At 37.0% G+C, this 144,179-nt stretch overlaps 1 protein-coding gene across 1 annotated transcript; it reads left to right on the top strand.

The window, feature by feature from the left end:
• Nucleotides 1-52,841: 52,841 nt before the first annotated feature.
• On the top strand, nt 52,842-119,649 carry Slc13a1 (solute carrier family 13 member 1). Its single transcript, XM_069996661.1, has 15 exons — nt 52,842-52,944; nt 66,789-66,917; nt 71,207-71,343; nt 74,219-74,406; nt 74,988-75,045; nt 75,137-75,185; nt 88,693-88,844; nt 99,810-99,929; nt 103,566-103,664; nt 104,063-104,164; nt 107,240-107,346; nt 109,771-109,880; nt 114,977-115,138; nt 116,708-116,845; nt 119,120-119,649. Exons 1-15 carry the CDS (start codon nt 52,846-52,848, stop codon nt 119,255-119,257), a joined length of 1,788 nt encoding a protein of 595 aa, XP_069852762.1. The 5' UTR covers nt 52,842-52,845; the 3' UTR covers nt 119,258-119,649.
• The last annotated feature ends 24,530 nt before the right edge of the window (nt 119,650-144,179 follow it).

Raw genomic sequence — 144,179 nt, 5'->3', positions numbered from 1 at the left:
AACCTCCATAGGTCCTGTGATCTCTGTCCCATTGGTTCTCCTAGGCCATTATTTTGCTTTTCGATCTACAGATATAGCTATTTCCCAAATATAAATACTTCTCTTGCTTCTCTAGACTTCTGGTATTGGTAGCTTCTTACTGTCTGCAACCTTATCTACTTTGTCATTTCTTTCTTATTGCTATCCCAATAATTTGGTCATGAGCACTTTCTAGTTATACCTGTGAGTCTACTATTTGCTTCTTGTCACACATGCCCATAGGGAAAAGGTAAACTCCAGTTCTATGCTCAGTTCTCAGGGATGCCTTCCTTTCCTAGATCTAACCTCATAAGTTTAAGACATCTTCATAAAGTTTTAATGTCTTATTTTGTTCTATTTTGATACAAAGATTTGTTTTTTACTGTTTTTGTGAATTACTTAGCCTGAAAATAGAATTCCCCCAAGGCTCATTTTTTTAAGGAAGCTAGCTGAAAAGCTTACAAAATAGTCTTTAGTTCAATGCATGACTGATCACATGGCTACAAGGAACTTTGAGGGGAGCCTGGGAAATGTAATCTTCGACCTAGCTGGCCATATGCCCAGATAAATAGGAGTTCTGCTACTACACAAACAAGTAAGACGGTCTATTATTTGGAAACCAGCAATGTGTGACCCTGAAACAAATAGGTGTTTTCAACAATTTAGAAAGTGAGAAATAGCCATATAGAAATATTGTTTAGAAATTCAGAGACAAATAGTGTTAAAACTATCAAGAGTTAAAGGATTTCTTCTGCAGGATGAGAGGACTCAATGGTGACAGAGCATGACAAGGAACTGATATTTTGTGTTATAAACTTATAGTTCTAAAAGCTTATATATTTTTTATATTTACCTATATTATTATATTGATATGATATCAATACAATAAGTACAAAATCAAGGGGGAATTCCAATGTCTCTCTGTCATAACTTAATTTGTCTTAGCTCTAATGCTTTTCTTGGCTTCAGTTCCCTTTTCTAAAAAAATCTCCATATTTCTGTAATGCTTTACCAAGAAACAAAACTAAAATAAATGCTATCTAGTGTCTCTTCTTTTCTTGATAGTTCATGCATTTGACTCTATGAGAAGCATGTGGACTGAAATGTAGCTATCACCATGTATATGTGAAACACACACTGATTTGTATCTGCAGGTATGTCTTCAGAACCCAACTGGATTCCTATCAATCAGAGAAAGCAGAATATTTCAACATTTATATATAGGTAATAGAGAAAACATTAAGTCAGGAATTTTCCTCAAAAGTGAGGACAGAATTTCTGCTTAAAATGAAAGTTGTAATTAGGGCATTTGAAAAAACATGTGCAGTCTATTCATTTGGTAGTTTTAAAATTGAGTGATATTAAAGTATGTACTGATTTTGATCTGTGTGTGTGTGTGTGTGTGTGTGTGTGTGTGTGTGTGTGTGTGTGTGTGTGTGTGTGTGTGTGTGTGTGTGTGTGTGTGTGTGTGTGTGTGTTCAGTCCTGGGAGGTCTGTGCTATCCCTGAACCCTTTTCCTCAAGGATGGTCTAACATTTGAACTATAGCTCCACTTCTGGCTTTTTTGGTGGTTAATTGAAGATAAAAGTCTCATGTAAGCCAGGCACTGGTGGTTGAATCTTGTAATCCTGGCTACTCAGGAGGCTAGAATCTGAGAATCATGGTTTGAAGCCAGCACAGGCAAGAAAGTCTGTAAGACTCTTACCTTCAATTAACCACCAGAAAACCAGAAATGGAACAACTCAAAGTTGTTCAGCACTGGCCTTGAGCAAAAAAGCTCAGGGCCAGTGCCTAGGCACTGAGTGTAAGCCCTACAACCAATAAAAATAAAATAAAATAAAAACAGAAAAAGACGGTCTCATGGACTTTCCTTCTCAGGCTGGCTTCAAACCACAATCCTCAGGTCTTAGTCTCCTACATAGTTAGGATTGCAGGCCTGAGTCATCAATACCCAACTGGTTTTGGTCTTTTGAGAACTGTGATGAAGATTATATAGATTACATCATTGAGATATTTAAGTCCCTTACAGAAAAGACTTAGTGCATAAGGAATAAAATTACCTGCAGAAAACTGCTCTTGGTTTACTAACTATTTAAATGAGGTTGAGTATGGAAAATGGTTACAGTAGTTGCTTTATAAAAGTCATATTTTTAGTGGTGCTGTGGCTCAAGTGGTAGAGTGCTAGCCTTGACCTGAAGAGCTGAGGGACAGCACCTAGGCCCAGAGTTCAAGTCCCATAACCGACGAAAAAAAAAAAAGATAAAAGATAAAGGTCATCTTTTTGGCTACTTTAATGACTACATGGAAAATACAATAAAGACAAGAGAAAAGTATAATTACACCAGATGTCAATAAAAGAGAACCAAAGTAAGAGTAGCTATAGAGTGATCCTATCTACATCTTCTCCATTGTTCCAATGGTACTTAGTCCATTTTATGCTGCCCAAATGGAATGTCACAGACTAGGTAATTTCTAAGAATTATTTCTCATAGTTCTGGAGACTAAGAGACCTAAGATTAAGAGGCTACATCTGATGAAGACATTCTTGCTGCATCACAACAGAGTAGAAGCATAAGACCAAACCCATAGCCTGATGGCCTTTTGTAAGTGGCTTTAACCTACTGAAGAAGAAAAAGTCTTCATGGCCTAATCACCTATCAAAGATACCATCTCCTAACATTACTGCATTAGGAACTATGACCTTTGCAGGATATGTTCAAATCAGAGCATAATGTAACAAATGCTTCTCAAAGGATTTCCTCAGGTCACTAAATCTTTCTCTTCTGAGAAGAATTTGCCTTTGTTTTCTTGTTTGGTTGATTAGTTCCTGTTTCTAATTAATGTAACCCAAATTAACTTATTTTTTTTCAGATGTCCATGAGTTTCCAACAATTTAATATAAAGGTTGTTGAGAATCTTTGTAGTTTTTAAATGTAAATATGTATTTTGCAAAAAAGACAATGGAAAATTCTAGATGCAAATGAAATGTACTACTAATCACATTGGAAATTAACATGATTTGTACATCATTAAATACATATACAAAACAGGTTTCCTTTCTTTCGTTCCCTAGCAATGGATATTGATTTCCACAGGTCTGACCAGGCTGCTTGAATTCACAGAGTACAGTAAGTAGCTGAAGGCATGTATTTCCAGAGAAAGAAAGCAAAACAGGACCACTACAAGAATTTTACCTAGGCTAATGAAAGGGGACATCAATCAAGATACACTGCATTTATAAACTGATTTGTTGAATGGTAACTCTTTTATATTATTACTTAAAGATAGTATCTCTGTGGTTAAAGATAATAAAAATATTTTTAAAAAATGAATTTTCTGGGCTGGGAAGGTGGCTCAGTGGTAGAGCTCTTGCCTTGCATGCCTGAGGCCCTGGGTTCGATTCCTCAGCACCACATAAGCAAAAAGAAAAAAGCCGGAAGTGGCGCTGTGGCTCAAGTGGTAGAGTGCTAGCCTTGAGCTGAAGAGCTGAGGGACAGCACCCAGGCCCTGAGTTCAGGCCCCATGACCGGACCCAAAAAACAAAAACAAAACAAAAAAAAGAATTTTCCTAGGCTTTAATTTCTTTCGGTTCCCTTCACAACAACTATACTGACAGTTCATCAGATTTTAAAGACAAAATATGTTATTCTTCAGGATATAAATAAATTATTATTAAGGTATTCAGTCCTAAGGCATAGAAGAGCCAACCTTTGCATTATAACATAAATAACTCCATATATTTGGAAGTCTTCAGCCTCCAGAGGTGGACGTAAAAAAGAGTTACCAACAGATTGATTTAAGATCAAAGGAAGTAAAAAAGTCTCATGTATTAAATGAAATCTATTCAAGGAAACTAGATTTCTCTGAACTTACATTTTATATCTTTTTTATTTTTAAAAATTTAAAAACAAACTAGTTACATCTTGATCAAGGTCATCCTTTCTATCATTCTCTCCCACATCTCTTTAACCCCCACCCATCTCCTCAAGTTACCTGCTTCTATTTTTCGTATATGCATATTGAATATTATGACTGGATTTTCCCACCATTTTTATTTTATATTTCTTGTATGTTTTCTTAATTCACACATCCTGGTTATTGCTCCATAATGTATGCCCTTGAGCCTCTCTTTGTTTTGTCCAGTTCCTTTAAAACACATAGGCTGGCTTTACTACATCTTAATATACTTCTGTGTGAAATGTGCAGGGCCTCTTTGTAGGTGGCAATTGCCTGCTACACAATACACCTTTGTGTATATGTAATATATTGTTCTACATGGTTCAAGGAATAAATAGACATACTAAATGAGTAAATTTAAAAAAATTGGTATTCCCTTGGACAACACATTCATTTCTTTCTTTAATTTTTTTATGCTTCCACTAATATATATTTATTATGAGCAGATTTGGATACAGTAAAATATCATCATAAAATTGTAAGGTGTACTAACAGAATTCCCTCACTGGGATTTGTCTTGTAAGAGCTGCCTTATTGTAAAGAGATATGGATGCATGGTTCCTAGAATTTGTTCATCATTTTCTTTGTGGAACAGTTCTTTATCATAGAAGCTGACTGCTTCATCATGGAGTTAGCAGATAATCTAACACATTTAGAGTAGCATAAGTTACGTTAGTGGACTAAATAATACAACATTTCCTTCTGCAAAGGGTTTGTAAATAGAAACCTAAAGAAGCATCTGACATATTTCTGAAGGATAATTCATTCAAGTCCTCTTTATAATTTTCTTTGTGTGTGTGGGGGGGGGGGGTCTGGTCCTGGGGCCTGAACTCTGGGCCTGGGCGCTGTCCCTCAGCTCTTCAGCTCAAGGCTAGCTCTCTACCACTTGAGCCACAGCGCCACTTCTGGCTTTTTTTTTTTTTTTGCTTATGTGGTGCTGGGGAATCGAACCCAGGGCCTCATGCATGCAAGGCAAGTGCTCTACTACTGAGCCACTTTCCCAGGCCCCTTTTTTTTTTTTTAAATCAACCTTTCAGCAGTTTTGTTAACATTCTCAAGCTTTCTGTATATTGTGTTTTGAACTGGTCTCATTACTTGGCTTGATACCATTTATCAGAACATAAGAAATAATGCTACAGTTTCATTTGACTATGATAATTAATGCAAGTTTAGATTATGTCACTTTGGAGGTCTTTTGTTGATTCATCTGTGAAAAGAACTTATGGTCCTTGTTGTATTCACCTTACAAGTTTCCAAAAGGATTTACAAGGAAATAACTATAAAAAGATTAAATCTGAAATCCAGTGTATAAGTAGAATGGGTCCCAATAACCAAACTCGATTATGCTATCTTCCTTTTTGTAGTTTCTTTCTCATTTTCTAATACAATTTGTGATCATTGCCATACAATTAATAGCTGACCACAGTTTTTACCTTGTCTGATTTTCTCCATAACAGCTTCCCCCTGCCCCCAGAAGCTTTACAACAAAGCAAAGCTTTAAGGGGAAATTTCTTCTTGCTTCTACAATTAAGCCTCATTTTTCCTGTGGTTCTTCACTCTTCTTAAGTTTTATTTATTTCCTTGTTACCACTTAGCTCCAATAAGGCAGAAAGATTATTGGAGTTTCAGACTGTACAAATTTGATTACTCAAAAAAATCACCTTTTCAATTCCTTCATTGTTGTAAAGCTAGGTATGGTCAAGGCTACAGAGCTGTAGACCTATGGGGAAAAAAACTTGAAGCACCCAGAAAGTAGGGACAGTAAATATTCCCAAAGTTTTATTCTTCAGTGTTCACATCAAGAGACTGAGTCTTTAGCACAACAGCTACATTTTCCACTGCTCGGCCATTGTTGATACTGCTTGTCTAAGAAGCCTTCTTGACAAAGTTCTTGCTGAAGCCTCTGTCCAATGATACTCACTCTTAAACTTCAAATTCATGTACTAAATAAAGCCTTTCCTCATTACACAAGTTACAATCACTAACTCCTGGCTTCAGATTTCCAACTCATAACAGTGCAAGGTTGCTCAACCATTCTTACTCACTATATTAGTGTTCTAAGGTTGCTATAACAAAGTACCAAAGTCTGGGCAGGTAAGACTCTAGAAATTCATTGTCTGGAGATTAGAAGTCAAAATCAAGGTATTGGGAAAGTTGGTTTCATGTTTATATATTTTATTTTAGTTTTATTTGTCAGTCCTAAACAAGAGCTTCAGTACTGGGCACCCCCTAGTCCAATACTGGTTACCTTTGAAAGATATCAAGGAAGGCTCCACTCCAGGTCTCTTCATGCTTCTGGTAGCCTCAGACATTCTTCAGTTTGTAAGTGTTGTATTCTCCCTATTTTTACATGTTTGTTTCTATCCTCCAAATTTCCCCATTAAGTATACAAGTTATATTGCATTAGGACCTACTGCATTTTTAAAATTTCACTACCAATGTATCTATATGCTATCTTCAAAATAAGATATTTGTCCAAAGTACTGGAATTTAGGGTGGGCATATATTCATAATGTAATACAATGAATAATTTAAGTACCTAATTTATGTCCTTTGACACAGGTTTACTAACTTTTAACATTAACTCTCCAAAATTTTAGTTCCAATATAAGTTTCACTATGCTACCCAGAACATAGTCATGAACAACAAAACTTGAATGAATGATTCAGTGAAAAATGTACTACAGATGCTCTCCCCACACCAATAACCCCCTTGACCACACTTCGCTGAGCTTGAGATTTCTACCACTATTCCTCTCCAGAGAATTGATTCAGCACACTTTCACTATGTAGCAGCTACTCTGCAGGTGACCAAGATTAACTATTGAACAAAACAGGAGTCATTTATGACCATATGGCCTTTATTAGTAGAGCAAACTAGTAAACAAATAAAGTAAGTTATGATATTCAAATAACAATGATTTATGTAATTGTGTGCATAGGATAACCTATGCAATCATTTTCAGTGTTTAATCTTAGCTCATGTTAGTCCAGCAGCTGAAACTTTCCTAAACACAGAGAAAAACGTCCATAAAGAAGAATGGTTAATAGGGCAAAGTTTGAGAAGTTGGTGAAAGTCTACTCTGGGAACTTTAGTTTTGGAGAGGGCACATGGTTCATTTGGAAGGGATAAGATGAAACAAAGGAAGCAGTTTACATGAAGGAGAAGTGACTGGATCAGAAAGGAGAGAAACAGAAAGAGGAAAATAGACACAACAGAATTAAAGACAAACTACACAGTCCTGTCTTCAAAATTCTCCAAGAAGTTGCTGTTGATCTACTGATCAAGCCTTTCCAAACAGCCTATGTTTATGCTTGGAATGTCACTTTCAAATCTATAGAACAATGCATTTCTCTAGGATCTAGACTATATTAAATGAAATAAATATATATTGGGAACACTGTATATGCATATATATGTCATGTGTTAGAAACATGTATTTAGTGTGACAAACCTAGTCCTCAAAATATACTCAATGGTTTTTTTATTTTTCAGGCACTCTGTTAGGTATCAGAGATAATAATAATAATAGGTTGATTTGGAACTTGCAAAGTACACACCATATTCTATGAAAAATATGTAGATCTGTGGGTGTCATTTTTATTATTTTTACCATCACAGCACATGATAAAACAGGTACTAGTTTTGTCCCCATTTACATGTGAAGAAACATCACCTGCCAACTACAACACAATAGGTAATGTAAACTATATTGTTTGTTTCCTCTGGCCAATAGTCATTTATTTAGCTATGTACATAGAGAATCACCATCTAAAAATCATGATGGACGATAATGTAGGGAAGAGTATGATCACCTATTTCTACCACAGACAGTGAAAGCTTTAACGCTTTTGTGGGCACAGAGAAAAGAAATGGTAATTTATTTCTTTTTTTAAATAAGTTTTTTAATTGTGAAAATACTGTACAAAGGGGTTACAGTTACATGAGCAAGGTAATGAGTACATTTCTTTTTTTTTTGCGGGGGGGTCCGGTCGTGGGGCCTGAACTCTGGGCCTGAGCGCTGTCCCTCAGCTCTTCAGCTCAAGGCTAGTGCTCTACCACTTGAGCCACAGCGGCACTTCCGGCTTTTTTCTGCTTATGTGGTGCTGAGTAATCAAACCCAGGGCCTCATGCATGCAAGGCAAGTGCTCTACCACTAAGCCAACTTCTCAGCCCAAGAGCACATTTCTTATCTAGCATTGTTGCCTCCTCCTTTGATCTCCCCTACCATCCAGTCCCTCCCACCTCCTCAACTACACTCCCCCCTCCCCCATATTCCTATTTAAACAATTTTCTTAATAGAGATCCAGAAACACAACAAATCAAGAAAGGTTGGAAAAATGGGATTGCATGAAACTGCAGAGCTTCTACATGGCAAAGAACATAGCTAGCAAGATCAATAGAAAGTCCATGGATTGGGAGAAGATCTTCACTAGCCATACAATGGACAAGGTGTCATATCTAAAATAGACTTAGAAATCAAAAAATTAAATCCACCAACAAATCCTCAAAGAAACAACTACCCAATAAATAAATGGGCTAAAGACTTAAAGAGAGATTTCTTTGAAGATGAAATAAGTATGGCCAATAGACACATGAAGAAATGCTCAACTTATCTAGCCATAAAAGAAATGCAAATCAAAACAACATTGAGATTCCATCTCACTACGGTTACAATGGCTATAATCAAGAAATCTAAAAACAACAGATGCTGGAAGGGATGTGGCCAAAAGGGAATCCTACTGCATCGTTGGTGGGAGTGTAAACTTGTTCAACCACTTTGGAAAGCAGTATGGAGGTTCCTCAAAAGACTCCACATAGAGCTTCCCTCTGATCCAGCAATCCCACTTCTGGGCATTTACCCAAACAATCACAAACAAGGCCATACTAAGGCTACCAGCCCAACTATCTTTATCGCAGCATTATTTACCATAGCTAAGATATGGGACCAGTGTTCCTTTACTAGAGTCTGATTCTAAAGCCCAGAGAGAGATTGAAAAGAAGTGGTAGAAGTAGAATTTACTCACACAAATTCATGGATCCTTCTGTGAAATATTTTATCAAAGTCCATGAAGTAAACAGGGTGGATGAGTGCAGTTGCAAATGAACCGTGGGTGATGTTTATCCTGTCATTTGTAGTTTCCTGGGAAAGGTACATTCTTTCATCCCTTGTGTGGCTGCATCAGAATCTTGCCACTCACATAAGTCATAAATATGCTGTATTAGTTTAGGTAATGTCTTTGCTATGGAAATTCCAGCAACAAACTTATAAGTCAATGAGTTTTATTTTGCAAATGGCTAAGTAAGGCCAGGACATCTGTATCACATCAACCTGTTGGGGACCTGATAACATCACAGAGGGAGGTAAAGGTTAAAGGTCACATCTCAAAACAGGAAGCAGAGATAGGCTAAGGTTACATAATCCCTTCTGAGAGCACACCTCCAATGACTTAAACTCCTCCTACTAGAACTACCTCCAAAGGGTCCCATCATCTCCCACATTGTCACATGATATTTTGGGGGACTTAGTTAACCATATCCAAGCCATAGAATTTCCACAGTTTTATCTTACTTGTATTAATTTATTGAAGAAAATCTTGATGGAATACCAATTCTGAATACATTGTATAAATAGCATGTTGAGATATATATATATATATATACATACACATATATATGCATGTGTGTGCTTGTAATATCATATACACATGTATGTATTAGCATGAGATAATATGAATATTATCTCCTACATATTATGATATATATGACATGATCTATCTCTATACATAATGAGATAAATGACTTCATAATAGCATATGTGTGCAATAAGTATAAAATGAGTACAATGTTTTTGTTGCATCAGATTGCTCATAGTTGAGTGGGTGATATGATAGACTAATAATGACAGGAGTGAAAAAACAGGATCATTTTTTTGGAGTCTTTGGGAAGGTCCAGAGGAAATAATGTCACATAGGGAGTACTGTCTGGATAGTTCCGAAAGAGTAATTATATTTCTCTGAGAAGTTTGAGCGGGGAAGAGAATCTAGTTTCAACCATAGATAAGATGATATGATTTTGAGAAAACATATGAAAAAGGAGTAGAAAAACAAGTTGCCTTGTCTAAATCCTGATCACACCTTTTAAACAACTGACTTTTTGTTTTTATTAGTGCCATTAATTTAAAAGCATATTTCTGAATTTTCAATACAAAGTGCACTTGCTAGAACTTTTGTCATAGCATAGATCAATTAGAAGAATTGTGCATGATTTCTCATTTTCTACTTGTCACCCTTAATCATTTATCCAAGAAAATTGTGTTTTGTTATTTCAGGGTTGTCTCATATATTTCAAATGCAAATATTTTAATTGAAGGGTATAAAGCTCAGAATACACTGAATTATAATGCTTGGCTTATAAATTTATTATTTATGATAATAAACTCTTCTTCCAGATCCCCTGGCAAATTTCAATTAATCCTGTTAAGACTTTAGATATGACTTCCTTTGTAATCTTTCTTGCTTAATAATGGAAATGTTATCTTTCTTCCTTTAGATCATTGAGAGCATATAAAATACAGTTATTGTTACAGTCTGCAGAGCATTATCTTCTCAATGAGAAATGTAAAAATGAGTGCAAATCTCTGTTAAAGGTCACATGCCTCCTTTGCAGAGACAAGTGCCACTCTGATTTTCCATTCCTTATACATCCCAATCTCACTTCATCCAAAAATTCTTCACCTTGTCCTTTTTCTTTTTGCTATTAATTGCTTCTGATTCTAAATCCTGTGGTTCATTGGTTTTCCTTTGTCTTTTTGTACATTTTGGGATTTGCTTTCTGCATTTACCAATGTTAGTGAATAGTTAAACTTGTCTTTGTATCAGAGGATTTCTCCACATTGCTCTTTTAGCTGCTGATAAATTACCTAATCACTTCATACAGCTCAGTGATGCTGGCAGTGTTAATTTGTTTAGAATCATAAATCACCCCAATCAGTGACATCAATAGTCAATAGGATAAAGGTACCCAAAACTTAAGCATCACAAAATCTTATATTTTTGTCAAAAAAAAAAGAATTAGGAAGTCAGTTACTATAATCTGTTGATTTTGGTAAAGATCAAACTGAAGTCCACAATTTTACAGCCAGTAAAGGAGAACAAATGGGGAGGTAGGATATTGTGCCATTTCACCTACTGCTCCCAGAGAATACTGAAATTCAGTGGGCATAGCCTGATACAGAAATGTAGAATGCACTGAGTTTTAAAAAGAGCTGTCCTGAGATGGGAAGGGCTAGGAAGGGGAAACAAAGGAGGAGGCAACAATGCTTGATAAGAAATGTACTCATTACCTTGCTCATGCAACCGTAACCCCTCTGTACAGTATTTTCACAATTATATATATATGAGCTGTCCTGGAAAGTACTATCCAGCCTGCATCACCTCTCTCTCTCCCCCCCCTCTTTATTCTCTCTCACCCCATCTCAATCCTCTCTCCTTTTCTGTCATCTTTTCTCCCTTTCCTCCCCACTCCCTCTTCTTTTTCCTCTTTCTTCCCTCTCGCCTTTTCTCCTCTTCCCCTCTTCTCCCATTCCCTCTCACCTCCCTGCACCTCACCTCTCCCCATCTCCTTTCCTTTCTCTTATCTCTCTTTTCCTCTCCTCTTGCCTCTCCTCCTCTCTTCTCCTCCCCACTCTCTCCTCCCCAACCCTTGCTCCTCCTCCACCTCTCTCTGTCTCTGTCTCTGTCTCTGTCTCCGTCTCTCTGTCTGTCTGTCTCTCTGTCTGTCTGTCTCTCTCTGTGTCTCTGTCTCTGTCTGTCTGTCTCTCTCTCCTTTCACTGGGATACATGGGAAGTAAAAGAAGATTGTATTTCAAATTGTTTATTGATAACTTGAGCACTGAACAATTATACAGGTCAAACAAAGAAACACACACAGCTATTAGGTCTTCAAAAGTGATTTAATTTGCCTGATATAATAGTGTGCAACTTAGGAGAGGAACTGTCTTTTGCTAAATCCTATGTTTTCTGGGGTTTTTTGATCCCTTAGTCTCATATCTGAGGCAGGACTTACTAAAATTCTGTATGGCAGAAATTACCTAGTCATCTCTTCTAAATGAATCCTTGTTATTTGTTTAAATATTTATTTTTTATTTCCTTTCCAAGTCCTGTCATACATGCCAGAAATTTAAGTTCACTTACTTTTGTTGATCTTCTAGTAACTAGTATGTTTTCATTCCTACTTCCAAAAAAAAAAACAAATTAAGCCCTCTGAGTGATACACACTTGTATTAAAAACACAATTCCCAGGACACTGTGTTATAATGCGTCTCATTGGCTCTTGACTCATGTCCAAAATTCCATCTTTTCCTTGCGATCTGCCTCTGGAATGTAAGAGTTGCCTTCTTTTCTTCCTCTGTCACTCTTGTGTAGAAACTGAGCCTTTCGCAGACTGGCTGTAGAACATGGAAATATACTTGCTACTTTCCACAGTAATTTCCCATAGGTACACAATTGTATCCATGGTATTTGATTAGTGATGAGGAATTTGTGCCACTTCTTTAGAATCCATAGTACAATATTTTCCAGAAGGATGCAGGAAAAGTGAGTCTCTTACCTGATTTTATATAACACTTACCTCAAAAACAGTGATGCAGATGATCAAGTCAAAGGAAGAAACTGAATTTTAAGTTTGGTAGGTTGCCTGCTGCTCAGTGTAAACAGAAATGAGTTTGCATCAACTCTACCTCTTTAGATGTGTCCCAGAAATGTATCTGAGGCTATTAAGATACACCTGGAAATTACAAAATAAATTGCAGTGCATTCATTTCACCACCTTGAATGAGAGAGGCAGATCAAGAAGGGTGTTAAAGGTGTTTTCTTATTTTCCAAATACTCTCTGGATGTGAATGCATGAACATCAACACACACACACACACACACACACACACACACACACACACACACACACACACCTGCCCCAGGCAATTATATGGTTGGTTTACAATTTGCTGCTTTTATGCAGAAAGAAAATCTAGAGTAAATATGTTATCTGCTTTACATCTTCAGACAAGATAGTAAGTGCAGGATGACCTTCTTTCTTAGTACCAAATTCAACAGCAGAAATTTGGAGGCAGAAACGGACATCAAAAGTGTTAGTATGTGCATGATTTAATTGGGGTTGTACTTGGTAAAACTCCCACAGAAACTAGTTCTCAAAAACAGCAAAAATAAACCTTCATTGACTGTTGAATACTTCACATGAAATGTCTGTTCTTTAGGTTCTACATGAATGTGTAAAACTATAGATAGAAATGGACCTATGCACACAGGGTAGACTTGGAGCAATGGCAGAAAAGACATGGTACTTCTGATCCAAATATATCTCATCTCTGGCTTGCCTTTAGGACTAAAATGTAAGCTCCACTAAAAGCTTCAGGGTCCCAAAGATACGGGTTGCAATGGTTTGGGGAGGTGATAGAAAGAAATCTGTTAAATCAATAACAAGGCCAACTCCTTGGCACAAAATAGTGTTTGGTTTCCTAGAATACCCAATGTAAGAGAATAATAGCTTAGAGAAGAAGAGAAAACTAGGAAAGAACAAAGTTTCTATTTGGAAAAAAAAATCCTGAAATGCTTCAGAGTGGCCCTGAAGGGTAGGCCATGAACAAGGCTTCATAATGTTGCAATATATCTAGCTTGTTTTTTTTTCTTTCATCTTAGATCTTAGTCCACCTAGAGATCAATTATGCTGGAGAGTACACAGGGGTTGAAGGTTGAAGAGATTGACATTTTAGCATCCTTATGTCATATGCATTGCTGCATGCCAGATGGAAATCTTTGCTCTCAGAAAAAAACATGAAAAGTTTTACTTTGGACACATGATACTTGGTTTCTAAGGTTGCGCCTCTTGCATAACCTGTAGAACACCCTCTAGGTGAGTCATGCAGGCCGGGATAGGGGCACACTATGTGTATGGAATCACTCAATGGGGAGGACTTCATCAGGGAGAAAATGCTCGGTGAATCCACCTCTGTGTCACCACTTATTTCCTCCTCGGGAGGAAGACGTAATTTCAGGATCACAGTCTGAACAGGCAATGAAACCATGATTTTATTGCAGTAGATCCATTTATCCCCAAGGACAGTCATCTTGGAGTGTCTTGAAATCTTGACCGTGAGTCCAGAGTTCTCTTTCCATTCTGTCTGTGTTTAAATCTGAGTGGATTTTATGTTTTCTTATTTTAATATGTATTTTTATTGTAAAGATACTGTACAAAGTGGTAGCAGTTACATGAGTAAACAAACTAATACCCTTCCTGTAGAGTATTGTTATCCCTCCTTTGCTTTTCCCCTACCATCCCTTCCTTCTCCACTTCCCCATCTTCTCCCTCCCACCCTCCAAGCTGTAAAGCTTGTTTTCAACATAGTGTCTTGTACATCTCATGGCTACAATGGGTCAACCTATATCCTTATTTCAGCATTTTGTTATTTCCCTTCCCCTCCTCAAATTAGAAAAATGTATATACGAGATGCACGGTACCAGAATCAAATACAGTGAAAACAGGGGTTATACCATGGGGGAACATACAAAAGAAAGCACACAGTACATTATAAGTACATTAAAAACAACAGCAGGAAAGACAAAATCTCTATCTTGGAGTTCATTTCACTTAGCATCATCTTATGTGGTCATATGTACATAGCTTTTGACCTTTTCTGCTTGTCCTAGACTTATACTAGTTATTGCAAATAAGAGAAACAATGAGACCTATGTTTCTTTGGTCCTGGCTTACTTTACCTAATATGACTTTTTTAAGTCTTTCCATTTCCTAACAAATGGGACAGTGTCATTCTTCCTAATGGAGGCATAGAATTCCATTGTACATTTTCTTGATCCATTAATCTACTGAGGGGCATCTGGATTAGTCCCATATCTTAGCTCTGGTGAATAATGCTACAATAAGCATAGTTGTGCTGGTAGAATTACTATGGTCTTGTCTGTGATCCTTTGGGTAAATGCCCAGAAATGGGATTGCTGGGTCATAGGGGAGCTCTATGTGGAGTCTTTTGAGAAACCTCCAGACTGTTTTCCAGAGTGGTTGAAAAAGTTTACACCCCCACCAAAAATGCAGTAGGGTTCCCTTCTGTCCACATCCCCTCTAGCATCTATTGCTATTAGATATCTTGATTATAGCCATTCTAACTGTGGTGAGATGGAATCACAATGTTGTTTTGATTTGCATTTCTTTTATGGCTAGAGAGATTGAGCATTTCTTCATGAGTCTCTTGGCCGTTCTTATTTTCTCTTCAGATAAATCTCTCTTTAACACTTCAGCCCACTTATTAATCAGGCAGTTGTTTCTTTGAGGATTTGTTGTTGGGGGATTTAATTTTTTGAGTTCTAAGTATATTTTAGATACGAGGCCTTTGTCTATTATATGGCTAGTGAAGAGCTTCTCCCAATCCATGGGCTTTTATTGACCTTACTATCTATCTCATTTGCCACGCAGAAGCTCTGCAGTTTCATGCAATCCCATTTGTCCAACCCTTCTTTGATTTGTTGTGTTTCTGGGTCTTTATTAAGAAAATTTCTGCCTGTGCCAAGGAGCCTTAGAGTTTCTCCTATTCCTTCTTGTAATGTTTTCAGAGTGTCTGCTTTTACTTTGAGGTCTTTGATCCCATTGGAGTTGATTCTGGTGTAGAATGACATATAGATCCTGTAGTTTTCTACAGGTGTTTAACCAATTTTGCAAGCAGCATTTACTGAAGAGGCTATCTTTCCTCCATCCTATTTTTTTTGCTCCCTTATTGAAGATGTGGTGGCTATAGGTCTGCAGGTTCATTTCTGGGTTTTCAGTTCTATTCCACTGGTCCTCAGGTCTATTCTTGTGCCAGTACCAAGCTGTTTTTATTACTATTGCTTTGTAGTAGTCAGTGTAATGTTTTGATTGGCAGTTTTAACCTTTCAGATAGAATCCTCTTTTAAAATATTTTGTAGCCAGGCATTGGTGCTTCATGCCTGTAATCCTAGCTACTCAGTAGACTGAGATCTGAGGATTGTGGCTTGAACCCAGCCTGGGCAGCAGTGTATCAAACTTTTATCTCCAATTAACCATCCAAAAGCCAGAAGTAGAACTGTGGCTTAAGTGGTAGAGTGCTAGATTTTAGCAAAATTGTTCAGGGACAGTACCCAGGCCCTGAGTTCCAGAGCCAGGACAGACAAAAAGAAAATTGCTTTGTCATACTAACCAGGATATATTGCTCACAAGTTAGCCTTCCTAATAAGTCTAAACCCTAGTTTGGGATATGGTGGTTTGAAGCTACAGTCATATAGATGAGTTCTTGAGGTAGGAAAGTCTCCTGGCCATAATACCAAAAGAACATAGTTCATTATGTTTTTTATGTTCGCAAGTCGTTTTCCTTACTTGTTATGAGCAGTTTAGAAGTTTCTGTCATTCCCTAATGCAATTTAAATCTCTATACAATCAGATTTATTGAAATGTAAGTATAAAACTACATGAAATCTAATCATTAAAGTACATTTCAAGTGTGCCTATTTTTTTAATGTTTGGCCTTTCAGATGATAAAAACATAACACTTTTTAGTGTTTAATTTTATACATTTAGTATCTAGTAAATGTCACTATGGGAAGGTTCTCTGTGGGTTCATCTCTGTTACTGGCCCAAATGATAAAATACTGTAAATCACTAAGTCTACAGAAGAGTTGTTATTTGTCATCAGTCACACTAACACAAGTCAAAAAAGCCCTAATGGTGGGCACAGGTGGCTCATATCTGTAATCCTAGCAGCTCAGGAAGCTGAGATCTTGGGATCACTGTTCAAAGCCAATCCTAGCAAGAAAGTCCGTGAGACTCTTACCTCCAATAAACCACTAGAAAACCAAAAGTGGCACTATGGCTCAGGTGGTAGAGCTCTAGCCTTGAGCTGAAGAGCTGAGAGTACAGTGCCCATGCCCAGAGTTCAAGCCCCATGACTGACAAAAAAGGGGGAGTGGCTAATGATTATAGCAAAGGTAGACATTCTATAAAGAAGTGGACCTTTCTAATCTTGGCAACATGTGAACAAACATTAATCGCCTGATTTTAGTGTTAGAAACTTAAAAGTAGCCTTCAACAAAGCAGGGAGAACTGGGTGTTTTTATGAAATATCTCAGAGTATTTTTTCTCCTGCTGACCTGAGCCATGGCCTTCGACAATGAGTGTCCAATTCAGAGGGGCCAGTTTGAAGTACATCCCTGCTGAGCTTTCTAGGAAAACTGAGACAGCTGATAGGCATATTATTTATACAGAAAATTCAATTTGAGATTTAACTTACCCTGTACTCAAATAGATGATGTAATCTCAACTTAAGAAAATCTGATAAACCACAACCTCTTTACCTCTAAGTAGAAAGTCCTTTAGTTCTATTGGAATCCGTGTTTCCATTTTTTAAATTTGTTTTGTTTTTTTTTATTTTGTGCCTGTCCTGGGACCTGAACTCAGGGCCTAGGTTCTGTCCCTGAGCTCTTTTGCTTAAGGCTAGTACTCTACCACTTAGCCACAGCTTCACTTCTGGCATTTTTAGTGGTTATTTGCAGGTAAGAGTCTCACAGACTTTCTTTCCCAGGCTGGCTTCAATTCATGATCTTCAGATCTCTGCCTCCTGAATAGCTAATATTACAGGTATGAATAACCCAGATTCTATTAGTTCTTTGATTGTTAGACCTAAGTTTCCACAGTTAAGATAATAAGAGCCTAATTGAATAATTGTATCACCTCTTTTTGCAGCTCATTAGAAATATAAATACTAAACCAACTGGTAAAATTCATCATTGCCAATTATTAAAGCTTTCTACCTGATAGCAAAAACATCTTCACAAGAAACTCAGACGTACTTTGTAAATCTCTTTTAAATGAGCTTAGACAGATTTTCTTTTAGAAATGTGAACAAAACTCAAACCTTTTGCCCTACAGTGCTCTTCAACAAATCTTCATTTGGAAAGAGTGCTTTGGTGTGCCCTGGGAATTTCAAATTAGTACTTGAGTCAGTGATGTCAGTAGACATGCTGAAAATAAGCAATGGCTGGAAGGTGATTCCAACACTGAAAATTGTTGATTGAATGGTTTACAAGTCTCTGAACCAAGGAGAGTCAAATTGGGAAGCTTTGAAATAGGCTAAATTCAGTTTAGTTAAATCAGAATCTCCATAGGAGAGGCTCCTCAAATGTCCCTATGGCAGCCATGCTTGAACTCCTTCTGCAGGACCAATTATGTTACCTTCAGGTAGATCAGGGTTACTTGAACATTTTCTTCCACACTCACATTAAACTCAAAGAACAGGAATTTCTGACTCTGTGTGAGAAGGTCATTGTGTAAAGGGCACATGGAAGTTGGCACTGCACTCTGTTTACTGGCCGTAAACAGGTGTGTGCCACATGCTTGTTGTGAAGAACTAAACAAAAACTACTCTTGACCATCTGAACAAAGCTGTTTTCTCAGTAAGCCAAGCTTTCTCAGTCATTATCTTGTGCTTTTTAACAACAACAACAAAAGAAAAGGCAAGAACATTGTCTCTTGAAGGATAATGAAGGAGGAAGCTTACTGATTTTTACCTGCTACAAGTGCCAAGACTATGAATCATAGTAAGTGGTTGAATAAGTACTAGCCATTCAGGAACTTGGCTCCCATAAACCAGTAATCATGGGACTTTAAGAGGAAGCTGGGCTGTTTCTAAATGGAGGAATATGTCCTCACTATTCCAACTGAAGGACACCCTCCCCCTGTAATATTCAATCTTTCTCTCTCTCTCTTTGTCTGTCTCTCTTGGTGTGTCAGTCTATCTGTCCGTCTCTCTTCCTCTCTCTCTGACCCTCTTTTACATTTGAACAAATGGTATGGATAAGATATGAAAGTCTCCTTTCCAAAACAATACTTGAAATTTCAACATATAAGGATGAACATCACAATGGAATTTTCCTGTCTAACTGCAGTAGTTCATGTTATGATATGCTGACTGAGTAAATGCAGATTGATTTTAACAGATTAATACTCCCCACCACCAACAATGATTATATTCTGAGTCTATTTTCTCTGAATATCCAACACTTTTCACCCTTATGGTTAAGAGAGCACAGGTCAGCAGAGCTCAGGTTAGCAGAGGGTTCTGCATGGCTGCAACTGGTAAACATCTGGGGATCCAGGTGCTAATCATTTAAATTCTTTGGCACAGAAGTGTTCCTTCATTATTTGAGACTGTCACATTATTATTTTGCCTAATGACACCATCATTATCATATTCAGTTGAGTGACAAAATGCCAGATTCATGCCCATCAATTTTCTGCTGTGTCTTTCCAAATCAAAGGGCTTAGCTTTTTTAAATCTATCAAATTAGCCTGGTGGGCTCAAACAGCAGAAAGTGCATTTCAGTAGCGATATTCAAAAATTATATGCCATCTTAGTCTTTCCCTGTAGTTTATGTATTAAATTTAGCATTCCCAAGATTTAGTCATTTAAGCTTGAATTATTCTGAATTTAATTATGTGTATCAAGGCAAATATTTAAGTGTGAAAATTTCAATCACAAGAAATGAGAAGGAAAAAAAGTAAACACAATTTAGAGAGCAAGGATTAAAAAGAAATATTCTTATTGTACCAAGCTATTAATCTACATCATTCTAATTTCTTCAAATAAATTAATAGAACACATTTGATTTCCATGTATTAAAAATGATGCTTTGTCTGAACACATATTAAGGCAGGTGCAGTTAGTGGAAATTACAGAAGAGATAGAGGTGTTGAAAAGTCTCTAATAATCTAACAAATTGTGGAGGAGACATAAAGAAAGAAAAACTAAAGGTAAGATACTTTCATTGTTTGGGGCTTAGGTTTAGAGTCAAATACCAGTAATAGCTGATTGAGCTGCTTAACTGCTCACAGCTGTATTTCAATGTTACTAATTTATGCATTGATATTGATAGTTGAAGTATTAACATGTTTGATTCATAGAAGGTGTTCAATATCCAGATAGCTAGTATTACTAGCAGCATGGATTACTCTGTATTATATTACATTTTATAATATATTACTATATTATAAAACCATACCATCTTTATTTACAAGAAAGAAAAATAGAAATATCTATATTTCAGTTAACATTTGAACAACACTGCAATATATTTCTGGTGGATAAAACTAATACTTTTCAGATTATGTAATCTTCAATAACTACTTACCATTAATAAGAATACTGAATAGCATCTGCTTGGGTTCAATGAAAATCACCATTTACACCACCCTCTCCCCCATACGTTCATGAGATACTTGTTTGGTCTCTGAGAGTCCTTCATTATTCCTTCACATTCCTTCACTATTCTTTTCCCTAGCCACTAGACTCAGAAGATTTCACCAGTTATCTCTCTTCAAAACTTCTCCAAAGGAGTCTGGAAGAAGATGACAGAGGAGAAGCTGGGGACTCCATCAGAAAGAATGGCACTGCCTCATTTGTTAGGAAATGGAAAGACTTGGAAAAACTTATATTAAGTAAAGTAAGCCAGGCCCAAAGAAACATAGGTCCCATGGTTTCCCTTATTTTCAATAGCTAGTATATGTCTAGGACAAGCAGAAAAAGTCAAAAGCTATGTATATATGATCACATAAGATGATGCTAAGCGAAATGAATCCCAAGATAGAGACACAAGAGGTTTTATCTTTCCTGCTGTTGTTTTTAATGTACTTATAATGAACTGTGTCATTTTTTTTGTTTCTTTTGTATGTTCTTCCCCCATGGTATAACCCCTGTTTTCACTGTATTTGATTCTGGTAAACTGCATCTTGTATATACATTTTTCTAATGTGAGGAGGGGAAAGGAAATAACCAAATGCTGAAATAAGGATACAGGTTGACCTATTGTAACAATGAGATGTACAAGACACTATGTTGAAAACGAACTTTACAACTTCCGGGTGGGGGAAGAGTTGGGGAGGTGGGAATGGAAGGGATAGTAGGGAAAATAAAGGAGGAGGTAACAATGCTCGATAGGAAATGTACTCATTACCTTACTCATGTAACTGTAACCCCTCTGTACAGTATTTTTACAATAAAAATATGTGCAAAAAACTTCTCCAAATTCATCTCCCCCCTGCATCTTTCTTACCTGTGCCTCATTTTTCTCTTCTGCCTCGGGTCTCTGACTTCTCCCATATCTCTGCACTGGGAATCACGAGTTTTTCTGGTTGGAGAACACTATTACTTTCCTAAGACAGTTGTGCATTTGGTCTTGTCTTTAGTGCATGAAAAATTTCTCTCATAACTCTCATTACAGGATGGGTGACACATAAAACCCTAGCCCAAGGATGAACTAGTTAAACCATATTTTGAGTACAGTTTCACTGAAGTCCAAAACTATTAATTTCATTACTTGGTCATATGTAGCATATGTATATTCTTCTAATCTCAGTGCCAGCAGGGCAAGGCACCATATGCACTCCATATGGGTGACGTGCATGCATGGTGCAGGCATAAAAACAAAGGCAACAGGATATTGTTATACATCTAAGAAGAGATGCAAAAATGAAGAGGAAGGTAGACAGTATGGCAGGAAATAACGTGGGCAGGCTCAGACTGTCTCATGCATGCCTGCCTCTAAGTATTTGGCAACGCTCCACAGTAATAACTTGGTAGCACATGTAGCTCATGTATCTACATGTAAGGACTTAAAGAATCTAATTGTTCTTACAAAGCTTTCCTGAAATTTTCCATAGATAGATAGCTAGATAGTGATAGATAAATAGATAGATAGATAGATACATGTACAGATTGATATATAGCAATATGTGTATATTGATGGGTATTATTAATATATACATTAAATGAATATTTTGAATGGATATTTACTGACTGTTCATCTGTCTACTGTTTCTTGAACTAGAGTATAACAGTGAATAAAGAAAAATTCCTATCCTGACTTACATGCTAGGGCAGGGTAAGGAGCAAGGAATAAACCAGTAAATTTACAATGTATAAGATGGTGACAAGTATAATAAAGAAAACAACAGGACGGAGGACATACAAGTATTACTTTATGCCCAGCTGGTTGTCATTAGCTTCTTAAGAGAACAGATTAGCCTATTGATAACCAGATTTCTTACTGTACTTGTTGAGAGGCGAGGCTAGGGTACAGCTGAGGCCATCACTTGGGTTACACAGTAGAAACTCATCCTTTGCAAAAGGACATTCTGAAAAAATGTCACTGTACTGGTGCAATGTGGAGGAACTCCAAAGGGAAGTATCAAATGAATAGAATCAAAGAGACTTAGAGGTGTAACCTAAATGGCATACTCCAGGACTGCCCAACACAAAGTGACTTTTATTATGAAGACATGAAGAGATAGGATGAAAGAAAAATTTTAAGAAATACAGCAGACATTTAAGAATTGCATTGGTTTTATAGAGATCCATTGAAGCTTCATTGTTAAGATGTTTTACCAAGGAGGTATCTGTGGAAGGAGAAAACTCCAGGCATAGAGAACCACAAATGTAGAGTCACAAAGGCAGAGACATTCATGAAATGTTTGGTGAACAGCCAGGAGATAGATGGGAAGGGAAGAGTGGGGGCTGCATAGACCTATTGGATGATTGGGCTCATGACTTTTAGCTTTTATTTGGTGTGACGATGGGAAGGCGTGATGGTTTTCTGAGTGGTACAACATGATTTGACTCAAATTTCAAAAGCTGTCTGAAGGGAACGGGCTGAAAGTAATTGGAAGTGAGCAAGGTTGGGAGCAGGGAGATCTTAGGAAGTAGTAACAAGCCCCATTTGTTAGGAAATGGAAAGACTTGGAAAAAATTATACTAAGTGAAGTAAGCCAGGCCCAAAGAAACGTAGGTCCCATAGTTTCCCTTATTTGCAATAACTAGTATATGTCTGAGTCAAGCAGAAAAGGTCAGATAAGTTAATGTTAGGCAAAATGAACCCCAAGATAAGGACTCAAATGGTTTTTCTTTCTTGCTATTGGTTCTAACATATTTATAAGGTGATTTTTTTTGTTGCTTTGTATGTCCCTCCCCCCCCTGTTTTCACTGTATTTGATGTGGTATAATTTGTGGAGGGGAAGGGAAAAAACAAATTGTTTAAATAGGGATACAGGTGGACCCATTGCAACAATGAGATGTACAAGACGTAATGTCAAAAAATGAACTTTACAACTTTGGCGGAGGAGGGGGAGGATGGGAGGGCAGGGATGGTAAGGGGAAACAAAGGAGGAGGCAACAATGCTTCAATGCTTGATAAGAAATGTACTCATTACCTTTCTCATGTAATTGTAACCCCTCAGTACAGTATTTTCACAATAAAAAACATTAATAAAAAACATAGTTCTAATGAAGCGCAAATAAAAGACTATTGCTCTCACATAAAAATAAAAAAGAATCCAGTCAAAGATGAAGGTGACTTGGCTGCGCATCATGGACTGTGGAAGGGAGAGAGATGGTCAGATTCTGAATACAGTTTAAAGGTAGAGCTGACAGGAAGCACCCACAGATTTCTCTGTGACAAGTTACAAACCTCTGATTACTACATTACTACATTAATACATTGTTTCACTTACTACATAAGTGGTGCTTGGACTATTATCGTAGGTACAAGATCTAATCATTTTAACAGGGCTGAGTAGGGCCAGAAACCTGCGTAGAGGAGCCTTTCTCTCCAAGAGTTCTTTTTTTATATATAAATATTTTTTGTATCCCATACCATATCTATTTAAGATCTAACATCTTAATACAATTTGCAATGCCTTCCTATTATATAGCATTTCTATTAGGCATCAAGGAATGTCCCAGTCTACTTACAAGGGATGTATAGTGTTTTGAGAAGAAGAAACAGACCAGCTCTTCATTTGGTGATATATAGTTTCTGTAAAGCTGCATTTCAGGCTAGACTCTCTAATTGCTTTCCCTCCTCTTCCCCCCAAATAAACACCCACACACATATGGATGCACATACACACACTTAAACAATTATCTTAATCTTATTAGATATAGTTTCCAGGTTAATACAACCAAAGTATATTTTCTGTTCTGGAAGGACAAAGAAAACAAAATATAGCAGTGGACAAATACAGAAACGATGAATTAGTCCTCTTAGGAAACCATTATTAAAGCCTCCAATATTCCTAAGATGTCCTTTTTGGTTTTTCTTTGTCTCTCACTATAAAAGAACTCTTGTTTTGTATTTTTAAGATAACTCCAGAACAAGGTTAGGGGGAAAGAGGAAGTTGAGAGAAATAGAGAGATAGGCAGATTTTTAAATAGGCAAGTTATTTCCTTGCGCATAATTAGAATTTAAACAGCATGATGCTGATTTTTTTCTCCTCTTTCTCATGGTTGAGGAATAATGAAAATTAACAGCATCTTTACTGAGATCAGACATAAAATGATTCCAGCTTAGTACCTTATAAAATCAAGTTAATTTCCATTCCTGGGATAAACAGGTCCTCAAAGGCCTGTAAATGAAAACTCAAATATGATCACAAGCAATTTTACTCACTTTAGGTCCTATTCGTTCTTTTATGAAAGCAAGCACAGTATGGAAGGGGCAGTTATTTAGTCTCCAGACAACCTTTCAGCTCAGTCTATGATTCTGAAGCTCTAGTGAGCCTGTGACAAGAGCCACAGAAGGCTTCTGTCATGCTTGGAGTTTGGCACAGAGGATTTTTTCCTCCCTGAGTTATTATGACACCAATATAATGCAATTTCATCAGAAATTAGGCCATAATGTATTGTAGCATACTCATTCCCCATAGAGATAAGGGGGTGTCTCAGCTCCTAATTACCTGTGTGCATGGTGTCATTTTGTTGTTGTTATTGTTTGTACTTGCTCTCTGTAAAATGAATCTGAGTGGTTAGCCTGAAGTTACACAAAATAAGGATGATGTACCAGCTTTCTGATCATTGTCTCCCTGTTTCATGAAAACAGTCCCATCGATTTTCGGTTTTGCTTTCTGTATGTGTAGGTCACTCCTCCAGAACGACAAGATGTCTTACATCAGGGTCAATCAGTGTAATGATTTTCAACCTCCGTTGTTCTAGAATAATGATTTCAAAAGGGAAATACAAGTGTGACCTTGTAGTAGAAACCCAATAAAGTGCTAATTTCCCATAGATTGGGGGAGTGTGGCCAGTCAATAACAGAGTATGAAGGAACTGCTTCTTGCTAGCTAGCAATTATTTGCATGTATTTCTTTTATTTATGTCTCAATGTTAATAACAAGTCACATGCAAATGTAAAGATTTCTGACTGAGTTAGTACGTTAAGTTGTTATCATCTATGTCAATTTTGGTAAAGTACAAAGTGTATTAAAAATAGTTCCATGTTGGGATATATGACTTGCTTGGGGTACATGGGCAGAATGGAAAGGAAATATTGTTTTTTGTTTTCTCCCCCTTGACTCTGGGATAAATTATATGCCAAAGAAATATTGGGAAAATAGATACAGAGCTGTGAGCTTTGGCTTTTATACTTATATTTTGCCATTCCTGAATGTTGTAGTTTGCCTCTAAAGTGTTCTCCTACAATAACAGCTACTCAGGAGGTAGAGGTGCAGAAGATAATCGTTTGAGGCCAGCCCACACAAACAAGCCAGATGATTGGCACATCTGCAAGTCTAGCTATATGGGAGACAGAGGGAGGAGGATCATGATTCAGGCCAAATTTTAGTGGAAAAGTGAGACCCTATCTGGAAAACAACTGAAATAAAAAAGTGCTCATGATATAACCCAAGAAGAAAAACACCCACCTCGCAGGTGTCCAACCCTGAGGTCTTAAATTCTAATGTGATCAATAAATAGATAGTGTCCCCCTCTAAAAAATATGTGTTAAAGGTTGATCCTATACTTGACATTTTGAGGTGATGGTGGAAACTTTAAGAGGTTTCTTCCACCTCTTTGTGTGAAATCTAGGTCATCAAGAAGACTGTGGGATCCTGGGACCCTTTCTTCCTTTCTCGGTCATTCTGGCCATGAAGCAATCATTTTCATCCTACCATAAACTCCCATCATGATTGCTGCCTTACTACAGGTCTAAATAAAAGCTGGAGCCTTTGAAATGTAAGGTTATTGCCTTAGGTATTTGTTACAGTAACACGAAGTTAACACACCACGTATGGACAGGGAGTTGCTATCTTTAATTGGACATGGTGGAATAGATCTCTGCGTAGCTAGAACTAGGATTGAAGAGGCCACAGGGCATGAGGGAAGGCTGTAAACTTAAGTGGTACAGTGGAACAAGGCAAATTTGTCCACTTTGTATTTATATGTAGAACTTGCCCTGAGTACTCAAGGTTCTTTTTTTTCCTTGAGAAAATTGAAAAGAAAATATTTATTCTAAGAAACACACACTAGTATAAGTATGAGGTCTTACTTCTTACTTGAACTGTGTCTTTTAATGTTTTAGGGATGAAAAAAAAATCAAACAAACAAAACCTCACAGTAACTTCTGTAAAGACAGCATTACACAGACAACTTCCCTGAGCTGTCTTCCTCAGCCAATGCATATATATATATGTGTGTGTATATATATGTGTGTGCATGTATGCACATGTGTGTCATATATACATATATATGTATATATACATGAATGTATATATATATATACACATGTCACATATCTACACTTATGTTCATGTGTGTATGTGTATATATGTATACATATGGGTATATACATATACCTCTATGTATTCTATAAATGCATATGTGTATTCTATATATTCATATGTGTATTCTATGCACATATGCACTCACACATGCACATATAGTATATATGTACATGCACACATGTGTGCATATTTTATATATCTATATATTACATGTATATATTTATATATTACACAAATGAGAAATCCATAAAACATCTTGACAAGATGAAATCTTATTAAGTTCTTAAAAGGATTGGTTTCAACATTTTCAGCCCCAAGTCCCTCCTCTTGCCATTTATTTGCTCTCTAGTATTTTTTTTCCAATCCCTCAATGCTCATGAGACTTCTCCAGACTTCATCTAAGGACTCATGCCACCAAGGGACAGCTGCTGCTCACTGCCTTCTCTGGGAGGGGACCAAATTCCAGCCTTTTACCCCTATTGTCAACGCCCCTTGTCAGCAGGAAGTGAGAATCCTCGCCCTATTTCATGATTATTAAAAGGCTAGAATGTAAGGTCCGCTCCTGGATGGAGAACAGACTCCATCCTCCTCGCAGCAAAGTCTCCACCCAGTACCTGCATTACCTAGGCAACTGGAAGAGGTCACATCTGCATCTGCTGAGGTCACATCTGAATTTGATGTGGCCACGCCTTTCTCCACCCATACCCTAGATAAGGCCTAGCCCAGGCCCAGATTCTCTCTCTGCTCTTTTCTAGCTCTCTTTGCTCTCTCTGCTCTTTTCTAGCTCTCTCTGCTCTCTCTGCTCTTTTCTAGCTCTTTCCTCTCTCTTTCCTCTCTTTCCCAGCTCTCTCTCATTCCCAGGCCTTTCCCAGCCACGTGGAGTGCCAACCTTGCCTGGTCCCAGCAGGACTACTGAATAAACCTACCCCTTACCTGAAAAAAAAAAAAAAGGGTTGGTTTAATCTGGAGCATTACAATAGATTTGTAATAGATAACTAAATCTGATCAAGGGACTCTTTAACTGAATTGTCTGGGATATGGGAACTGTTTCAGGTTGTTTATTTGTGTCTATTTTTCCTTGATTTGTGTGTCAATATCAACAACATCTGCTTGTATGCTCCGTGCTCCACAAATCCTGACAGCGAGTGTTGAGGTATAACTGTGAGTACAGTGTGGTATGGGCTGCAGCTCCACCAGTGCAGATGGCTTTGCGCAGAGTGGCCTTAAAACCAGCCATTATCCTTGAAAGCTCTGCTGTTGTCCGCAAGGGGAAACTCAAAGAGACACTGTAATTGGAAAAGCAAAAGTAAAAAATAACTCCAGGGACATGGCTGTCTTAGTCTGTTTTGTGTTGCTGTCATGAAAAGCTATAGACTGGGTTATTTATGGAAACATTCATGTGACTCATGGTTCTGAAGGCTAAGAATATAAGATTGAAAGGCCACACCCCGTAAGGCCCTTTTTACGGGGTCACTTCATGGCTGATGGTGAGAAGGCAAGAGAGTCATGACTCAGGTGGAAAGTGAGAGATTGGAGTTACAACCTCAGGCTCTTTTATAATTGATATTAATCAATGTATTAGCTTCATCCCTGTTAACCTGAAGACCTCCCACTAGCCAATTTCTCCTCTCTGTTGCATTGGAGATTTAAGTTTTCACCACATGCTTTCTGGGATGAGGGAAGACACATTCAAGCCATAGAAGTAGCTTTTTCCATTAGTGAGATCAGTAGATGGATTTACATAGGCATGGAAAAAATATTAGTAACTCTTCCTAAAAATAATTTAAAAACTGAAAACTGTTATTTGCTTTGAGTGACAAACTTTAATACTGATAGTAGAAATTTAGGTCTGTTTTTGTATGAAACTAGTTTTTAAAAAGTCAGCCAGCTTTGGTTTTCTTGTAATACTATCTACAGATATTTTTGCTCTGTGGAGACTTTTACTAGCACTCAGGGCAGCACTGGTTAGAGGTAAACAAACAAACAAGCAAACAAACCAGTTCATCTCAAGTCTTTGCAGTCATGAGAAAAATAAGAATCAGAGTTAAGATAAAGGCTGCTCCTCTTTTTCCTTTTTTTTTATTTTGATGGTGATGGAGTCAGAGTTAGGAAAGGATGGAGGTGTGGTTGAAAAAGAAAATATTTTCCCAAACGTACAAGTTAACAGTTAAAATTAATTAGCACTTTGGCACACTGATGGAGATCATTGTAAGAGGAAATAAAATAACATTTGCTTCTTTACCCTTTTGCAATTGTAAATGAATACTCCTTTATGAAAACTACACAGAGACTCACAAAATTCACCAATCCATTCCTTCACTGTTCCAGGAATGAAAATGGCTCTACAGAAACGGAATTGATTTTGTTTTTAATGTTCATAACACTTTCCCCAGTGCCAGCTTAGTGGCAACATTACCAAATATTTATTAAGCCCTCAGTGTGCTTTTTACTTAGAGAAAGGATGAGGAGTAAGGGAAAGGTAGGTTGTAATAGAGGTAAAACTAGTCCAATCCTGTTTGATATGCACCTTTTCTGTGCTTCTCTGCCCAGAGATTACAGGTCAATGCTTCCTTTTGGAACATGGGCTTTTCAATGAGGAGACATTTATTCTCTAAAGAAAGACTAGAGTAACAAAAATTATGTAAGAGATATATAAAACTAAGATATGCACACACAGATGCTACTAGACAGCAATGCCTAAGAATAATGGCAGAATTCTCTACCTCCCAAGATTGGCCAGGGAACTCACTACTTGATTTCCCAGGTGCTTTGTGCAAGACTCTCTTATAAATAAACATGCACAAACAATAGCACGCTGCAAGAACACCAGCAAGCAAACAGCACTGAACAATGGATGATGTTATGCCTGATAATTTGGTTTATAATTTACACAGGATGGTAAAAAGTATAAGCAATGTCACATTTTTTGGCCAGTTATTAAGTCATTATACATTAAAAACAAGTCAAAAAAGATGGTGTAAGGGGTTCTTGAATTGAGTTCTTAGGAAATTACTCACTAAGTATGTTTTCTACGATAGGGTAGGCATGCATTTTGGTTTTAAGTGAGAAAATACAGCATAATCCTGCTCCTTCCACATGGATAGTGAAGTAGCACCCTTAGCTCTCAAAAGTGTCCCAATTTGGTTGAAAAATTGTATCTGCTTATGAGCTATTATGGCTATATTCAAAGCAGTCTTGATTTTTAAAAATATTGATATTTACATTTCAAATAAGTTGCATTTATTGAACAATCACTATCACTTTATTTTTAATAACAATGAAAGCAGTTGTTTCAGTAGGCAATACTTGTTTTATAATTACTGTGTACTAGGTAACAGACTGGTTCTCATGCTGCAGATCATTTAATTTTCACAGCATCTTAGAGAATAGGTATTTTTTATTACTATTATAAGTGTTTTTTTAAAAAAGAAATAAGAATAGTGGAAATACAGAGTAGTTACGTAATTTGCACACACACACACACACACACACACACACACACACACACACACAGTATATGCTGAACCCAGTGTTTATTCAGAAATATTTTTATTCCGGAGTCCATTTTGTCCTATGATCAAAAATCTTATGTGACAGATGAGGAAGTATGACATACATAAACATCTTAAATGGAAAACATGAGATAATTAGAGAAATGAAATTAATTATGGCTTATTTGCAGTGCTATATCCATCTGTGGGACACACACACACACACACACACAAGGGGCCACAAGAGTACCTCAAAGGTCAGCCGCCAGCCTGGCAATCATAAGACCCTAAGTTCAAGCCCTAGCAAAAAAAAGAAGTTCAAAATTTACAAACTAGAACACATGGTCTCTTAAGTGAATAGATATGTTCTGTGTCTTCAGCTATAGTTTGCTAATTAGCAACATTATCCCTTAAATCAAAGGATAGAATTCACAGTAGCTTCTTTTCTCAGGGTAGATTTTTTTTTTCTTGAAATCCCACTATTTCAAGTTTGTTTACGACCTTAGGCAAGAAGGATACCAGCAAATCAATCAAAGGTGGAAAGATGAATTGCCAAACAGCAGCAAGAGCTCAGTAGAGGTTGTCAAGAGCTAAGAAAATGTATATGTTATTCTGTACAGAGAGTCAGACCTTCCTGGCTGGTAAGTGATTTTACAGCAGCACTCAGGGCAGGCAAGGCTGGCAATACAGTCATAGGTTGCAATACTAGACTATCAATAGTGGTGACTGCAAGTGGTGAGAACGGCATTGGAGGATTCACCCTATGGATGAACACATAAACCAAAAATAAGTGGAGAGAATAAAGAGGAAGAAATGGCTGAAGGATGAGAGAACAGACTTACTATATAAATGGATGTTAAGAAAAAGCTTTTAAAGGAACCAGGCATTGATGGCTCATGCCTATAATCCTAGCTACTCAGGAGGCTGAGATCTGAGGATTGCAGTTCAAAGACAGCTTGGGCACAAATGTCAGTGAGACTCTTATCTCCAATTAAACACCAGATCAAACGTGGCGTTGTGGCTCAAAGTGGTAGAGCATTAGCCTTGAGCAAAAAAGGCTCAGGGACAGAGCCATGGCTCTGAGTTGAAGCCCCATGACCAGAAAAGACAAACAAGCAAACAAAAACCCACAAACCAGTCCAAGTTGGGGAAAAAATCTAATTCAGAATGCAGGGGACAAAATTGCCTGTCATGGTGGATGTGGCATTCAGTGGATTTACAGTGGAAGTAAGCATAATTATTTCATAGTTATAATGTGTCTATTTTAGAATCAGACATAACTAATGCTTAATAAATGGTCATTCGATGCAACTTTACAATAGAAAGTTAAATTAGCCTATGTGATAATTGATTATATGTGCCAACTTGATTGGGCTAATTAATGCCTACACAGCTCATTAACATTATTTCTGAGTTTGTAAGGTATTTCCGAAGATATTAGCATGCAAATCAGTAAACTGGGTAAAGAAGACCCAACCTCACTGTGCCATCCTTGAATCTATTGAGGGCCTAAATAGGACAAACATGTAGAGGAAGATAACTCTATTCCTCTTCTTGATGAGTTAGAATATCTTCAGCCTGCAGATCTACAGCTCCTGGTTCTTGGGCTTGTGGACTTTGGCAATTATACAAATGTTCTCCTCCACGTTTCCTGCCACCCATTGTTTTTATTTACTACCTCAATTACACTAGCAACTTTCCTGCTTCTTCAATTTGCAGGTGGCATATCAAAGACTTCCTGGCTGCTACAATCATATGACATAAAAGCCATAATCCATCTCATCTTATATATTTTGGGGCATTCTATTGTTTTTGCTTTCCTGAAAGACTCTTGCTAATTCATATTTTGATATTAACAAAACCACTGAGCATGGATGTAGGGGGAAATAATTATAAGGATGAATCTTCTGAATTCATTTTAGAATTTTTGGGATTTGCTTCTTTACTCAATCATATTTAAAGATGTTTATAGTTTAATTTTCAGTAACAAAGAGAGTCCATGAGGAGAACTGATGAAAAATACACAAAATAACTGCTAATTACATGTAAAAAAGCAAATATAAATACCTGCATAATTTCGAACATTTCTGGATATTGGCTGACTTTATAAGTAATAAATGAAAAGGGTGAGGTCAGAATGCAGGATTCCAGATAAAGGGTCATATTCATGACTTGAGAGCCTCTAGATGTTACTGTTATAAGAAAAACAGTGTTCTATCAAAGTGTATTGCTTTAACACATCTGCTTTGGCCTGGTAGCTTGGCTCTTGTTAAGGAAAAGAGAAACTGCTTTGGAATAAAGACAGATCTTTTTCAAAGGTAAAGTTTTGTCTTAAACTGGTTTATTTTCAAGATAGAATGAAGACACATCTCAGATTGTTCAAGAAATCGCAGAAGGCAGAGGAGTATTTTGAGATTACTGTGCACTGTTGATCTTATTTAAAGCCACTTTATGTAAATACATTTTACCTTATTCATACTAGCCAATCACAAGCAGATGGTGAACCTGAGATCAACCAATCTGAGCAAAGGGTCAGGGCCTGCTGCTTTAGGGAGAAGGAGAGGGCAACCTGCCCACTCTGTGTGCTTGCTTCCCAGATTTTTGGCTGCTTACACCCCCTTCTGCAGAAGTAAACTTTACCTTGCTGAGATATCTTCATGTTCATGTCTATTTTGTGACTTCAGTGGTCTTTGGAGAGCAAATTTATAATACTGCCTATAGTCATAAAATAAAATTGCTAAAAATCAAGCACGAACCTTTATCCTTCAATTGGATATGTTATAACACAGAGAAGTAGACATTTTTGAGGTTGAGGGTTCATCAACACAAGTTGTTTCTTTCTTTTCTCTTTCAGTACTGAGGTTTGTGGCCTTGTACTCCACGAACAAGCACTGCATCACTTGGTCCACATTTCAAGCCTTTTGAGCTTAACTTATTTTTTCACAGTCTCATGGTTTATGTGTATGTTTATTGCATTGGCCTGCAATACTACCTCTCACAGAGGTAGGATTACAAGCCTGACCAATATGCATCAAGAGGTTTTTGCAATAAAACTTACTCTCTTCCAGAGCTAGTTTTGAACCTTAATCCTTTATCTCTGCTTTCCAAGTAGCTGGTATTAAAAGTATGAGCCACAGTACCTAGACAAGGAGATCTACTTTGAAAGGAGAGCATTGATTATGAAATCATAGAATCCTTAAAGTTGAAATAGGTCTATGTGGGAAGACACTGATTAATCTGAGGTCACTGAGTTCCCAAATTTTAGAGGTCACCCTACTTCCAGCAAAAGTAGCTTCACCACCAACAACAGAAGTAACCTGCTCACTCCCAATTCAGTGGCCCTCAGTACTGGCCATTCCATCTCTGTCTGAGGGTATTAGCATTGTATTGTCTAAGGAAATGGCAAGAGATTCTCCTGAGGTAATTGTTATGCAAGAGTATGCTGATTTCCCTCAAAACATACCTCTACTACTGTTCTTTGCTTCAAGATCTGTAATAAAATTAAAGCACCAGCATGCCCACAGAGTTGAGGTATAAAGTGTGACCTATGAAAGGTTTATGTTACTCTCAAAAAAATTACTTCAGGCTGGGCGCTGGTGGCTCATGCCTGTCATCCTAGCTACTCAGGAGGCTGAGATCTGAGAATCAAGGTTCAAAGCCAGCCTGAGAAGGAAAGTCCATGAAACTCTTATCTCCAATAAGCCATGAGAAAACTGGAAGTGGCATTGTAGCTCAAGTGGTGGAACGCTAGCCTTGAGCTGAAGAGCTGAGGGACAGTACCCAGGCCCAGAATTCAAGCCCATGACTGACCAAAAAAAAAAAAAAAAAAAGACTTCAGGTTTGTAATACTTGCAAATAGAAATCCAAGAAAGGTGTGTGGTATGGGTAATTATGGTGTGGGATAATGGCAAAAGGAACATAAACCTAAATTTATTATTATAGCCCATTCAATAGAGATTTCATATTTAATGTTTCCATTTTATTTTTGGAGTTACAAATGGCTATAACCATTGTTTTGTGATTGCCATAAAGACGGATCAAGGGAGAACTCTCCATAAGAGAATTTGAAACGTTTCTTGGCTAATGTAGAGGAGAAGATTCTTCATATAGAGGAAGAGATTTAGAGCAATTGGAATTTACGATGGATTTTTCATTTCACACACCTTGGGTGCTACAAAAGAGAAGCCTTTCCTTGAAGTGTTGAGAAATATATTAATGGTGGCTGCACTCACTGTCCTTGAAGAGCTCCATAATGGTTCTTCTTTGTGTAGGAATTGCAGTCACTCAATAAAAAGTTTAAACTAGAATACTTTGATTTTGGGATATCAGGACTCAATGTCAGGACTCAGATGTCAAAGGCAAAGTAGACATAGTTATGATAAAGAACAATAAACTCAAAGCAGCAACCAGAAAATTCTAATTGAGGTATTCATATAAGTGAGACATATAGGTCTATTATAGTTTTTTTGTAATAATCAGAACTTTTCCAAATTAAATGAACAAATCTACCTCAAATCACAAAAACATGATTTCATGATCTCAGTCAATTCATAATTTATAGAACTAGAACCTCTTGAATGGAGGTCCTTTTGAGGAAGGACACAACTAAGCCACCATTACTCTTAATTATTCTCCTAGCTTGTCTAAAAGAGACATACAGCCTGATACTAAGAGAAATAAATTTAGACTAAATAAAAGAAAGTAACCAGAACTGGAGGCTAGAGGACACTGGCTCTGAATTGGCATTGACTCTAGGACACTCCAAAAGGTCGCTACGTTCTGTAGTCAAATTAGAAGCTTACTAGATCAGTGTTCAATGAAAATTTTTCTCAGGTCCATCTTACATTAGATGAAGCAAGCTCATGAACGCATCTTTGGCTGTTTTCCCAGTTTCACCAATTTCAATTAGAATAGACACGTTTCACAGTTATCAGGATCCCATTGCATCTTCCCTGTCTGGTAGAGATTTTATGAGGGAAAGGCCAATACAGAACTACCTTTACATAGGAAGATAATAAGAGATTCCTACCACCTTCTTCGATTCTCCCATTTGGCTACCACAGAAAACAGATGGATTATGGATAATGACTGTGGATGATCACAATTTCAAATCAGTGATGACTCCAATTGCGGCTGCTCTACCAGATGTGCTTTCACTGTTTGAGCGAATGAATAGATCCTCTAATCCTTGGTATGCAGCTATTAATTTGGAAAATGATTATCTCTTCATCCCTATTTATAAGGCACACGAGAAGTAGTTTTCTTTGAGCTAGTAAGGCAAATAATACATCTTCACTGTTGTACCTCAGTAATGTATCAGCTCCCCAGTCTTAAAGTTATAATTTTGGAAAGATTTTGATCATTTTTTCTTTATATATGATATGATACTGATCAGTTACATTGATGACATTACATTGACTGGACTTAATGAGCAAGAAATACCAATTACAATAGATTTAGTGGTAAGATATTTGCATGTCAGAGGGTGGGAAAAATCTAACTAAAATTGAGTGGAATTACTAAGGGTGTAATAGTAAGAGGTACAGTGACCTCTCCCTTGGAAGGTACCAACTGGGCATTCCTGAAACTAAGAAAGGGGAACAATGCCTAGTCTGGTGCTTCACTTGAATTTAGGGGTAATATATTCCTCATATAGGTGTGATACTTCAGCCTACTTATCACATGACCTGAAAAGCTATGTTTCCAATGAGGCTCAGAACAGGAAAAGGCTCTGCAGTAAGAATAGGCCGTGGTGTAAACTGCTCTGCACTTGGATTAGATGATCCAGCTGATTCAATGGTGGCTGAAAGGTCAACAGATGGTGATGGTGTTTGGAGCCTTTGGCAGATCCCTGAGGTGAATCACTTAGGATTATAAAATAGGGCTCCTTTCATCCCATGTGCCTAACTACTCTGTTGAGAGAAACCTCTTGGCCTGATATTAAATCTTATAGACTCCCAATGCTTTAAACACATACCATCAAGTTACTATGTCACTTGTGTTTCCCATCATGAGTTGTGTGTTACTTGACCTACAAACCATAAAATTTAAGTAGACCATCTTTGCATACAAGTGGTATCTGTGTAAACAGGCCATGATGGTACAAGAAGTTTCATGAAGTGACCTAAATGTTCATGCTCCTTCTTGATACAGTGCCTTCTTTCTCCGGGTGTGCGATCTCAAGGAGTTGGAAGATGCCTGCATTCAGTTCATAGAAGAAGAGAAAATTTTGTTTGGAAGTAGAAATAGCCAGACATACAATTATTGATCAATTTATAGGCTATAAACAACAGTGTGGTAATATGGTTAGAGTTTGAAAGAAACATAAATGAATAATTTATGACAAAAATTCAAGCAAGAAGTATATGCATTGAGCACTGTAGCGTATGCCCATACGTACAGATATTTGGAAGTGACATAGGATAATTGTGATTTGATACCAGCTGAGGAAAAATGTTAGCAAGACTCTATCTCAAAAAGCAAACTAGGGGTTGTGGCACCTAACTGTAAGCCCGATTAGACAGGAGGCAATGGCGGGAGAAACATGTGCCAAGACTAACCCAGACAAAAGTGTAAGACTTTATCTGAAAAATTACTAAACTAGAGGGGCTCCTGTGTTAATCAAGTAGAGTGCTTGCCTAGTAAGCATGAGGCAAATAAATGGCGGTAGCTGAGGAGGTAAGTGGGAGAGAAAAGACAGACTTTTTCTTTGGGCATCCCACCACACCCACTTTGGGTTTCATGTCAATGGGCAATGACAGGGTAACCAGAGAAAGAGGCTGAATGTGTTCATTTGTTATTAAAATCCTCTTCTGTTTAAGTCACCTTGCAGTGAGCATTCACCTGGCATCTAGGTATCTTTACATTTTCACTCAGATAAAAGGCAGGAAAGAGAAGATGTTGATAATGGTGAATAAGAAACGACACCCAGAGTTGCTTGTAAAGTGAAGTGGACATTCTTAGAAGATTCCTCAGGAAGATTACCTCCTTCTTTACTGCTATTTCTGTAATTATCTCTCTTAGAATTGCTTCCAATAACCCATTCATTCCTTTAAAGCCAAATTTTATGTATGCTCAACTATATACACTAAAATGTATGAGGTGGTTTCTATAATAGGTTTAGGAACAAATAAATGAGGTGATTTTTGTTCATTTTTATATACTTCATTGTGATCTTGATATTTATGATCATCTATTCTGTTTGCTACATTCTTAATTATCGTTGTCAACATGATAAAAGAGTTTCATATCACAGGTGTTGACAGAAAACAAATCAGTGGCCTTGGAGAAGAAAGTTCCAGTCTTGAGATAAATGAAGGTTTGCAAAAGCAGGACAGATATTGCATCTATAGACACAACATCTCGTTTGGTGCTTTGGAGCCCAGGTTTGGTGCATTTGGTATATAAAACCAGTTCCACTCTGATTCCAACACCACAATTAATTGCTCTCCTCTTGCATTGTGTCTGGTATTATAGCAAAATGTTGCTGCTCTAATTGGATTTCAGAGAATTCAGAAAAGTCCACTTCTGATCTTAATTGTTTTCCTTGGTGGCATGAATAGGTTTTATTTCAGTAACCTGGAGGTGAAACCCATCAATCAATCAGTAAGTTCATACAGCATCCCTACTATGCAGTGGGCTTTGCAGAGCCTGCAGAGCCTGCAATTGAACCGAGGCAAAACCTGTAACTATGGAATAGTAAGAGAATGATGAGGGCTGTACTGAGTAGCAATCACTCTCAGTACAATAGAAACTCCGAGAAAGGAAAAGTCAGTGGAAGCTAAGTAGCCAAAGATTTTTAAATTATTATTATCAATTACTATCATTACAACAACAATGACTAGCATTTATTGACAATAATATACTAGACACTATGCCAAGCACTTTGTGTCCCTTCTCTGCTTTAATTCTAATAATAAGCCTTGTATTCCTACTTACAAAGAGAAAAAAACCCAACATATTCTATTATCCCCATTTTATAAATAAGTGTGAATTAAAGTGGCTATGCAATTAAACCATGGTCACAGAACTGGCAAAGCCAGAATTTATACTTTAATGTGTTTGTCTGGTCTCAAACCACCATACACACATATATGTATTCTTTAGCTTTATAGCAGGATATAGTATGGGAAATCAGTCTTTTAAAATGTATGTAGATTCCAACATGAAGAAGAGAAGAGGGTGAGCACTTCACAAAGAGAAATAGCATACATGTACCTGAAGACAGGCACCAGCTTAGTAAGTATGAGAGGAAACAGAAGAGAGCATATGCAGAACAGGAAGTCTGGACCTTGCAGAGGTATTAAGTCTGGGCAGGTCCATCCTGCATAGCTGTGTGGTGTGAATCTGCTCGAATCAGTGTGCATTAGGAAGCTGGATCCGATGTATGACAGAGGTAATATTCACGTAATAACAACAATTTTACAACAAGTTAGAAGGCCAAGGACTGGGGAATATGCATCAGAGTAACAGAACATGACTAGGCAAAGTAAGACATGCATTCATTCACATCTGCCCTTCATTCATTCCCAGTAGTATTCCTCAGCATCCACTACATTCAAACATCACACTGGGAATTGTGGAATTATAGAGAAAAACAGAAAATACCTTTCCTTAAGCAGTTTGAAGTCTAGTCAGGGAAGATTAGAACTGGGGGAGTTATTAGGTATGAGAATCAGGAACAGGTGGAGAAGGAGATTTTCACTAAAGAAAGACCCAGGCTAAGTAGATTGAAATAATAATTTCTTCATTTATTGACTTAATACTTTTTGAACACATACTTTAAGTGTTGAGAAAAAATAGGGATTTCTCATAAAATTACATGTTAGTGAAGAACAGACAATGAAGTTAGTTCACAAGTGTATATAAGATTACAAAGTTAAGAAAATCTTCCCTAAGAAAATTAAGAGTGTCGAATCAATAGGCCTTAACTAGGTGCAAAAGAGAGGAGGTATCATCATCATTACAAGCAAAGGAAGAGGGATACTTGAAGGTTGAGTTTAGGCCAAAAATCAGGTAATAACAAAGAACTAAACAAAGACCAGAGTTGTTAAAAGTAAGGAAATAACAGGGACCATAATGTATGAGGAGGGCTGAGGAGAAAAATCTATCAAAGGTTTATAGGCTATGCAGCAGCTGCATTTTAACCTTAAGAGCAAGGGAAAGCTGGTGATCAAGAAGAGAGAATAGTGATGATTAAATTTCTACAATGTGAAGAATGGATTCAAAGGTATGTCGAAAAATAAACTTTACAACTTTGGTGCGAGGAAGAGGGGAGGTGGGTGGGAAGATGGTAAGGGATAGGAAGGGGAAATATAGGAGGAGGTAACAATGCTTGATAAGAAATGTACTCATTACCTTGCCCATGTAATTGTAACTCCTCTGTTTGGTATTTTCACAAATTTTAAAAAAATTCAGAAAGCTCCACCAAGAGGTAAAAGGAGGTGATAATGTAAGTTAGAATGATACTGGTGGTACTGACAGGTTGGAGATTGATAAAATAATCTAGAATATAAAGCCAGAAAGACTTCGTAGTAGACTGGTTATAGGTCTGAAGAAGATGTCAAGGAAACCCCTGGATTTTACCTGTGCAAATGGGTGAACACTCTGAAAGGACAATATTCTTGTAGAGAGAATATGTGTGTGTGTGTGTGTGTGTGTGTGTGTGTGTGTGTGTGTGTGTGTGTGTGTGTGTGTGTGTGTGTGTGTGTGTGACATTTAAAAAAATAAATTTACAGAAATGTTTTCAGAGGGGCTGGGAAAGTGGCTCAGTGGTAGAACACTTGCCTTGCATTCCTGAGGCCCTGGGTTCGATTCCTCAGCACCACATAAGCAGAAAAAGTGGGAAGTGGCACTGTGGCTCAAGTGGTAGAGCGCTAGCCTTGAGCTGAAGAGCTGAGGGACAGCACACAGGCCCAGAGTTCAGGCCCCACCACTGACAAAAAAAAATGTCTTTAGAAAATAGCACGTATGTTTCTTCATCTAAAAGAGGGTTCTGAGGTGATCATGTAGGACAGATTGATAGGTTACCAGCACCCAATCTTGAAGAAGTTATTTAAATTCTCTTCATGGAAAGCAATATTTCTGTGGTCCAGCCTCTATCTATATATGGCCAAGGTTCTGTCACTAAACTCTACCAAATAAGGTTATTAATATTTTTAATATTAATGTTATTAATATTTAGGAGTGGTAGGTAGGAATGGCATATTGGAAGTTTTTCTACTGTAATTTAATTAAGAAACATTTAATGAGTACTTGATATGGGAAAGATCTTCTACTGCATAGTGGTAATTTGAATAAAACATGGTCCTTGATGATGTCCATAACCTATAATTGCTAAATTATGTGAAATCAATGCATTTCAATAAAAAATAATAGAATTTGGTGAGTATGTTTCCTGTAAGAAGTAAATGGTAATAAAAAGAATATGAGTATTTAGTACCACATACACAGAAAAAGCTGGAAGTAGTGCTGTGGCTCAGGTGGTAGAGCTCTAGCCTTGAGCTGCAGAGCTCAGGGACAGCACCCAGGCCCAGAAATTCGATGTTCATCTAAACAGAGGTCCTTGGAACATTCTGCCCTCCTTATCTCTTATCTACATCATTCATGTGAGCATCACTGATTTTTAATCAGCAAGACTTCATTTGTGTCCATATATTGTCATTCTAATTAAAGACAGAATCCTGTAAAAACTTTGAAAATGGAACTAGGAAAATGTGGGTTTGGCTGGGGTGGGGAGACATGGAGGAGAATGATGCCAGATGACATTAATCAAGATGCATTGTACTCATAAACCAACATGTTTATGAGTTATAAACTGTCTGCAACCTCTTTGTGTACCTACTTAATTCTTAAAAAGAAATTTGAAATAACAGAATGTTTCTGTGTGTGTGTGTGTGTGTGTGTGTGTGTGTGTGTGTGTGTGTATGTGTGTTTGCACTCGCTAGGCCTAAGGCTTGGCCTCAGGGTCTAGGTACCCTTCCTAAGCCCTTTTATTTGTTGTTGTTTTTGTTGCTTATACTACTTGAGCCACATTTCCACTTCCAGCTTTTTTTGTGATTAATTGGAGTTAAGAGTCCCACTTACTTTCAGCCTCCGGAGTAGCTGGGATTACAGGATTACCAGCATACAGCAGAATGAGTGCTTTTAATGTAAAGACCAGCATATATATTGTAATTGGAAAGAAGACATGTATTAGACAAAAGATATGTATTGAGAGAGAGAGAGAGAAATGGAGAGAGAAAGCAGGGGAGAAATAGATATAATACCATAAAATGATGGAGCCAAATCTCAGAAGCATTATGTTAAGTGTAAAAATCCCAGCACAAAAAGATATTGTAAATGTCTATTTGCATCACCCGAGTTGGAAAATAGATGGAAAGCATTAGGATCAGGGCTTGATTTGACTTTGCTAAAGACTGAAGTCCCTTTCAGGTTGCCTTACATGAAGTTCTTAATTCTGTCAGTACGTGAAGAAGATGAAAGCAACTTCTACAAGGGTGGTTCACAACTGCTGACAGTGCTTGCCTCAGACACTGGCCTTGGACTCAACATTTGAAAGATTGCACTCAACACCATCTCTAGAGACACTGGTATTTCTCTGGTTATCTAGATCTTCAGTAATGAAAGACATTGTCCCTAGAACCTTGGATTCTCTTTTTTATATATGTTTTTTATCATAAAATTACTGTACAGAGGAGTTACAGTTATATGAGTAAGGTCATGAGTACATTTCCTGTCAAGCATTGTTACCTCCTCCTTTGTTTTCCCCCTACCATCCCTTCCCTCGGATTATCTTCTTCAGGCTCTTTCACTTGGGTAATCACATAGAACCAACATTTTTTTGAGAATGTCTTCTATCAGGGTTGTTTGAGGTATCCAACACTATGATGAATGTTTTAATATTTCTCAATGTATCCTATGTTAGAAACCTCCAACCTCTTATTCTGGCTGGATTTAAGGATAGGGTAAATTTGGGCTTTACCAACAAATGCATCTCCAAACATGTAAATAATATTGTCAAATTAAAAATGCATTCAAAAAATAAAAATGCATTCAAATAATATATAAAATAACATAACCGTATAAACCATACAACATTTAGCATAATACAGTCCCAGTGCTTTTTTTTAAAATCATTTTTATCAAGAAAGGTAAGTGATCTGCCTGAAGTCACATAGGTCATAAGTATAGGGACTAAAAAGTAAGTCCAAGAGATTTGAACTAAAGACCTTAACTCATCACGACAATTCACCGTAGCTACTGTGCACAGCTATTGTCACCCTTTACTTCTACACAAGAAGTCATGAGGTAGTGAGAACTGTCCTCTGCAAGAGTCAAACTTGGGAACAATGAAATGCAAAAACAAAGACAGGACTCCATGGAATGAAGCAGGCAGAAAGTCAGATCCAGTTTTGGCACCTGGGAAGTGAGCAAATAGGGAGACAGAAGTGGCAGAAATGGGGCATGCAAAGGCACTAGTGAGGACAAAGGATAGATTGTCAGGGGATGATAAGTCAATGGATATGAGGGAAGAGGAGAGCAAAAACGTCATGAGAACTTTCAAGGTTAAGAAATGGAGAGAAATATGATGTAGATTAGAAAGTTAACTGGACAGAAAGTCAATCCAGCTATCCTTATTTGATCATTACACAATAAACACTTGTATTGAATGATCCAACAGTACCCCATAAATTTTTTTCTTTCTTTTTTTCCTTGTTTCCTTATTTTTTAATGATTTTTGAACATTCATGCTTTTTATTATTAAGTTTTTTATTGTGAAAATACCATAAGAGGGGTTACAATTACATGCTCAAGGTAATGAGTACGTTTCTTATCAAGCATTGTAGCCTCCTCCTTTGTTACCCCTTCCCATCCCTACCCTCCCATCCTCACCCCCCCCATAAAGTTCGTTTTTCAACATAATGACTTGTACATTTCATTATTGCAATGGGTCCACCTGTATCCCTATTTAAAAATTTGTTTTTTCCCTTCCCCTCCACAAATTATACCAACATCAAATACATTGAAAACAGAGGTTATACCATGGGGGAAGGACATACAAAGCAACAAAGAATTCATCTTATAACATGTTAGAACAACAGCAAGAAAGAAAAACCATTTGAGTCCTTAACTTGGGGTCCATTTTGCTTAACATCAACTTATCTGACCTTTTCTGCTTGTTTCAGACATATACTAATTATTGCAAATAAGGGAAACCATGGGACCTATGTTTCTTTGGGCTTGGCTTACTTCACTTAATCCCCATAAATTTTTAAAACTCAAATAATAGTGAAAAGAACATGAATGAATCTCTTTTTCTCATGTTGAACTATTGTGCCATCAAAGATACCTTTTGATTTCAAAATATCCCTTTTCTTTCCTCTTTTTTCTTGAGCATGTGACAGCATTTTTTTCCACATAAATAAGCAGCCTTTCAGGAAACTGAGCTGTATTTTTTTAAACAAAATGCCCCAAGAATCATCTTTCTGACAAGTGAATCAGAATCAGATCATCTTATCCAAATTAAACCTTTTATTTTATTTATTTACTTTTTATAAAACTCTACTATTTGCAGAATAAAATCCACATTTCTTAACCTGGCATTTATATAACCCACCATCATTCAAGTTCCATTGAACTAGTCTCTTGTCCTAGTATTGGGCCATAAAGAGACTAAAATCCAAGTAGAGTATACATCATGTGAGATAATGCATTTTCTATATAGTTTTTTCTTTAATATAGTGCCTTACCCTTTACTAGCTTACCTCTAACTATACTCCCATATATACAGTGGATGCCCACATCTTCTTAGCTCATTTCTGACCTTTAGTCCCAGTGCAACCCCTTGGCAATTATAAAACTTCCCTATGTATTCCCACAGGATGCCCTGCAAATCTCAATTTTAATGCCTATCATGTTGCTAAAATTATTTTCTTCTGGCCTCACCTACCAGGTGTGAAGTTTCTCAAAGGTAAGATTATGTGTTCTTCGTCCTTGTAGCTACACTGCTAGCTCAGTTCCTCATATCTGATATGAACTTCATACAGCATCAAGGAATACCATACTTACTCCATTAAATTCATCCAGTGTCACTTATTTCAAGGTTTCTCTACTTTCTCTAGTAGACTTAAACTCTCCAAGAGATTGACATCTCTCTCCATGGCTGCAAATTTCCTTACAAGCTCGAGCTTGTAATCATTTTTTAAATGAAATGAGTAACTGTTCTTTAGCAACTTAAAATTCTGCAAAAAATACTTTCCATTCTGTAGGTTGTATTTTACTTTCTCAGTTGTGTCTTTGATTCATTTTGAGTTGAATCATTTCATATATAGAATGAGCTTTTTAATGTAAATACCCAGTTACCCCAGATACGTTTAAAAGAAGAGTATTCTTTTCCTCAGTGATCAGACTTGGACCTCTTACTAGAACAGGTTTGCTTTTGCTCCAATTTTCTGGTTTTCTTTTTCCAGTTAATTTTGACTACTTGTGTCTGTAGCTCCAATTCAAAGTACACATTCTCAGACAAGCAGTAGCTGTTGATAATTAGGAAAAACACAGCGCAAGGAAGTCAGTTCTGGGAATCAGTTTAACTCACTGTGCTCCAGTGCTCATAGCCAGCCACTAATGCGACGAGCAGATGAATAATTCTGTATAAAGCTTGTCTTAAAGCATCTCTTACCTTATGTACACTGTGGGCCCTATCAGTGGGTTATGTTACAGTACTTTGGATCCAGACATTTTTTTTTGCCTATTTGTTTGCATTGACATTAAGAAGTTTACCTTGCATTTTAACAGACTTTAAATTCTAGAAACAGCCTACTTTAAAAAAACTCAAGGTTTTTGAGAATTATACATTTTTTCAAGGAAAAAGTTCATTTTTGTACTAAAAAAGTTTCTCTGAATAGATATCTGACATAGAAATACAGAATGTAACAGGTGAAAGAAGAGATTACATTCTAGAAATCCTTGACTTTTAAGGGGAGAAGAGTGGAGGATTCAAAGATACAATTATTTATATGGAAAATGCAGACAGTAAAACAGTCATATATGAGCAAAGATGACTGAAGTAAGTACGTCAGCATCACCTTATAACAAGCTCTCAAGGATAATTAAACTCTAAGGGTAAACGTTTACTTAGGCACACAGTGTGAAGATTCCAGTCCACAAATGAGTGGCACCACAGCTTTAAGCATTCAACTAATGCAGAAGGCAATGGTTGGGAGAATATGGAGGAGCAAAACTTCTCACCTATCAATCAGGAAGCAAAAGTGAATGAGATAGAGATGGATCCCTGAGTCCCCTTTGAGGCACTATCCAGCAAAGTATAGATCTCATTCTATGTCCCACCTCCTACAGTCTCCAGAACCTTCTAACAGTGCCATTCTGGGGACCAATCATTAACTCATGGACCTTTGGGGGATACTTATTCAAACTAGATTAGGGGCTCTCTCTAAAGTCTTAAAAAAGTAGAAAGTGGGAGGATATTTAAAACTCGGAGTAACTACCCACGCGTGATACATTTTTGGAGAAGCTAGTAAGAAGTTAATAAATAACTGGAGTTTTTTCTCCATATGAAAGATGTGACCTTTTCCCATTCATAATAATACATTAGCTAAGCCAATAGAGTCAGCATAGTAAGGTTAAGAGGAAAAGGATTGCCATGAGTTTGTCAGCAAAGGACTGTCGAAATAAGAGATAAAAATTGAGCAATAGTTTTGTAGGAAAGAGTGTGATAGCCACCATGAATGCTTTATGGAGAGAATCTTGGAAGTTCTACACTTCATAATAAACTGTCAAATATAAGTTATAATTTTGCAGATCTGTAAAGAAGGATCCTATAAATTAAGTTTGCTAATAGCTAGTTCTTATCAATGATTTAGAAGGTAAGATTCTTGATATTATTTTTGTACATTTTTATTGTAAAAATGCTGTACAGAGGGGTTACAGTTACATGAGGAAGGTAATGGGTACATTTCCTATTGAGCATTGTTGCCTCCTCCTTTGTTTTTCCCTTATCATCCCTTCCCTCCCACCTCCCTCTTGATATTTGTATCTATTTAGATCTTACCTCTGTGTCAAAGCTTCTGTCTCTGACCCCTGTCTTCCAGATACACCTTACTTCCTAAACTTTCCAGAACCTCCCAAAATAAGACCACAAGCTGGGGTCTAATAAAAAAAAATATGTGGGGAACGTGCAAACCATAAAGCAACTGGGTGTTGTGGGCTCACTGAAGAAGCTGAGGTCTGAGGACTGCAGTTTGAAGCTAGCCTGGGAAGAAACATCTGTGAGACTCTTATCTCCAATTATCCAGCTAAAAGCCAGAAGTGTACCTCAATTGATATAGAGGTAGCCTTGAGCAAAAATGCTAAGGGAGAATGTGAAGCACTGAGTTTAAGCTTCAGTACACACACACACACACACACACACACACACACACACACACACACACACACACACACACACACACACACACACCCCACATATACACAGAGAGTGTGTGGGAAAGCACAAAAGGGCAAGACTCTTGCCAGGAGCATTTATAATTTTTACAGACTATGCAAAATAACAGACTGTTTATTGCCCTCTAATAACATTTGCCTTCCACTACACCAAACTGTGGGGAGTTCTTTACCATGTATAGGCTGTCTTCCCTTTAGGAAGGAACAGTGTCTAATTCACATGGCCTCACACCCTAGAATGGCTCTGAATGGATCTACTTCATTAGCCTTTCACTTAGTTTATGTGCCATTGCTATAACAAAATGTCTGAGTCTGGTACCATACCACGAGAAGAGGTATTTTGGCTCATTGTTTGAGAAGTACAGGAGTTTAAAGGCATAACACTAGCATGTGCTGGCTTCTGGCAAGGCCCTTAAGGTGGAAAGATATTAATCTTGCGCTAAAGAATGGCCATATGGCAAGAGAGAGGCAAGAGAGGTTGACTTGATTAACAAACTACTTCACAGTAACTGAACTAATCCTGAGATTCATACACCTCTTGCAAAACTCAATCCGATATGGAGAGCACTAATATTATTTCTAGAGGAAGAGGGTGGTGCTTCAAGACTTAACCACTTCTTTATCAGCTCCACCTCTTAAAAGATCCATTACAACCATTCAATCTGTCACACTGATAGCTAAGCTTGCAGTGTCGTAAGATTTTAGGGATAATCTCTATCAAACTACATCAGCCTCATTTCTTTTAAAACCTCCAGACTTCAAACTACACTTTATACAAACTTTTGTGTATCCAAAAGGGTAAACTGAGCTGAGTCCTCATGGTCCTTCCATTGGTATAGCTTAGCTGTCCAACCATGTAATGGGGAAAAAATGCTCTGAAAATTTGCTTCTGTCAATGTAAGATTTTTTAAAAAGTGGACTTTCCCACCAAGCCTAATAATAAAAGAAGCCAAGTGATGAAAAGAAGAGAATGCTGTAACTATGCCAACAGGAAATTACTGCAAGAGGGCACCCTCGCCTCCTCCCATATTCATGCTAATCACATATTGTGAAATACTCCACACTTAGGGAAAAATAATTTCTAAAAAAAGGGGTCAGGTTGACAGTAAGCTGTGTCAATGCCATTTTCAACACTTAAAAATCAAATCACCATCAGGGACTTTGTTGACATTTTTGTCATAAACAGGGACAGCAGATGTTTCAAAGGGACAATATATTGGGTGGTAAAATATGGTATTTCCCCCTGCAAAAGAAAAACAGACACATCTAACTGGGAGCAATAATGACTTTGTAGTCCAGTTATGCTCAGAAGTTATTTCCATTTGGACAGACTTAGCTGCCTATAGCAACTTAGTCACTTTATGGAAAGAGCAAACACCTGGATCAGCTGGGTTATACAGTGGTACCACCATATGATCCAGTGCTATGGGCCATAGACTTCTATTCCTGAGCTGTTGGAGTCATTGAAGTGGTCTCAGCACATGAACTGTATCTCCTGCCTAGCTAGGTGCAAACTTAATCATCGTTAATCATCACTCCTGAACTTCTGGGTCCACCTCTGAATGTCCTAACAGCCACCATAAGAATTATGACTCTGCAGTCAGGGCTAAGACTACTAGAGTATGACCATTACAGGAGGTGGCTGGACAAGAGACAGAGGGGCAAAATGCAAAGGGTAGGTGCAAACAGCACCCTGAGTATTTTAGGGTAGCTATTTCTCTTTTGTTTTTCACATTTTAATCTTTCTTATATTCACTAGTTTATCTGTTCATTCATTCATTCATGTGCCAAATATTAAAACCGTAGTGTATGAAAAGTGCTCACCAAAAAGTGCCTATAGGAATGTGGCACTATGTAATTCTCCCCACAAAATGTAAATTGAATTCTGCAATAAAAGCAAAAGTTCAGGATTTTTTAAAACATGAAGAAAATATTAGGCGAGGGTTCTCAATCATACCAAAAATATATATCCATGGTAAGTACAACCCAGACCACAAAAAGTAACTATTCTCTCTCAGCTATTTCATATAAGCACTTAATATTTGTCATAGAGGTCATTTGACCTTATTGTACACACTCTTACTTCATTAGAAAATGGTCTTTTGTGTACCACACACAGAAGTAAGTGAATGATGTCTCCTGATGTACATCACCTTAAATCTGTCAATGACATTCATTCTTCAAAATTATAATGTGTGAGCTGAACATTATATACTGGAAACTCCACAGATTTATTCACTTATATTCACTTACATAAATAGCTAATTGCATTTACAAACACAATTATGTTTTTATGTTTCCCTAGGGTCATAAAACCAGACGCTGTAGAAAGAAAATATGATCCTCTATAAACTATGCATACATTTTATTTTACTTCGTCTCTAGCTTCATGAGATGATCCTTCTTCTGATAGTGTGCTTCGGTTCTAGAATGTTCCCTCCAAAACCAAGATAAAATATGGAAAGGCTTGGTAAGAGAAAGCACTTTCTCCTCATTGAGTGCAGCCTATGGCTGGTTGCCACTTTGTTTTAGGGCTGGAATATTCTGGCAAGCCACTGTTCTTGTTGGAGATAGGCCATTCTCTTTCGGAATTTGTTTTTCTTCTCGGTTCACAGAACATAGGGTCATTGCCTCTCAGGACACAGTTCAGTGTTTATGCAGTCAGTCATTTACTTCCTGGCACTGGAGAAATGATTATGAAAGTTGTGGTTAATAAATGACGTCGATGTATTTGGGGAGTTATATCTGAACTTACAGTCTGGGGGTTAGACTATTCTGCCCTAAATAATAATTTTATACTTGTTTTGGGAAACAAATGGAGAAAACTGACAATAGTTACTCACTAAAGATGTCAAAACACATTTTTGCATGATTTTCCTAAGATGTTGAAATGTATTTTATTTATTTATTCATTTACTTATTTGCTCATTTCATTTTCTTCTTCTTCTTGAGTTTTGTTTCCAATTAGTTGCATAAAGTGTTTCCATTTAACAGTACACGAATGTGTACAATGCATCTCAATCAGAGTTATCCCTTCCATCACTTCCTCTCGCCCTACCCCCTACCCCCTCCCTGCAATCTATTCCCATCACATGACCAAATTCCATTTCCAGGTATACACATCGAAGATTATGACTTTCTTTGCTGCTCATTTCTCTTTTATTTGTACATCCCTTTGCCCTTAAGCCTTCACCCCTTCAGTCATTATTTACTTATTTATTTACTGAGACAGGATCTCTTTACATTACCCAGCCAACGTCAAATTCTTAATTCTCCTGCCTTAGTCTTCCCAGTTGCTAGAATTACAAGTGTGCTTTTATCAATTTACCTACATTGCCTATATGTTTTGGTTTTGTCAAGAGGATTTATCATCTTAAGGAAGGGATCAATCTGTCTGAAGAGATTAAAAACATTAAAAAATGCTAGAGTAGATGACTGCTAGTTTGAATAGCATCTAGTTTCGAAACTCTGCTAATATGTAGCACCTCTATTTTCCATGCAGTTCCTGTAGGTTTTTGGAATTTATGGACATATCTAGAATATATGAATATATGAATAGGAAGTCACCATGGGGGAGTTTCAGAATTACAAACTGGTGAAGGCTTTATAGCCAATGAATGTCAGGATGTCATCTTGTTTTACATTCCATGTCAAATAATAGTCTTTTAACGGTGACAATCAAATCACATGGGCATGAGCTGCAAACCTGAAATATTTATGAATGAAAATAGGAACACATAACTGAAACAAATAAAATACACCTGGCTGTTTTTGCCAACAGTGAAAACATTTATATTTTTCTTAGATTTTTTTCTTAGTTAAAATCTATACTGATTATACACCATTTTAATTTGTACACAGAACTATTGCTATGGAGCACATATTTCTCATCAAAAACCAAATCTCTTTACACACCTAAACATTCTACTGATAACTGTCTTTGTAAATCATACTATACCAGTATGAGGCTAACTGGTTTCCAATTATTTGCAATCATAGGCAAGTTTAGAGAACTATCCATTGAGTATTTAACTAGTATCTGAAACTTTGCTATGTCAAAGTCTTTTTTTTAGCCACTCAAACTTGGAGATTTATTTCTTCACACTTTCAGAATTTTATAATATGCAATTATTTACTCCCCAAAAGCCATTATTTTTCTTACATTTTATTTTCTTGTAAAGATGATGAACAGAGAGGTTTTAACTATATCAATAAGGAATGAGTACATTTCTTGTTGAGCTCAAAGTCATTATATATATGTGTGTGTGTGAAAATGAAATAAAGAGCCTTGTTGAGACTGGTTTTGGAAGGAAGGATAGAAGGAGAAGAAGGAGAGAGATAGGGAGAGAGGTGAGTCTGCTGACCATATGGTGTAATGTGAAGGATACTTATTATCTGTTCTCTTAGAGGTTTATTCCCTGGTGACTCTTGTACCAATCATCTCATCCTAATCATTCATATTTAATGTCAGTTACTGTGTCTTGTTTATTTTGTCTGTGACAGTGAAGAGAACTCCACTGAGAAAGAGGAGAATAGCTGGAGATAATGAAAATTAGAACCCTATTGTAATTATGGATGACCACAGAATTGAGTTCAGCTCACAAGAGAGGAGAGGTGGTTCTGGGAACCTTCCTCCAATATTGGATGCTAGGAGAGAAAATAGTCATAGAAAAGAGCGTGGTCTATGCCAAGTGCTCATCCTTCAGTTTATGTCTTGAGTAAGTGCCACTGTTCCCGTCACTTCATTTCTGTTAAATGTCACACAAATGCCTTTTTATTTTTGATGTCATCTCACAAAGCAAGAATTTTCTAAAAGGAAAAAGTGAAGTTCAAATGGCCTCACCAGGTGGCTTAAGGAAATCTGAGAACAGAAATGGTTTCTTTAAAACATATAAAGAAATAAAAATACATACAATGAATTGTACAAGGTATTAGTGGGGGAAATATTATATTTCAACTCATTTTAGTAACTCACTAGCTTAAATGTGTTTTTAGTATAATTTATCATTGGTATTTATTATTGCTCAATATTTATGACTATTTTTATTTATGCAGTAATTATCCTTTCCTTCACCTGAGAAATTGTGATGTAATGAGCCTTTCTGATTAGGAAACATTTTTGTTGTTTACTAGTCTGATTTTCCTGACTCACTATGTATAATTTTTCTAGAAATTTAATGTTTTTTCTAGAGGGAAAAATGCTTTTCATTCATATCAATACAGTGACTATTGAAAGAACTCTTTTCCATGACAGAGAAAAGCTATATTAATATGAAAGTATAAATGAAGTCTAAATGCTAACCATATATTACATAATAGTAAAGCTATTGTGTCAAGAAAAATTAGTTAAAATTAATAGGAAGGCTGGAAATGTGTGTGTTTGTTTATTTTAATACCTAGGGCTGAGTGCTAGCAGTTGTTTAGCTGAAATTTATCAGAAAATTAATTCACTTCCATCAGGAAACACAGCAGAGCCAAGTGCTGAGGAATTTCACTACATCCTCCATTTCACAGCTGGGTGAGTTCTCACCTCTACACATGCTCGTAAGTTCATAACATGTGTTTATGTGATAGCACACACGTGCATACACATGCACACACATGTGCGCGCACACTCATGCACACACACACACACACACACACACACACACACACACTTTCTTATGTGGCTGTACTGATTTATCTTGGGTGTAGTCCCTGGTGATTACGTAGCCCATAGCAACACAGAAAAATCAAGCCTGCAAAGATCTAAAACATGAAGACTTCTGGTTACTTTCAGTTTCCTGTCAAAATAGGCAATAGGCTTTAGGAGACCCAGAACTTTGCTCCCAATCTATAGGGGAAATTTGTCATCAGTATTGCAGAAGCATCTTAATTCCCAATCTGAGAAGCCCCCTTTTTTTTCCTCACTGCCAGACTCTGAAATTGCTAATCAGGGACCTACAAAGGGGCAGGGGGACCCAGTGTTGGCAAACAGAACCAGCTTCACCACCTTGGCCCTCTAGTGTGTCTACAGCAAGAAGGGAGAGAACAGCTTTGCTTTTCAAAAGCCACACAAACAAATGGTCTTTGATTTCTCGCAGGTACTCTGGAGCTTATCTCTCTGTTTTAATTGTGATAGTAAAACAATAAAAAAATGAGAGTTAATTTTAACTAACACTGATCTGTCTGGGGCAGTGAGTGGAGGTGATGTGTTGGAAAATATTAATCCAGATTGGTTATTTAAAGTCTGCTTCATGTTGAGAGCACCATTGAAGGCACCTGCTCTGGACAATGAAACTATTTAGTTACATTTTGGTTTATCGTCGGTTTCTTCTGGTAGTGCTCAGTGTGCTGATTTTACTACCGCTTCCTCTTGTCATCCGCACAAAGGTAGGTGGGCAGGTGCATTACCTGAGGTGCTTTAAGTCTCCCCTTAATCCTTGCCTCGCTCAGAGCTGAATGGGTGACAGTAATTTGAGTTTGAAGTCAGGATGGTGGTCATGTGGTGTTTTGTTCATTTTCCCTAATTTTTAAATGGCTAATGTTGGTTGATTCTCAGTATAATTAACTTGGATAATTAAATGTCGAGAGTCGATCAGAACTGTCCTCTGCCTGTCAACTTGAGGAGGAAAAGAATGAAGAAGTAGAGCCCTTGAGATCTTGTCTTTCCAGGTAGCCATCAAACGCTAGGGAGCATCTGTGTTACAAGAAGCCAGGGGCGCCTGAGGGAAAAGAAGTAAAGAACAGTCTGGAGTCCCAGAGACCAGACAAGATGAATTTAAATGTCAGTTCTGTGGTTTGCAGAGGGTTCCAGAAACTCCTGGAAACTTAGTTTCTTCAGTGGAATAAAGGATACATTAAAAGCATGAAGTACTTTATCTTGCTTAATCAGGAAATCTTACAAATCATTAATCCATGATACAATAATGGTCTTCATTTTCAATATAGCACCTGTAGATATTTTAAATTTTGTTCTTAAAATTAGTAAGACTATGACAGATAGAATAATTGGTTCAATGCATTCTTGACCTCTTGGTGAAGTCATTTGAATAAATAAATAAGTCTAATCTGGTGGCAAAAGAGCAAGTTCTGGATTAAGCTTTCTGTTTCAGATCCCAGATTTAATTGTGTGGCCTGGACAAGTTGCATTAGCTCCTTGTGTTTTGGTTTTTCTGTGTTTTCTCTTTCTATGATCACAGCAGGCTTGCTTTGAGTGCAAGTTTCCCTATGCTAACTCCACAGCTGGAAAAAATCTCCCCGCTCCCCTTGCCCACCCATGCCTGCACAATCTCTTCTCTTAGTAAAGAGAACCTTGCTACTGCTGTTCTCTGACAAGCAGTACTGAAGCTAATAAAACAGAATTTCATTGACTATAATAAGTTGGACCCTTCAGACTCCCTCCAAAGGTGTAGTCCTCTGCCTGAGAATCTCTGAGGGAAGTTCAAGAGAGGTAATAAAAAGAGACTGACTCCAACTTCACAGCTTGTCTAGTTGACAGTTGTAAACTCCCAGCCACAGCTTCCCAGGTAGGGTTCCTGCCACTGGGAATTGGCAGCGTAGTGACCCTGACTGCTACACCAGGTGACCATAGTGAGCCAAAGACACTGAGTCCTGATCTAGATTCCCACTCTATCTTACCCACCATGAAGATTTGTCCCTGCATTTACTTCTCTTTCCAATCCTGGGCTCTGAGAACTGGCTGAATACTATCATGAGCACATCTTGCTTTATTCCTGCACACCTACTGCATTAGTCTCAGAGTAGGTCCTTATTTCCATCAGAGAAAATAGGATATTAAAGTAGTCAAGGCAATCTGACATCATGACCATATATCAACTGTACTTCTTTGACATAAATTTAGAGCATCCTAATTATCACTTATAATTTTCAAAGAAAAAAAAACAGAAGTTATTTGAAAAGATATGAGCAAATAAATGAAAAGCAACAGTTTGGATGCATGATTCACTAACTGGAAAGTAGATTGCTGCTAAGAACTTGTAGACAGTGGATTTTTCCCCCAAGATGCTCTGACAAACATATTTGATCTGTGCATTAATTAGCTCCGGTACCTTGGGTGAAAAATCAGCTGTACATCAGGTTGCACTTGTGAATGTGTTCCTCTTTTCTTCTAATTAGGTCATTTCTTAGAACTCAACCCATGCAAATGAGAGGAATTTGTCCTAGTACAATAACATAATTTCACTTTGGGGCCACTTTAAATACATACTTCACCACTCAACCAATTGTTACCTAAGCTTAAAGAATATTATTTTAGCTCTTACAATGAAAAATACCTTTTCTTCAGAGGATACAGGTCTAAAGAGTACATAAAATTTAAATAGAATCTTACTATCATATGAATGTAAATCAATCTACCATTAACATTTAGGTTTCCGAATTACAGTATTATAAATGTATAAATACACAGCAATAAGTTTACTAAACATTTAAGTGAAATAAAAAGTTTGTCTTTCAAAAATATATATTATCAAGATCTTATTTCAAAGCCAGCACAGGAGGGAAAGAAAGTGAGAACCTCACTCAAAAAAAAAGTTGGGCCTGGCTTAGTAGCTCAGACCTGCAATCCTAGCTGTTCAGGAAGGAGAGATTGGAAGGTTTTCAGCTCAAGGTCCTTCTAGGTACAAAGTTAGAGAGACCCAATCTTAAAAGGAAGTTGTATGTACTGGTGTTTTTCTGTTACCTGTCCTAAGTGGGACAAGTAACACCTACCTAAATACAAGTAATACCTACCTAAATAGAAGCCTTGTGACTCAGTCTGGTTTAGGTATAAATGTGAGACCCTGTTTTAAAAAGCACCAAATCAAAATGAGCTAAGGATATAACTTAAGCAACACCTCCCAGTCAAGTACAAGGCCCTGAGTTTAAACCCCAGTACCATCAAAATCAAGCAAACAAGCAAACAACAACCAAGGTAGGCATGATGACACATATCTATAATCCCAGCTACTTGGAAAGCAGATGTAGAAGCATTTCAGGGCCAGTCTGAACTGGACAAAAATTCAGGACCCTATCTAAAATATAACTAAGTGTAAATGGGCTGATGGCATGGCTCCAGCAGTGGTATACTTGGCTAGTAAATTCATGGGCTATGTTCAAACCTCAGTAATTACTGAACCCCCTGCCCATCCCAACAACAACAACAACAAAAGCCTCTCAAGAACACAATAAATTTATGTAGAACCAACAGCCATGGATTTTTTATTTTTATTAATTTACTTTGTTGTTTTTAAAGAGGTGATGTACAGAGGGATTACAATTACATGAGTCAGGTAATGAGTACATTTCCTTTCCTAGTGCCTTCTTCTTTTTTTAGTATATATATTTATATGACCATATAAGATGATGCTAAGCAAAATGAACCCCAAGACAGGGACACACGAGGTTTTATCTTTGTCACTGTAGTTTTTAATGTACTATGTGATTTTTTTTGTTTCTTTTATATGTTCTTCCCCCATGGTATAACCCCTGTTTTCACTGTATATGACATCAGTTCCCTGCATCTTGTATATATATTTTTCTAATTTGGGGAGGGGAAGGAAAATAACAAAAAGCTGAAACAAGGTTACAGGTTGACCCATTGAAACAATAGATGTACAAGACACTATGTTGAAAATGAACTTTACAACTTGGAGGGGGGGAGGGAGAAGTAGGGGAGGTAAGGAGGGAAGGGATGGTAATAGAAAAACAAAGAGGAGGTAACAATGTTCGATAGGAAATGTACTCATTACCTTACTCATGTAACCGTAACCCCTCTGTACAATATCTTTACAGCAATGGATTCTTCACTATTATCGCCATTTTATATTGGATTTTGTGTTACTATGGACTGGCTTTCATTCCTAGATTAATTTTCCAGTCAAAAAAGTATGATGAAGAATGAGAAGCTAAGATCTCAAAGTAATACAGAAGGGGAGGAATAAGGCCTCACTTTGTAAAGCAAACATCTGCCACCTGCTTTACCCAGATCCTCTTATTTAATTTCCATTACAAACCATCTGTGATCACCCATAGAACCATTGGCATTTTTACATTTGAAGGAGTCCAGGCTCAGAGATATTTCACACAAAAAATGATTCTGGACTTGGCTTTTGTCAGAGCTCAGAATTGAGGCATCCTTATTTTTCAGTTTTGAAGATTTACTCTTGATGGCTTATTAATCATTTATTAACAGCTCAGCCAATTCCTGTCAGGATAGTGCTCCATCCAGACAGGTCAAATAGCAAACAAGGCCTGTCCTGTTTCCTTAGCTAACTGAGTGTCTCTAAGGGAGAGAGAAGCAGCAATTCTTACCTGTGGATAGGTCTTAAGTACTGAGCCAATGGATTACTCAGAAGTATGCCTTTTTCTGGCCCTTAGAGTTCTAGCTATTCAGGCTGGTCATGCCAGCTTGTGAGATGCTGTGGCTCTTTCTTCATGCCTCTGTCCAAATGCTCATGGGTGAGCCATGGCCTTACCTTAGTCTCTTAATAATATCGTCGAAAGGAATCTTGGGATTGTATTCTTCAGGGTGTTTCAGTGGGAATGATAGTTTATAGCAAAATTATATGTATAACTCCAGATGTTTTGGGGTATGAAGTGAATCCTTATAAGTATGGTAATATTACTATTAGATCATTCATTGATTAAAGTTTTTCATATAAGAAATATAAACAAAAATCAGTATAGAGCTTATCAGACTCTGGCTATATAAATAGATGTTTCCAACCAGCATTCATCTGAGCTAGAGCTGTTCATTAGAATTCAATATATGTGTCTCTGTAGCTTCCTTGGCAGTAAACTTCTAATACACTGTGGTAGATGCACCCTTTCTCATTGATTTATCTGAAAGCATCATATATACTTTTTAATTAATTAATTTATTTATTTTTATTGTGAAAATACCATACAGAGGGGTTACGATTACATGGGCAAGGTAATGAGTATATTTCTTATCAAACATTGTTGCCTCCTCCTTTTTTTCCCCTTTCCATCCCTTCTCATCTTCCGCTGACCCTTTTCCCTCCACCACCACCCCCCCCCCCGCCAGGAGGCAAACCAAAGATTAATACACATATACTTTTAAATTGTCACATAAACATAGAGATATTCTTGCCTATAATCCAATATGGAGATGGAGTTAAGGAGGATCACAATTAGAGGCCAGCCTGGGTAAAATACTATTGAGATCTTATCTCAATAATTCAGTCATGGTGGTTCAAATCTGTAACCCTAGCTAAGCAAAAAGTTATAGCAGGATAATGGCTCAACGTTTGCATGGAGGAAAATGCAAGGCTCTCCATAAACAACAACAAAACAAACAACTAATGCAAACAGGGAAAGGGGTAAGGTACAATGAGTACCTGAAGCAAGCATATTTTTTGCTCTTTCTTTCTTTCTTCTTCTCTCCTGTCCTTCCTTCCTTTCTTTCTTCTTTCTTTCCTTCTTCCTTCCTTCTTTTCTGTTTTCTTTCCTTCTTTGTTCTGTTCTACTTTTCTACCTATTTGCAGTACTGGGGATTGAATCCAAGGCCCTGTGCCTACTTAACAAGGGCTCTACAACCTGAACTCTGGAGCTATGATATCAGCCTTTTTGGCTTTTGGATTTGAGAAAATGCTTGTTAAATTTGGTAGAGCTAGTATGTGTGTGTGTGTGTGTGTGTGTGTGTGTGTGTGTGTGTGTGTGTGTGTGTGTGTGTGTGTGTGTGTGTGTGTGGTGTGACCACTGGGACTTGAAATTAGGACTTTGCATTCTCCCTTGGCTAGTCGTTCAAAGTTGCCAGTGTTCTAACACCTGACTCACATCTCTACTTCCTGGTCTCCTATTCTTGATTTTCGTATCTTCAACTCCAAGAAGCTGGAATTATAGATGTGCCACCTCCATGCTTGGTCCAAAGAAGAAATTTGTTATATATTCCCATACAAAAGCTTGTTAAAAGCAGCTTAGGCTGTGTGCCATAGCTCCAATTATGTCCTCTGTGTATCTGTGTTCTTTTAGGACTATTTTAACACATGGAAAATTAAACACACCCAATTCTATTTCCTTATGTGTCTTCCAAGTGCTTGGTTTTTCTTAGTACTTCACAAATCAAACATAGGGAGGGAAGAGCAGGTTTATGTGAGGAATTCTAAGGGAAGAACTGAAGACTATCCTATGGGTACTGAATTTATTTCTACAGATGTTTCTCAGTCCATCCAGCTGATCCACTAACTAGAAATTTCTTTCCACAGTAAGGAGACAAGGAATCAACTACACAGGGCTGAACAGCTTTCTCTGGGGCTTTCTGTAGAAACCATTTTAGATCAAGATACACTCCAGGGTAGAAAGTGAGAGAACTAGCTCAGAAGAGCATCAGTGTCTCAGAAGAGCTCCAGAAGTATGGGGTGTATCTTAAACAGCCACCTCTGCTTTCTGCAGCTCTCCTGTGTTGCTGGATAACTCCTTCAGGCAAGAGTTGCAAGTAACAGCCTGATTTCAAAGTTAAAACAGAAATTACAACTAAATAACCAAAATAGAGATAAGGTATAATGAGAGGCATGTGGGGCTTTAGTATCACAGGTAAAAGAAAGGTGATTTTTTTTTATATAAATGTAGACGAGAGGAGAAAGGCAAGAGATTGAGGAAGTAAATGAAAATGAGTGGGAAGAAAGTTAAAAGCACTACACTGGAAGAAGAGACAGCGGAGAAATTCCAAGAAAACATGAAAAACTTTAAAAAAGGCAAAAACACATTATGGGGAATATCATTTTAAATGTTCACTTAGAATTATTGTAGGGGTTTAAGATGAAGGAGAAAATGTTGCAAATCCAAAGAAAAATGAATGTTTTAGAAATTAAAGAACATAGAAATTTTGATGGGAAGGGACACAGCTAAAGAAGGGAGAAAGTTCAGAAATCATAAGGATGAATGAACTAAACGAGTAAAACAAATTTCACACACACACACACACACACACACACACACACACACACACACACACACACACACACACACACACACTTGTGGAATTGGGGTTCAGATTCAGAGCCTCACACTTCCTAGGCAATGCTCTACTACTTGAGTTGTATCCCTAAGCTTTTGTGGTTATTTTTCAGATAGAGTATCATCCTTTCTGCCCTAGCAGGTATGAGACCTTAATCTTCTTACCTATTACAATTGTGTCCCACTACACCTGGCTTTGTGTTGAGGTGGGCCTAGGTAACTTTCTGCTGACATCAAACCATGATTCTGCTGATCTCTGTTTCTCAAGTTGCTGGGATTAAATGCATGAGCCACTCCATTTGGCTTTTCATTTCATGAATATTTTCTAAGGAATTTCTGAGCCCAAAGTGTTTGGCCAAGTGAACTGTGATATAAGCAAAAAGCATGTGAACAGACGACTAAAGATTCATCGTCCCTTAATTGCTCCATTCCCTTAGCCACACACCCCTCACTTCCTGTTATTCCACCAGAAAAAGGCTGCTTCCCTTCACCCCTGAAGAGCTTCAGATCTTTTCCAGTCCAGTCACTCAGACAGTGTTAGATATCTCCTGGTAAACCCACCCTAATCTCCCTCTCTCTGTTCCATCTGCTTCCCTAGGGGTGTCATTATCTCTTCTCTGTTCCTCCCACACTGGCCTTTCACACCCTCTCCTCCTAGGTCTCCCATCTGACTAGTATTTTAAACACAACAACCGGGTCCCATGTCCCTAATCAAACATCTTTGATGGCTGTGCTTTGCTGACAGAGGGAATAATAATGTGAAGAAACTTGTACCCACAGATGGACACTTACGATGTTGCCCGACGAAGCCCTTAAGGCCACAGAATCTGTCTTCCACATCAGTAAAGCTTCACTACTGGCTATCTTTCGAATACCCATGACTTCTGTGCCCCTGTGCGCTTCCACGTGCCACAGCTTCTTCCTAGAATGGCCACCTCATCCTGTGCTTCTTGGAAGACAAAGTTGGGCTGAGAACCCAGCAGTCAGTGTTACTGTTCTTATTGCACTGTGGGTTCATTGGCCTTCATTATGGGATGGGTCCCACTTGGCTGTGATTTTTGTTTCCTCCTGCAGGCTGTAAATAGCTCAAGAGCAGGGAGCATGCTGTTCAGTTTCTGTCTCCTACCTCAGTACTAGCTATCACAGGTAGTAGCAAGGACAGGTAACTTTGCCGAATGGAAGGATAGGTGGTGTCACATGGCAGGAGGATGTAGGAAGAAGGTAGAGTGAAAAGAAAGATGGAACAAGAATGTAGGTATAACAGGAAGATGTCTCATTCATTTCTTCTTACATGATAGGTGTGTGTGTGTGTGTGTGTGTGTGTGTGTGTGTGTGTGTGTGTGTGTGTGTGTGTGTGTGTGTGGTATGGTGGTTGAACCCCTTGGCTTCACACTTACTAGGCAAGCACTCTGTCATTTCAACTACAGTCCTAGTCCTTTTTCTCTTTAGTTTATTTTCCAAACACAATCTTGTGCTTTCACCAGAGACAGCTTAGATCAATGACTGATTCCTCAGTAATTGTGATTACAAACATAGGCTACCAAGCCCAACTTGTGGGAATAGGGTCTTGCTATGTTTTTTTTTTTTTTTTTTGCCTTGGTTGGCCACAATCCTAGTTCCAGCATGCTTGGCTTCCATGAGAGGTTTATATAACTAGTTTAGCAACCACAATCAATCTGATGCTCATTATAAGCCTCATAATATTTATTAGGAATAACTAATATTGTTGAATAAACTCAGAGAAGTTAAGAAATTTACTCAAAAACACAGAAGTTCCAAAAGGGAGCTAGGGGTCTGGAGCACAAGGGATCTGATTTCCAAGTCCATAGATGACATTGCTCCATAATGATGCTTAGACTAGGTCTTTACAAAGTAGGCTCATTTGTCTTACTCCATTATCCCTCCCCATTGAGAGAAAACTTAGTAGTAACTCTGACCCCTGATGGACAATAGTGGTCAAGACATAAACTTCATGGCTTTAAGCTGCTGAGATTTGGGGAATCTTTCCACAGTATAACCTAATATATTTGGAAAACTTTCCTATATGGCTCATTTCCTCACAAATAAAATGACTAAGACTTTCTTATTTATGTACTTTTTGCCAGTTCAGGGCTTGAACTCCGGACCTGAATGCTATCCCTGAGCTTCTTTTGCTTAAGGCTAGCACTCTACCACAGCACCACTTCTGGCCTTTTCTTGAGTAGTTTTTATTGCAGATAAGAATCTCAGGGCCTTTCCTATCCAGGCTGTATTCAAATAATGATGCTTTAATCTCAGCCTCCTGAGTAGCTAGGATTACAAATGTAAGCCACCAGTGCCTAGAACAAGAATTTCTTCAAAATGTCTGCCTATCAGTTACCCTACATTCACCTGTAAATTGTGTGCGAAGTATCAACCTCTCGGCTGCTGCAAAACCCAGGCAAACTCCCCAAGTGATCCCAAAGTTAATTCATTTTGACTATGACACTGAATGATCTCCATGATTCTTTCCAGGAGCTATTTAGCTATGGATGCTGAGTGGGAAATAAGGGTTAAAAAATTGGTCCTTGGCATGATAAAGCCACTAAGTTGCATGTCCCTGCTTCCAATGTGGTCTAACTGCTTGCAAGAAAAGCTAGCTGCTATTCCTTGACCCAATAGTTGAGTTCCTTCAGAGTCTCCACCTTTCAAGATGAGAATATTACAAAACATTTTAAGCTTTTCAATTAATATAGAATTGTAAGAGTCATTCCTGCAGAAGGGTAGATGCAAAGCCCTTTGTAGGTGCTGTCAGATAAGAATAGTGTTTCTTTGTAGCACACAGACTCAGAATTCATCATTTTTCTCTTTTCCTAATTGCTTTGTATTCTTTTTAGAAAATCAATTGCAGTGGGTGAGGCCTGTGATTCGTTCTGCTTTCTTCCCTGCTGTGCTGAGAGGAGATTGTAACTGCATACATGCCAGTTTATCAGCCAAATTACTCGCTAAGATCAGTCAGTGGTGTCCTTAAAAAAGGGAAGGGGGATGAAAACTCTAATACAGAATTTATATTTCAATTTTATCTGAAGCTATAATTTAAAAGAAAGCCAAGATGATTTTTAAATATTATTGGCCACATATCCCAAGGGAACTTGACAATCAGAACTTGATGAGAGGGAAAAAAATCATCATCTAAATTGCCTCCTCCTCAGTGTCTGTCTTTTCTACCTCTTCAGCATGTGCTCAGGCGCACTTAGTTGAGGAGTTGAAGACAAACTATGACAGTGATCTAATGGTGAGCGTCAGGTATGAGAATTGACCTCTACAGGTAAATGTTTTAGTACCAACTCCATTATTGGAAAGAAAAGCCAGGGCTCTTCTGTGAAGCATGTAAAGACTTTAACACACTGGTGTGACAGTTTATTGACCCCAGTGCCAGGCATGTAGGGAGCAAAAAGGAAGAAGGAAGAAATGAAAAAGAAAGAGGTTGTTAGGCTAAGGAATCTAATAGCCAGGATGTAGTTCGAATGAGGGCTCGAGACATAAGACCAAGCCTAATAATAGAAAGAACACACAGATAAGAATGAGAGAATTTGTGGTTCATAGTCTCCACCAATGATTCTGGGGTCAGCTCCCATTCAATATCATGATCTAAAGATTGGAGAATGGTTTGCTTGAAGATGTGAAAGACAGAAAGCAGCTCACAGGAAGCAAACACTATCCGAACAAGGAACCGCCTCACCTCAGTATCCCCAGTCAGTCAGATGACAGCTGTTGGGCTGACCTGGCTAGAAGGCAACCTAGGTAGCAAGATAAATCTCACTCTGCACTGAAAATTAAGAGCTGACAGAAACTACTAGAAGCTGCTAGATGAGGTAATGTGAATGGCAATGGGAAAGCATAAAAAGCAACCAAGAGGTCATTTTTTGGTATCTTTTATAATTTTAATCTTAGCAAAAAACTCCATAGGTCTTTGATTTAAAAGCAAATAATAATTTCATGTATTTTAATTTCATATTCTTCCAAGAAAATATTTGCAATTGTGTCTGGACTAACCTGTTACTGAAAGCTTACTGAGTATTGAGTGGAAAGAATTCTTTCCTGCCTACATGGGATGACTCAATAGAGAAGAGGAATTGGAGGAAGAAGGGTTTTCTGCTTTGGACTTATCAAAAGGATATGTGTATGATCTACCAACCAAAAAGAGAGAACTATTAGAATGAAAGAAGTTGCCATTCAAAAGGGGCATCTGTTTAACAGGTATAAAAGCATCACTGTCTTGAGAAAATGGATAGATAGTCACCTGACTCTTTAAAAAACATTCAAAGAATTCATATGTACCCACGGAAGAGGCCCCAAGTAGCCAAAGTAACCATGAGCCAAAAGAATAAAGCTGAAGACATTATCATATCTGTCTTCAAAACACAGTGCAAACCTTTATTAACCAAAACAGCATGGTACCAGCGTAAAACAGATGGATGGATCAATTATTTGAACAGGACTTAGAAATAAATTCTGCATTTACAATCAATTGATTTTCATGACAGACAGGCACTGAAACACACAATGGGGAAAGGACATTCTCTTTAGTAAGTGATGCTGGGAAAACTGGATATCCACATAGAAAAGAATGAAATTAATTTCCTGTCTCACATTGTACCTGCAAGTCAACTCAAAGTGGATTAGATTTGACAGTTAAAACTAAGACCTGAAACTAGGAAACCCCTAGAAGAAAATATAGAGGGAATACTTCAAGACATTAGAATGGGCAAGGATTTTTGAACAAAAGTTGAAAAGCACAGGAAACAAAGCCAAAATAAACAAGTGTGAGAACATCAGACTAAAAAGCTTCTGAACAACAAACAAAGCAATTAATAGAGAAAGGAAGTTGGGAACCTAGATAATGGGAGACAATAGTTGCAATCTGATAATAGATTAATACCCAAAATCTATTAAGAAACCAAATAAGGCAATAGCAAGCAAACAGATAAAAATTATGAAGTGGGCAAATGACCTAGACATTTCATAAAAGAAGACATTCAAGTAACTAAAAGTTCTACCAAAAATGTTCAATATAAGTGGTCATCAGGGAAATGCAAGTTAAAATCACCATGAGATATAACTTTACAGATGTTAGAATGCTATTACAAACATAACAAAAGGTAACAAGTGCTAGAGAGGACACGGAGGAGAAGGAACCCTTGTGCTCCGCTAGTGGGAAAGCAAATCGATGCGGCCACCATAGAAAAAGCTATGGCAGTTACACAGAATATTAAAACTAGAACTACAATATGTTCCAGCAATCTCATTACTGGGTATATATGTCCAAACGAAATGAAATTTATATGTGAAAGACATACCTTCTTTTTGTATTTTATGATAGCAATATTTACAATAGCCAAGTGTCTAAATAGAATAAGCCTATATGTATCTTCAGTAAATGTATGGGTAAAGAAAATATGTTATCTATACACAGCAGAATACTATTCAGCCATTTAAAAAAGGAATAAAATCCTCCACTTGTGATGACATGGATGAACCTAAAGGACACTGTTATTGTGCCATCAAAACTGTCTCTCTCACGTGAGCAGGTTAGGACTATATAACTGAAGAAGTCCCTTGCTGGCAAGAAATTTCAGTCTCTATGGCAAGGGTACTGCCTGGTGACCACAATTACCTAGTCCATTAGTGTCTTTATTTTTCTAATATTTCACAGGCCACTGTAGATGGGTGGAGTGCTAGAGAATTAATAAGAGGGTTAGCCCAAGACTTTGGCTTTGTGCAAGAGAACGAAATAATAAAAATGGGTTCTTGAGACATTATCTAGCTGGTTTTGAAATGGACTTACCTAAAAAAGTTGACTAAAGATAGAGAAGCAGATTTGAGTTAGAAAATGATGAAGTAAAAAGTCAGACTACCAGGAGACTGGTTTATTCTGACTAGGAAACAAGATAATAACAGGACGCATTTTGTCGTTAAAACCTAGTTTCTTGCAAGTATCAGAAAACAAAGTTGTAAGGAAGAAATTTTGAGTTATCCATGGGTTCTCATTACAAGAAAATGCATAGCCTCCTGTCTGACATTTTAAACTAAACTAGTATTCACAAACTGGCTGTAGAACACTTTAGAAAGCCTGAGTCATAGCCCAGCTTTGTTTTGTTGTTTTATGGTCTGTCAAGACCAGAGAGGCAGTTTCTGTAAAACAAACAAACAAACAAAATGTCGACATCAAAACACCTTTATTCTTTTTCCTTTGAAAATATAACACAATGAAGTTATGACACATCTTGTTTATTAAGGATCTTTTTAGAAATCCTGTAATGGCATAAAGATGTTGGGAAGTCCACACCAAGACCAGAACACTCAGGCTGAAGAAGATGAATCAAAGGGTCACAGATTGAGAAATTGTATAAGCTTTGAATCAATACCCCAACAAACCCAAATTGCAGTTTTGTGTAAATTTTCATATGCAACTCACAATTCCAGCAGTGTGAAAGCAAAACAAGTCATAGGACAGAGGTGAATGTATGGGGATCACTGGGGATATTCTAGGTTTCATAGCAAAATTTTCTAAGTCAAAAAGCAAGATAAACTTTCCCTCCTTACTAGTGTTCCAAATAGTGAATCTAGGGTCCAATACTAAACAGCAACAGATTCTATTTAGAGTCCCATTCTTGTGTGTAATGACTCTGTGTCTCCTCAGTATCTCAGCTGTGGTTTTCAAAAAACAAGGAATTGTTGTTGTTGTTTTACTCCCTAGTCCATGTGACTTAAAAGCTGGGTTTAAGCTACCTCACATTCTTCCTCTTTGATAAAGCACAGTAAAAACTTTCCCTTTGGTTCATCCACCCATTTACTTAGAAGGTAGGCTTGCATGAGTCTCAACCAAGCAGGCACCAAAAAATGTAATTAGGAGGCAGATGGGGGTCTGACACCTAGAAGTTAAGAACTTCACTATTACTACGACCCTTCAGTACTGAGAGTGTATGAAAGGTCAAGCTTGACTGAGCCAAACCATCATATATAGACTAATACAAGCACAGAAAAGTTGACTGTAGGATATTCATGTCAAGGCAAATGTGAAGCTTAACAAGTGACTTTGCCCCCTTCTTTAGTTTTCATCACATTTATTAAGATTCAGGGGCCCTCAGATCCCCTCGAGCTGTTAGTTATGAGAAGACATGAGAGCTGCTTCTTTCTCTCTGTGACATGACTCTGCTCAGCAAATGTGGTGATGACTTAGATGATCCTTTCTGCTTCCCATTTGTTTACCTTGCGTTTGCCTTCATCCTTTCTAGGAAGCAGAATGTGCCTACGTCCTTTTTGTGGTCGCCATATTGTGGATCACAGAAGCTTTGCCTCTGTCAATCACAGCTCTACTTCCAGGCCTATTGTTTCCCCTGTTTGGGATCATGCCTTCTACAAAAGTAAGTAAGGCCATCATTGGTACATTCTTTATTTTGTGTGGTGGTTTCCTGGGAGAAAAGTCATTTTTGAAAAAAGAACTATAATCCTTTTGCTAAAGGCTTCCTCTGAAGTCCCCCGGACTTTCAGTGGTACCTTCTCTCTGGGAATTTTGCATATTTCTCACTGTCTGAATCTCCCCTATCTGTAGAAGAAATGCCTATTCTGTGCTTCCTTCCCTGCACAAAAGGACCAACGTGTTCACATTCTGCCAAAGCTTTCTCTGTTCATCAGAATTTGATCTCACAGTATTGAAAAAGCAATTTCTTTTGTTTTTAATGAAGGAAAAGTTCCCTGTTTTCTTTTCCAAAAACCTGGCATTTCAAAAGCTAAAGCCAAATTAAGTTTCATGTGTATTTCTATTTGGTTCTCACTGAGAGGAGTTTATTCACGCTGAGTGCTGGTATTTTTTTTTCTTTCTTTCTTTTTACCTTTATACAATCTAAGGCTACCCATCTGAAGAAAATGGATTCAATTTCCCATTAAAAGCATGAAATGCACTGAAACAAGAATATCTATCTCCATGTAGTCTCCAGCCATCCAGAAAACAAAACCTGCCTAAACCACAGCTAAAACATTCTCAGGGAAGATGTCAAGTTCAAGTTCTCAGTCAGTGTAATTTATCACCTTTGGTATTCCATCTTCTTGCCTTTCTCCACCACTGTTCTCATGAGGCTTATCTGTCTTTTGTGTGGGTGGAGATTGCCTTTTGAATTATCCCTTGATTACAGTTCTTCCTAAGAGAAAAGTTGTTCCCATTTTGGAGCCCACATTTTTTTTCTTTTTTAAATTCCTGATTCTCTCTGTATCTCTCTTGTATATTTCTGCTGGTATGTCTCTTTTTACACTAACTTACTCATACTCTTGATGTATTTCATTTATTTTGTATGAGCTTATATAAGTTACCTCATTTTCTTTCTAATTATCATTGGTTTGGAAGATTACACAGATAAAGCTGTATTCTAGTTTTCCTTACTGAAGTTCTACTGCTAAAAAATCCAAAAATCTATGGCAAATAATGCTGCAATAAACATAGTTGTGCTGGTAGCTTTAGTACGGTCTTGTTTGTGATCATTCGGGTAAATGCCCCAAAGTGGGATTGCTGGGTCATAGGGGAGCTCTATGTGGAGTCTTTTGAGGAACCTCCATACTACTTTCCAAAGTGGTTGAACAAGTTTACACTCCCACCAACAATGAAGTAGGGTTCCCTTTTGTCCACATCCCCTCCAGCATCTGTTGTTATTAGAGTTCTTGATTATAGCCATTCTAACTGGGGTGAGGTGGTATCTCAATGTTGTTTTGATTTGCATTTCTTTTATGGCTAGGGAGGCTGAGCATTTCTTCATGTGTCTATTGGCCATCCTTCTTTCCTCTTCAGAGAAGTTTCTCTATAAGTCTTTAGCCCACTTATTTATTGGGCAGTTGTTTCTTTGAAGCTTTGTTGTTGGGGGATTTAATTTTTTGAGTTCCAGGAATAGTTTAGATATGAGACCCTTGTCTGTTGTATGGCTAGTGAAAATCTTCTCCCAATCCGTAGGCTTTATATTGATCTTGCTAGTTATGTCCTTTGTCATGCAGAAGCTCTGCCATTTCATGCAATCCCATTTGTTCAACCTTTCTTTGATTTGTTGTGTTTCTGGGTCTCTATTAAGAAAATTTCAGCCTGTGCCAACAAGACTTAGGGTTTCTCCTATTCCATCCTGTAATGTTTTCAGAGTGTCTGCTTTGACTCTGAGGTCTTTGATCCATTTGGAGTTGATTCTGGTGCAGGGTGATATATTAGGACCTAGCTTTAGTTTTCTACAAGTAGTTAACCAATTTTGCCAGCACCATTTACTGAAGAAGCTGTCTTTCTTCCATTCTATTTTTTAGCTCCCTTATTGAAGATTAGATGGCTGTAGGTCTGTGAGTTCATTTCTGGGTTTTCAATTCTATTCCATTGGTCCTGAGGTCTGTTCTTGTGCCAGTACCAAGCTGTTTTGATTACTATGGCTTTGTAGTAGAGTTTGAAATCTGGTATTCATATTCCTCCAGCACTGTTCTTTCTGTTAAGGATTGTTTTTGCTGTTCGGGGTCTTTTATTGTTCCATATGAATTTTTGGATTGCCTCTTCTATTTCCTTGAAGAATGAGGTTGGAATATTGAAATGCACTCATTACCTTGCCCATGTAATTGTAACCTCTCTGTACAGTATTTTCACAATAAAAAAATCCAAAAATCTGAGTTTCTTGAGCCAAAAGACATGGTGCCTTCCTTTAGTATTAACAGTTGTGCATGCCAGTGTTGCTTGAATTTTTTAAAATTAGTATGGTTCCTACCCCCAGAACTCGATTTCTACTCTCAAATGTTCTATCTTTAACTCTATTACCACCATCAAGCTTTTCTCTTCCCAGAACTAAAACTAGTTTGCCAAGAATATTTAGGAATTAAGTGAGTCATTAAATATCAGGTCTAGTCATATATGCTGTATAATATTGCCATTATTTCTAGAACTAGGTCTAATGACTCGATCACTCCAGAAGCATCCAAATCTTGCAGAGGATTTATCAACTCTAGAATATCAGCCTAATTTTATTTTAAATTTGTATGATTGAAAAAATAGATTTGATTAGCTAAAACTTCCAGGAAGAAAAAGCACTTAGGACTTTTAATGGGGACAACTCTTTTCAGTCTTGTGGTTCTCTTTCCAGACAGGGTAACTGACCTTGAGCTTACAAATAACTGATCCAAAATACAAAGCACCAAGAAAAGTCTCAGAGATGTAGGCAGAAGGGCCTATACTTAAAATTCAGTACTTAGTCTAATTATTTAATTAATCTTATTATATCATTTAAAGCTATTTTTAATCATACCAAAGTGGAACATGAAAAAGCCATACAATGCAAGGGATGTTTTAAAAATCAAATAATAATTCAGACCAGGTATAAAGAGATACTGAATATATTACTAATAAATGTTGAACCAATCAACTTTCTTGTTTGGATTTTAGAAAGAAGAGATTTAAGGATGCTTCCTAGATTTTTGACCTGCTCAATGGAAAAAAAATTTTCATGTGAAATGGGAAAGATGAGGAACAGCACAGATCTATTGTAGAAGAAATGTAGACACCTAGAGCTCAATGCTAGACATGTTAATCTGAAGTGGCCCTTGTTCATCTAAGTGAAGATGTTGAGTAGTGGTGGGTGTAGCTCTCCAGAGTCAAGAGTTCATGCGAGGCAGCTGATCAGGAGATAGGAGATCTGCCAGTTACAAGCACAGAGATGGCAGTCCAAGCTCTATGACCTGAGATCGCTAAAAGAGAAAGTAAAGAGAGAAAGCAGAGAGAACAAAGAACAGAGCTCTGGATAAATAAGGCATAGGGAGGAGGGAACCCAGGAGCACTGGAAACCTTGTGAACCAAATGCCTCAAAGAAAGATGCAGAGGCCGTACCTGCCAAAGGTGCTGACAAGTCAGTTATTATGAAGACTGGAAGTTTGATCACTATATTCAATGAAACAAATTCAGTAAATACATAAAAACTGGTTTCTATAACACATGCATTTTGACTAGCAATGTACTTTAAAACTTTTTATTATTATTATAAAGGTTGTGTCCAGAGGGGTTATGTTCGCATAAGTCAGGTAGAGTCCATTTGTTTTTGGACAATGTCACCCCTTCCCTCACTCACAATATACTTTTTAAGAAATATATAATTCACAAACTTGATGTGGTGTAGCACTTAATGATTGCAGCTTCTTGTTTGATTTGTACAAAGATTGATCAATGGATAAATCATACAGCTATGAAAGAACCCCGGAGCTCTTATTGCAGAATTCTGTTTTTTGATGAAATCCTATTTGGTTACAGAAACAAAAAGTGCATTTATCTTACAAGAAGACTTCAAATCTCATTGATTTAATTTCATCTATTTTGTCTTTCTCTCCTCCTATTTTTTCCTTTTTTCTTTCATTTCTTTGAGATAGCCCAACGATCCTCAGATTCATCCTCCTCCTGCCTCAGCCTCTTGATGTGGGATTATAGGGTGCATCATCAGCCCTCATTTACTTTTTTCTTAATAAGACCATGAGTAAGAATATAGAACATATTTAAATATGCATTCAAACACATCTACATTTCTGTCTGTCAATACAATAGAAAGATATGTAGTTGAGGTTAAAGTTAAGAGCAGCCTAATAATGTCTTTCTTATACAATAGTATCTTTCTTTTCCCCACACCAGTATTCTTGGTTATGGGTTTAATTGGAATTTCAGGTGGCATCTGCATATTTCAAAGATTTTCACCTGCTGCTAATTGGAGTCATCTGTTTAGCAACATCGATAGAAAAATGGAATTTGCACAAAAGGATTGCTCTGAGGATGGTGATGATGGTGGGGGTGAATCCAGTATGGTAAGTGCTGTGTTTACTACATCCAGTCTACTTTCTGAACAGACCTTTTCGGGCAGGGCAAACATTCAAATAATTAATGAACATCCAGGGAATTGCTTGTATAACAGTGTAGTTCGTGACTTTTTCTTCTGTAAATATGAAAGTGATATAAAGTATGCTTGAGTTGTAGGAAGAAACAAAAAACAACTCTCCTTTCACTGCAGGTCTAATTACAGGGAAATTGGAATAAGTGCACAAAACTCTCTCACCCTTAATGCACCATTGGAGTCAAAGATGAGAGAAGCCTTGAACTTCAACAGGCAAGATTGATAGACTTCAGAGTAGATTTCATTCCTATCTTGTTTATTTGGCTGATTACACATTCAAAGCTTGTTCAAGAGCATCCTTTATCAACAGGGAGCATGTTATGAGCCAAAGACAAAGACATTACTGACAAAATACAAATGTGTGCAGAAACATTACAAGGTGAACGTTTTTCTTTTTAAATCAATTGTTGCGAAGTGAAACAATCAATTAGGAACTTTCATCTATACGTGAAATTACTCACTTGACTGATTTTTTTTCCTTTTTCTCTCATTAAATTAATTGCCTACTTTGGTTTTATTCCACCTCTTGTTAAGAACATGAATGCAAGCTAAGGAAAAGCTCCAGTGTCATAATCATTTGCATAATGATACTTGCTTTAAAGCCTTAGGAGGTTCTTCACTTCTCATCTTTCTTCGAAAAATAAGAAAATCTTCTTATTGACTTCGGTTGTATAATTCCTTCTAGGCTATAGGCATATTTGTGTTTATCATGTATTCAGCAAATTGTTTTGGTAAATACCAAGTGTATGCTTGTATATATACTTGTGAGTGTTTTACTTATGTAAACTACATATACTTACACATGTAGAATACATATGCAAATGCATCCTATATATGACATACAAACCTAATTTGAAAAGAAATTACTTACAAGTTTTATAACATATGTGCATTTAAGGTGCTTTATTCTTTAAGTAATATGGTATCTCATGTTTCTTGGGTTCTAGAAAAAAAAATGTTTTTCTTACCCAAAGGAGAAGACAATGGATTGTGTACAAAATGCCACTAGTGACATTATCACCAATGAGAAACCTGTATCTGATTCCAATCTTCTGAATGTGAAGATTTCAGATCTTTTAGCTTCCATCAGTTAAAAGTGCTTTTGAGTTTCTGTTTATTAAGAATCTTTTCTCTTTCACAGATGTCTGCAAAGGTTTCTTTTACTTGGTTTCACACATAGAAAATATTCACCATATCCAAGTCTGAAATACAGTGTGGAATTGTTCTTGTAAATCTATTTTTAAAAGAGAGCCAGAGAATTTCAGAAATGAACTGTAGGAAAGAAGTGTTTCTGAATGATTTTCTAGAGCCTCCTACTCAAAAGAGATTGTACCTTTTTCCCAAGTGTGATTTTTGAAAGTTTATAGACATGGTTTAATATCCTAAAAAGTCTTAGAGTATGTTACTTTTAAGAACAAATTATAAGCCGGGCGCTGGTGGCTCACACCTGTAATCCTAGCTACTCAGGAGGCTGAGATCTGAGGATCGCGGTTCAAAGTCAGCCCGGGCAGGAAAGACTGTGAGACTCCTATCTCCAATAAACCACCAGAAAACTGGAAGTGGTGCTGTAGCTCAAGTGGTAGAGTGCTCGCCTTGAGCTGAAGAGCTGAGGGACAGCGTCCAGGCCCAGAGTTCAAGCCCCACAAAAAAAAAAAAAAAAAAAAAAAGAACAACTTATTTGTTTTGTTTTGTTTTGTTTTTTTTTTAGAACAAATTAGTTGTGAGAAAAGACAATGTAATAAATCTGATGTTTGACAACAGGAAGAAATGTCAGATTGAAGAAAGCCTAGATGATAGGATCTATAGACAATTCTGAAACCTCATTTTAGCAAGAGTTGAAACCATTTTCTCCACCTACTCTGTATTGAACCCCAAGTGTGGTGGAGTACAAAGACTTATAAATATTAATCTCTCTCCTTTTTCTTTTGTCTTTTTTTGGGGGAGGGGGGTCCAGTCGTGGAGCCTGAACTCTGGGCCTGGGCACTGTCCCTCAGCTCTTCAGCTCAAGGCTAGTGCTCTACCACTTGAGCCACAGTGCCAGTTCCGTCTTTTTTTCTTTTTGCTTATGTTGTGCTGATGAATAGAACCCAGGGCCTCATGCATGCAAGGCAAGTGCTCTACCACTGAGCCACCTTCCCAGTCTTTTTGTCTTCTTGACACCCATACTAACAGCATTATATCAACTACAAAACAAGCAACTCTGTATTTGAAAGATGCTTGCAACCTTGATTTTTATTAATATTTTTTTAAATTACTATTGCAAAGGTGATATGCAGAAGGATAACAGTTACAGTTACATAAATCAGGTAATGAGTACATTTCTTTTTGAACAATGTCACCTCTTCCCTCATTTTCTCCCATGTGGGGGTGTAGAGTTCATTTCCAGCACAGTGTCTAGTGAGTGTCACTATTTGCACCTTGATTTTACTTGTATCTGAAATGTGGTGTTCATCTGCCAAGAGCAATCCAATTTTAAGCTAATATTACAAACTGTTAATATTGCAAACCATATGCCAACTTGCAGTTTGGTGTAAATTTAATGGCGTGTGTTTTTTGAGTGAAAATTCTTATGGTTCTCTAGGAGACAAGTCCCTTAAGAACTCCACTCTTACATGAGCTACTTTGATTTCTGTTTGGCTCTGATTGTACACAGAGTTCACCTCACCATCTGGAAAGAAACATAACTTTCGATCATTTAGGAAAAAAATGGATTCCCAACTCACAAATAACATAGTTTGTAAACCAAAGCTAGCACAAGCAGCTCCACACTAAAAGCTCTCTCATTTCAGGCTGACGTTGGGGTTCATGAGCAGTACTGCCTTCTTATCTATGTGGCTTAGCAACACCTCTACTGCTGCCATGGTGATGCCGATTGTGGAGGCGGTGGCACAGCAGATCATCAGTGCTGAAGCAGAGGTTGAAGCCACGCAGATGACTTATTTCAATGAATCTGCCACCCATGGACTGGAAGTTGATGGTATCATGTGTTGATCTGGCCACCGTGGGGTCTAATTATTTGGGCAATAAGCACAAACTCAAGAATTCTGAGATATATTTTGAATGGACTCTCTATACATGCATGATGCACATTGAACTCTCATCTTTCCAAAATCCCCAGTAGCTCTACAAAGGACTAATAGAACGGTGCTAACCTTAAATTTAAAATTGAATTTGGGGAAGGGGAAGAAGGAAGAATGGCTTTCATGCTCCTTAGCCAGTTTGATGGACTATTCTTTCATATCTTTACGAATTACTCTCCAAGTTACTCTTCTTTACCCTGAAATGATTTCTTGCTTCATCATGGGACCCTTTAATTTCCACATTCCATTTGGATACAATAAGTAATCTCTCTGTGGTTATTTGTGACTCAGATGAATTGCTCTGAGGCGATGAAAAACATGTTGGGGATATTTGTGTCTATAAAATACTGTGTTAAAATAAATTTTAGGTTGATAATAGGTGAAATTGCTTTTTAAATTTTTAGTAATGCATCTATCTTTGTCCACCCAATAATAACTTTCATACTTAGATTGTTTTCATTTATTTAATGTTTTGCAGAAACTGTCATTGGACAAGAAACAAATGAAAGGAAAGAGAAAACAAAACAACTTCCAGGGTAAAGAATATTGATATTTTGATCAGGTTTTTTTTTTTCGAATTACATGTGAGCAGAATTATACAATAGTTTGATTTGATTTATTTTTCAGATTCAGTAATGATGCTGAGAAAAGTTCAAGCAAGGTAGAAATGGAAAAGGTACACTAAATTTACTTATCCTAAACAATTATACCTGAAATTATGTTAGCACACAGTTTGATACGCATGCATTTTAAAAACTGTTACTTCTTTTTTTTGTCTAAAATGTCATTTTGTATAACCAAGTCCAAGTATACGCTAATGTTTGTTAAGCCTTTATGGACAGACTGAAATCAATGTCCACATAGGAACCATTTTTGCCTCTGAAAGTATCATTATTTTCTCCTTTTTCTAGGATCATGGTTGTTGGCAGTTAGCCAATATAGTTTAAACTAATGTACTTCAAGTCTCACAATATGGTTTCATTTTCTGGTTAGATCTTGCTGATCAAATTGCCCAACTTTTACTAGGAACATCCACCTTATGAATTTAGACCAACTCTTTTTCATGCTATTATGAGTAATCACATGATTTTAGTTTCTATTGCTATTAAAAAACACAATGCAGGAGTCATGAGTTGGTTCTATCAAAAAAAAAAAAAAAGATGAAGGAGGTGCTGTAGTTTTTCCAGTCAAGGAAAGATGGAAAGAGGTCTTTGTAAACTCTACCCTATAATCCATTCCTCCAGAATAAGTCAATATATAAGCATTACACTGGATTGCCTTGGGAGCAATGTATCTCCAGACCATTGAAAAATAATCCTGCATAGAAATACCATAGTGTTAGGAATAGGAGAGTGTATTATATGTTACTTCCTCAGGCTATAATACATTAGCATGTAACTCAATGGGGAAAAAATCCCACTCTTGTATACAGAGTAATTTCTGTATAAAGAGAGAACAGATGCAAAGCTAAGGCTTAAGTCATCAGCTACACATACATTAAGGAGTTTTAAAAGATAAATTTCATGTATATTTATGAAAACATTGTAATCTTTAAGGCTAGAGTCTTTTAAAACATTTAAAATCAAAAGTAAGCCAGATGTGCTATGGAAGGATACATTAAAATTGATAAGAAAACTGAGAAATGTAAGCAGAATGAATGTATAAACACTTAATAGGGAATATAAATGCACTTGGTAACCTGCCTGCACACCTCGTTAGGCAGTTCATTTTCTACATGATGCCTAAATTTTGAGTCAAGCCTCTTCAACTTGATTTGAGATCTGACTATGTCCTCGGTATTATAGGATATATCAATAAAAAAATCTGCTCTTTATTGTAAACAATTGAGAGTCTATTGGGAATATAAACTAGAAAAAAAGTCTAAGAAAAGAAATGTCTGACATGAACCCTACAACAAAGACATACTCGGAAGCCATGCTCAGAAGCCCTGAAGTTTAGAAGTGGGAGCCATTGGTGCAATTTGTGTATACGCTGAGAGGAAGATGAGATAAAGATGCTGGAGTCTGAAAAAGAGGATGATGTATGCCATCACAAGAGCTCAACTTCCTGAGCACAGGCACAAATCTTCTACGCACTGCTTAAGACCCTACAAGGTTTTGTTATCTGTCACAGAGTTGTATTCTATAGACATTTATCTTTATTCATTAATGAATGAGTGGATACGAAGTGTGAAAGAAAGCTTATACATTCAGATCAGAGAGTGCAACTCATTAAAAGAACTCTGTGTAAAGAAGGCTTTCAGGAAACTTGGCAATATAGTTAGAGATAGACCACTGTAGTGATGAAACTCTTGAAGAAATTGGGTCAGCTCTTCATTTTATTTTATTGGAGCAGAGTCTTGGAGTTGGTTGGGCAGCATGGTAAGTTCTGCTTTGGGGAAGCTCACTTTGGTGACAAGGTCAAGGGCAAGAGAATGTGGACTTAAGTGGTCTTTTGGATTAATCAGACACTGGAGATGGGAGAGAGGAAAGTGTAGCCAGTATTTGCCCTACTGTAATTAGGGAAAGGTAGACTAGGATGAAAAAGATCAGGATGGGGAACATAGAGGGAGGAGTAACTTTTCCACAGACAAATTAAGATAGTTGGTGTACCTCTTAGGAAATAGAGATTTATATCTATGTTTTGGACTTTCAATGCTGATTCTATGGTCATTTTTGGAACCCCATGCTTAAATTTTCATCTGTATGTCAAAATTATGAAATTGGGGACAACTTTTTTTCCGTGTGGAAATATGGTTTTGAAAAGAGATTGAGGAAAGTAACATTTTAGATATCGTAAGATATCTAAGATATACATATATATGTATATGTTATACATATATGTATAAAAATATTTTTCTTGCTAAGCAAATGCTCTACCACTAAACAGTAACTGAACCCCCAGTTGAGACTATTTTTTTAACAATTAGACCTCTCTTTTGAGGAATACCTATATCTTACAGTTCACATTGCAATTATAATTATCCACACCTCTTTTTTGTAATTTTCACAAGATAATTTAACACTAATTGGTTCTATCAAAAAAAGTACATCTACTTTAGCTATAATACATATGATATATTTGTATTCATAATGTTTTGATCTGCTTTTTTGAAGTAAGTGGGGGTTTTATTGAATTAAAATAAATCCTATGTAGTTCAACATTGAATTTGACCTGCAAGTCAAAAAACTATAAATATTACTCCCTTTTGAGGGAAAGACGAAAGAAAAGAAAGACCTGAGGGGTTCAGTTTTTTTTCATAATTTTACTGCACAGCCATATTCCTGCAAAAAATTGAATTTGATTCCTAGTGAAAATTAACTAAAATTTTATTCATTTTAATCCCCACTTATTGAGCATAAAGTTAAAGCAGTTTTCATAATTTACTTTAAATCTCTCTACTAACACGATTAAACCAACCCAAGATAAATTGCTTATGTCATTTTATAGCATTACAGTACTTCTTTCTGAAGGCAATAATATACACATGAACTTTATAAAGTTTAGTGTCTAGTAAGCAGAGAGCCTCAAATAAGTACATGAAAGTTAAGACTTGCTCTCCAATGGTAAAGTTGTTTGTAATAACGATAGTATTGGTTAAGAAACAAACATTTAACATTTGCTCCAATACTAGCTTGTCAGTGAACATCATAAAACTTCCCTTTTGTGGTAAAAATCCCATATCCTCCCTCTTAGACTTGACTCTGCCCTAACTTTTCTATAGCATGTGTCACCTTATAAATTATATAATTTGCTTACTTTTTCCTTAATGTTTCCTCTACTAAAATGTAGGATCTCTAGGTGAAGAAATTTCTGCACATTTAATACTTATCTCAAATACCTGTAATAGTGATACCACTGAATAAGTATTGAGTAAATACTTGGGAATTGAATGAATAAATTTAGTAATATTTTCTCAAAAATTATCATTATAGCTGGGTACTGGTATTTCATACCTATAATCCTAGCTACTCAAGAGGCTGCAATCTGAAGATCTTGGTTGGAAGTTAGCCTGGAAAGGAAAGCCCATGAGATTTACATTTCCAATTAATCTCTCAAAACCTGGAAGTGGAAATATGGCTCAAGTGCTAGAGTGCTAGCCTTGCACATAAAAACTCAGAGACAGCATCCAGGACCAGAGTTCAGCACAAAAAATACAACTATATTAAAAGAACTCTTATTGTAAGAATTATTGTAAGAGCTATTGTAAGAGAAGAAAATATATAAAAATTTAAAGATAGAACTATAGATCAGATTGATTTCACTTGGGGCAGAAAGATGAGAAATAAGTTCTAGGTATCCAAAAATCAAATTGTAGATTCCAAAGAAAAAATCAAGTTGCTAGTTTGTTCCCTCCTCTGAAAGCATTAGTATTATTTAAAGAGATTCCCAAGAGTTTTATAGTATATGATTCCTAAACCTCTAGGCATCTTCAAATGAATGTAATTGGAAAATCAGTGTGCTTTTAATGAAAAATCTGACATAATTGTTTTTCATTAATGTAATATAATCTGTTGTTCCTTAAGGGGAAAAGTTCAAAGGAAAAAATTCTTTAAATTATATCTTGCTTTTAGTTAGTGTTGTTTAGTCTAGGGAGGGGATGAAAAATCCTTTTTGATAACAATTAACAGCTTGAAGTCATGTTTTAAATATTTTCTAACAACTCAAAGACCCCAGTGAGCACAGTTGTAAATATGTGTCTCATCATGAGTAACTAGACACATTAATTTTGCCAAACAGATAGCAATCCCAGAAACATCTGGTTCTTGGGCCAAGTATAGATGCTTTACAGGTAAGGTTCTTTCCTTGAATAGTCTCCTATTATCTAGATGTCAGGGACTTTTGGTGGTCAAGGCAGTAACAGAGCTACTCAGCCCTCACTTGACACACTCCTGCTGTCTTTTACTTACTCAAATCCTCCTCAAGAACCAGAGCAATAATTTATGACCCAAATTATGTTTTGATTCTTATTGACCTCAAAGTCCTAGTGCCATGGATAGTTGCAATTCATTGTTTTTCTATATAAACATTTTACTGTTAAGTTGACTATCAATAATATTGTTTCTCCTATATATCTTCTATATGAGTTTTCAAAATGAAGTTCTTCACATTCTGTGTTATTGAAATATTATCTAGCCAACAGCATAAACCCAGCCATGGTGTAAGCAACTGCAGTGTGATCTAACTATACTGTATACCTTCCACACAACACGCTTATTTGAGTACTGTCATTTGTTTTTTGAAAACAGCATCAGTGTGTTTCTATAAATCTTCCAGTGGTATTTCCTAAAAGAGGAATATATTTACATTGTCCTCAAATTTTACTTTATGTGTTTTGGATATGAAATATTTCACTACTGTATACATGTTAACATGGACCTGAATATTTTAAAGAATAATTAAGTGAATAAAATAGAATATACCACACTTCAGCTTTAGAAAAAGAATATAATTGCCTAGAGATATCTATGAGCCTTTACTTGGTTCTATTTTCCTTCCTCATCCAGTTCCTTCCTTGAAAGCATTGTTTCAGATTCTATGTTAACTATTCTCTTTTCAGTTATTCCTCTTTTCATTTGCCTGCACTAGAGTATGTGTTTTGTCATGGCAACAAATATTCTGAATAACCAAAGTTTCAACAAGACAGAAATAGATGGTGCCATGGTGCCAGAGTCATGAGGACCCTAACTCTTCTTATTTCTGCTCTACCATCCTTAGCTTTGAACTCTGGTTCAAGGTGACTGCTCTGTTTTCCTCTGTCTATTCTGTGCTCCAGTTAGCTGAAGAGAAAGAAGTCAGTAGGTAGCCAATGGCCCAAGAAATTATTTCATTATTGGCTTCAGGGCTATTCAGATTTTCTTTCTCTTTTAATTAGTTGTAATTTATTAGGAATTTATGTAAAAAATGTGGATATCTGTTATATCTATCTACTTATTGCTTATATGATTTCTATACTGTTTATAATTCCATATCTTCTCGTTTCTAATGTTTTAAAACTTTCGTTTTGCATAATCTTTCCAAAATATGTTGATTTTATTATTCCTATAATGCTTATTGAAGGACCAGAATATAATCCAGGGAGTGTCTTTAGTGGTAAACTCTCAGTTTTTGTTTAGTAGAAAGGCCTTTACAATGCTTGAAGTAAAGAATGACTATAAGTTACTTTTGGCATACCAACGTTTGGCATTCATTTTGCCTTGGGGCTAGCTATTAGTTAAAATTGTCACTCCTCTGTAGAAAATTTTCACATTGGTTGCTTTTAACATATTGTGTGTGTGTATGTGTGTGTGTGTGTGTGTGTGTGTGTGTGTGTATGTGTGTTAGAGTTTCATTTTGATATATGTAAGGTTATATTCCTCCTGAGTTTGTGTGCTCTAACAATTAAAAAGAAATCATTGTGACATTCTTCAACATTCAATTGCTTTGTCCTCGTTTTTAGTCTCTTCTCCTTTAACATGCTGTATTTCCTTTTTTATCTTATAACTATCTCCTTTTGCTTTAATTCTCTTTTTCTTGCTAAATTTCATGTCAGTGATAACTTAGGTTTCTCTTCCTGTTCTGTAATTTTCCCTTATTTCTATTTTGTCCCTTTGTCTATTCATCAAATTTTATAATTGTGTCTCTTTCCAGATTTGCTTGATTATTGTTATAATCTTTTTGTGTGCTGACATTATTAATTACTAATTCATTTTAATTGATCAGTAAACTTACATATATTTTGTTTCTCCTTTGTTACCACCGTATCTATTTTGTGCATTTAAACACAGCAAGGCTAATTTACCTTGAAACTTCTTTAGGAATTACTTAAGTTCTTTGAGGAAGCTGCCTTTTAAGTCTTCAACTATATTGCTGTCTTTCTTTAACACACAGTAAAGCCAAGTTTTACTTTAAAAGTTGCTCGTGGTTAGGATTTTTTAGAAAATATTGTTTTCCCTTTGCTCTTCATCTTCATAAGGGATATGAACTCTATCACATTTGGTTGGCTCTAGCATTATCTTCCATTCCAAATTCCTTTTGCAACAAGATCTCCTGAAATCCTAAGGTCAAAATTCAATTCCTTATTCCTTCTTGTTAAATGACCCATTTGGGTTTTATTTGGACTTAATACTTTGTTTGACAAGAGACCTGATCCGTTGTGGTACTAAGAAGCTAAATCTACCATATAGTCTACATATCGTTGCTACAATTTCACTACTCTAGAAAAGTGTTTCAGGGGTGTGTGTGTGTGTGTGTGTGTGTGTGTGTGTGTGTGTGTGTGTGTGTATGTTATTTCACTTTGTTTTTGCCTAAGAGAATATAGGGGAAACTTCTAAATATTTAAGAGTAAGAGCCTGGCACTGGTAGTTCACTCCTGTAATCCTAGCTGCTCAGGAGGCTGAGATCTGTGGATCATGTTTTGAAGCCAGCCCGAGTAGGAAAGTCCATAAGACTCTCATCTCCAACTTAGCACCAAAAACAAACAACAAAAAAAAACCTGATGGTAGAGCTGTAGCTCAAGAGGCAAAGTGTTAGCCTTGGAAAAAAAAACTCAGAGACAGTGCCTAAGCCCTGAGTTCAAGCCCCAGGACTAGGACACACACACACACACACACACACACACACACACACACACACACAACATAACATTTACAATTTTGTCAGTAAATCTTGTACTGAATTATGAGATTTTTTTGCCAAAATAACAACTTGTTTTAGCCTTAAGCCTTTTCATACCCTGAATGATAAAATTGAAATATTTCTCTGTCCAATTTTTAATATGTATGTTGATATACCAATTCATAACATGTAACATTGTTCTTGATATTGTTGAATGAAAATCTATTAAAATTTTAAATTAAAATTAAATTTTAGAGCCATAATTACTATTTCATAAATATAAAGAGAAGAGAGGATGACAAAATCATTTTGGAAGGTAGAATGTTAAAGGATGGTTGGAAAATGACTGTTATTGATTGACACTGAATGCTAAATAAGTTCATGAGTAAAGCCAATCGAATTACATAGCAGCAGTCTTCCAATTTCTTTTATTGCAAACATGCTGTAGGGGGGGAGGGGGAGGGGTCACAGTTACATGAGTAACATAATGAGTACATTTCTTGTCGAACATTGTTAGCCCCTCCTTTGTTTATTTTTAAATGTCAAAAAGTGGGAGTAAGAAAAAGAAATGTGTTCATGAAGCGGTTAAATACCCAAATGCTTTTCCCAGTTCCACACGGATGCACTTTTCTTTCTCTACCAAACAGAAGTACAATCTTTAGACATGGTCATGTGGATGCAGGCACAGTTCAGGAGAGGATGTCACTATGAAAATAAAAGCCCGTGGATTGAATGTTGAAAACTCCACCTTACATTGGACCAAATCTGTGCTCTCCAGGAGTGATGGGCGGGGGGGGGGGGGGGGGGGGGGGGGGGGGGGGCCGGGGGGGAACGAGGACAGCCAGATCTTCCCTGGGGAATGCAATCAGCACAAGAAAAACCATAAGAACGTATTGAAAGTACTGTTTTCTCAAAAAGAGGCCAGTAAACTAATACCACAGCCAACAACAAAACTCAAAACACTTGGGCAGTTTCTAGGCAGCTTCCCATTGCCTTGAATGTGAGCAAACAAACAAAAAATTTTAGGTAACCGAAGAAAGCCCCAGGCATGAAAGAGCTTCCAAGAAAAACGAAAACAGCTACTTGCAGAAAACAGTATATGAGAGAAGGAAGTGTCTGTAATATATTCAGAGAGATAAGAAAAGAAATTATATACATAAAATACAAATAGCACTCTATAAAGCCCAAGCCCTGGGAACTCAGGCCTGTAATCCTATCTACTCAGAATGCTGAGATCTGAGGATCATAGTTCTAAGCCAGACCAAGCAGGAAGGTCTGTGAGACTCTTATCTCCAATTAGCCATCCCAAAAAAAGCCAAAGTGGAGCTGTGGCCCAAGTAATAGAGCACTAACGCAAAAGCTCAGAGATAGAGCTCAGTTCCTGAATCCAAGCCCACAGGACTGACACAAGTGTGTGTGTGTGTGTGTGTGTGTGTGTGTGTGTGTGTGTGTGTGTGTGTGTGTGTGTGTGTAATAGATTTTTTTTATTTTTACTTTATGTAAAGATAAATCTTTACATAGGACAAAGGAAAATTTTATAGACAAAATAGGAAGTAGTAACATTAAGAAAACAGGAGTTTCAGGTAAAGATAGGAGTTTCAGGTAAAGCAGGATACACATTAAAATACTAAAATATTTTCATAATGGAAGAATACAATTTTTTTCATTAAAGGCCCACTGGGTGTCAGCATAGTGAATGAACTTGACACACACAGGGTTGGTCTGTCTCTAAATCACTGAGATTCCAGAATAACAGAGCATAGCATAAAATCCTTTGGAAAGACAAGAAATGTGATTTATTTAAAAATGACAAAAAATAAACATGTTGAACAACTTTTACAGGTGGTAGAACTTGAGGACAAGAGAAAAAAAATGCCTTCCAAATTCTTAGAATTTTGTAGAGCCAGGAGGAAAAACAATCAGTTTTATGACAGGAAGAAAGAAATATCACCCAGATAATAGAAATAGAGGATTATTGATGTGATTATGTTGTTCTTTCACTTGATTGTTCTGAAAGAAGATGTAAACAATTAGGGAATTCTTGGAACTGATTTAGTGGCATATCCTTTAAAAAAATAGGCTAATTGACAGGGATAAGAAAAAATAATTGCATATACATATACATCATATGACTCTGCTCTTTTCAAAGATCGCTTGTACAACTCTAAAACAATTGAACTGTGATAAGCAAAGATATTTCAATGCACGATGTTAGAATGAGGGTACCCTCAGAGCTTGAGTGAAGAAAGTTGTGGAGTATGTTCTCAAATAAAATTAAATTAAATTAAAAAAAAAGAAAGTTGTGGAAGATGAGCATAGAGTATGGCGAAAATTTCACTGCAACTTCTTACGTTTAAGAAATTAGCATATGAAATGATGTATTATTAAAATGAGTGCAAAGATATGTCCCAAAATACCTACAAGATTGTAAAATGGCTGTGATAAGCAGAAAATGTTTAGCAGGAACTAATGCCTTTTGCAATTATCCTTAAATAAGTTTTCATCATAAATAGAAAGCTTAATGTTTTCATGCCTTATGTAGTGTAAGGAACTATTTCTGTGGCCCTGTGGAAACCATTGGTTTTGCTCATGTATGTTGTTTTTAGCACCCAAGTTTACAAAGGTGTAACTTGCTCTTGAAGTCTACAACCACTACCACTAGGTGGAGGTAATGAGTTACATCTGGGGCAGCAATGTCCTTGGGGGATGGATCTGTGTGATGATGTCATAGGCTGCTTCCTTTGGTCATGCCCTAGGACAAAATGTTTTCAATTACTTGGAAGAGCGTGTGGAAGGGTGTCATGTATGTCTAATACTTAATGAATCACGGACAGAATCAATACTGAATGTAAAAGTGTAATTATGGTAACAAGTAGTATGAAATCTTAATTAAATAAAAAACATTCTGCGGGAAGGGAAGATGGGAGACAGGAAATCACTGAGTAGGAATAAAGATACAAAGAGACTTATGTAAGACTCATGGACACTCACGTTCCATTTAAGACTCATTTTATCCTTTGAAAAATTACATCTTTAAACCAGATCTTCTTTAAATATCTGCCTACAGAAAAAATCTCTGATTTTTATACAAATAAATGTTTTAAACATTTTAATATCCAAATATATGTTTTTCTGATTGTAAAAGATACAACCTGTATCAATTAGATAACAGATAACACTAATTCCATGATCAACAAATAACAATTTTAATACTTTGATGTACGTAATTCATGTTAGCCTAATTTCTCGACCTATACAAGGACAGGGATATGGTTTTCTTTTGTTTTAAAGTAAACATCATTCTGTAATTCCCCAAATTTCTCCTTACACATTGTGACACAGGCATTTTCCTGTTCCCACTGCAGCCATGACAATGACATTTGATCACCTAGTACAGCAGCTACTTGACTACTTCTGCTCCAGCCATCCCCAGCTTCATGCTTGTTTCCAGATGATTTACTCCTCCTTCTTCCCTTGATTTGGAATTACGTTTTTCTCTTCAATACTCTTAGGATAAAATACAACATTTGCGTGCACACACACACACACACACACACACACACACACACACACACATCCTCCCACTTCTGGAGAGAGTGATTGTTTTCTTGGTGTCTGCAAACATGTGAATCCTAAGAGCAATGTGTCTTAGTGTCGACTTTTAAGTGATTTATTCTAGCTAGAGTTAGACTATTGGTCCTAGGTTGAACTATTGTCTGAACAAAATACTAAAGATTGCGTTCTATAAAATGTCATCTTTTTTTCCTCATTTATTTGGCTTAATTAGTGGCTCATCTCAGCTTTTCTAAAAAGCTACATTTTTTTTCACTCTCACTGTTTTCTACTGCTGATCATGGTTTTCACTCCTTGCTTGAATCAGCCCAGCAGTTACAGGTTTTGAACAAGAATTACAATAAATCTAGTTGTAGGGAGCTAGTGTTGGCTACTAGATAAAAACTGTGCATCTCTTATTCCACCTGAAAAACATCCACCCTCTTCACCTTTAAGAGGTATTACAATTTTATTTGAAATTAAAATATATCCTAAATTGTAATGCCTGTCTAAATGATCTATATTTGCATAAACATCTATTTTAGGCAGTATTATTAATGTTTGTTTTAAAGGTCTTTGTACAAAAAAAAATGTGTGGTAAAAAGTCCATAAGGAATTAATTATTTTCTGTTCTGAATATTTTATTTTAAATCTGCCACTACAATTTAAGCATTGTTTTTATGTATAAGCAAGTGTTGGCAGCTAAGGTTTTATATTAAATCCATTTTTTCTTTGTATTTTTGAAAGTTTTAATGTCAGTGAGAGATTATATGCACATTGTATTTCAAAATACCCATTCTTATCAATTCAATCATATGTAAGCCCTAAGTTTTAGTTGTCACTTAGTGTTGTTCATAAGAATTTTTAAGTGTATTTTTCTACCTTATTTACATATAATTTTTGCAAGTTCTCAGTGGAAATTTGTATCATACTGAAAATGTAAATCATTTCCACATAGAAAATAATATAAAGATAAATGGAGACACTTGTAAATTTACTTCTTCTGAGTGAAGAGTTGATACCTCTGGGGACTGACCTTTAAGTGAATTAACAAGTGAAAGGTAAATTACTATCCCAGAGCAGCTGACCTGGTCATGCTAAATGCCATTTCCACATCCATCCAGATTTTTAGGGAGTATGATAATGTTTTCCTTGTCAGGATTTCACACACACACACACACACACACACACACACACACACACACACACACACACACACACACACATCTTATTATGCCAGTATCACACACAGCACACCTATCTGATCAGAACAAGAAATGCTTTGTTCTGCCTTCACAAATGACCCTTGCATACTGTTGATAGGAATGTAAAATGGTATAACAATTATATAAAACAGTAAAAGTTTCTTCATAACATTAAAAATCCAGTGTGGCGGCTGACTAGCTGTTTAGGAAGATAAGATTTGGAGAATCTGCTGGCTCAGAACAAAAAAGTCTAAGACATTCCCTCTCCAAAATTACTAGCAAAAATTAGGGTTGGAGGCTTGGCTCACGTGGTGCAGTGATAGCCTAGCAAAGATGAGTCCTTGAGTTCAAACCCCAGTATCAAGTAATTTATATATACATATATAAATTTATACAGAAAATGTATATTCTATAATACATTGTTATATATAACATTTTACATAGAGTATATCTAATTACATAAATACATAAATTATATACCACAGTATGCAATATATATGCCAGAGTATATATATCTATACACACTACATATACATATACATATATCTACAATTGAGTAACACCACTTTCGTGTATATATCCAAGTCAAGTCAGTATTGCAAAGGAATATCTGTGTCTCCATGTGCATTACAGTGCTAGACACACTACCCAAGATACTGAAAACCCTTTTATTGATGTATGAGTGGATAAGGAAAATATAATTTAGATTACTGTGGTTACTGCTGATGGATCATCCCATTCTAATTTTGACTATTTCAAACCTCTCTTTTGTGCTGCAGTCTCTTTAACAAACCCAAACATATTCAAATGCCTAGGAACACCAAAGGACAAGTAATAACAAGTTCTCTTTCTTAAACACATTGATTCGTGTGTGTGTGTGTGTGTGTGTGTGTGTGTGTGTGTTGGTCCTGAGTGCTGTCCTTGCGATTTTGTGCTTAAGCTATATCACTCTAGCCTGGAGTCACAGTGCCATGTACAGCTTTTGAGTGGCTAAATGGGAGATAAGAATCTCCAAGGAATGAGCCACCAGCTCCAGGCTTCTTTGGGTACTTCTAATCCTGCAGTAAGTAGGACAGGTTTAAAGACCCAAGAAATTGATATAAGCAATCTCAAAATAATTTATAGATTAACCTACACCACTGAGCATGCTGACTTGAACTAAGTTAGAGCAGTGGAGATGGAAAAAACTGAACAGAGCCTGGGCATGTAAAAGCACATGTGCATGTAGATAAATGTAGTGATGTCTGGAAGAGAATGGTTTAAGGAGTCTCCCTATTTATGTTATTATCTGGAAATTTTTTTTGGTGTGAATAGAGGACAAATGCTTCCAAAGACTAAGTGTAGTGTTGATGTCTTAGTGTTTACAAAATGGAGTTGGAAGCATTCAATCTCTAGAGACCTATTCTCTGAGGATCAGTCATTAAAGGATGAAGACAGAACAACTCCTCAAAAGATGCCAAGGAATTTACTGACCATGTACCACCACCATCAGCAGGAAAATAGTGAAAAGTGTTGGACATCATGGTGAGAAGGGAAGAGAAGAGAGGTGAGCTGGGTCAGAGGAAAGAGAGATTAGGCAATAAGTAAAATTATGTTTGAGAACTAACTTTCAATGATTTCATTTTGAATATTTTTATTATTATCTTTTTATGAAATGTAAGATAATGTTATTAGTTTGCCTGTGTTATCATACCAAAACAGTATTTATTGCCAAAACATTATCAGATAGATAGAGCAGAGGCAGAACACATTCATTTCATGAGAAATATGACTACTGCTTATTATGACCATACGTGGTGCTGCCTCAGAGTTTATATTCTTGTTGAACAGAATGCAGTCACAGGAACAAAATATCGGTCGAAGAAGGACCACATGATGTGCAAACTGATGTGTTTGTCTATTGCCTATTCTTCTACTATTGGTGGACTGACAACAATCACTGGGACCTCTACCAACTTGATCTTCACTGAGCATTTCAACACGTAAGTAAAAAATCACTGGGTTGGTGACATTACAAACACAAGTTACATAGATGATTTGTTCCTGATTTAGAGAATCCCAAAACAGAAATGTTATACAAGATTCACTTGCTATTGTTTTCTATCAAGACATCTGTAAGGTTTCTATAGAGATCTTCTTTAGTAGTGAGACTAAAGTGTGCTGCATCTACCTAGGGAATTAACACAAGTCTGTAGACATTCCTAGTCAGATAAGAAGAAATGGTTCTTCATTAACCATTTTAATAAGACAGAAAAATACTATTATGGTAGTTAGCTGAAGTGAAGCTATATTCTTTGCATGAAACAATTTATGTTACATTTGGAGACTAACATTTGACTTTGAATGATAAAAAGAGGTACTAATTATAAAAGGCTTCGTTTTGGAGTCTTAAAAAAAAAGTTGAAGGATTAGGCCCTTGCAAGAATAGTAGCAATAGAGTCTTCTACAGACATATGTTTGACACTAAGTATAAACTTAGAACTGTGATTCCAGCCTATTACAGAAAGTGAGGAATCTGTGCTCTCAGCCACTGGAAAAGTTTTAGCTTAGTTGAGTTTTAGTTGCTTATGTTGTAAGTTTGAGCATCCTCCAGGAAAAGGCACATAACTTGCCCAGGACTTCACTTTTCCAACTTTGGGAGCTCAGGCGGATGCTATAGGTCAGGTCTGTTTCAAGCCGTATGGAGGCATCTACTTGTCAGGGTGCTCACATGGTGATTAGCACAGGGGGGAGATGAGGAACAGGAAGTAGGCATTTTATACACAAGAATTCAGGCTCCGAAACAGATGCCACACTCCATGAAGCAGATCCCCAGATCAAGAACCTTCTAGAATTATTTGCAAAATGGTATGCATGCACACTAACTTCCCCCAAATCCAAAGATTCAATGTATGTAAATCCCTATTCTCTAAATACGTTAGATTTGTGATTGCACAGATCTCTACTTGAATGTACTATTTCTTTCAATGAATACTGACTGCAGCAACCACCTTAGAAAGGAACTTTAGAAAGACATTTGACTTGTAATTGGAAGACCTCTGAAATTCGGTGCCAGAAATGACATGTTCAACATATACTCTAATTAGAGACAAGAAATAAACCCTTTTCTGAAAACTAGACTGGTATCCTTGATTGGGATTCCACATCCTAAGCCTCTCTGAGGTCATTTCCTAACATCTACACCAAGTTCTTGTTCTATCCTTGTCAGTGTTAGAGAAATGCTGACTAAACTGTTTCAACTGAATGACTTCATACACTTGAATCCATACTGTTTCTGCACAGTACATGAGCAAGTGTGTGTGTGTGTGTGTGTGTGTGTGTGTGTGTGTGTGTGTGTGTGTGTGTGTCCACCCTGGGGATTGAACTCAGGGCCTAAGCACTGTCCCTGAGCTTTTTTTGCTCAAGGCTAGTACATCACCATCTTATGTCTCAGCTGCACTTCTGGTTTTCTGATGGTTAATAAGAGATTATTGTCTCAGGACTTTCGTGCCCCAACTGGATTCAAACCAAACTGCCACCCTCAGATTTCAGCCTCCTAAGTAGCTGAGATTAGAGGTATGAGCCTCCAGCTCCTGGCCTAACAAAATTCTTTTATTTAATTATTCTCTTGACTATTTGATGCATTTGTATACTAATTGCAGATAGAAAGCATTTGAGCATTAAAAAAAAGTTACAATAATTAATTTCTGTCCAACTCCCCTAGTCATGGAAATTTAGCCAAAATTTCCTTTAAATTAGAAAACACTTAAAATTTACTTTGAAATATACAGTTTTTATTCTTAATAAATGTATTGCTCTTACATCTATGAATTACATAGAAATAATGATTTAGGAAGAAACACAAAAGGATCTTCTTTTGATTGAAAATATTGATATAGACATGGGAAAATCTATTTCAAAAACATTGATATTATTAAATAAGTGATATATTAAAACTTTTTCTTAAATGATGACCTTACAAAATGCAATATATCAAGGCAGCAGACAGACACTCAGCACTCAATTTAATCAAAAATGTTACAAAGGTTTAGAACTGTCCAAAAAGTCATATCCTATTTTCAGATGTTTGGAGCTGGAGAGAAATTTCCCTTTACTTTAAAATTTACTAAGATAACCTCATCTTTTTTTTAAATAAACATCACTTGACATCTCTTTGAGCAATACCAATGATTTTATGTTTATAATTTCATATTGGATTACTCCCAATTAAAAGAGGCTTTATGAAATCTGAGCATCAATAACTTCATATTGATAGTTAAAGTACAGTACCATCTTATAAATCTACCGATGGAGGAAGAGACTGGGTTACACAACATTTTTCTAGCTGTACATCATCTACCTGTTTATCTCTTTATCCATCTACCATCTATCTTTTCATCCCTGTCCTTTTATTGGTTAATAGATCGATAAACACAGACAAATATGCCTTATGTGTAATATCTCTATATCACAATAAATGCATGTTTTGTTTTCTTTCTTATACAAAGAAAATGAGAAAAAACAAACCTTGAAAAAGCTAAAATTAATTCAGGGGCAATAAACAGACTTCCAATGATTTGTTGGATCAATCCACATTCTTTGAGGAATGAAAGTATGCAATGTACCACTTTAAATGTGCATGACAATGCATAAAAATAAAATCTTCGAGGAAAAAGATTCCATAAGACGGTTTAGAAAAAAATATATACCTCTGAAAAACATTAAACATGTAAAACAAAACACTTTTTCTTTACATATGGCATGTCCTAGCCAGGTTCCTTATATAAATTTTGATATATACATATTATCAAAATATCCTTGCTGTAGAAAAGAGAAGATGGTGACTAAAGCCCTGTGCTCTGGGGTTAGAACATTTCAGTTAAAATCCCAGCTCCCCTATCCACCAGCTAGGTAACGGTACAAATTGCTTAAGCTCTCTAAACCTGATACCTTTCCAAAAATAGGAGAGAGATAATCTATGGTGTCTCTCTTAGAAGGCTGTGAGGTTCACCTAAAATAAGCAGCACTGAGAACAGCACTGACACAGAACCCATGCCTGGACTCAATAAATGCTAGCTGTTATCACTACCAGAGTTGAAAGAGCTGACATCTACTTCTTGTGAGGACCAAAACAAGGTCCACCAGACCCCAAAACTACCTCCATGAAAAAAATGTCCCTTCCTGGAAATATGACTGCTGCAATATCCTAAGAGAACTGTAGCTAAATGCAGTATGCTTGATTGTTAGAAAAATTTGTCTGCATAATCTACAGTGATCATAAAAGAAGCAAACATCATGTTCCTGGAAAAAAATGAGTGCAAATAATTCATAAAATCAATGTATGGAAATTCAGTAACAATTTTCTGGAGACAGACTGGAACAGTCGGCCTGCTTTACACAGTTTAGAATAGCATTGTGCAAGCACATTGATTGACATTCAGAGTCTGGATAGAGGAAAGCAATTAGAAGTCTATTACAAAGTGCAGACAAATGATGAAAGGCTATTGTGAAGTGAAGGGAGAATTTAGACCACAGACACTGCAGAACAAAAAGGTCATTAAGTAATTAAGTAAGAGTCCTAGGATAAGGACTGGTTAGGGCAACTCTGGGGATGTTTGTGCATGTATGTGGTAAGACAATTGTGCTATATCTTCTGAAGAAGACATGGCAAAAGCAGATTTACTTGAGAAATTGATAGCATTAACCAGGACATGTTCTATTGAGGGTTGTTTGGTTTTTTTTTTTTGGGGGGGGGTCCGGTCGTGGGGCCTGAACTCTGGGCCTGGGCGCTGTCCCTCAGCTCTTCAGCTCAAGGCTAGCGCTCTACCACTTGAGCCACAGCACCGCTTCCGGCTTTTTTCTTTTTGCTTATGTGGTGCTGAGGAACCGAACCCAGGGCCTCAGGCATGCAAGGCAAGCGCTCTACCACTGAGTCATCTTCCCAGCCCTACTGAGGGGTTTTTCCATAAAGAACATCTTCAACAGGATTTTTTTTTCTGGAGGTGGGGCTTGAACTCTTGGCTTGGGCACTGTCCCTCAGCTCTTCAGCTCAAAGTGAGAGCTCTACAGCCTGAACCACAGCTCCACTCCCTGTTTTCTGGTGGTTTATTGGAGCTTAAGAGTCTCATGGACTTTCCTGCACAGGCTGGCTTTGAACTACCATCCTCAGATCTCAGCCTCCCGAGTAGCTAGAATTACAGGCGTGAGCCACCAGCTCCAAACTTCAGCAGGATTTTAAGTGTATTGTTTGAGTCCCTTGTATTGACTCACAATCTATAAGGGTAAAAATTAAATTCATGAGTGTAGGAATAGTGGTCAATTAAGGAGATAATTTTAAAATAATCCAAATATAGATAGGCTCTTAAGAAATAGTTATTTTTTTTAAAAGGTGAGAAAATACATTAAGCTAGGAAGAGAGAATCAGAAGCTTATTGTGTTTGGAAAGCCAAAAGAGAATTCCCTTTCCAAAATGGAGGATGAGTCTTGAGCACGGAAGATGGCAGAAGAGAGTCAAGTGGGACGATACTAAAAAAAGGCTTTCGGTTCTCCTTGGTGTGCAAGAGGAGGGTAGATTTATAGAAATAACTGGCTGTGGGCACAAGTCAGACCCAACAGGGTGAAGGAGCAAGTCCATAGGAGGGATGAGAAGGAACGTTCAAATGACTGAAGTTTGACAGAGGGAAGAAGAAAGTGTGAACAGAGCCTTGGTAAACCCTCTGAACAGGAAACGCCGGAAACACTCTGCACCCCATAACTTCTTTTTGTCATCTTTATTTTTTGGTACGTTTTTTATTTTAAAAATACTATACGGAGGGGTTACAGTTACATGAGCAAAGTAATGAGTACATTTCCTTCTTTTGTCATCTTAATGGAAGTGTTTATTGGCCCTTCCACTAGAAAAGCCAAAACCAAAAATCTCCTTCCCTTGCTCTGTACCCTATCCTTCCCTTTTCTACCCCTCTGTGGGCAAACATATAATACCTTGACTGTTATTCCTGATGGGAACCTGATTCTATTGGTAGTAATCTAGTTGTTAGCATCAGGAGTAATAAGTGTTACTTTTATAAGTGTTAGTGAAGCACCACCCTGTCATTAACCTATTCCTTCTTGCTCTGGCTCATGCAAGACCAGCCAACTTGCAACATCTCTAACCATATGGCTACTATTCAACTTGAAAAATGTACTTTAAAGACAATTAGGACTTTCATAGTAAAGGAATTTCAATGCATCAATATCACCCAACAAATACAACAGCTACTAACTGAATACGTATAAAAATCTTTTATATATAAAAAATGGAAGATTAGGACATAGAAAATGTCATGCCTTGCTGATGATCATAGTATATTATTCAGTTCCAACTGTAAAGAAAGAAGCATAGAAAGAGCTTAGAGGAAAGTTATATTATGATTGATTAGTAAAGTCTCTGTTAGTATATGTCAGATATCTGCAGAGGTCTCACCTTATCCACAGGGGATAGAAGAGACATGATAAAACTGAGTCCATTAATTAAAAAGAAATTAATAAGTGAGCATAAAAGCAAAACAAAATAATAATATAAACATGCTATAATAAAAGTTATTGAACATGGTTTCTCTCTTGAGAGTCAAGACAAATATTTTCAGATCATCTTTGACTATGAGTAACTAATCCACAGAAAGCGACATCAAACTGCACTGCATGGTAAGTTCAGAAACTCAGGAATATTCAAAGAAACGTGTTTATATTCGCCCCAGATTCAAAGTTCGTATGCATATCCTCAGCCCTTTGTTAAAGAGAGTGAAAGTAACATCAGGTACCAGTGGCTCACGCCTGTAATCCTAGTTACTCAAGAGGCTGAGATCTGAGGATCATGGTTCAAAGCCAGCCCAGGCAGGAAGGTCCATGAGACTCTTATCTCCAATGAACCACTAGAAAACCGGAAGTGGTACTGTGGCTCAAGTGGTAGAGCACTCACCTTGAGGTGAAGAGTTGAGGAACAGCGCCCAAGCCCAGAGTTCAAGCCCCACGACCAACCAAGAGAGAGAGAGAGAGAGAGAGAGTCAGTCAAGGTAAAGCAATTATCATCTTTCGAAGAAAAATTATTTTCTCTCTAGAAATAAACAATAAACATTTTGCAGAAAAAATTCTGACAACTATGGCAGAAATTGTTTGAACACATCCCCACGTTTAAGTTTGAATGAGAACCCGAGTTCAGATTCCAAGCCTGCAATAATAAAGCTAAATGCTTCACTTCTGTGAACATTAATTCCTCATCGATAAAGCTGGGATGATACTAGAACTTAATACTGTAATGACTGAAAGTTATTGCATGCAATTGGCTGTGGTAGAGGGCCTGGCACATAGTAACATGTCCGCTGCGCTGGCTGCTGTCATTGTTTCTTTGGCCATTGTGGTTGGAAGTTTTGGCCTAGCTCATGAATCATGACTAATTAATATTTTTGAAAAGAAACTCCTGGAAGTACTCAAATTAAAAAAAAAAAACCAAAGTGGCTGTGTCTCAGAAATATTTTTTTTTTTGTTTTGCTGGTCCTAGGGCTTGAACTCAGGGCCTGAGCTTTGTCCCTGAGTCTCTCTGTGCTCAGAAATACTTTTTAAAAGTCACTAACCAAAATGATTGTAATCAATGTGGACACCAGCTTATCATAACTGCTAATGGCCCAAATCTATTAGAGTAAGTACATTTGCATGCCTACATCCATTCTTTTGAAGCCATTTCTGTGTATTCTGTATATGTCATTGGAATTAAAGTTATCTACTTTACAGGAAGGTTAACTGGTCGTAAGATTTGCAATGATGATGTTTTCTTCCTAAATGTCAATACTTAGGAACACATGCCTAGGTCAAGGTAACGTTTTTGTTATGCTGCATTTATTTCTGTAGCTACTTTTCAATGTACATTAAACCTACAAGTTTATGACTATTTCACAACGTACATGGAATTCTCTATTTTCCGCTGGGAGCCAGTCAGGGTCACAGATGCTTAATGAAAAGCAGTTGTGTTTTAAACTAAAACTCCTCCTGGGTTACAAAATCCAGCTAGACTATACCATCTATGGCCTTGAACAATCCACTTAGCTCCCTGAGACACAGCTTCTTCCTGGGTAAAATGGAAATACAATGCTTTTCTTGCAGGATTTTGATTGGAATTAAGAATGCTTAGTTCATCTGCTCATTTTTGTGCTTGTGCCTGAGCTCTAGAACTTACAAGTGCCATTGACATCTCTATCTGACCCTCTTTACATCTCAACTGTATTTTCTCCCTGATTTTTCTTACCTAATTCTGTGGATGTGAAAATACCATCTTTGCATTGATAGCTACTGACTTTCCATCTCTGTCTCTGCTCTTTCTTCTTAATTCTACACTCAGCTGTCTGTCCAATGTGATCATTTGGAAAAATAAGGGACATCTCAAGTCAGTAGGCTCCCAAGAGCCTTCTCAATTTGCTGCCCTACACTCCCTCTTAGCCTTCTTGTCTCCTGCTAGCTGTTCTACTCTCAAACTTCACTATTTCAGTCAATGGCATCTTTTCCCCATTTCTCACATCTAGAATCTATTGCCTTCTCTTTATCTTTACACCTCACCTGAAGTGTGTGACACCTTAATGTTTGGACATATTATATGGGACCCAGGTGGTATCTCAGATGAACATTGTATACTGTCCAAATAGAAGTGTCTGCATCTCCTCTGAAATTCATTAGTTCTTTGCAATAAAGCATTAAAATTTTTGTTTTCTAGCTTTTGTGAAATATAAAATACATCCTCCATATTCACTTTACTATATTCATACAATGGCACATGAAATTATTTTCCTATCTACATGTGGTTTAGTCCTCACTGGCCAACTCTTCCCCACTGCTCTCTCTTCTTCCTGCTCTTCTAGCCTTTAACAGCCACTGTTGTAGTCTTTATTCTGTGAGCTCTAGTGCTTTAGGTTTCCTGCATGAGTGAAATCAGATAGTGTTTCGCTTTCTGTGCCTCATTTATTTCGCTCAACTTGATACCATTTGGGTCCATCCATAAATGACTCTGTTTTAAATGAAATGCTTTCATCCTTTTTCTGACTGAATTTTATTTGTGTGTGTATCACATTTTTTAAAAAATCTATTCAATAGCTGATGGACACTTAGATTGATTCTGTTTCTTGCCTCTTGTGAATGAATATGCAATAAACATGGGAGGGCAGAGGTCTGATTTCATTTCCTTTGAAGATAAGCCCAGTGAAATTGTGGCGTAACACGAATGGTTATAGAAATTTACATTCAAGAAAACAGTGGACAAGAATTCCCTGTTCTCTACATCTTTGCCAATACTCCTCTTTTGTATCTTTCCTCCTTGTAGCTATGTGGACTCACCTTAAGTATCGCTTCCTCTTACTGTTGTATATAGAATGTCTCCCTTCCCCTGATGATTTTTATTGTGCTATTCTATTTTATTCTCTATTCCAGTGTTAAGGTTAATTGTTTCTTATGTGTGCCTTACTTCAGTGTAAACATTGTAAGTGTCTGGACCAGGTCTGTCTCATTACCACTGTATAGCCAATAGCTAGAAGAGTACCTGGCATTAATATTCCTCCAGGTTATAATATTTCAGGCAGATACCATAAAACATAGGATTAGGCGGAAGAAAAGAACCTTATCAGAATTGAATTTCTTAGCTAACTTATGATAGAAAATATCAATAGTTTCTTTAAGCTACTTTCCTGTCTCTTCATTTGGACAATTTGAGGGGAAAACTCAAGGAAAGAAAGGAAAGAACAAAAATAATCCCTCAAGCACTTTATTCAGAATATTCATTCTACGGGTATGCTAAGGTCAAAATCACCGGACCACAGTTCTACGTGCTCACTTTTATACTTCTTAACTTTCCCATGAGAAAGATAACCACAAAAACAAAGTTTAATTTTGAGGTTTTCAAATTTTCTAAATGAAGTATCCCTGCAGGCAAAATTTCTGGAAAGCTCTTCTTCAAACATATTTTATGAGAGTTTTCTCCAGTGGTGGGGAAAAGCAATGCAGCCTGACTCCAAAGGTATGAGCTACAGATGGTGAAAAACAAAATTCGGCTGGAGGCGTTGTTCTGAACCTAATCCATGAAGTATTTCCAAGTGTCTGTAGCCTTGACCAACTCACACAGGTCATTCAATAATCCACACCTAATAAATGGATAGAAAATCAGCTTAAGGTTTTTCTTTGTATTTTATTTTCCAGCTAAAGGCTATAGAAAAATTTCAAATATCAACTAGTTTTAATACAGCATTGTGGATACAATTTTTTTCCATTCTCCTAATTCTATGTGTTTCCTAACATTGTTACTTCCTAAATATATAAATAAGTAAAATAATCCTTGGATTTCTTGGAGGTGATTAAAAATTATCCTCAAGCTGAACATGATAACTCTAGGGCTCAGGAAGATTAGTAATAGCTATAAGCTAAAAGAAAACTATAGAAAACATAACAAAATCTAGAGCTTTTCAAAACTTACTGTGGTTTTTTTAAGCCTTGGAAACTTAGAAACTATCCTAAAATAGTAAAACTGCTTACATATATGTTTGTAATTTGAAATACTGAATTTTTTATATCATTTTATATCATTGTTTCTCAAACAAGTGATAGGTACCCTGGGTTAGTCTGAAGCTCATACTCCTCTTTCCTCAGCCTCAATTCTGGGATTACAAGGGTATACCATTCTCAGCCGCATGATCTTTTTTTTTTTCTGAAGGGGGGTGGGTCGTGGGGCTTGAACTCTGGGCCTGGGCATTGTCCCTCAGCTCTTCAGCTCAATGTGATCACTCTACTACTTGAACCACAGCTCTACTTCCAGCTTTCTGGTGGTTAATTGGAGATAAGAGTCTCATGGACTTTCCTGCCTGGGCTGGCTTTGCACTGTGATACTAAGATCTCAGCCTCCTGAGTACCTAGGATTACAGGTGTGAGCCACCAGCACCTGGCCCACATGATCATTTTTAAGTAGCAAAATACAAGGTCTGATCTAAATAGAATAAGAATTCAAAATCTGTATGCATTTAAGGATTTTTATATTCTGCAGTTTCAAAAATACAAAAAATATGTTAATGATATTTTTATTATATCTGTATTTTTCAGATTTCCAACTCGCATTACCAACTGCTTCTCAAATTTCCTAATGTAACACTATGGTTAAAAACAAATGCCTACATGAAAACTTATTTGGTTTTTAAACTATACTTGAAATTCATAGTGTAATATTTTCAAAGACATGGGTGCTTGTATTTGACTATATTTTCATTGCTATTGTTTTATGGTATAAGTTTTAAAAGTTGAAGATAGCTAGAAGAGATAAAGAAAACATTGATGTTTTCCACAGAACTTTTTACACGTTTTAATCTGGCCCAGAGTAATAACTCTGGGCATGTGAATGAATCCCAAAGCACTATCCAAAGCTAGGAAAGGGCTATCACATAGTTGCTAAAGTGGTTGTGTGCTTTGGGGCAGAAGAAACAGCAAAGCACAACAATGGGAGACGATCTGGACTGGAGCCGACTTCCTTTGTAAATGTCAAGGATGCCAGCTTCTAATGTAAAATTGTGCTTTAATTCTCACCTGTTTTTGAAGCCTGCTTATTTGTCTTTCCTCACATATATCCTTGTTACTATTAATAGTAACAAGCTGTCCATGCACATCCATTTCTTGGCATTTAATGACTACCAGGTTCCATGCCCCCAAACCATCAGGTTTTTTTCCCCCCGCAAGTACTTCCTTAGAGACTGACTGAAAAGAAAAAAAGAATCACAACATGCCCATTCTGGTTTTGGGGGATGGAGCAAAGTTACACAATGGAGACAGGAGACAAAGGGAACTAGCTGCTGTGGGTACTGGTGAACCTCTTTCTGGATTTCCTTCTTGGGTAATATCACAGGAGAGATGGACTTCCATCAGGAAGAATCCCACTTCCCTCCTCCCTGATTTCTTCTCTCCATCCCACACAGACGCTACCCTGAATGTCAGTGTCTCAACTTTGGATCATGGTTTATATTTTCTTTCCCGGCTGCTGTTATTCTTCTTGTCTTATCCTGGATCTGGCTTCAGTGGCTTTTCCTAGGATTCAAGTAAGTAAAGACTTTACATTCACAAAGCAAAAGTTCCCAGCTCCTTATCCAGTGCTCTTCCACCTGTGTCTTCTCTCAATGCCCATTTCCACTGCTTTCTTACTTGCATGAAAAGAACACAAGTGAACATATGTTTTAAAGGCAAGCTGGATTCTTCCAGTTGAAACAAGGTTGCATATGGAAAAGAATATAGAGAAAGCATATAGTATTCACTGAATCCTAAACCAGTGTGATAGAAACAGACCAGGAGGGCATAAGGAACTCACTACGATGATGTTTCAATCCAAGTTGTTAATGTAGAAGTTTTAGAAGTCTTGCTCCTCCACGTGATTTAATATGGAGACATGCATGGATTATCAACTTATTTTGAACTGTAACATGCTAGGCTTCCTGCTTTCTGCTAGTATCAAAATTGCTACCATCTTTTACAAGAAGTAAAATAAAGATCTGAGAATATTCTCTGTGAAAGGATATATTGAATTAAATACTTCACACACGTAATAAATATAGAACACTGAAACATTTTTGAAATTGTTTTAAGAACAGGGCAATGGGAGGAGGGAAACAGATAGCAAGTGTTTAGTAGGGTACATTGCACACATGGTTAACTAATACATGCTAGGAAAAGTGGCATTAAAACAAAAAGAAGGGGAAGAAGAATTTGGAGGCCAGGGACAATAGTGTGGCTTCTCTCAGGCCAGAATGTCTTCCAGAGTAAAGCAGTAAAAAACAAAACAAATCCCTCATCAGTAAGAGCACTGCCAAGCCAAAGGGATCCAAGTTGAACAAACAGGAGTCAAAGTAAGAAACTGATCAACGAGGATCTAATGAGGTCACTGAAATGTCAAATAATGCACTTGAAAATACTTTGAACATAGTGCCTTGTCTAGGTTTCAAACTGGCAGCTCATGAGCACCATGAGGTACATGAGTTAACAGCCAGCCCTGAAAATCATGAAGGACTCCCCCATAAAACCTACAACACAGCCTGTTATTGTCCATTTATTCAATAATATTCCACAAATAAAGTCAAAATAGCTTTATAGCAAGCCTGAGGGAATTTTTCCCTCCCTGAAAAAAAAGACAATGTAAAGTCATTTTTTTACAGCATTTTAATGAACCAATATCAAGGACCTACAAATCAAACAAGTGTATTATTCACCAAACCAGCTAGACTGAAATCAGCTATTTGTTCTTCTTTTGAAAAGCAAAACACTATGGCAGGGTGTGCGTCCCCTGGCTGTGAACTCATTTTCCAATTCTGATAACCTATGGACCAATTCTCTCTCCTCCCTTCTTCTTCCCTTCTTCCTGATCAGTCTCCAGAACTACCCAATTGTGTTATTAGTGGTAAGATGGCTCTGATATTTCAAAATAAAAAATAAAACATTCTATCCAGATTGCGGGAGCAGCATGAGACAGTTCTCCTGCTGGAGCAAATGTGCGGAATGTCACTCACTTCGGCAGGTGGCCAGCAGGAAGGCAAGACCAGCTGCATCCTCAATGCCCCTCCCAGGAAATCCAAGCTTGTGGGGGCTGCTTCCATCAGATAGCAAGGCTGGATAAAGAGGAGCAAATCCCAGAATCTCAGGTCAATATAGAAAGTATTTAGTTCTCGGTCCACAGTTGTTTTATTCTCTGTTGCTACATAGAATAGCTTTAAATAAGTAAATATATACACAACACACACACAGAGACACACAATCATTGCTATTATTTTTTAAAGAGACTGGTACTTACAAAGGAGATGATATAGGAGAAATACATTCACATATGTTCTCTTTGGGGGTAAAAATATCCCAACCCCCTGTGAAATGTAGGTTTGGGGCCAAGCCCATAAAGCATGATCAGTGACATAGTTAAATATCCCCCCTTACTGTCCTCTACTGGTTAGACACTGCGCTGCTTCTGGCCCTGCTAATTTTTCAGTGTCCCTTTCAGCCTGCCAGGATGTTCACCTCAAGAGGTTTTAGACTGACAAATAATCAGCCACTCCCCTGTCAGGCGAGTATCCATTTTGAGTAGTTCACTGGCTGTTCCACAGTGAATTCATCCCTTATAAATGACCCCAGCATAGTTGGGGAGAGAAACTCATCCATCATTGCCTCTGAACTTGTTTAAATAGAGAGGCAGACCCATTGTCATAAGCTTCTTCCTTCCTTTGTGAAGGCATTCACCTTCAGTTGCAACAAAAACAATTGGTTGACTTAACTATTTAGTAACAATGCATACCATCCTGTGGACTGGGTAGCAAAACAGTTTCTAAGGAGAATCTTCTCTTTTTCTTTAGCTATACATTTCTCAAGGAGGCCCATGTACTGGTTTCATAGAGTGGTAGTTACGTTGTGATAGATAAAAATTGGAGACTGGCCCAAATCAGTAATTGAGATTGTAAAATCGATTTATTTCACCATTGATCACAATTGCAATATTTAATTATGTTTAGTGGTTGGGGGTATACATGACTGTGAGAATATGAATATATAAGGTGGATAGCTGAAGAATTTTAAAACTTCTGCTTCTTCCAAGGGAATCACAGTACAAACAAGCTTCTGTAGCAGAGTTAGAGGGAAAATGAAAATGAAAATAAGGCATAAAATGTGTCTTCATATAATCACCTTCTAGCCACCCCAGTCTTCCTACTTACTCTCTCCTAAATATGCATGCTCAATCATCAGTTTTATAGAAGAAAACATTCCTATTTTTATACCTACACATAATATAAACTGGCCAAGCTACATCTCAAGAACTAGTCCAACCTATGTGCTTCCACCATTTGTTTTTCTCGGGAGGAATTTTTACATCTAGAACAGTACTCCACAAAAACTGTTCAAGGCTTGAAGAACTTGGTATCAAGACAGAAAACTTAGTAACAAAAAGAAGTCACCACAACAAGCAGCTAAAACAGTAAAGAATGGTAGTTATTACTGGAAAGAAACTAGATAGTTTATTGGGAGTTGGTGCAGAAACTTATAGGAAAAATGTAATCGTGTTTGTTTGCTTCTGAGAACAAGCCTAGGGAGGACTCTGGTTAGGATCAGCATATGTGACTTTCTTATGCAAGGATAAACTCATGTTTGACACCTTTGTGAAAAATAGATAGTTCTGACACCAATTATCTCAAAGATCTGTCAAAGGTACTATTAAGTTGGTGAGCCAATACTTCCTGTGCATGCCAGCATTAAGAGATCTTGGGTCAAAGGAAATATTCATAAATATAGCCACTCTCACTATCCTCCATCTACTAATTACTGGGATAAACTTGTACGTGTGTAGCAATTAAAAACTAAAATGTATAATGCATATATTTTAAAAATATAATAATCAAGTATATAATAAGGTGATAAAGTAGGCACATGTCAACATTCCAGAAGTACAAAAAAAAAGGAAACTTGGGTATAGAAAGAGGTGGTTGGATATATTAGAAAGCAGGCAACAGAAATCAAGCATTGTAAAGTAAGAAAACCAGATAAAAAAAGAAAATTGGGAAAAGGGGTTCAAAGAGAAAGGAGATATGTGCAAAGTACATTGATATATTACCAGGGAGCGGAAGGCTTCATAAAGTTTTCACAAATATGTCTCATAAAGGAGAGGAGCGGTGAAACAAAATTTTATCTAAGAGACCCTTTTTTTTAAGTTTTAAGGAGATGTTTAAATGTGGCAAGACCAAAACATTCAAAGAAAAAGCCTGTGCTGATGTGATTAAGCAAGAATACGAAAAACTTGGACCAATGAGGTAAGGGGGGGGGGAATCAGGGGAGGGATGGAGAAGAGAAAGGAGAGGGAGAGGGAAATGTGGAGGAAGGGAGCTGGAGTGGGGGAGGAAAGGAAAAAATATGCTGCAAGTAATTGAAGGCAAATTAGAACATATTCATCTGCGAAGTACTTGTAATATTTGATTAGGGCCCTAGATTTGCCAAGTGTTGTGAGTATAACTTGACATGTCAAAATACATCTACTGTCTAGAACTAAAATTTGTCAGGCAGAATGACAAGAAGTTGAGAGTCTCTACACATTCTATTTTCACAGAGTCGACTGCTTTGTTAAGGTGATGCTTTATAATAGCTTAGAAAATTTTCATAAATCTTCTGACTGGAACAATAAGGAATGACAGTGCTGGATTTTTTTCCACAGGTATCAAGAAATTGTAACCTTGGTCCTCTTCTTCATAATGGCTCTGCTATGGTTCAGTCGAAATCCAGGGTTTATTGCTGGTTGGTCTGAACTTTTTGCACAGTAAGCATGACTTAACAATGCTTGATAACTGCCTGTTTTAAACTCTACTTCTCACAGGTTCCTGTAGCTTTGAAAAACTTGAATGAAATTCCATTCTTCTTTGCTTTTGAAAAGATTGTATGGCTAATCTTTTCAGGGAAGAATGATTTTTAAGGTATGCAGTCTGAGGTAACACTAGAGAAGGGATTAGCCATTTTACTCTGTAACTAAACACCTGGACTCCTAGAAAAGGTTGTTCCCATCCTTGCAAATTAGAAATGTAATGAGGAGAAAGGCTATAAGCTATATGGTTAGGAGAAGCGGTGGTGGAACAACACCTTGCTTGAGTTCCATTCCTGGCTCTTCAGCTTGATTTGAGCAAGTCACTGACATCTCCCTTAATTCATCTATAGAATGGAGACAATAGTAGCAACTATGGATTACTGGGAAAGTGACAATTAAACATGTATTGCGTGCTAAATGCCACTTGATACCTCTTAATAAATCTGGCATAAAATCATATCGGTTTGTTTTTTTAAAAAACCAGTTCTTTACTTGTATGGAGGACTATTTGCTGGATTCAATATCTTCTTTCCATTCATTTGCGTATATTGTTTAATGCTAGTTCACGACAGATTCAGCCCAACACCCTCCATTTTGTAGATAAGGAATTCCTGAATAAGTAATGAGACTGATTTTAAAAAACGAATGTTGGAAACCAATCTTAGTTAATTTTATCTCTCGGCATCATGCATACCAGCAGTCATGACTGAGTCATGCGAATTGAGGCGAGATTGCAGCACAGTTTCTAAATTAAGGACCATCCTACGTGTCAATATAAATAATTTGGTTTTGAGATTTGTGTTCTCAATTTATTTTTCACGGAAGTACTCTAGTTCCTAAATTCAGCAAATTTCTGACTTGGACTTTCTATCTTACATCTCTCAGCAAGAATCTACAAAATTTGAAAGTAAAATATATAATACATCAAACAAAATTCTTTGAGTCTTATATATTCTGGCCATATGAATAGAGAAAGTCCTTCCTTCCTAAATTAGAGAATTCTGATTTTACAGGCATAGCCAATACTTTTCAAAACATGCAAAAGTTGAAACTAAGTTTCTGTTGACCACACAAGTCAAGCGATGCTGTAAATTAATCATGTTTTGAAGATTGCTTTTGCTTCATAAATGTTTTGTTTCCCTTAGGAATAAAACTTTTCACTTTGAAAGGTCAAAACAAAAAGGATTCTCTGATTATTTAATGCAAGTTATTGTTTAATGAAAGATTGGTTCTTTGTTCTTTTACAATAAAATATAAACCAGTGTAAAAAATAACTTCCTCACTTTTAAAATTCGACCCTTACCATCCTAGATAGTGAAAGCCTTTCTCTAAATACTAGTGCAATAAGAATTAAATGGCATCAGACACTAGCTAATAAAAACTAAGCAAAACTCCCAACAGGAAATTCAACACAATCAGCTTCTAATTTTTATTCCTGTGGGAGGATAATGTAATTTGGGAGGTGTTTTGTTTACAGCAGGGAAACAGTGGATTTGCTATAGACAGGTGTTCCTGTTACCTATCATTCTTAGAGAAGACAATATGAAAGATAATGAAAGCTTTTAAAGAAGATAGGACTTGAAAATATAAATCAAATCGACAAACCCGAATCAAATAAATGGCATTTAAGCATAATACCTAGTAACACCTAGATAACTGAAAATCAGAATAAGCTAATAATAAGCCATAATAAGATAATAATTATAGTTTCAAGTCTTTCAAAAATAAATTATTCCATATTTATGCCTTGATTTTACCTAAGGTATTTATTTTGTAGACTATATGGGCCATGTACAGGTTTTAGGCAATTTTCATTTCTAAATCTAGCATGATATATTAAGATTTATTGCTCCCATCTAATGTTTTCATTCCATCTGTTTGAGCCTGGATGAAATTCAATATGTCTTTTCATATAAAGCAAAATCCAGTTACATGATGCCTGCTCCAATTTGGAGGGGTAAAAAAAATAAAATAAAAACCTCAACCAAAAATTATGAGTAAAATAAAAGAATAAGGAGACAATACAATTACAGCTATTGGACAGGTCTGTAGAATAAATTCTGTTATAACAAAAAAGAGAATAAGACAATATTTAAGAGAAACAGACAGCTTTAAAAGCTGCTACAGTGAGAAAACAAAAGCATTTCCCTGACTGTTCAGTTTCAAGTAAATTCTGCTAAGAAGATTCTGTAGTATATAAACATTACTGAGTTATAAGATAGGAAAATAATCCTTCCAGTATACATATTTCAGGCCATGAAAATGCACTTCTAAAACCTGTGTCTAATTAGTTATGCCTGCTTCATTTATATCTGGTCTCCAGCCTTCTTAACAATTGAGGATACTGGGAATTTGTCTTTTTGCTAAACTGGCCTGATGATTCTTAGAACTCTGTTCCTGAATCACTTTTGATTTATACAATAGTCACTTATGAGAATCTCATGATCTGTTTCAATAGTTAATATTCTTGGTTGAATTTCATTAACTGCAAAGCATTAAATGGGATGTATTCTTTTCTTCAATATGCCAAGGACCTAGCTCTGCAGAAGTATGTGTTATATCATGGAAAGCAGATTAATTCCCATTCACACTGTAGAGAAGAGTTTGAGGGGACTCTAGCAGAGTGATGTCTTGACATAATTCAATAGACCAAGTTATAAGTCAATCATAGGGGGCTTTGCCTACTCTAGCAATTTTAGTATCGAAATTTTGGCTGATAAAACTGAAAAGAATAATTAAAAGAGGAAAATGGGTAACAAATTGTCCTAAAAGAGAAATGTTCATTGTTGGCCTGATACCTCAGCATCTGTATATGCAATATTGAAAATATGAAGAAATTTATCAACATAATAGAATGTCCAAGATGACTGGCTTTAAGTAAACAGTTGTAAATCCATGGATGTTTCGGGTCCAGTTTGTCCAGAATGTAGAACCTACATCACCACTGTTATTTAAACATAGTCAATCAATTTTAGCTTATGTAATTTCTTAATGTTTATTTTAATATACATTTGTGTTGTTGCTATTTTTCAGATATCCTGGTTTTGTTACAGATTCAACTGTTGCCTTAATTATAGGACTCCTTTTCTTTCTAATCCCAGCTAAGAGATTGACTAAAACTACATCCACAGGAGAAATAGGTTGAGTATCATTTGTAACTCTGATTTTGACTGAAAAAAATTATATGTATACATATATAATCCCATCAGTTTCGGTTAGCACTTAGAAGGAATAGCTGTGTTGATACAACCCCTGGCTTAGCATGCCCTGCTTATACACAGCCTAACCCCAGCACAGAAGGATCATGTGTTTGTGGAAATGAGTAGATTTCATTATGCATCATGGTTAGGACACTTCTGTGAGTAACAGCATTTGTCCTATTACAACCCCAATTTCCTTGCCACAAACACAATTGATCTTACTACTAACTAACATAAAAACAAGAATGTAGATGAGACTGCTCTATGGTGATGCCAAAGCATTGGATGTTAAGGACTTACTCAAGGGATGTCTATTTCAAGAGAAAGTGCATTTATAGCTTCATCATAGTCTCAGAGGAAAAGCAAATCAATTCCACATAAAGATAACCTAGGGTCACAACTGAAAGAAAAGGTATTCAGGGAAGCATTCATTTATTTGCTTCACATAGACAAAAAACATACTGACTTCATGAGTACATTTCCCCCTACACACATGTGTTAAGCAGAAATATTTATGCATGTATTCAGGAAGCAGATTCTTGCAGGGTCAATGTGGGACAAACAGATTATTATGGACTAGTATGGTTGTGGAATTTTTCTGGGTTCGATTTGGTTTAGCTTGATGGCACCAAGAGTCCTACAGTTAAGTTGACCCACCTGACTTCACAAGTCACTTATCAGTAAATGTCTAATGTGTCAGATTTTCAGGACATGATCATACATGAGTAGCATAACATAGAAATAAATGGTTTCTGTTCATTTTTGATAGACAAATTCAAAATTTTTATTAATGTTTTTTATTGTGAAAATACCATACAGAGGGGTTACAAGGAAATGAGTACATTTCTTATCAAGCATTGTTGCCTCCTCCTTTGTTTCCCCTTCCCATCCCTACTCTCCCATCTATCCCCCCAACCCCCTCCCCTGCCAAGGTTGTAAAGTTCGTTTTTCAACATAACGTCTTGTACATCTCATTGTTGCAATGGGTCCACCTGTAACCTATTTAAACAATTTGTTTTTTGTCCCTTCCCCTCCACAAATTATACAAACATCAAGTACAGTGAAAAGGGGGTTATTAGAATATCTTAATGTGCTTTAAGGAGATATTATATAGCATTTATTTCTGTGAGACTAAAAATTGCAACCCTTGTGATCATAGCCCTAAACATGGCAAGTATTGAGGACAAATTGGTTTCCTTGGTTTCCATATCTGGATCTCCTCTCAGAAAGGTCCTTAGTCCTGTCCACAATCCCTTCCCTCCATTTTTTTTACATGCTGTACTGGTGTCTAAACTCAGGACTTTGCATTGCTAGCCTGTTGCTCTGTCATTCAGCCACCTGCGTCCTGTTTTTGTTTGTTTGTTTGTTTGTTTTTTCTAGTTATTTTGGAGGTAGAATCTCACGGACATTTTATCTGAGCTTGCTTCAAATAGCAATTCTCCGGATCTTAGTCTCTTGAATAGCTAAGATTACAGGCATGAGCCACACTGGCTCATGGATATTCACAAATTCTTTAACTTGTTTTCCCCTGGTATATGTTCTTTTAGAAATGTTGAACATAACAGTTTAAATTTTAAAGAAATGTCATGTGCAGAGGGGTTTGCATTTTGATAAGGTATGTGGTCTTACAGGTATATGGTAAGAAAATTGATAGTTTAAAATTTCAATGATCAGGGAAGCCAACTTCATTTTGGATTTGGAGAAAGGAGATAGGAAAGAAAGCTAATACTAACCTTTTAATGTCTCCATGTACAAGCCTGCCGATTACACAGAAATATTAATTTAAGGTAAAGTGCTCCTGAATTAACTTACCTATGAAGAAGTCAATGGCACAGTTGTAAGCCAAATATTTGGAAAAATCCTCATGATAATTGTTTCATGAGCATGGTAATACTCAACAATATTTTAATTCTTTAATTTGAACCTGGCATTCCAATTTCCCATATGTCTGAAAAAATTAAGAAAATGTTAACTAAATATTAGTGAATAACACTAATGCTATTGAGGAACCAAAAGAGTAACAGAGAAAAATATAACCTATGGTGCTGTATTATTCATAGCAGGAACAGTAGAATAAGGCATGAATGATGTTATTAATGGAGGTTATAAGTTACCTGAATATATTTCAAAACATTAAAGTATTTTTCCCAAGTTATAGATTTTTCATCTTTATAATATCATATTCTACCTAAGGTAAGTGAAAATTATTTAAAAGCCGAATTAAATCAAATACCTTCTTTAAACATAGTATCTGAGGGAGAGATGGGGAAAATGATGGAAGGGGTGACACTGATCAAGACACATAGACATTGATGAAAAGTCATATTTTAAGCAATTTTTAACCATAAAGCTTTTGTTTTGCAGTTGCTTTTGACTACTCTCCACTGATTACTTGGAAAGAATTCCAGTCATTCATGCCCTGGGATATAGCTATTCTTGTTGGTGGAGGGTTTGCCCTAGCAGATGGCTGTGAGGTAATACACAGTGTGTAAGATGTTTAACAATTAGCCAGGATGTTCAAAAGGAAGACATAAAGGGAGTTTAGCTTTAAGCTTATTCAGTTTTTTTCTTGTCATTTAAACAATTCAGGTTCAGTAGCCATGCACTGAGGATACCCCACAGATGAGGTGAGGTCATAGTTGAAGAATTTTCACAGGCTGCAAGCATATATTCCAGCATGTCAAAAGAAACAGTGCCTGTGGAATTGTTAATCCATGAAACAGTATTAAAAGACTAGTTTAGTAAGAAAAAACCTATATACAAGTAATATAGTGACTTATATTGAAACATATTTTTCATTGGAATGCTTATACCTTTCCCTTAGTTCATGATGAATAGGAAAGGTTCTTGGATATATCAATATATCATGGTCCATGTGTTTGTCAAAGAAGGGGAATGAGAAATATTATTAGACTTAAATATAGTTAATACATACTGAATGAAGTCCAGAAGAAACATTTTTTACCTAATCCTATCTAATATTTTGTTATTATGTCCAATCTTAGGAAAATAGAATTACCACAGAAAGATAGATGTCTAGTCTGTGGCTTATCTGTCCAGTTGATGTAAAATAGTAGTAGTCTGGGGATGCCTTTCTCTTTTATAATAGCTCTAGTTATTGCAAAATTGCTGAAAGAAAACTATCATCTTCAAAAATTCTACAAAAATCCCTTACTCCTACCATTCTTAAGAACAACTCATTTCTGGGTTTCACACTGTTCTGTAAATGACTCAAAGCTTATGGCTAGTCCATTACCTTACTCAACTTTCACATTGAAAGGAATGGGGATAGAGTTATTGGGCCAAGTCTTTTGGCTTCTAAGATGTGACATTTTTACATTTCTTAAGACAAATAACTATTTCTACTTTCATTGATGACCAGTTTGGAGACTATGCTTCTAACTTTATTGCCAATTTTCCACATAATATTTAGAGACTTGCATTTTAGCAAGAAGATTTAGTAATGGCTGTAAGCCTTAGAAATTATCTCAAGTTTGAGAGCCTTTTACAAAATTGTTTGGGTTTAGATTTGACTTGCCTCATTACCTACCAAACTGCAATGGTAGAAATATAAGACAGTAGCACTTTTCTTCTCCACTATTTCAACAGTAATGAGATCTGAATTCTCAGGATAAATAACTTCCATTTATATGTCTGCTGAGTTGAACTGTGAGGAAATCAGAATCAGGAGTCTGACATTGATGTGAATTTTGCTCATCTCTCCAGCCCAGAATATCTGTCTAGACCGGATTCTAGACATTCACAGTGGCTTTGATAGCATAGACCAGACCGTAGAACAACAAAATCTAAGGAAATGAAAAGGTGTGGATTCTGTTGACCTAACAGGTTCTGTTGGTAGAAGAATTAGGGAAACCATGGAGGGAAGTTTAAATTCCTACTAAAAATCATAGCAATCAGATTTAGGTTTCTGCAAGAATACCCAGAATAAACCCCACCACTAAGTGGTGAGACTGAAGTCATGAGTGTCAAAATAATGGCTCTCGCATCTAGCTCTCTAAAAGATCCACAGAAACTTAATTTGTAAAAATTTTGTTTGAGAATTATTTTCAGGATTGGAGATGTGGTGCAAGTGGTAAAGCACCTGCCTAGCAAACACAAGACCTTAATTTCAAACCCCAATACTGAAAAACACTTATAATTATCCTGACAAATATGTAGGCTAGCTAACCATTCCAATAGAAAACAGTGAGGCAGAAATAATATGGCCTTCACCACATTACTTTATTGACCTCTACCTTAAATACCCTTGCTTTGACATGATTGGTCTCTCCTATGCTGGTAGACAACATCCAATTCTAATCAGTGAGTAATTGCTCCTCTTTCCTTTTCATATACCCTCCAAAATCTTTCTCCTAAGGTAAACATGGAGGAGTGAACAGTTTACTTTGATCTCCACTAAACTGGAAAAATCAAAATGAAAAACAAAAAAAGTTGGTCTATAATGACAAAACCTATCTGACAGTCAATAACAGGAGATGCTGAAAAATTTAGAAGGTGGAAAGAGGATATTTGGAGAGTGACTTTTACAAGCAGGAAAAAACAGTCTAAGATAAAATATGCATGCCAAACAATGGAAGAGCCAACACGAAGACCCTAAAAGTGTTCAGGACTTGGAGGTAGCTGACAATGTTGAAAGCTGGGTAAAGCCAGAGCTGAATATTGTGAGTGGTTTAGAGAGCAAACAAGAGGTTGTGAGCCTCTCACATGCTTTCCCCACGTCTTCCCTGGAAGAAAAGAGACAATAAGTTTGTGGACCATGATTGGCCCATGACTAGCTCTTAGACCATGCCTCAGTCCCCTACATTCCTTTGCCTGGCACAAAGAGCTTCCAATAACTACTTTGTAGTCTTGTTTATAAAATAATAGGTAGTCAAGGATCCTCAGACAATTGGGAAAGCCTCTGATACAATCTCAAATATACCTGTATATGTATATACATGTATAGATGTTTATACATATGTGTGTGTGCGAGAATAAATACAAAGGGCAAAAAAGTAAGAAAAATACCTGAACCAAGGAAAACTTAACAGTTGTTGCTGATGCTTCAAAGAGATGTTAAAATAGTAAAGAAAAGAAACTAAAACATAAGAATACAACAGAGCATCTGAACTTTAGAAATATGGGAGTAGAAATGAAAACCAGGACCCAAATGTAAAAGAAAGTTAATGTTTAAAAAGAGAGTGATAAGAGAACTAGAGCATTAATCAACCATGTCTAACAGTCAAATACTAGAAATTATAGAAAGAGAAAAAAACTAAAGAAGGACATTTCCAACAATGGTACAAAGAATTTCTCAGAAATGAAGATCGAAATGCTACTATGAGAGAGCTACTGGAGCCAAAGTCACAATACTTCTTGGAGAATTTTGACACAGTGGCCTCCAGATGGAGTACAAACTTTTCCGTATCTAGTCAGAGATAAACCTCCTCTTAAAGTATAGTATTCTATGATGAATATATGTCAGTGGGCCCTAAATGGTATTATCCACCTAGTTATGGCCAAAATTATAAATCAAAATGATGTACAACATAAATTACAGCTGGAACCCTATCTATGATAATTGGCCATTTGAACTGCAAGTTCATTGATTGTAATTAGTTTTTCTTATTTCTATTATTATAATTAAGTAGCTATGAAAAGGGATTTCAACTCAACAAGTCAGTTTATGAGTACAAAGCATCTTGACCAACATCACTCCATCCATCATTCTCCCCAGTCTCTCCCAACTCCGTTCAGCCCCTCAAGCTACCCGGTTCCATTTTCATATATGTACATTGAGTATTATGGCTGTATTTGTCCACCCTTCTTCTCTCCATTTGTCTGCCCCATCCTGTAACTCCTTTTCCAATAACCCATTTTAGTTTTCCAGTATTCATTTTGTTAAACTGTAAGCTTGTTGTTCAAAGGAGTTACACTACTGGATTCCTCCTCTGTGTATGTCAAAATTTAGCTGGTTTGATTGTGTACATATGCATATGGTCCTGTATGTTTTCATATATATTTATAATTTAGATCTACCTTTCACACATGAGCCTAACTTACTTCATTTATCATAATTTTTGGATGCCAATCCTAGTTGATGTGAACATAAAAATTCACATATACAATAGCTCATTGAAATCATTGCACAAAAATATTTTCCCTTCCCTGTACTTGTTAATGTTTTGGACTATGTACATACAGTGAATCAAAGATCAGCATGTCATTAGCCAGGCTGATTAGCCCAGCTGGAAGCCACAGGTTAGAGATCAATGACACTTGTGTTGACTCATGAAAATCATTTAAAATCTGTAATTCTACAAATGCTGACCTATCAAAATAATATGGAAAGTGACTCAGCAGGTTCAGATCCAAAGATCCTGGTTCAAAGCCAGCCTTGGTAGGAGAGTTTGTGAGATTCTTAGCTCCGACTAACCACCAAAAAACTGTTAAATGGAACTATGGTTCAAGTGGAAGAGTGCCAATCTTGAGTGAAAAAAGCTAGGTGACAGTGTCTATATCCTAAGTTTAGGCCCTAAATCAATCAATCAATCAATCAGAAGTGGAAGAAAATAAAAAGGGTATGAGGCATACAAAGATTTAATTTACCTTCCATGTAACCAGACCAGTTTGCAGGAAATTAGAGAAGAAATAAAAGAAATAAAAGACTACCACAGAGCATAGAGGAGAAGGGAATTCATAATAGTGAATAGAGATCCCAGAATAAAAGTTGTGTAGATGTAAAGAGAATCCAGTCTCAGATGGAATAGGTAGGCGATATTCCAGAATAGACATCATCGTGAAGGAACACAAATAAAAAACCCAATTACATGATGTTTGTTTATGTGTTTGGGAGTTCTCCAGTTACTAGAGAATGTGATGAATTAGTGGTAGACACTTGGGAAATAGAGCATACAAAAGAATGCAAGCAAATATTTCCTGGGAAAACAAAAAGAAGTAAAACAAGAAAAGTAAACATAATCACAGAAAGCTAATAATCATAGTCATGGCATTAGGCATTAAATATTGATATAACCAGCAGGATTGATATATGAGTTTGGGCAGAATGTAGGCATGGTCAGATAATATAAGAAAATGAAATTCTCACACAAAATATCAGAAAATCAGCAAATGTTTCAATTTGAAAAGTTGGAAAAATGCTGACTAGAAACTTACCTTGAAGGTTAATTATATTAATGGTTTAATGTGTAAGTTAGCGATAAGGGTTGAAAGTGGGTGCCAGTGGAAAACACAACTCAGACATAGGAGTGGTAACGAGATAAAGAGAAAGAACTGCTCTTTTCCTAGGGTTCCATAGTCCTGAGTGAATAGTTAGCCTATCTACATATATTTAATTACAGAAAATTAGAGCTTAATTGAGCAAAGGGGGACCGAAAATTCTCACATTTACAGTGTAGTGTTGAAATAAGACTGATTGTTCCTCCACAATCAAGAAAATGTGAAATTATACTTCTTGAGTTCTCAGAGGAAACAATTTTTTGCAATGTGTTAAAATTCTGAATAAAATGAATTATTATTGAATAATAAATATCACAAATTTGTTTTTTAGATATCAGGACTGTCTGAGTGGATAGGAAATAAACTATCTCCTCTAGGTTCGTTACCTGTATGGCTAATCATTCTGATATCTTCTTTGATTGTCACATCTTTAACAGAGGTAGCCAGCAATCCAGCTACCATTACCATCCTTCTCCCAATCTTATCTCCATTGGTGAGTATCTCATGTGTTCCATTTATGTTCTTCTCATCCAACAAATGATGTAAACTCTCTTTTAGGCTAAATTTCTAGGTAACTTGCAGATTGGCCTTTATTTGTGTTAGTGCTCCTTTTAGGTGACCTTGAGATACAAGAAAACTGTTAGACTTGTCCAAGTAGCATGATTTTCAATAAACTATTTATCTTCACTCAGATCTGGTTGTTTGTCATATGCAAATGAATGAGTGGGTCTTTCTAGATCCATTCCAGCTTTGACTTGGAACTCAGCATTTCCTGGAAAATTTAGTACTTAAATATCTAGCACTAACATTTCTCCCTCCAGAACATTGTTTCTAAATTTCTGAGAAGTGTTTCATATAAGTAATTTGCAGATGAGTGAAATGCTATTTTTTACTCCCGAGGCTTAAATATCTTAGACACAGCTTTCTACTGCCCAGGGAAATTTTTAAAGAAAAAGACAAGAATTAGGTTTGCCTGGAAAGAAAGACTCTCTTCCTTTTTCCCCACCTCAGTAACAATTACAAGAATTATGTGTAAGTAAAATGTTTTTTCTTATTGCTATTAGTTTGATGAAATGAAAGAACTTTAAATTTATCAGGAATGTCATTTAAAAAAAGAGAAACAAAGGAGGAGGTAACAATACTCAACAAGAAATGTACTCATTACCTTACTGATGTAACTGTCACTTCTCTGTACAGCATCTTTACAAGAAAATAAAATAAAAAGAAGAGGAATTCCAGTTCTGGAATTGCGTTACTACTGACACTAGGATTTGTGTTAAGTTTCCTGAACTGCTGTTCAAATCAGAAAAGGAAATGTAAGACTGCTTATTTGTGAGCAGTTGTTGGTAATCTACCATTTAGAAATTTTCCTCTGTATTTTTTTCAAGAGGAAGTTATAAATTATGTGACAAAGTAAAATTGGTAACAACGCTTCTGTAATGATCTCTAAGTAAATTTTAAGTTTCATTTGTCTTTGAAGCACTAAGGTTGGTAGAATAATTAGATGTCTACAGATACAAGGACCTGAGACTTTACCTACAGTCTCTTGCTCACTATATGTTTGGGCAAGTTCCTTTAGCCTCTCTGGGCCTCCATTTCCTCTTCTGCTGTTTGGTCTTGTAGTAGCCATCTCGTTATGTTGCTATAACTATATATACATATATCATGCATATAGATACACACATATATAAATATATATTACCAGATATAAAATATGCCTATACATATAAGTAGCACTGTGAGCAGCACTAGATAAATAATAAATAATAGAATGTAGTTTCTATACTAAATGATATTTTATTTTCTAAATGAATGGGATGGTAAAGTTTAATTAGGCATGGTAAAGTTTAATTAGGCAAAAATTAACAATTTAAACAGAAACTATAAGAGGAGATACTTTCTAAAAAATAATCTCTAAGTTATAACGTCATTTAATGCATAAAATTTGACATCATTAAGTTGCAACTGTCTTCTTGGTAAGTTTATACTAAAATCGTTGATTTTGATGTGTGATGCCTACTGTAAAATTAGACTCCACTTTTCTTTTTATCTTTTATGATAGGCTGAAGCCATTCATGTGAATCCTCTTCAGATTTTACTGCCTTCCACCCTATGTACTTCCTTTGCATTCCTTCTGCCAGTAGCAAATCCACCAAATGCTATTGTATTTTCCTACGGCCATCTGAGAGTCATTGACATGGTGAGTTAGCTAAGAGAGTCTATCAGATCCAATGCACATTTTTTCATATGAGATGTCTTGAATAAGTTGTATTTTTATACCATAATCAACAGCTAGGGAAGCATGGTGTGAGTTCTGCTTGTGAAGGTATGTGCATGACTGGTCATAGAATTCTTTTTTTAAGACTAGTAGCCAGAAGTGAAGATGCCATTCGAATTTATAACTACAAATTCAGAGGTGTTGCTGCATGAGCAACAGTCTGGGAAAAGAAGAACATAGAATGGCTCAATGCAACAAATTAAACTTACCATGTCAAGGCTTACCATGTCAGGATCGACCCTGACTCAGGAAAAAAACAAAAAACCAAAAACAACAACAAAAAAGAAACAGAGCTAATGAATCCAGGAATCAAAACTGCACTGTGGTGTCCTATCACAAATATAAGAAACAACATTTGCTCTGAATAAGACACTGGGCTCAGTGCCTGCCTGATGAAAAGCCATCTTTTCCTGTCCTGATTCTAATACCGGCACCTATACACTTGAGCAAGTAATAACAGAAAATAGAAGAGACAAAACATGCACATTTTTGCTAAATATAAAAGTAGTGATAGTGAAGAGCTAATCTGAGATTATTTGGAATTAGTGCAACCTTCATCCCCAGTTTCAAAGCCAACCCAAACCCTAGCATAATCAAAGTGAATTCAATAAGATTTCTGTAGAGTCCCAAGATAAGTTCAGGTTCCATCTTTCCACCTAGATATCTGTTCCTGAATATCTACATCATAATTCTGCATGTGTTTTTATGCCTAATCATGCCATATGTTTCCACAAGCTAAATGTGCATAATACAATGTGTGCAATGTCCTATGTAAGCATTAAATTCAATAAAAACTGGCTCTAGAATAAACCAGTAGCTGTGTGGACAGAGAAATGAGCCAATGCCTATAATCATTGCTAAGTATCCCCCATTTTGATTTGGGGCTCCACGTTTTAAAGTGAAGAACAGAAGGGTCAATGAACATTTTTATATGTTTTTAATTGTAAAAATACTGTACATAGGGGTTACGGGTAATGAGTACATTTCCTATCAAGCATTGTTACCTCCTCCTTTGTTTTTCCCCTACCATCCCTTTCCTCTCTACTTCCCCAACTCCTCCCTTCCCCCCCACCACTCCCACAAATTGTAAAGTTTGTTTTCAACATAGTGTCTTGTACATCTCATTGGTACAGTGGGTCAACCTGTATCCTTATTTCAGCATTTTTCAACAAACATTTTTTATAAAGACCAGATAGTTAACATATGGTCTCTGTCACAAATACTAGTATAGCATCAGAGCAGCCAAACACAATATGTAAACAACTGGGTATGACTGTGGTCCAGTAAAACTCTACTACCACTACCAACAACAACAAAAATAAAGGCCAGCTCCTACCTGAAATCCAGCTACTTTAGAGGCAGAGATGAGGAGGATCATGGTTCAAAGCCAGACTAGGCAAAATCTTAATGATTTATCACAATCAATAAACGCTTATTGTAATGGTACAAATCTTTCATCTTTACTATGTGGAAAGAGTAAGTAGGCTATTCATGATTCCCAGTGGTTTGAGCATTAAGTGAGATCCTATTCAGAAAACAAGGAGGTGGGGGGTGGTAGGTGGAATGGTTGGAGTTTGGCTCAAATGGTAGAGTACTTTTCTTGTAAGCCCAGGATCCTGAGCTCAAACCCTTTATTGCAGAAGAAAAAAGATCAAGAGCAGAAGTTGGTAAGCCCTATTAAAATGTACAGGCATCAATTAGTAGACATGAGATACATTATTAAAGATCTAGAAAATGGAAACACTAAGAAAAAAGAATAGAGGTGACATCACAGAAGTTCAAGAAGAGAACATTTGTAAAAAAAAAAAAACTGAGAATAATGTTTAGTAGTGAATGTGCACAATTCTTTACTCTATGGCCCTGAAACCTGGCCATTGAAATAAAAAACTCAAAACTTAAGTTCTGATTTACCATGCTAGGAGGGATTTTTAAGAGTTTATTTTTCTCTCTTGAATTATAATAATGGAAGTATTTTCCCCTCTAAAACCCCTTTCCAACAAAATACTAAACTAAAATAAAATTTTAAACTAAGAAATATTTACTTAAGTACAAATTCTCTTAAGATATGAATCATGACCATTTGTACTAATCATTTGGGATCCATATGAATTCACAAGTTGCTTTCTTAGCAGTATTCTTATTCCCCTGTGTGTTTTCTCTGCAGGAGACTGACATTTATGCTCTTTCTTGTTCAAGGTTAAAGCTGGACTTGGTGTTAATATTTTGGGTGTTGCTGTAGTGATGCTTGGCATGTTCACTTGGATTGCACCTATGTTTGATCTCTACACTTATCCTTCTTGGGCTCCTGTGATTTCTAATCAGACCTTGCCATGACAAGCACAGAACTTCTGACTTTTTCTTGGTGACCTTTAGGAATCACTAAGAAATCACTATAGGAAATGGCTGTGTTTTAACTAGCAGCACATTTAAATGAGGTAAAGTGCAAATACTATGGGTCCAGACAGCACCCCAATCCTGCTGTTTTACCATGGAGTACATATTTCATTTGAGAAGCAACCATAGAATGTCTGCAAGCCTTTGTGAAGAAGTTCATGGTTGAGATTTTCTCCTGGACTGTCTGCATCTTGTTTCATCCTAGAATAATTTATACGTTGACCTTCACTTCATCTAGAGTTGGAGTTCAGTGTAACATTTCAAGCACCAATTTATTACTTCAGCAATTTCCCATATAACTAAAGACAGAAAATAAATGCACAAAGCACTTAGGTTCTTGGGTCAATCATTTCTACAATGTTTAATGTTGCAGCGATTTTGATGAAACACCAGAGGCTTGGTCACATATTTTGAGATCTGTTTGTATTGGTTGATGCAAAATTCGTCTTTTTTTTTTCAAAGAAAAGGTTGTCTACTTAAATCTTAAACCACAATACTGTCACTTTCTGAAACTTATCTGTTTGTTCCCTATTTGCTTATTTTTTCTCAATTATATGTCCCACATTTATTTATGATCTAGAATATTGATTACATTTTTCTCTTTTCTATTCACTCAATTTATCACTGCTGAATTATATTATATGATGGAGACATTTGCATTATGAAAGAAATAGAATGATGTTGGATCTCCAGAAAATAACATAAACACTTTAGCCTGATAACCATAATGAATCACTTTCAACAGCTGTTAGCTGTATTACAAAGGTAATACTTATTCAAAATTTGTTTAATTGAACCATAGATCTCTCATTGCATCTTTGTATCTGGATGATGTATCAAAACTGACTTATGCTAGGGTGCTGGTGGCTCATGCCTGTAATCTTAGCTACTCAGAAGGCTGAGATCTGGGGATCTTTGTTCAAAGCTATCCGGGGCAGGGAAGTCTGTAATGCTTTTTATCTCCAACTAACCACCAGAAAACCAGAAGAGATGCTGTGGCTCAAAGGGGTAGAATGCTAGCAAAAATACTCAGGGACAGTGCCTGGGCCTTCAAGCCCTACAACCACCACCACCACTACCACCACCACCAACAACAATAACAACACTGACTTACTGGTTTCATATTTATCACCTTCACATCAAAGCTCTCAAGCTCTTTCAGCCTAAGCATTGAACAGTGTCTTTCAAAGTTTCTAACAGACAACTCTAAACAGATGATCAGACAAATATTTGTCCCCACTCTGGTTTAGATAGTGTTCTTGATATTGTCTAGCACATTACTGAAAGGTTAACTAGACATCTTTGTCACATTAAATTTCTGTAGCCTTAGGATCAGCTCTTGTCTAGATAATAGCATCAATTTCACTCACTGTCCATTTACTGTCTGTGCATGGGGGCACTTGAAAATTCCACTGACATGCATGCATCCTTCACTTACCACAACTGCTGCAGTACATGGCAGCATCGCCCAGATTCAGAGTTCTTTCCTACTCTGTGTGTAGTGACTCCACACTGCATAGAATCCAAGTCCTTATTCTCTCTACTTCAGCCCTAGAGTAGGATGTGGTGGGGGGAGGTTACACTTTTAGCTAATACTACTAAAATTATTAGCTCCAATTGACAAAATAATTTCAGATAGACTATACCTTGACATAAGCCCTATGTGTTACAAGTCATAAAAGATTATTATTAGATATATTTCTATATTACTGAAACAGATAAATGATTGATAAGAACCTTTGCAATGATATTTTTGTTCTCAAATTGTATTGGGTTCTTTGATGAACGATTATTATCTTTACTTGAATATGCAGATTTTTACCAAATTAAATGGTCTTTTTCCTCCTACTTGTGATAAAGGATCAATTGTACTAGCTATGACAGAATAAAACCACACAAATTGAGAGAGGTTTTTTACTCTGCTATAATCTAAAACTGAAAATAGTTAAAATTGTTACCAGAGGGTTAGCTTTATTCATTCCCAAACAAAGTGCTTTAATTCAATGAGAAATTGTTCTTTATAGAACAAGCCATGTTAGTGAAGGAATAGATAGGAGAATTAGTATATAATTCAGACAGAAACTAAAAGGGTTTTCCAAACATAAAAGCCTTCATTTGTCAAGGAACAAGACCTGGGCTCTCTCTCTCTCTCTCTCTCTCTCTCTCTCTCTCTGTGTGTGTGTGTGTGTGTGTGTGTGTGTGTGTGTGTGTGTGTGTGTGTGTGTGTGTGTGTGTGTGTGTGTGTGTTTTGCAGTGCTGGGGATTGAACTCAAGGACTCATGTGGGCTATGCCAGTTCTCAACTACTGAGATGTAAGCCCAGCCACAGACACAGGTTTTCAAGAAGACAGAAAAAAAAAAAACCAGCTTTACTCACTGATAGTACAGTAATACCAATACCAGAGGGAAAAAAATCTTTTTTCTTTTTTTCTTTTTTATTTTTATTGTAAAAATACTGAACAGAGGGGTTACAATTACATGATCAAGGTAATGAGTACCTTTCTTATCAAGCATTGTAACCTCCTCCTTTATTTCCCCTTTCCATCCCTTCCCATCTCTTCCCCCCTCCCCCTACCCATCCCCACTCCAAAGTTGTAAAGTTAGGTTTTTGACATAACGTCTTGTACATCTCATTGTTGCAGTGGGTCCACCTGTATCTCTAGTTAAACAATTTGTTTTTGCCCTTCCCCTCCACAAATTATACCAACGTCAAATACAGTGAAAACAGGAGTTAAGAGGAGGGACATACAAAGCAACAAAGAAATCATATTATAAATATGTTAGAAATAATTGCTTGAAAGAAAAACATTTGAATACTTATCTTGGGGTTCATTTCACCTACCATCAACTTATCTGACCTTTTCTGCTTGACTCAGACATATACTAGTTATTGCAAATAAGGGAAACCATCGGACCTAACTTTCTTTGGGCCTGGCTTACTTCACTTAATATAATTTTTTCCAAGTCTTTCCATTTCCTAACAAATGGGACAATGTCATTCTTTCTGATGGAGGCATAGAATTCCATTTTTATATATACCACATTTTCTTGATCCATTCATCTACTGAGGGGCATCTGCATTGGTTCCATATCTTAACTATGGTAAATAATGCTGCAATAAACATAGTTATAGTTATGCTCTAGTATGGTCTTCTTTGTGATCATTTGGGTAAATGCCCAAAAGTGGGATTGCTGGGTCATAGGGGAGCTCTATGTGGAGTCTTTTGAGGAACCTCCATGCTGCTTTCCAAAGTGGTTGAACAAGTTTACACTCCCACCAACAACGCAGTAGTATTCCCTTCTGTCCACATCCACTTCAGCATCTGTTGTTTTTAGAGTTCTGGATTATAGCCATTGTAACTGGGGTGAGGTGGTATCTTAGTGTTGTTCTGATTTGCATTTCTTTTATGGCTAGGGAGGTTGAGGATTTCTTTTTTTTATTGTGAAAATACTGTACAATTACATGGGCTTACATGTACAATTACATGGGTTACAATTACATGGGCAAGATAATGAGTACATTTCTTATCAAGCATTGTAGCCTCATCCTTTGTTTCCCTTTCCCATCCCATCTTTCCCCACCCTCCCACCCAACCCTCCTCCCTCCTCACCAAAGTTGTACTTGTACATCTCATTGTTGCAATGGGTCTACCTGTATCCCTATTTAAACGATATGTTTTTTCCCTTCCCCTCCACAAATTATAACAACATCAAATACAGTGAAAGCAGGGGTTATTTCTTCATGTGTCTATTGGCCATCCTTCCTTCATCTTCAAAGAAGTTCTTGAGGCTAAATAATAACAATTTACATAGATGTACTATGGTGTCAGCAAGAAAAAAATGGAAACCCTCAAAAGACAAAGTATAAACAAGAATCCAAAATTTTAAGCAAGAACATCAGGTGAGGACCAAATTTTAGAGATCCTGAAATCTTACATGCATATGTGAATCATCATATACTTTATTTGTAATGTGAGAGGGCTTAGTATAATATTTCCAATGATACATACGGTACATTCTGAAGAACCCACCCCTTCCCTCATATTCTGATTCAGCCTTTTGAATAGTGTTGTTTCATTATGGTCTCTGTGTGTGTGTGTGTGTGTGTGTGTGTGTGTGTGTGTGTGTGTGTGCGCGCGCGTGTGTGTGTGCTCTTCAGTTACATGAGACCTGTGCCTCAAGAAACCAAGGACAAGAGCTAGATATGGCACAAGCCTGCAATCCTAGCTACTCAAGTGGCACAGTTAGGAAGACTGCAGTGAGATTCTGACCTAGACAAAAGCACGATACCTTCTATTTATTTATTTATTTATTTATTTATTTATTTATTTATTTATTTATTTATTTATTTATTGTCCGTCATGGGGTCTGAACTCAAGGCCTGGGCGCTATCCCTCAGCTCTTCAGCTCAAGGCTAGGGCTCTACCACTTGAGCCACAGTGCCACTTCCAGCTTTTTCTGCTTTTGTGATGCTGAGGAATTGAACCCAGGGCCTCATGCATGCAAAGCAAGCACTCTACCACTGAGCCACATTCCCAACTCCCTCTCTACTTTTTTTTTTTGGGGGGGGGTCCGGTTGTGGGGCCTGAACTCTGGGCCTGGGCGCTGTCCCTCAACTCTTCAGCTCAAGGCTAGCGCTCTACCACTTGAGCCACAGCGCCACTTCCAGCCTTTTTCTTTTTTCTTATGTGGTGCTGAGGAATCGAACCCAGGGCCTCATGCATGCAAGGCAAGCGCTCTACCATTGAGCCACCTTCCCAGCCCCAGCCCCTCTCTACTTTTTTAAAGTGCAAAAAGGCTGAAGATGTGGCTCAAGTGGTATGGCATAAAAAATAAAGAAGAATTCCTGAACACATAATGGCTAAAGGCTTTTTGGGGAAGCCAAAATATTGAACTAGGGGCAACCAAAATGTTGAACTCGGGGCCAGGTTCCCTTAAATATTTTTGCTCAAGGCTTGCACTCCACTATTTGAGTCACAGCTGCACTTCTGCTTTTTGGTGGTTAATTTGGAGATAAGAGTTTCATTAGCTTTCCTGATTGGATTGGCTTTGAGCGGCAATCCTCAAATCTCAGTCTCCTGAGTACCTAGGATTGCTCCTGTGAGCCACCGACATTTTTTTTATATTAGAAAAGAATCAATCAAGATTTTTGTGACAGCATTAGGCATCCAAAAAGGATTCTTATAGGATTAGGCAAAAAAAATGATTCTTTTTTTTTAATTGTGAAAATACTGTACAGAGGGTTTACAATTACATGGGCAAGGTAATGAGTGTATTTCCTATCAAGCATTGTTGCCTCCTCCTTTCTTTCCCCTTCCTATCCCTTACCATATTCCCCATCTCTCCCCAAAGTTGTAAAGTTTGTTTTTCAACATAACATCTTGTATATCTCATTGTTGCAATGAAAGGGAAAAAAAGCAAATTGTTTAAAAAAAGGATTCTTAAGAAAGAATGAAATTGATATTCATCTACATGATGGTGAATCATAGGACTCTAACAAGTAAGAGAAGATTTTGATAAAGAAAGAAAGTAAACAAAACAATTACACTGAGGCAGTTTAGGAGGCAGGTAAGCATCTCATGTGTTAAAATAACTATCAACTTAGAATTGTCTGTTCAGAGGACCTTCAAGAAAGAAAGGAAAACAGATTTCAATCCCCTCGAAACTGAGATTACTCACCCCAAAATCTCATTAATCAACATCTAATGAAAGTGTCACAGGAAGAAGAAAAAAATCACTCACCAAGGAAGATATAAGACCTAATAAGAGGGGCTAGGAATGTGGCTTAGTGGTAGAATGTTTGCCTAGCATGCATGAAGCCCTAGGTTCGATTCTTTAGTACCACATGGAAGTGGCACTGTAGCTCCAGTGGTAGAATACTAGCCTTGAGCAAAAGAAGCTCAGGAACAGTACCCAGGTCCTGAGTTCAGGACTGGTTAAAAAAAAAAAGACCTACTGGAAAAGCATACTGTATACATTCAAAGGACAATTAATGTATTCTAGGATCACTGTCCTATTCAGTGATGGTAGAAGTTGTTCTTTTGTTCTAATTCAAAATTAATTTCTGTTATCTTTAAATAGCTGCACAAAGTTTACTAAAAAGTTAATTGCAGTGCTATTCAATAGTAAGATATATAGAAAATGTAATTTTAAAAATATTCCCCCTGTGCCTAGGAGTAAGTCTAACAAAATACCAGAAAAAAAGAGCTGCATTCATAAACCAGGTAACACAATATTATAAAAATGTTACTTTCTTCCACATTTATCTGTCCATTCTAAGTAGCTCCAATCAAAATCCCCACTGGTAGGTAGAGGGTAGTGACAAGCCAACCTTAACATATTTATGGACACAAAGGGCCAAAAATAGTCTCAATACTACAAAGGAAGAACTTTAAACCATTGTCTTTTCCTTTTTATGACACCAGTGTTCACCCATGAGTCCGTTTATGTTTAAGTTGAAAATCCTAATGAAATTTGTGATCATGGAGCTGAGAAGGTGGCTCAGTGGTAGAGCGCTTGCCTTGCATGCATGAAGCCCTGGGTTCGATTCCTCAGCACCACATAAGCAGAAAAAAAAAGCCAGAAGTGGTGCTATGGCTCAAGTGGTAGCATGCTAGCCTTGAGCTGAAGAGCTGAGGGACAGCGCCCAGGCCCAGAGTTCAGGCCCCACGACTGGACCCCCCCCCCAAAAAAAAGAAATTTGTGATCATAACCATTCCAATAATAGACAATAAATCTTTAACATTCTTTCAGATGTCACATACTCTGCTTCTACCTCTAAATATCTGTTCACTTCCCTCCTCTTGAGTTTTTTTGGGAGATGGAAATAAAACTACAGTGTCATATCTATAGGCAGGCCTATTTCCCAATGTGTCTTTTAGATAGTCACAACTTAAAAGGAAAACTTACATTTATCTATACTTTTCCACTAAAAAACACATACTTTTGAAGAACATATACAAAGATGTATGTGCATATTTACCACGTTTTTTTTTAGTTCTCAAAAGCCTGTTCATTAAGTAAATTCTGAATAATGTCTCATAACCTAACTTCAATGGTATCAACGTTTTTATATTGTATAAATGATTAAGACCATCTGGGATTTGTATTTCTGTGCTTTGCTTTTTTCACTTAACATGATTTCCATCCCCAACCATACTCCTGAAAAGGATAGAATTTCATTCTGATGACTAATGACGTTGAATTTTTTTCCCAAACCCATTGGCCATTTGTATGTTGTCTCTCAGTCCATATTATTAAGCCTATTGCCCATTTTTTAAACCATCCTGTTCAACCTTACACCACTGAGATTTTAGAGTTCCTTCTATTTTCTGGATATCAACTCCTTATCAGATAAGCAGTTTGCAAACATTTTCTCCTGTTCTATAGGGTACTTCTCACTATGTTTGGTGGTCCCTATGTAATGCTGAAACTTTTTAGTTTTATGCAAGCACACTTGTTGCTTTTTGCTTCATCACCTGTATTTTGAAGTGCTCATCCAAAAAAAATACTTGTCCATCCCGATGTCCCAAGGATCCTCCCTTGCATTTTCTTCTAGCAAGATCAGGTGCTTGGCAAAGAGTTCTTAAACTTGACACCATAAACACCCTCCAAAACAGACAAATGACTAAATGGTATTTCATCAAAATTAATTTTTTTCTTCATCAAAAGACTTCATTAAGAAAATAAAGAAGACTAGCTACAGGATGTCAGAAAATATTCCCAAACAACATATTTGACCGTAAAATACATAAAGAATTTAAAACTCTGTACACAAATATTACAGTTAAAACAACCAATGTTATGAAGAGGAATTTCACAGAAGAGGAAATAAAGTCACAAAAATCCACGTAAAGATGCTTCACATCATCAGCCACTAGGGAAACACAAATTAAAATCATAAGAAGTTATTACTACACACTTGTCAAAATAACAAGAAGAAAGAACAATAAAAATGGCAAGTGCTGATAAGGATAACAAAAAGCTCAATCACTTAAAGAACACTGGAAAAGCTATTGATAGCATCAAAAAGTTAAACTACCATCCAATTACAAACATGAGGAAAGTAAACATGAATTCAAAGAAAATCCTCCCTATGAGGGTCTAGGCATATTGGTACATTCTTATCATCCTAGTTACTTAGAAGACAGAATTAGGAATATGATGGTCAAAGGCTTATCCTTGGCTCAGGCCAAAATTTTCTGAATAGAGACCCGGAAGCACAACAAATCAAAGAAAGGTTGGACAAATGGGATTGCATAAGGTTGCAGAGCTTCTGCAGGGCAAATGACATAGCTAGCAAGATCAATAGAAAGCCCACCGATTGGGAGAAGATCTTTACTAGCCATACAACAGACAAGGGTCTCATATCTAAAATATACTTGGAACTCAAAAAATTAAACCACCCAACAACAAATCCTCAAAGAAACAACTGCCCAATAAATAAGTGGGCGAAAGACTTAAAGAGAAGCTTCTCTGAAGAAGAAAGAAGGATGGCCAATAGACACATGAAGAAATGTTCAACATCCCTAGCCATAAAAGAAATGCAAATCAAAACAACATTGAGATATCACCTCACTCCAGTTAGAACAGCAAAAATCAAGAACTCTAACAACAACAGATGCTGGAGGGGATGTGGACAGAAAGGAACCTTACTTCATTGTTGGTGGGAATGTAAACTTGTTCAACCACTTTGGAAAGCAGTATGGAGGTTCCTCAAAAGACTTCACATAGATCTCCCCTATGATCCAGCAATCCCACTTTTGGGCATTTACCCAAATGTTTACAAACAAGACCACACTAAAGCTACCAGCACAACTATGTTTATTGCAGCATTATTTACCATGGCTAAGATATGGAACCAACCCAGATGCCCCTCAGTAGATGAATGGATCAAGAAAATGTGGTATATATATATACAATGGAATTCTATGCCTCCATCAGAAAGAATGACATTTCCCCATTTGTTAGGAAATGGAAAGATTTGGAAAAAATTATATTAAGTGAAGTAAGTCAGGCCCAAAGAAACATAGGTCCCATGGTTTCCCTTATTTGCAATATCTAGTATAGGTATGAGTCAAGCAGAAAAGGTCAGTTAATGTGATGTTAGGAAAATGAACCCTTAAATATGTATTTTAATGTTTTCGTTTCTTTCATGCATGTGTTTCTAACGCATTTATAAGATTATTTCTTTGTTGCTTTGTATGTCCCTCCCCCACAGTGTAACCCCCGCTTTCACTATATTTGATGTCAGTATAACATGTGGAGGAGATGGGGACAAACAAGTCGTTTAAGGATTCAGGTGGACCTGTTGCAACAATGAGAAGTACAAAATGTCATGTCAAAACCAGCTTTACAATGTCAGTGTGTGGGGGGGAGGGGGTATGATTGGGTGGGGGGAGGGGGGAGGCTGGGAAGGGAGGTGAAGGGTAAACAAAGGAGGAGGCTGCAATGCTTGGTAAGAAATGTATGCATTATCCTGCCCATGTAATTGTAACCCCTCTGTACAGTATGTTCTCAAATAAAATTAAATTAAATTAAAAAAAATTACAAGACTTTATATGAAAAACTAACTAAAAGCAAAAGTTAGGGTGTTGCAGACAAGGTGGTAAAATGTTTGCTTAGCATGTACAAGAATCTGAGTTCAACTTTTAGCATGGAGCAGGAGGAAAGACAAATAGTTTATGAATGCGTATAGCAGCTTACTAGTACAGTAAAAAATGATTCCATAAACTTGATAATTGTTAAGCAAATTATGATTTATCTATACTATGGAATAAAATTCAGCAACTGTAAAAAGTATTTAAAACACATTAGACGGGGGTATGTAAATTATAAAGGCTAAACCAATATTACAAAGTTACATGTTGTGCCGTACTCCTGGCTGTGATATTTTACAATGGTTTTGAAAAATGTTACTACTGGTAACAGGTGCTGGTGGCTCACACCTATAATCCTACCTACTGAGGAGGTTGAGATCTGAGAATTGTGGTTCAAAGTCAGCCTAGGCAGGAAAGTCTGCAAGGCTCCTATGTGCAATTAATCACCAACAAATGCTGGAAGTTGGGCTCAAGCTTAAGTGGCAGAGCATTAGCCTTGAGCAAAAGAAGCTCAAGGCAAGTGAGGGTCCAGGCCCTTAGTTCAAACTCCAGGACTGTCCCCGCCCACCACCACAAAACTACAATAAGATGTAGGTGTCTCTGTATTATAGTAAGCAGATCTTATTTGTTGATTTCTCATATTTACTTATATAAATAAATAAATATCACAAACCATTTCAAAATTTCTTTTGTGTTAGCCACACAGATATCACACAGCTAAGCTAATGAGAGAAACTTTCAGTCCCATGTTATCAAAAATTGTCTGGTATTAAGAAAAAAAAATGAGTCTAGCAACTACAATATTTGAGAAAAAGTGATCTAATTTTTGGTAAGCAGTATTAATGTATGCAACAGTAATTGTTCTGATAGTGATGTAACCTACTCTATGTGGCTTCAAGTTATGGATGCTCAAGTAAATTTGAGTAACTAGAGAGTAACCACTTTATGCATTCTGAGTATTACTGGTTTATCTTGATTGGTAGTGTCTTTTGCAGGTGTATGCCTCTAAATACCAAGAATCTACAGTATTTCTTACTATTGTATGCAAATAGATTATTACATTTAAATGATATATTTGCGTATATATTTTTGAGTGTCAAGACGAAAGACATATATAGGAAAGGAAACTTGATGGTAGGTAGTTTAAATGCTGGCTACACAGTAGGTTAATCTTTAATATGTCCCTTGAACTTGATGCTAAAATATTAAATGTACATACATTTTGTCTCTATCAATGGAAAACATTTTTTAATTACAGAAAATTTTAGAAGTTTGCAGAAATTGCCCTCAGTGATTTGCCTTAATTAATTTTATTTACGTAATTGGCTATCACACAATATAACCCTAGTCTTTGCTTTACACTGAGCAGAGATTGTAAGACCTCAAGTTTGATCCAATTCCTAAAGTGTTTCTGACTGCACACATAATCTTAGCATCTCTTCCATATCACGTTGTTTTTCACAATTAATGTGGCAGAAGTTTGAGGAGGATAGATATAAACATTGGTTCTTAACATTATTCTATTCCTTGCAATACAAATCTTTAATTATAGAAAAAAGCTCGCAGTCATAGTCTGGGAATAAGGTTAAATGTTAACACTACTCACAAGGGCTGTTCCAGGTATAATGCAATAACGTTTCCAGCTAACCTTGAAACCTTGGTGAAATACAGACACACATGTGACACTGCGCAAATGCCGAAGAGTCACTGAACTTTGTTTTCCTATCTCTACTTTTATGCTTCACAGTTTGCCTGTTTTTCATTCCTATTAACTCAAAGGTACATGGAGTGCTTTTGTAATGCGCTCAGAATGTCAGTACAGGGATTGAAAGATGTCTCACACCACAATCACCTGTTCTCAAAGAATTTTCCCATTGTTCATTTTTATTAGAGTCCTAAGAGGCAAAGTAGCAGTATCTGAATTATCAACATGAATACTGTGAGCTTTACTTCTAAGTCTTTTCCAGGAAGAGATTTCAGTTTGTGAATCAGGATATGTTCTGAAAATTATTTGTTGATACTTTTTTATCTCTTTTTTATTCTCTTAGGGGAAAACATATTTAAGAGTGTTCTCTGTATTTCAATTATTGGTCTGAATTCCTGTTAGAGTGTTTGCAAGAATTCTCAAAAGAACTGGAAGATTAACTATTCTTTCTCATTCTGGGGCTACAATAACTCATGGGCTGATTCAATCCTTTGTGAAAAGTATTCTTTAAAAGCAAGATTTTGCCAGTCACTGGTGGCTCAGGCCTGTGATTCTAGCTCTTCAGGAGGCTTAGATCTGAGAATTTTGAATCCAGCCCTGATAGAAGAGTCTGTGAGAGTCTTAGCTCCAATTAACTACCAAAAAAGCTGGAAGTGGAGTTGTGGCTTAAGTGGTGGAGTGCTGGCTTTGAACACAAAACTCAGGGACAGCTCCCATGTTCTAAGTTCAAGGCCTCGAGTCAGCACACTAAATGAAATGAATGAATGAATGAATAATAAATATGATATTCTGTGTTTGGCTGTAGCTCTTCAAGAAAATGCACCACTATAATGAATATTCCTTTCATTCTATGGTATAAGTAAGTGAAAATTGACAATGGTTTCCTGAGAAGGTCATTTGCTCCACATTTTATTTTACAGATAAATATGAGTGCATACAGAGCTGTGATTATGAAAGCTTCAGAGAGCAGCAGATTCTAAAGGAAGTGTGACAAAGTTCTTTTTTTGAATGTTTGAGTGGTTATGAAAGCTTATAGAAGAGAGGGCATGCACCAAGAGATTTCTTAAAACGGTATGGTAACAAAAATTATGTGCAAGGTTATCTAACGTGAGATTACATTTAGGTTATATGTTAGAATAGTATTGTCTAATTTAAGATTAGAAAATGAAAAGCAGTGCTGAGTCTGATGCTGGGATAAGAAAGATCAGAGTTTAGTTTTCTAATTACATTAATTCATGTCCAGATCTTTTTCACTCAAATCCATTTCCCTATATATAAATAATCATGAAAATAGTGCATACTTCACTCGGGCTTCAAATAGATCCCTAATGAATATAGTTAAATTTTTGGAAGTACTTTGAAACAATGTTCAACATTTTATTTTTATTTATAAGATTTGTTTCTGTGTATATGTCACTCTATTATGTGAGGACTAAAGATTCACACCATTATTCATCTTCTGCTTAGTTTCTTTTATTTATGCCTTTTAATGTTTTATTACCAAGGATGGCTCATTTTTGAGATTTATATCATGATGAACAAGCACATTTTTTATGAGTTTCACAATCAAATTAATAAGCATCTATGCTATATATTAAGTGCCCTCAAATTTATCACCTTATAACTGAAAACTACATGTATGGTACGGTTACTTGCCAACAGCATCAACTGTGCTTGCTCCCTGCATTTAACCAATTGTGCTTATATGCAATTTGCATCTTTTGTACAGGGTCATTTCAAACTCCTTTTATGTCCTTTAATACAATGTTACCATCATATTTTTCTAGGCCCCTTGTTGGTTTTACATGATTGATGTTATCATCAGTAGTCTGCATACTTTTCAACCCAGCTACTTTTTCTGTGGAATCCCTCTATATGGAATCCCATCTAAAGTTCAGCTGACTCCTATATACACTTCCTGCTCCCTTCCCTTGCCTGAATATGTCTGAAAGCTGCCATTCCATCTGTTCTTCTGTGCGGTGGCATGCATCACTGACTTCTATCACTCAGAAAGAAGTTCCTATCCGGATAAGTTGCTCTGCTCTGACTATGAAAAGAACTTCTCGAGGAATATGTGCACATAGAATGAATGACAAATGAACATTTCCATAACTGGCATTGGTAGCTCAGAAGCACAGAATTCTCATAATGAGATGGATTTTCCCTCCACATATTTCCCTGCATCATTTAGAGCCAGTGAAGAAGACTTTGTAGGCTAAGAAAACACTTTTTAAAAAATACAAGGTTACAAGGGATTTCATATCATGGGGGAACCAGAAGGGGAAACAATGGGAAATGTGAAGCAAGCTGGTTGTACTAAGCCGAGGATAGCTTCACTTTTGACCTAAAAAAATTCAATATACATGTGCATACAAACACCTGGAATGTCATATACCAAAGTACCAACAAGTAATACTATCAAATAATTAGTTTTCCCTTTTTTTCTGAAAAAAACTTGTTTCTGAAACAAAAAAAAACAGTATGGAAGAGAGGCAGTTATTAAATGCCAGGAATTAAAGAATATAAAAGCAAAACCAGGCACCCAGTAGTCAAGTTGAGAACACTGCTTATATTCTCTTTATTTCATTAATCACAGATGCTTGTTAAGAGTCAGAACTGTATTGAATTAAAACCTAGACTTAATAAAATTAGTAGCTCATGCTTTGTGAGCACTTATTGTACAGCAAGTATAGAAAGAAGGGATTTGTTTTCATTTGTTTGTGTAGTTTGGATGTTTTTATTTCAAAATAGTGATATATAGAATTTTCATCTCTTTCACCTGTAACCTACACTTGGTATTTGCCTTAACAATTTGTTTAAGGCAGAAAATTAGAACAGTTCAGATGCAGTATTATCATGATTAGTAATAATCAAGTTTTCAGCACTTTTTACTTGCCCTCACAGTTATGACAGAGTTAAAACTGCCATAACACATTAGATTAGCATAATTTCAGTTATTATTTGCATAGACCATGGACAACATATGCAAAGTCAGCTGCGTGATATTTCTTATTGGGCCACTTACATTTATGCCACAGACCAGAAGATTTTAAATGATGCTTGCAATTGCTTTTCTTATTTTCCTTCTGTATTCATAATGATAATATTTATGAAAGCTGCATTTTCTGCCTTTGTGTGTTAATTCAATGAGTTTTGCTATTATTTAAGTAAATAGGGGAAGTGTTTGTAGTCCTCATGTACTGTCTGGAAGACAGGTTCTGACTTTGGTGTGTTTCCCAGCCAGCTGTAATTCCCAGTAGCCATCATTTACAACTACCAGTATCTGTGTACGTGTTCTTCATTGTTTGTGTAAGCATTATGCCCACCTTTGGTCTTCAGCTCCATCCAGACCTGAGCTCCTCCCTGCCCTGGAGTTCCTGCCATACAGTTGGCCTCTCCCTCTCTCCACCCAGACCCACCTGAACCCCCATCTACCTCACTTCTACCCCCCAGACCCTGCTGCTACCTAGAAAGTGGAGGCTACCATGTGCTCTCTCTCCGGGGGAAATATAGCTCCTCTAATAAACCTTCTAATAATCTTTCTCCTGTGCCTGCCTGCCTCCACATGATCCCCTGGCATGGATGTGAAGGATTCTTTCATTGATCCTTTCAGTTTGTTGAACTCCATGATGTATCCATAGATCACAGAACCAAATGATGCAGGATTTAACACTCTGTTGATCAAAAGTATTAGAAATTCTTTGTTCTAGGTAAAACCTCCTTTCTAATCATGACAAAGACATGTGCCCAGCCGGGCGCTGGTGGCTCACGCCTGTAATCCTAGCTACTCAGGAGGCTGAGATCTGAGGATCGCGGTTCAAAGCCAGCCCGGGCAGGAGAGACCGTGAGACTCCTATCTCCAATAAACCACCAGAAAACCGGAAGTGGCGCTATAGCTCAAGTGGTAGAGCGCTCGCCTTGAGCTGAAGAGCTGAGGGACAGCGCCCAGGCCCAGAGTTCAAGCCCCACGACCGACAAAAAAAAAAAAAAAAAAAAAAAGACATGTGCCCTCAGCCAGGGTCTGCCCAATTTCAGTGTCTTAAGATAAACAGGAACACTTTCTTACCACTGTTGCTAAGAAAAAGAAGCAGATCAAATATACAAAGGTACAAGATTTTAAGGTACATCAAAACCTCTTATTCTGGGAGATTCTGATTACTTTTGCAGGTTTGCTCACTATGAAGAAGTAGCTTACTAGTTAACTTTTTAGTGCTTCGTTTTTCCTCTCCCTTCAATATAGATTGTGTTTTCCAAGATGGCACTGTTGATACTATCCCAGATAAATCTCTAAGGTAGTCAGTTCTGAGCACTGGCCTTTAACTTCTAAATGCTGTTAGTAATTCCCTGTAACTGTAACAACAAAAACAAAAACAAGACAAAGAAAATCTCTGGATGCTTCCAAATATCTTCTATGCCAATATCACACGGCCTTAATTAATATAACCCTAATTAAAAAGACAATTCTCTCTACTGATTCTTTTCAGTATTATCTTATTTGTTTTGTCCCTTTCTTTCGTTCATTTAAAAGTTTTCATTCGTCTATTCCAGAAGTGTCTTCTTTAGGTGAATGAGAGTGAATGTGTCCAAAGTACTTTATATTCATATGTGAAAATTGAACAATGAAACCAGCTGAAATTGTTTCATTAAGGAGGAAAAGGTTGATAAGAGGGAGTAACAGAGGGGTGAGGTTGTGGAGCAGATTATATAAAAATATTGAGCTTTCACAATGAAACCCCTCTATACAGCTAATGAATTGTTAATAAAAATCTTAAGAATAAAAAAAAGAAGTATCTAATCACTTTAAAATCTACTCGTTTTACCTTTTTCTTGTTTTTCTTAATCATCTTTTTTTCTGTTCAGTTGTGGGGCTTGAACTTAGGACCTGAGCATTGTCCTTGAGTTTTTGTGCTCAAGGCTAGCACTCTAGCAATCACTTGAGCCACAGTAACTCTTCCAGTTTCCATGAGATAAGAGTCTCATGGACTTTCCTGCCCGAGCTGGCTTGGAATATTAATCTTCAGATCTCAGCCTCCTGAGTAGCTAGGATCACAGGCATGAGTCACTGTTCCCCAACTTCTTTATTATCTGTAAATAGTTGTACAAAGGAGTTGCATTGAACAAAGTGAATTATGAATACCATGTATCTTGATCAGTGTCAATACCTTTCCACATTTTTCCCCATCCCTCCCTTACCCACCCCTTTCCCTCACTGATAATTTTCATAAGATATACATGGAATTCTTAACTACATTCTCCCTGATCTTTTCCTCTTCTTTCATCAACCTCTCTCCTCTGGTTTGTACCTTACCCCTATCAAGCACCCACTTCCTGGTGTTTGTTTTGTTCCACTTTGAACTTACCGTATTTCAGTTAATACATTTGTATGTACTTGCACATCCCTCAACCTATTTACATATAAGGTTACAAGCTAAATTTAGCTTTCAGTATAAGGGAAGATAACCATCCTTTGTCTATCTGAACCTGACTAACCTAATTCTTTCCAGGTCTTTCCATTTCCTTACAGATGGTACAATATCATTCTCTCTAAAGTATGAGTAAAATTCCATTGTGTATCTACTCATCCATTTTTTGAGTGGCATCTGGGCAGATTCCATACCTTGGCTATGATAAATTGTGCTGCAATACTCTTTTTATTTCAGAGACTTCCTTTAACCTGGTCTGTGGGTTTCCTCTCTTGTGTTCTTACTCCCTCACATTGGTCTTGTCCTAACTTCTGAAACAGTGGTGCCAAACCAGGGGTAATTTTTGCCTTTCAGGGGACAGTTTAGCAATGTTTGGTGATGACTTTTTCTGTCCAGCTGTGGGGAGAGGTGCCACTGTCATCTAGTGCGTAGTGACCAGAGATACTGCTGACATCCACAACATGCCCCCATATTTGACTGACAATGATGCAAATGGTAATAAAGCTGAGAACCTCTCCTCCTGACACCATAAGGACATGTCAAACCCATGGTGATACAATATGATGTATGCACACAAGTCCATGCCTGTATATTTGTCTATATAGGGAACTATGGTCATCAATGTTTAGCTACTGCTCCTACTGTCCTTCATCTATGTTTCTTTCAATCAATTGACTAGCATTACCTGATTCGTCCCAACCCTCTAAAAATAGATGACAGCATGGTTGTCCTTGTTTTATTCATTAAAGGATACTGAGCACTTTCTCTACGTTCTTTACAAAAACATCTATTGTAAAACATCCTCTGAAACTTCTGTTTCAGTTATACACCTATTCATTGTTTCTTCTGCTTATAAAAGATAGATAATATTTCTCAGGTAACAAAACACGTCCCAATTGTTAACATGCTATTGGATTCTAGCCACCTGATTCTTACAAAGAAAGGAATCACATTTTAATTCATATTTTAAAACTTTATTTGATTAATGTATTATGTGAATTTTTTTTGTTTCTTTTGTATGTTCTTCCCTCATGATATAACCCCTGGTGTCACTGTATTTGATTCCGGTGTTCTGCATCTTGTATATACATTATTCGAAGTTTGGGAAGGGAAGAGAAATAACAAAATACTGAAACAAGGATACAGGTTGACCCATTGTAACAATGAGACATAAAAGACACTATATATTGAAAACAAACTTTACAACTTCGAGGTGGAGGAAGAAAGAGGTGGGGAGGATAGCAGAGGAAAAACAAAGGAGGGGTAACAATGCTTGATAGGAAGTGTACTCATTACCTTACTCATGTAACTGTAACCCCTCTGTAAAATATCTTTACAATAGAAAACTAAAAAAAAAAAACCTTTATTTGGGTAGGTCAACATTTTCCTAAAATATGTCTAAGGAAAACATTAGTTGTACTGGTTCAGGAATTTAGAATCCCCTAAAAATAAATCATGTGAAGAAAGTTACTAATGAAGGCAAAAAGCAATAACATTAACTATTAGAATTAGTATTTAGAAGCAAACTATTTGGTAGTAATTCTGAAATAATTATTAAGATCATTAGTTTTTAAGGAATTCTAAATTATGATCTGGCTTTTAGCCACATGCTGAGGGTACAAGTCACTGGGACAAGGTCAGCCACTTTGCTACTGGACCTAGGACCTAGATTTACTTCTCAAGAAAAGACAAAAAAAAAAAAAGTCTTAAAATCTCAAACATAACCCAGAAGGAACCAGGCCTCAGTTATTTAGATAACTAGGGTTACCCCTAGTTCAAATCTAAAAGCAAGGACAATGGATTTGGTTTACTTCACAATGCAAAGCAAAATGATAGTAACTCTGTAATTCTGAACAAGTCATTGATCTTGGCTGGTCACAAAGCTCTCCTCCCATCTTTACCAACCTGGTTACTGAGATTACCTGGGATTACAGGCATGAACTACTATGCTCAGCCCTCAATTTTCTTCACAATTAAGCAGTAAGGACTTATGCTATACCCCAACCAGCATACATAAAGATGTATACTCCCAACTTCTTGGATTTTTCTAATAGGTGGAATTTCTGTACTAGGAACATAGAGTCATGAATCAGAAGTTGTTGAGGAGAAACCAGAAGAAGAATGTCTTTAAACTTGTAAAATACTCACTCCTTTCTTGAAGGGGTCTTGCAGAGAACCCTCGTCAAGGCAATCAATACACCTGAAAGACTTTTGATTCTGAAACAGAACAGGGATTGAGTTTAATCTGCACTGTAGTTTAGGACCTTGACATTGTCATAACTTCCATAAACTGAAATCGCTACCTAAGATCAGGTCAGCCAATGAAACCTCTTACTGACCTCATGCTCAAGGACATCAAACCGTGGGCCCTGAGATCTTTAAGTTCTATGAAAGAGCAACTTGCATCTGGTTCTGCATTGCCATTAACCATAGAGAAAATGTCTGACTTTTCCTTAGGTATCAGAGGTTATTTTTGTCATAATCAAAGCTCCTACTTCTCACTGTCCAAATTCCAATTCCAACCTTATAGCCTGCTTCATTCTTCCTAGAATTCAGAATGGATTTCATCACTATAACTGATGTTCATATTACTTAGGAATCTAGAGATATTAGGCAATTTACTATCATCTATAAAATTGATCTTCAACCATTAAGTGGTGCTCTTCATTTCTAAAAGAAAGACAGCTTAATCAGATGATTGATGATTAAAATCTTACTATTTTCATTTTGAAGGGCACTTCATGTTTCCAAGGTGCACTTTGCTGTTTTGAGCCCTCCAGCTCTGCCACCAGACCCTGACCATGATGACCTCAAGTGAGAAGCAATTCAGTATATGTTGTTCCCCGGTTTGTAGTTGTCTGGATCTCAATAGTCTAGTGAGAGAGGTGGTGGTCTCTCCCAGCCAGTAATGATCGTATAGAAAAACAAAATAGAAAGCCACATTAACAAAGGAAAGTCTCCAACTAATTTCTGATAAAATTGCTACACAAATGATGAAATGTGACTGATAATTTTATTTTCTTACTTTCAGTAAAACTGAATATATGAAGAAAGGGGCAGCGATCTACTGCTGCTTCCACAAAAATCCCCTCCACACACCTGTCCCTATCCTTTACTAAAAATGTCTTCTAATCACACACACACCCAATATCGAGGTCAAATTGTCTCTGAATTTAGGATTTTTGATTATAGACTTTTTCTATCTTTGTGAATCTTGGTGGAACACCTGGTAAAGTTCTAAGTACTATATCAGTAGACTTTCAATGTCCTTTATGGGTGTGGCTCAAAATAGATACTGACTAGGCTAAGGTATGCTATAGAGATGAAAACAAAAAAAGTCTGTTGGAACAAGAGTCTCAGAAGCTTTTTCTACATATTTTATTCTAATAAAATATGACTTTGTCTTCTTGCCCAGGGACAGCAAGACCTGCCATTTCTTAAATATTTCACAGTTTAGCCAGCTGTACCTCTAGGAAATCTTAGACATTCTGTAAACTCTCAGAGTGAAGCTCTGAAGCCCAATCATACCTCACAGGTATATTTCTCTGAGCCTTTTCACCACTCAAGAGTTTTTCAAGTACCCAACCTCGAAAACCCACAGCTGCAACTGATCATTGTAGAAGAGGAGTTCTAACGAGACTAACAAATGCTAATTTTTTTGTTGAAATCTGTAAAATGGGGGGAGGGCAAAAGTCCAACAAAAAAATTTTGGGGAAAAAAAAACAAACTGGAGGAAATAACCACAAACAATTCTTAGATGGGGACAATAAGACAAGGCATAGTTGGTATGTTTTACTGTTCTGCTTACTACACAACAGGTCTGCAATTGAATAAATAAATCACTTCAATACTTTTTTTTTTGGTCACTCGTGGGGCTTGAACTCTGGGCTTTGGCGCTGTCCCTGCACTTTTCAGCTCAAGGTGAGCGCTCTACCACTTGAGCCACAGCTCCATTTCCGGTTTTCTAGTGGTTTATTGGAGATAAGAGTCTCACAGACTTTCCTGCCCTGGCTGTCTTTGAACTGTGATCTGACTCATATCTTAGCCTCCTGAGTAGCTGGGATTACAGGTGTGAGCCACCAGCACCTGGCTTCACTTCAATACTCTCTCTAATAGTTCGCGTCAGGCCTACAGATATTAACTCAATATGATGTTTTATTGGACGGGGTGTTTAATGGCTTCAGGCAAAGTATTTTGCTTTTAATTTAATGTTTTCCAAATGAAAATAAAATGAAGGTGTTCAAAGAATGAAATAATTGTTTAAAGAAATTACTCTAAATGATACATTAAGAAGGTTCCATTGCACACAACAGTGGAGTTCAAAAGATATTAATGTTGCTCTTTACACATTCAAAAAACCATGGAAATATAGAGGCCAAATCATATATTACTTTTATTGTTGTGTATCTTCAGGCGGTTGATATAGTCCAAACTGATAACCTTAAAATGCCAAGCATTTCATTTCAAATTTAGAATAATCTATTGTTAATTATAAAGAATAGTTTCTAATACCCACAGTTTCTAGTTCCACTCTGTAAATGCAAATTAAGACAAGTTCAAATGATACAAGAGAAACTAGCTAAAGCAAATCAGGTTAAATGTCCCATCTCTTTCTGGAGTACTAGGGTAGGAGTTACCCATTGTTAGAATGCTAATTAATACTATTAAAGGACTGTTCATGACAATGATAAACCTTTATTGTAAGTACACCTTTCAACATTTATTTTTCCTTTAAGTACTAAGATGTTGGGACAACAGAGTGATCTGACTTCCTAAGGCTGTTGTTGGAGCCTTTCCTGTTGCCCAGACTGCCTTGAGTGAAGAATTATCAGCCAAGCAGTCAATGTCCTTGTACCAATACTGGCTGCTTTGAACACTGCAAACAGATGCCTTAAGGAAGCTAAGTCGAAGCCATGGCTGCATGGTGCTTAGGCAAAATCTGGCTCCAGAAGGACTTTCACAGCCAGGCTGTTTCAAACAAAACTATGCCAGGCACTTTGCCATGACAAGCTTCTGATTCTACATAACCTTGCAACCATGTCCACCCAGACCAGTGGCTGGTGGCCCAGCAGAAGGCTAATGACTGGTACTAAAACAGTTGTCATTTACATGAAGGACTACCATGATTAGTGAAATTTTTGTACCTCATTTGCATTTCCTGAATTGACATGAACTATTACTGTGCTCTGAATGAAAAACTGCACCTCAAATTCTTTTTTTAATATTTTTTCTTTTTGGTCCAGTCGTGGGGCCTGAACTCTGGGCCTGGGCACTGTCCCTCAGCTCTTCAGCTCAAGGCTAGCGCTCTACCTCTTGAGCCACAGCGCCACTTCCGACTTTTTTCTTTTTTCTTATGTAGTGCTGAGGAATCGAACCCAGGGCCTCATGCAAGGCAAGCGCTCTACCACTGAGCCACCTTCCCAGCCCTTTTTAATATGTTTTTAATTGTGAGAATACTGTACAGAGGAGGGGTTACAGTTACATGAGCAAGGTAATGAGTACATTTCTTATCAAGCATTGTTGTCTCTTCCTTTGTTTTCCCCTAGCATCCCTTCCCTACAACTACACTCCCCCACCCCCCAGCCCCCCACACCCCTGCCTAAATTGTAAAGTTCGTTTTTCGACATAGTGTCTTGTACCTCTCATTGTTGCAATGGGTCAACCTATATCCTTATTTAAACATTTTGTTTTTTCTCTTCCCCTCCCCAAATTATACCAACATCAAATACAGTGAAAATAAGGGTTATACCATGGGGGAGGGGCATACAAAGCAACAAAAAATCACATGGTACCTTACAAATACTTTAGAAGCAATAGCAAGAAAGAAAAAACCACTTGTGTCCAATTCTTGAGAACTTTTCTGCCCTGGTTGGCCTAAAACCAAGATCCTCAATCTCAGCCTTCCACTTCATTTGGGATGACTGACACATCCAATATACCCAGCTGTGGGATGCAAAGGGGTTCTGGGAGCTTTTTTGCTCAGAATATAATCCTCCTATTGGCATCTTACGTATCTAGGGTTATAGGAATGAGCCTGATGGTGTCTAGCTGGCTTTGATTTTTTCCCTGAATATGACTCAGGGTTTCTTGTTTATTTGCAATTCTAGAAGATGTTTGCTGCACATGGGGCTTTAAAGATATGGTAGGAACTAGAATTCCATTATCTTCCTGTGAATCAGTCTTTTCCTCCCATCAACTCTAGGCTGAGTACTTCGAAGTTGAGGACATTTTTACTTTGACTTTTGAAGGCATGCATACACAGTGCTCAAAATGTTTGCCAAGTTCTTCTGAATTGGTGTGTATGCAACTCTAAAGCTTGTCTCCCTGATTCTGCTATTGCTCTCTATGGAACATTTCTGTGCAACAGCTAGACATTGTTAAACCAAGAATACAACCAGACCACTCCTTCCCTTAAAACTGTCATGTATCTTTGAATGGCTGAAAGATTAGAATTCACATATAGTTGAATATTCCTCATCCAACATCCCCAAATATTCCAAAATGCATTGATACACTTCAAATTTGGGGAGCACCTTGGGTTTGGGAACTTTTAATTAAGGATGCCCCACCAATAAAATCTACAGAAATACTCCAAAATCTTCTGAAATCTGAAATTTTTTTGGTTCCAAGCATTTCTGGTGATACTCAGCCTGTGTTATTCTCTATAAGTTCTGAAGGATTTGCTTTCTTTTTCCATTTCAACCTCAACCCCTCAATTTTTATTCAGTTCTTTCTCTCTAGGCTTGCATAAGGGCTGGGAAGGTGGCTCAGTGGTAGAGCACTTGTCTTGCATGCACGAGGCCCTGGGTTCGATTCCTCAGCACCACATAAGCATAAAAAAGAAAGCCGGAAGTGGCGCTTGGCTCAAGTGGTAGAGCGCTAGCCTTGAGCTGAAGAGCTGAGGGACAGCGCCCAGGCCCAGAGTTCAGACCCAAGACAGGACCCAAAAATAAATAAATAAATAAAATAAAACCTTAGGCTTGCATAAAAACCTTGCAGCTTTTCATGAGGGCCAACTTTAATGTTATCTTGCATGCTTTTTCATATATATCTTGTCTAGACATACTCAATACATCAGACACACATTATGCAACACAATAATATACATAGCAAACTCTCCACTTACCATAGTATAGATATACAACACATATAGGCATATTTGTATGTGTTTGTATGTGCACATGCATGCATACACATGTACATGTATTCACACATGCCTGTGTGCGTGTGCATGTTTGCTTGTTGTGTATGCATTATATGTATGTGTGCTGTGTGCACATGCATGTGTATACATGCAAGTATACATGAATGTATGCATGAATGTGCATCTGCATATGTGTATAAGCATGAATATGTGTGAAAAGTGCATTGTGGGAGTGCATATTTGCTTGTATATACATATATGACTGTGTTTTGTGCTTGTATACATGTACACACATATTTAGAACCAGTCTTGAACAATGAATCTCTGTCTCCCAAATAGCTGGATTTCAGTCATGGCCCTGATTTTGACCTTCATGTATTCCTGCACAAAGTGCAAGAACTTATGGGTTCTGGGAAATGTCAATTTTGGTAGGACCTGTGGTTATCATTGAGGCTTATACTGACTTAGTGGAGATATTTCTGTTTCACTAAACTACACATCACAACACTTGGATGACTTGATATCAGTAAACATCCTCTAAACCCAGGTCAGGACCCATCCTGATTTTTCTCTCTTCCAACAGGTATGGGTTTAGAGTGGGAACCCACAACAGTGCAGCTTACTTTAGACACTTCCTATGATCAATAGGCCTTGTACAAAATCATGTTTAGCATAAATGTTTCCAATGCTGGACCTTACTCTCTAGCCCGTTAAGCTAAATTTCTGCTTATCCCCCAATGTATGTAAACTCTGCTATCATGCATTTTCTACTTAAGAGTCAATGTCTTACTTTCTCGTCCTCAGCACAATACTTGTAAACATCCTGATGGCAAACAATGGGTAGCAGTGTTGCCAAAGCCTACTTGATCATGGTGGCCCATGAGGTTGGGTCTCAGCTACTTATAAGGCACCAACCTAATTAGGAGTGGCCGAGACCTTGACTCCTTCTCCAAGCAGAACCCAAATTCTCAATTGTGTTGGGTATCTTGTAG

This window comes from Dipodomys merriami, unplaced genomic scaffold (assembly GCF_024711535.1).
Source record: "Dipodomys merriami isolate MVZ:Mamm:240054 unplaced genomic scaffold, mDipMer1.0.p SCAF_5, whole genome shotgun sequence".
Classification (NCBI taxonomy): Eukaryota; Metazoa; Chordata; class Mammalia; order Rodentia; family Heteromyidae; genus Dipodomys; species Dipodomys merriami.
This window is presented reverse-complemented; position numbering and strand designations above follow the sequence as displayed.

What these genes read in the sequence shown, in the direction of transcription:
- Slc13a1 (XM_069996661.1), top strand. Translation starts at nt 52,846, where the DNA reads ATGAAACTATTTAGTTACATTTTGGTTTATCGTCGGTTTCTTCTGGTA. An exon ending in TGGCTTTTCCTAGGATTCAA is followed by an intron (nt 99,930 to 103,565) that starts GTAAGTAAAGAC and finishes CTTTTTTTTAAG; the next exon opens with TTTTAAGGAGATGTTTAAAT. An exon ending in TCCCAATCTTATCTCCATTG is followed by an intron (nt 115,139 to 116,707) that starts GTGAGTATCTCA and finishes CTTTTATGATAG; the next exon opens with GCTGAAGCCATTCATGTGAA.